The sequence below is a fragment of the Loxodonta africana genome, chromosome X, assembly GCF_030014295.1.
Source record: "Loxodonta africana isolate mLoxAfr1 chromosome X, mLoxAfr1.hap2, whole genome shotgun sequence".
NCBI classification, from domain to species: Eukaryota; Metazoa; Chordata; class Mammalia; order Proboscidea; family Elephantidae; genus Loxodonta; species Loxodonta africana.
Genome location: NC_087369.1, coordinates 132,713,728 through 132,839,452, shown reverse-complemented (window position 1 = coordinate 132,839,452; position 125,725 = coordinate 132,713,728). Strand labels below are relative to the sequence as shown.

The following is a 125,725-nucleotide window of genomic DNA, read 5'->3' as shown; positions in this document are numbered from 1 at the left end:
ACCTCAACTAATCCAGATTCTTGAAGTTTTACTGTCTTTTATTTTACTAGTTAACATTAACTTTTAGGCTACCAGAACAACTTAACTTTCAGCTAAATAACTACAACTTAACTCTCAGCCAAATAACTCACCTGCAAGTCCTGGCCTAATTATTTTAAGCATAAATGGGTACATGACATTTACACGTTGGTTAGATAAGGGCAAGAAGAAACACTATATTGGACAAAAATGTGCAATTAGGATATATAATAAAAACTGCATCCTGTAACTCAATAGTAAAAATACAAATTATATGAACACGCTTCACAAATGAATACATACAGCTGGCAAATAAAAACATAAACCGTGCTCATCATCAGCAGGGAAATGCAAATTAAAACCACAATGAAATATTACACATCCACCAGAATGGTTAAAATAAAAAAGACTAATACCACCAAATGTCGATGAGGATGAAAAACAACCAACATGTTGCCGGTGAGAGTGTAACATGGTACAACCACTTTAAGAAAAATGTCTGGCAGTTTCTTAAAAACTAAACATACACCTAACCTATGCCCCAGCAATTCCATTCCAAAAGGGATGAAACAAATGCTCACAAAAAGACGTTCACAAAAATGTTCATAGTAGCTTTATTCATAATTATCTAAAAACTGGAAATGGCCCTGGTGTCCATCAACTATGGCCTAGTCATACAATATCACTCAGCAATAAAAAGGAACGAACGATTGACACACACAACATGGATGTTACAGACGTGGACATTATGCTGAAAGAAGCCTTACACAAAAGGGCACATACTTTGATTAATTTATATAGTTCGAAAACAGGCAAGACAAATCTCTGATGGGAAAAAAAAATCAGAGGACAGGGGTAGAAGTAGGGATTCACTGGAAAAGAGCATGAGGGATTTTCTGTGGTGAATGACGTTATCTTGATAAAAAGTTTGTTTTTCTAGGTGTATGCATTTGTCAAAATTCGTTGCATCAGACACAAGATTTGTGCATTTCATTGCCTGTAAACTTTACCACAAAAGAACCCTTAATACTGAACTCTAGTTAACATATGCATGCTTAAGTGTTTAGGAATAAAGTGTACTGAAGTCTATAATTTTCTTAGAAATACATCAAAAATTAAGAATTGATAGATATGTGATAAAGTATCAAAAAACCAAATGCACTGCTGTTGAGTCGATTCCGACTCATAGCACCCTATAGAACAGAGTAGAATTGCCCCATAGGGTGTCCAAGGAGCGCCTGGCAGATTTGAACTGCCAACCTCTTGGTTAGCAGCTGTAGCACTTAACCACTACCCCTCCAGGGTTTCCGTGAGATAAAGTATAGAAAATATCAATTGTACAATCTAGGTGATGGGCAAATGGATGCTCACTGTACAATTCTTTCAACTTTCTTGTATGTTAAAAGGGTTCATAATTAAATGTTGGAAAAAATAGGCAGTGAGTAGAGGAACTAACGAAAGCCAAATCTATGTTATGCTTGCTTCAAAACAACCAGGAATGGGGGGGGAGGACTTCTTCGGTAGTGGAATCTATTTCTGCAGAGCTAAAGGAAATGTAAGACAATTAAAACAAAGTGAAATGCTGAAGCTAGCAAAATAACTGAATATAAAATGGCTTTTTTAAAATAAAAATTTTCACTGTGAGCTAGCTAATATCCCAGCAAAGAAATAAAACATTATTTAGTCTAGTACATTAGGCCTGGCGATCTACTGCTGAAAGGTCACATCCGTTGAAACCCCTAGGGAGCACAGTTCTACTCTGAAACACATAGGTTTGTCATGAACTGGAATCAACCCAACAGCAACTTACTAGGCTTGGCTACGGGAGTATAGAATTTTTTTTTTCTACAACTCTGCAAATGATTTGAAGAACCTGTATTATATAGTTTGGGAAAAGTCATAAAGTCTGCAAGAAAAGGATTTGTTACTTATTAGGTGATGGGGCTGAGCACTCATATAATACCAATAAATCAATACTATTGACCAATAATATCTGGCTAGAGTAGAACTTAACATTTTTATTTATTGACTGGTCTAAATTCATAAGAATTCTGTTTAATCTCAATATGGTTGACTGTCCCCCCTCCCCCATTTCACAAAAGGTCTAACTAATGGCAAGAGCCACCTACGAGGAAAAAATTAAAACAACAGCTATCCAATGGGCAGAAATTCCCTCGTTTCCAAGCTCTAGTCTGACAGCTGTAAGGGAAAAGAAAAAAAAAAAGGGAAACTCAAAAGTGGTGGTGGTTATTAGGGGAAATAGTTTCTGAAGCAGTAAGGCATGAAATGGCTCACTCACCTCGATTAGTTTCAACTACAAATATCATCTGTTTAATAAAATTAGTTTTACATGTAGCTAACAAATATTCTTGAAAATTACAGAATTTCAAGAATCAATTTCCTATACTGTATGCTCCCCACCCCATGTATTAACAAGGTTATCTATGAACTTTATGTAACCCAAACTAAACCCACTGCGCCATTGAGTCCATTCTGATTCATGACTAACCTATAGGACAGAGTAGAACTGCCCCTTTCCAAGGAGCGCCTGTGCAGATGTGAACTGCCGACCTTTTGGTTAGCAGTGGTAGCACTTAACTACTACACCACCAGGGTTTCCCTTTACGCTACAGCCTCTGTAAAATATTACGCATTTCATTCTTTTCAGAATTCAAGGCAAACTTTTTTAAAAACCCATACTCTTAACTTCATAAGCAAGTTATCTCCTTTTCAGATGGCCAGTTACCCAGCAGTTTTCCCTTAACTATTATGAAAAATTTCAAACACAAACAAAAATAGAATAGCACAATAAACCCAAGCTCCAACAGTTATTACTCCAAAGCTATTAACATGCAGCAAATCTTCTTTATCTATACATTACCCTCTGCCCCAGGATTATTTTGAAACAACTGCCAGATTTCTCACTCTGAAGTAGTTTTAGTGACACAGTAGGTAGTTACCTAAACTCAGGTCCATACTTCCTTGAAGCTACATCTCCCCCCACACATAGGCACTGCATTCGTCCCTGAAAAGTACTGCAAAAGGGAAATTGTCTTGGATAACAAGTTAAAAGACAGGTGGATCTGAATCAAGTTGCTCCTACTGATATTTAACATTCTAGATAGGATATGGGGAAACAAGAGTTTGAGTTCTCCTGAATTCTAAGCTCTCATACTTAATGCAAATATAAAAGGCTTCAAAGAGGTTTCATGTAAAAGGGACTAAATTTATCCCAGATTTATAAAGTCTAGATTAAGCTCATGCTGCACCATCCCCAGTGGACTATTTCATTATTCATGGTAATTTATATCTGAATAAAGTTCTGAATGTCTGGTGTTCACCATAAAAATATCATGATTTGTTTGTTTATACTTTCATTTCCAAAGCTAATTTAAAGATTATGCTTTGATTATACACTCTAAGGAAATGAAAAACGTTTAAATTCACAAGTCTTGAATTACAACAGTAAAACAGACTCAATATTTTCATCTGCTTTTAATCAAGGCAGAAAGCCACAATTAGTTTTGAGAATAAATATACACAGCATAAAAATAAATTTTGTTTTTCCTTGCTATGGAACTTATCCAGCCTTCTTACCTTTCAAACCCACCCAGAGGGACCTCAGGAGTAAGGCCTGGCAATCTGCTTCTAATAGGTCACAGCCTTAAAATACCCTATGGAGCAGTTCTACTCTGCCTTTTATAAACCCTTCCCCAATAACCCGTTCCGCAGGAAGAAAGATGTATCAGTCTGCTTCTGTAAAGATTTACAGCCTTGAAAACACTATGCAGCAGTTCTACTCTTTCGGAATCTACTCTTGTCAGAATCAAGAACAGTGGGTTTGGTGTTTTGGGTTTCCCCAACAATTCTAAATGGATGAAAATTCAGTTAAGAGCAGAGGAAAGATAGGATATCTTTTGCAATATCAAGGGGAACTACAAAGAAAGAAATATGTAAAAAAAAAAAAGAAGTCTACCACTTAGAACTTTATGCTATAGGCAGATTACTCCATTGCCGTCTAATCGATTCTGACTCATAGCAACCCTACAGGACAGAGTAGAACAGCTCCACAGGGTTTCCAGGAGCAGCTGGTGGTTTTGAACTACTGACCTTTTGATTAGCAGCCAAGCTCTTAACCACTGTGCCACCAGGGCTCCATAGGCAGATTAAAAAAAAAAACCCATTGCCTTTGAGTCAATTCCGACTTAGACCAACCCTATAAGTCAGAAAAAAAATTTTTTTTTTATAAGTCAGAGTAGAACTGTCCCATACAGTTTCCAAGGAACGCCTGGTGGATTCCAACTGCCAACCTTTTGGTTAGCAGCCGTAGCACTTAACCACTACACCACCATGGTTTCCAGGCAGATTAGATATGATAAATCGTAGGGTTTTTTTTTAATTATAAAAAAAAACAAACATTTCCTTTTCATCTGTAGCTGCCTCTTAAGAATGACTGAAGCCAACTTATGCAATAGTAAAGGTCACCCTCACCTCCCAAAATATAGGAGGGTCAAGTCACTTTCCTTGATGATTTCTTAGGGAAGATTGATTGTAATACATTAACTAGTGCTATGATTTGAACAGACCATAAATACTGCTGATTTCAACACTGGTGACAGTAACAATAATTAGGTCAATCTACTACACGTCTTTGATTTCTGGTTTGTAAGTTAATACCAACTATCTCATTAAATTCTGTTAATTGGTAATGGAATCCAAGGCAAGGCAACAGCCTACAAGTTTGGAATACAAACAAATTAACTAGAAACCTAAGAAAGAGATGCTTGTTTGAAAATCAGCCAAATTCCAGACCTGTATTCTTAAGATACCCTACAACCCTCTAAAGTATCCCTTAGAGGTTAATTAATGAACCAATGATAGTTGATGATACAGGACAGTCACTGGCTACAGGTAGCACAAACAGTTAAGCCCTTGACTACTAGCTGAACAACTGGCAGTTCGAATCCACCCAAAGGTTCCTTGAAAGACAGGCCTGGTGATCTGCTTCTGAAAGGTCACAGCCTTGAAAACCCTATGGAACACTTCTACTCTGCACATGTGGGATCATTACGAATCAGAATTGACAACTAACAACATATATACTTTAGAGACATCAACGCATTTGAAAAATGTTGGGGAGGGGCTGCTGTAATGTTTTAAGCTTGATTAAAATAAAGCTTTATTCAGAATACGAGATAATTTGTACGCCCCACAAATTGAGAACACAGGTTAGCAGAAAAGTTAAAACATTATTGCAGTTAGGTTGTTATGAAAATCAGTACACTGTCATCCATCTTTACCAAAGCTGTCAGATGCCAACTTGTAAGAGCAAGGACGTCTCAAGATTAGGGATGAAAAAAAAATTGTTCCATGCCTATTATAAAGCAAGAAACCTTAACTATTACACTAGTTATCAATCATCTTTAGAATAGTACACTGAAGATAATCTATCTTCTTTATAATGGATTCCACTCCACTACTTTCAACTGTTCAAGCAACTGAAGCCCTGATGTCTCAAAATTGTTCTCTTGACCTGTGGTATGTATAGTCAAAGATGGGAAGATACAGACTTGAGTCATAAGCATAAATAATCTTTAAAGAAGATGATATAAATACACTAAAACCTGCAAAAGCTGGAACCTGTGTGAGGCAGAAACCTGTCAGAGAAGGAAAACAAATATTTTCCACTAAAACAAGCAGTAGAAAAGTGGTTAAGACTATACCCTGTCAAAGGTGGAAAACTTGCAAGACCCGGAAAAACAAGGCAGTCCCATTGAGTTCCAGCTGTCACGGAATTCACTGTAGTATGGTTTTGTGACAACCACTTTTAAACAGCTGCTTGTCAAGTGAGGTACAGCAAAGCATTCATAACGAATAACCCCGTAGATGAGAGTTGATGAATACATAAGATCTTGTGTTCTTCGGGTAGGTGAAAGGGAGAAGGCAAAAAGGCTGATAAAATATATATTACAGAAAGTCACTGACAAATCAGACCTTGAGAGATAAAAGGTAAGACTGAAATCGCAAGTTGCAGGCAGATGTGATAGCTATTTGAAGTATAAAACAACGAGAAAGTAAGAATAACGTTCCAAAAGGGGATTTACAGTTTTTTTAAATAACAGATACACAACTTAGAAATGATCATACTCAAAAGAAAAGAACTAGATACAGTAGTATACATTGCAATGATGAGAGAAAATTTCAAGTGGCTCTGCAACTACTCCCCACCAGTTCGTGTTATAAATTTACATTCTTTCACAACCAAAGTGATAAGGAATAAAAAAATATTGAATCAAATGTCTGGTATACTTTGTTGCCATGAAAAAGTAAAAAAGAAAATCTCAGTCGTTTTACTAATTTTAAATGCTAATTTTTATTTACTGCTAACTGTGCAAAGGATACCAATTCAACACTGTGCAGTAAAACAGTTACATAAATCCAGTATTAAACAACAGCATATGGGATAAATCTAAAGCAGAGCACCACGTACCCTTCAAACTGACTGATATCATAGAATACAACTCAGTTTAGACAATTCTTAGGAAACCTAAAGAGTGCTCTCGTTTAATGTTGTTAGTCATCCAGAACCAAAGGTTCTCGGTTTTGTTGTTTTATTTTCTAGAAAACAATAAAGTTATTCCAATTTTGCATGGTTTATGATGTGTGATTTCTGAGCCAAGAAAATAGTTTGTATGATTTATTCCTTTTATCAAATGGTACCATCAGCTAATACAAAGCTGACAAGCTGGCTGACAGATAAACAGCTGAATAGAATGAAATAGGCTCAATACAGGGTGAATTGTACATCCATCTCAATTTCCTTTTTCACAATGAAAAGTAATATTCCTGTATTTTAAAGTACTAATTTAAATCAAAAGATAAAACAATCTTAAAGGCAGATACAACAGTAACCACTCTAACTACCTAAATTCACTTAAACACTAACATAAAACACTTTAAAAACCAAAACAGCAAGAAAAATGGTAGTGTAAGAATTTTTAAGAATACTCTATACCGCTGCATCTTACATATTCTGAGGTATGTAATGAGAAGTTGAAGGAGGTGAAGCAATATAGCCAACTGGCCCAGGATTCATAGCACCATGAATTTGAGAACCACCATATGCTGCACCAACTGGATGCCAGGGGGCAACGTAGGAATAATCTGGCACAAAAGGCAGGCAGGAATCAAAACCCAGCACAGGTGGCTGCCCGTAGGGATCCGACATTACTGGATAGTATACTGCTCCATGAGGAACAGACGCAGGGTCAGCAGTAGGAAAAGTACCTGAAACAAAGAATCCATAAAGAACAATTTAAATATAGTATGCACTTTAATATATAAAAATTCACTGAAACAGAACGCTATGCAACATAAATGGATATTCTTACAGGTGAAAATGAAATTAATCACTGACTATAGAAAAGATCACAGCAACTGCGGGAGCACTTTAGATATGAACAACAGTAACGGAAAACAGGTTACCAAAAGATATGAAAAATTCCAAATTAAAAAAATACATTTAAATATAGATATTATATGTCATATGTATTCTACCTACAGACAGCTATCTTTCTGGGATGATTTAGGTACCAATGTGGTAAATGCATAAAGAAACATTCTCTAGAATGTCTGGAGTCATTCTCAAACTTTTAAAAGAACTGATCACAATTAAGTTATCCAATAGCTTTCCAGTATAACACTTATCATCCAAACAACCATTTTGTACCAACGTAGCAATTAAAAATCCAGATGTCTATACAGTCTGGTCTATCCTGAAGAATATTCTGAAAGAACAAAAGTGTCCTCTACCTAATGTCCTTAAGATTCTAGTATTTTAACTTCATAGCACTTTTGCTATCACCAGTCAGTTTCAGTGACAACAAATACTCTTCTGATCCTGCTTCACTATACCCACTGCCATGGAGTTGATTCTGACTCATAGCAACCCTACAGGACAGAGGAGAACTGCTCTATATGGTTTCCAAGGAGTGGCTGGTGAATCCTAACAGCTGACCTTTTTGTTAGTAGCTGAGCTCTTAACCACTGCACCACCAGGGCTCCTTGCTTCCTACAGTGACTATAAACATTACATGGAAAAGAATATGTCATTATTTGGGATAACTCAGATCAACTCAATCTGTAAAATTAAAATTGCCACTGCCGGATGGTTTACTATAATTAAAAATAGCTCTATAAAAGTACAAAAATTCAGTAAAGGTTGATATTTTAATTTTTACTACCATGGGCCACATCATACCACCACACTAGGGATAAGATTCTACAGTGCTAACATTTCAAAACCACTAATATGTTTAAAGAAGGGAAGGGGAGAGATACGCATCCAAAAAAAAAAAAACCCAAACCTGTTGCTGTGGAGTCAATTCCGACTCATAGCAACCCTATAGGAGAACTGCCCCAGAGGGTTTCCAAGGAACAGCTGGTGGATTGCAACTGCCGACCTTTTGGTTACTGGCCAAGCTCCTAACCACTATGTCACCAGGGCTCTAATATGCATCAGGCACTGTGTATTTATACATTTGATCTCATTTAGTCTTATAAGAACCCTGGGAAGTCAGATATTTCCCCATTTTATAGAAATTCAGGCTTAGAGAGGTTAAGTAACTTAGCCAATATCATAACCATCAAGTAGCAGTGCTGGAATGTAAACCACATTTGGTTAGGTTAGTCCAGATCATTTCTTCTACCTCATGCTGATTCTAAGAAGGGCAGTCCAAGTATCCTATTCTAAATCCCCCCAAATACCTCTTGATCTGTTTTATACTATAAAACTCATAGAACAACCATTCTATGGTCTAGCACAGTGGTACTCAAACTTTTGGTCTCAGGATCTTTCTACAATCTTAAAAATTAAGGACTCCACAAGGGAGAATGAAGAAAACTAAAGACACAGGGGAAAGATCAGTCCAAAGGACTAATGGACCACATCTACCATGGCCTCCACCACACTGAGTCCAGTACAACTAGATGGTGCCTGGCTACCACCACTAACTCCTCTGACAGGGATCACAACAGAGGGTTCCGGACAGAGCTGGAGGAAAATATAGAACAAAATTCTAACTCACAAAAAATTCCAGGCTTACTGGTCTGAGACTGAAGAAACCCTGAGTATGGCCCCCAGACACCCTTTTAGCTCAGTAATGGAGCCACTCCTGAGGTTCACCCTTCAGCCAAAAATTAGGCCCATAAAACAAAATGAGACTAAAGGGGCACACCAGCCCAGGGGCAAGGACTAGAAGGCAGGAAGGAATAGGAAAGCTGGTAAAAGGGAACCCAAGGTCGAGAAGGGAAAGTGTTGTCATGGGGTTGTAAACCAATGTCATAAAACAGTATGTATACTAACTGTTCAATGAGAAACTAGTTTGTTCTGTAAACTTTCATCTAAAGTACAAAAAAAAAAAAATATTAAGGACTCCAAAGAGCATTTGCTTATGTGGGTTATATCTAAAAACATTTACCAGATAAGAAACGAAACAGAAATTTTAAATTATTAATTCATTTAAAGATTAGCACATTAAGTGAACACAAAATTTTTATGAAAAATTTTCCAAATTAAAAAAAAAGTGTGAGAAGAATAGCAATGTTTTCCACTTGTGCAAATCTCTAATGTCTGGCTTAACAGAAGACAGCTGGATTTTCGTGTGCTTCTGCGTTTATCTATTAGGATATGTTGTTTTGGGTAAAGTGTATGAGGAAAATCTGGCCTCACACAGATATATAGTTGGAAAAGAGAGAAATCTTTTAATAAATAGCCTTCTAAGATACTATACCAAAACTAGATAAATGGTAGTTTCTTAAAGGTCAGTAAGCAATGTGAACTTTTCACATTCTGTTTACAATTCAAATCCAGTCTTCCAGCTTGTACTTTGGACTGTCTTTTACAAAATCATACATGGGTAATACCATGTGTTGGTAATTGGGAAAATATTGTTTCATTGAGTTATGCAGATGTTCCAAATACTGACAAAATTCATTATACAATGTAAAAAAAATCACATTTATTAATATCTCCTATCTTACCACTAAAGTTTTAAGTTTGGGAAGCTGTTAAGCCCACAGTTGTGAATACAAGTTTTCCTAAATTCTAATTACCTGAAACCTTGAATTTTATTTTTGACAACAAATACTGTCAGTAGTTTTCCTTGAAGTGATCACTTTGTTCATTTGAGAAAATGTCTTCCAGATGTCCAAGTCTGAATAATCATACTTTGTCTACCATTCTTTCAAATAAAAATGGTGTTCCATGAAAAAGTCAGCTAGTTCAGATTGTAACTCAATCACACTGTTCTTTTCAGGCTGCAGCAGAAGTGCTTTATGTATATTTCCCACTTTGTCACACAGAATATTGAAGATAATTATTCAAGGATAAAGATCAGTAAAAATTAAGAACGTCTTTGGTGAACAAAAATAACAAAATTGGCATTTTTGTATCACAAGTGTATGGCAGTGAGGAAGACTGACTACTCGCAGTTCGGTGCCACTGCCTTGATTTGTGACTAGTACCAGAAGTCTTACCCACCACTGATTTTTGCACCACCAATGTAAATGTCAACACAGTGAAAGGAGCAAGTAAAATCTTACTGTTATTTAGAATACTGTTGGGCTTATGAACTCCTTGAAAGGGTCTCAAAGATCCCAAGGGGTCCACATACCATGCTTTGAGAACTTCAGGTCTAGTATATGGACCTAATGAAACATCTGAAGGTTCTTACTAAATTACACACAACAAAATCCAATTGACTTTCTTGCAGGCAATCTTATTATATACTCACCATGTGCTGATGCTTCCGCCTGTGTGCCATCTGCTCTCCCCGCCTCACTATACAACTGAGGAATGGATTGATCTACCAGAGGTGGCGGCTCAGTATAGACTGGATAATTTTCTACAGGAAACTGCTGGTGCTGCATCTGTGGCACATAGACCATGGAATGCCAGCAACTGTGGTGATAGCACTTAGGCAAGAAAGAGCAAAAACAAAAAACAACTTTACTGTACTATTCTTAAAAGACTACAGTTCCTCACTAAAAAAACTGAGCCACGATTTTCAGGTGTGGTAGGAATGACTTTTTTTACCTAAACACTGACATTTAAAAAGTCTGTTCTCTAACTTTTAAGATCTTTGGCAGCGTCTCTTTCTCATATTCGGACGTAGTATTCTTTTAGGAAAGCATTCTAAGGAAATTAGAAATGTACACGAAGACTTAAATACAAACATGTCTTTTGTAGCATTACTCTAGAAAAAAAAAAGTAAGTGTTCAACAACAGAAAACTGACTGAATGATATATCCATGATGGAACACTAAAAAGGCAATAAAAATCATGTGCATATTGTTAAAAGTTTACGAAATTATATAGAACAGTCCATATTTTATAAAAAATAAAAATAAGAAAGCTATAAGAAAATACATCAAAGTGTACAGTGGTTATATACATGATTTTGGTTTTCTTTATACTTTAGTATTTCCCAAATATTCTACAAGGAACACTTCTATTTCCAATATGAAAAAGTATTAAAGTATCTATTCTTCATTTCCTGGTATTCTCATGATGTAAAAGGCAGGAGAATACCTAAAATGACTCAGCCTTGTGGAACAAACTGCAGTTTCTATATGTGAGTATAATAAACTAACATAACTGAAGGGGCAAGTAGTTTAGTTTCTCAATTCTTAAAACTGTATTTAGGAAAAATATTTTCAAGGAACAAAAACCCACCTCACTACTCTTAATTTATAGATGTGTGTCAATAGGGGAAGACAGTATTTGGGCAATGATATGTCCACAGCTTTAGGGATATCAGTGTCTATGAGAATATAAACTGAGCATTATCTAGGAGACTAATCTACTATCATCTGCCAAATCTAAACTGTGTCATTCCTTTTCGGTAAATATGCCATCTTGTTGTATCAGAAGTGTATTTCACAAGGAAAATGATACCTGAAAGAATAAAAGTGCTCTCATCTCAAATCAGAGACACCTTTCAATGATATCAAGACATTTGTCAGTGATGACTCAGAGCAATGGTGAAAACCAGTGTTTATTTAGCAGATTATGAACACGCGAGTGCTTTAGAAACTATTAATACATCTCTTTAAATAGCTTTCAATTAGTCGGACTACTTTTCACATAAAATGCAGAAACAGCCATAAAAAATATTTAAGAAAGCAAGATAAATACTTCATTTTTTATTTTGAGACGGAAAAACATAGGGAAGAGGTGGAATATGATAAACATGCAGGCTCACACCAGATATTTACGCAAATAAACATGTGCCTTCTACATTTGTTTGTCAACCACTCCCACCCCCACCTGAGGTATTTTTGTAAGTGTACCATGCTGATTTTTTTACAGCAACGTGTAAAAACAAATTGACATAGAAGTGCTTATGAAAATACCTCCAGGGGGAGGGAGCAGTTGGCAAACAAATGTAGAAGGAACTCAATATTTGATATTTGAGTAAAAATATGAGATATGCTGAAGTTGCGCTGCTTAGACCCCAGGCCCCACACAACTTAAAAAAAAAAATAACAAGCTATTTTATAAGAGAAACTAAAGCACTCAGAGGCTGAAGTAGAAAACTGACCTATTATTATCTTCAGAAAGTTCTTACAAAGACAGAAATAAAATTTCTAGGTTTCTTATGGTGTTCAACTCAGAACTAGGATCCTCAAACAAGATTTTCTTGGCTTGTAAGTTCAAGAATCTGATCATCATAACAGCTTACATTTTTTAATGTAGAGCTTATCAAAGCAATTTTAACTTGATTCATACCTGCAATCCCAGATTGAAATAGTACTGCAAAACTTTTGTATCTAAAATGAAAATTAAAAATTTAGTGACTAGGTGATATAAACAATTAGAAACTGTCACTTAAAAGCTTTTCTCTTTGAGCATTATATTAAGGTACATTTTAAAGCAGTCTTCTCAAATCACCACCACCCTCAATTCTACCTTACAGTATATGACCATTTATGTACCATTATAAGTAAGATGGTTTTCTAATTCAAGGTTTAATTGCCAAATATTTCTTTTATTTCTACTCTTAATATCAGCCAGATGGTACATAAATGCCACTCTAATATTTAGGAAGAGTCCAGTAAAGACATTTTCTTGTCTCAAGCCTAAGTTTAATGCAAATCTTACATAAGCAATCATATTGATGTTCAGTTAATTGAGCTAATACACAGTACAAACTAATTCTCTACTAATACTGAGATTATTGATGCCTGCTGAGACAACTAGGAAACCCTGGTGGCATAGTAGTTAAGTGCTACAGCTGCTAACCAAAGGTTCAGCAGTTCGAATCTGCCAGGCGCTCCTTAGAAACTCTAAGGGGCAGTTCTACTCTCTCCTATAGGGCTGCTATCAGTCGGAATTGACTTGATGGCACTGGTTTTTTTTTTTTTTTTTTTTTGAGACAACTAGTACAATATGAAACAATTCACTTTTTTTTTATTTAACCTAACAAAATGCCATCGTTAATACTATAAACAGAAGAAGTAATGAGCAAGATTAAGAACCCAAAACTTGTTAGATCCTGAGGGAATAAAATTTCTCCTGACAGTACAGGACTTAATATATTTCAAAAATGAACAAAAACTAATAGAAGAAGAGGAAATGTTCCTAGCATTTCAATCATTACTATTTTTACTGACTAACCTGGGAGTCACGTATATTCTTATTTATAAGATAAACACAATCTGAGCTTCACTGTTTGCAAATGAACTCTCAGAAAATTCCTCCTTAAGTTGCAGAATCCCTATATATACAAATACATCTACGATCACTGTTAAAATAATCAGCTTGTATTTTGACCATTATGTGAGAGTATAGTATAAAGCCTGATACTCAAGCTAACAAATACGAAAATAGCAAGAAGTAAATTCACAAGTGGCAAGGAATTCCACTCCTAGGTATAAATTCAAGAGAAATGAACACACACATTCACACAAAAACTTGTACCTCAATGTCCATAGAAGTATTATTCATAATAGAGTGGAAACAAATCAAATGTCCATCAACTGACGAACAGATAATAAATGTTCTGATCCTTACTGATGAAGATCAAAGACCACAGCTTTCAGTATGGATTACACCTCAACATAAAGAAAACAAAAATCCTCACAACTGGACCAATGAGCAACATCATCATAAACGGAGAAAAGGTTGAAGTTGTCAAGGATTTCACTTTACTTGGATCCACAATCAACACCCATGGAAGCAGCAGTCGAGAAATCAAACAATGTATTGCATTGGGCAAATCTGCTACAAAAGACCTCTTTAAAGTATTAAAAAGTAAAGGTGTCACTTTGAGGACTAAAGTGCACGTGACCCAAGCCATATTTTCAATTGCCTCACATGCATGTGAAAGCTGGACAATGAATAAGGAAGACGAAAAATTGATGCCTTTGAATCATGGTGTTGGCGAAGAATATTGAATATATATATCACGGACTGCCAAAAGAACAAACAAATCTATCTTGGAAGAACTTTAAAAATAGTTTAAACAGAGAAGAAAATATTCTTTGATGGTTACAAGAGTGGGTAAGGGAGGGAGAGAGGTAGAGGGGTACTCACTAATTAGATAAGAACTACTTTAGGTGAAGGGAAAGACAACACACAACACAGGAGAGGTCAGCACAACTGGGCTAAACCAAAAGCAAAGACGTGTCGTGAATAAACTGAATGCTTCGAAGGCCAGGAAAGCAGGGGCAGAGGTTTGGGGGTCATGGTTTCAGAGGACATCTAAGTCAACTGGAATAATAAAATCTATTAAGAAAACATTCTGCATCCCACTTTGGAGAGTGGCGTCTGGGGTCTTAAACGCTAGCAAGTGGCCACCTAAGATGCATCAATTGGTCTCGACACACCTGGAGCAAAGGAGAATGAAGAATACCAAGGACACAAGGTAATTATGAGCCCAAGAGACAGTAAGGGCCACATAAACCAGAGACTACATCAGCCTGAGACCAGAAGAACTAGATGGTGCCCAGCTACACCCGATAACTGGTCTGACAGGGAACACAACAGAGAACCCCTGAGGGAGCAGGAGGGCAGTGGGACGCAGACCTCAAATTCTCGTAAAAAGACCGGACAACGCAACCCCCCAAAAAATAAAAATAATCAAAAGATGTGAACAGACACTTCACAAAAGATATACAAATGATCAATAAGCACACACAAAAAGTGTTCATCATCAGTCATTAGAACTGCTAAAATAAAAGACAGTGACAACACTAAATGCTGGCGACAATGAGAAGCAACTGGAACTCTTTATGCACTGCTGCTGGATCTGTAAAATGGTATAACAACTCTGCAAAAATGCCCAGCAGTTTCTTATAAAACCAATCATACACCTATCTATGACCCAACAATTCTACTTTTAGTATTTACCCAAGGGAAATTAAAACCTGCATTCACAAAAACTTTTAGAAAGATGTTCATTAACAGCTCCAAACTGGAAAGCAGCTCAGCTCTCCATCAACAGAAGAATGGACAAACTGTAGAATATTCATATAGTGATATATTAGTCAACAAGAAAAGCAAATGAACTACTGATATATGCAACACCATGGATGAATCTCAAAAACATTATGCTGAGTTTAAGAAGCCTTCCATAAAGACTATATACTGTATGATTACATTTATCTGAAATTCTAAAATAGGTAAAACTAATCTACGCTTAAAAAAATCAGAACAGTGGTTCCCTCTGGGGGGAGTAGGGGGTGGGGTGAGAAAGGCTGGAAGGGCATGAGGGAACTTTGTGGGTTAATGGTAGTATTTTATACCTTGATACGGATTAGAGCTACACAAGTGCATGCACACATTTGTCCAAACTCTGCCAATATACACTTAAGATTTGATCATTTCATTTTATGTAACATTTAGTTTTTTCTTTTGATGTAATAAGTATTGAACTCTAGTTAATGATATACATGCTGAAGTTTTCATAGGAAGTATATTGATGCCTACAGCTTACATCGAAATGCAACACGAGTAAGATGGATTAATTGATAGACAGAGGAATAGATGGAGAGACGTGATAAATCAAGTATAGTTAAGGTGTTAATTGTAGAATCTAGGTAATGAGTAAATGGATATTCACTTTAAAACTCAACTGATGAATATTTGAACATTATCAAAATAAAATATTACGAAAATGCAAAATCAGCATTATGTGGTGACTGAGGGGATTTTGAGGGGATCCTGGAAACCCTGGTGGCATAGTGGTTAAAAGCTATGACAGCTAACCAAAAGGTCGGCAGTTGAAACCCCCTAGGTGCTCCTTGGAAACCCTATGGGGCAGTTCTACTCTGTCCTATAGGGTTGCTTTGAGTCAGAATCTATTCGATGGCAATTTTTTTTTTTAGAGTGGATCTTGGGCAGGAAATTGATGGGAGAAGAGTCAAGGGATCAGAGTTCAGATACTGGATAAATTTGGTGGAAATGATAGCACCATTAAGGATCCCTAGTGGTACAGTGATTAAAGCGATTGATTTCTAACTGAAAAGTTGGTGGTTTGAAACCACCAGAGGCTCCGTGGGAGAAAGATGCGGCAATTTGCTTCCGTAGAGATTTACAGCCTTGGAAACCCTAGGGGGCCGCTATGAGTCAGAAGAGACTTGATGGCAGTGGGTTTAGATTGGTGGACAGCACTATTAATGACATAGGGAACCAAGGGGAAGAATCAATGTTTTGTTGGTGCTGGGAAGAAGAATCAAGGGAGATAAAAAGATAAGGAATTATACACATATTAAGTTTGAAATGAAAGTTAAGAAAGCCAAGTAAAAATGTCTAACAAGTAAGCTGGAGACAAGTAACTGAAACCTCTGAGGCCAGGGCTAGAAATAAATACATTTAAGATATCATCTACATAAGAGTGATAATGAACTTCTGAGGTAGAAAAAAGTAACAGATTGGGGCTTGGTGACTACCTTAGGGGCTAGGGGAAAAAATATAATAGTAAGGGAAGCAGCTAGAAAAATTGAGATATTATAACGGCAAAACACACACATACACACACACACACAAATAACTTTCGACTACCATTCTTTTTTGAGAAATACTGTCAAACTGAGAGGGAACAAAACTTCTGGTAAAAAGCTCTTATTTCCTTAGTTGTTTAAGGAAACAAGAGCATATGGCTGAAGACCAAGGTAAACAAACCCTCAATCCACCCCCCCAAAAAAAAAAACTCAAAAGTTTTCAAAATTTAGTTAGAACTCTAATTATTAAAGAGTACAATTCCATACATGTGTGCAAAGAACTGAAGGAAAGACATCGAGAAAATTTTGATCCTGACTCCTACTTTTCCAGAGAAATAGTTGAGAAAAGCAAATATATCCATTTCAGAATCTTCTTCAAGGCAGACATGTAGTCAACAAAAAAAGCAGCACAAGTCAACTCACCTATCCACTTGATTATGCTTTCAAGTTTCATGAACTTTTCCTTAGTCACTTACCTAGCACTATGTTCAAGTCAATTCACATTTGGTCTTCCACCCCACCCCCACAGGTCAACTAGAAAGGGATACGCACTTAAAAAAAAAAAGCCTCAGATTTAAGTAACCTTCACTGAAATCTCAGTATCTACTTACCTTGAGGCAGATCACTGCCACTAGGATCACAGGAATAAGGTGGAGGTGGCGGCGGTAAGTTAGAAGCCTCTCCCATCTCAAGAGGAGGAGGAGGAGGAAGTGGTGGCGGTGGTGGTGGTGGCAGAGAGGCAGCAGCAGCAGCAGGAATAGGAGCAGAGTGGTATGTATAGGATGGTGAAGCAATCACTAACAAAGAAAACACAAAGCAGAAATGCACAACTGTAACACCTTATAAGCAGTAGCTCATCTACTACTTCTCTCGTCTCCTCAATATGGTCAAACAACTCTAATTCTTATGCTTTGACCTAAAAACAAAAACTTGGAAGGTAATTACCCACATTCTCTTAGACATGCTAGTTGAAAACTAGGAGTTCATTAGAGATCATTTTGAGTTCAAGAAATTACTTGGATAGGAAAAAATAGAAGTGGTAGAGCTCTGACCATCAGACGTTGAACATTTTAAATAAAAAATGTCATTAAAGCAAATATCTTACTTAGATTAACACCTAATGCAACCTTAGGGAGGTTTTCAACAATATGATAATCTCAGTCAAATCAAAAGATGCAGGCGCTAACAAGAGACAGACTGAACCGCACAGGTTACAGATCTAAGGAATTCTTGAAAGTTTCTATTGGTAGCATCTGAGGAATACATGGATCTCGAAATCATTTCATTTTTAAGGTGGTACGGAATCTAAAACAAAGATTGGTTAGATGAAATATCTTATTCCTTTAACTCTTCTGTACCTGTTAATATAGTTTAAATACAATACTCATTTACAAGTTTCACTGTTTTTGACATAAGAAATTCAAATACAATTTTGTTCAAATATTAATACATTCCTCTAAGATGATAAAGGAAACAATGTGGTTCCAACCTAGTAGAAACAAATGCCTTCATATATACATAGTATGCCAGCTGAAATTAAATTTTTCAAAAGATAAATGATACAAGCCATCAAGTTTACTCATCATGTTTAAATGAAACATTTTAGCTAAGTTAGAAATTCAAGTCCTAAATTTCATTGGTGTTACCTGTACTATCATTTCTACCCTGAAAAGTATAGAATGTTTATCTCGTCATTCAAAAAAGGTTTAAAATCAGTTTTAGAACACTGAATTTAGTATAGCAGCAGTCCACACAAGCTGAATCTGTTATTCTAGTAATTCAGCAAGAGGAATTTAAGGTCAAGAATTAGATGTGATCCACATTGTTTTATTTCACTGACATAAATACTAACACAACACATTCATCTATATCCTTTACAGAATTGCAGGTTAATAAGAGATCTGTGTCTCAGGGTAATTTAAAACTTGATAAACAGTTCTTTGAGGGTAATGAAACTGTTTTGTCTCTTGATTGTAGTGGTAGTTACATTTCTCTATGCAATTGTCAAAACTCATAGGATCAAGCACCAGAAATTGAGTTTTACTGTATCTAAATTAAACAATAACTTTTAAAAACCTGAACATGCTCTTTGGCGCTTTGCATACATTCAGAAATTTCTACTTTTATAATTCTGGAAGAGGAATTTATTTTTTAGAACATCTCCAAATTTTCTACAGGCCTTCTGGATTTGTTTTCTATAAAATAATGCCTTTTCCAACAAAGTTCCCACTCATTCCTTTTAAACTAGGACGCAAATCACACCATTTTTTTTAAAAAGCAAGTGGTGTTAAGTCAATTAGCTGAAAACAGTAAAATGCAACTGTGATCACTAACTAAAAACCAATTATCACACATACCCAGTCCCAGTAACCTTTGAGTCGATTCCGACCCATAGCGACCCTATGAGTCACACATATAGACATAGACAAAACACACAGACGGAAAAAAAAAAAAAAAAACCCAAACTGCCGTTGAGTCCATTCTGATTCGTGGTGAACCCATGAACTGCTCCATAGGGTATTCTTGGCTAATGTTTACAGAAGCAGATTGCCAAACCTTTCTTTCGTAGCACTGCTGGGTGGGTTCAAACTGCCAACCTTTAGGTTAGCATTTGATCGCAAACCACTGGCACCACCCAAAGACCTTCATTAGACAGAGAGAGAGAGAGCTAAATGAATTATCATGGGCCTGAGAGAATCAAGGGTAGAAAAAATTTGGAATTTGCTTTGTTTGAACTCACCTTCCTAGTAAATGCATATTGCAATGAAGCCCCTAAGGAAAACTTTTATAATTCTAGTTGTTCTAGAGATGTACGAGCATACTCATGATCAGACTTAACAAGGGCTCTAACAGGCTTAACAAATATCATTGATCGATGGCTCCAGAAAAATGGAAGCAGAATTTTCTAAAATATTAATGCAAATCAAAGCAATGCATTCAAAATGCTTGTGTTCCCCTGTTTAGCTATATTTTCTTCACGACATTTCAGAACAGAATATGAATATATATAGTAAGACCACACTTCTCTAGAGATCATAGGCCAGGGCCTGGACTAAGGTGAGGCGAGGCACTCGCATGCAAAATTTAAGGGGATACCAAAATTAATATAAAAAAATCCAAGATGAGCAAAATACCAAAATTTTAAATAAAGACTGAATCCAACCCTGTACTTGCGTGACTCTGCCTCACTCCACTCATCCTAAGCTTGGCCCACAGGTCCTGTCTTGATTTAAAATTTGATACTTTGTTCATCATAAGGAGCCTTGGTGGAGCAGTGGTTAAGCGCTTGGCTGCTAACTTAAAAGGTTCGCAGTTTGAACCCACCAGCAGCTCCACGGGAGAAAATGTAGCAGTCTGCTTCTGTAAAGATTTATAGCCTCAGAAACCCTATGGGGCAGTTTTACTCTGTCCTACAGAGTTGCTCTGAGTCGGAATCGGCTCAACAACAGGTTTGGGTTTGTTCATCATGCATTTTTTTTTTTTCGCTATTAATCTTGATCTTTTAAAAATAATGCATTAAGGTATTGTTTATCTTGATTACTGTTATTTCGGTAACCTCTCAAATTCTGCACCCCAGGTAAGGCACTAGTCCTTGTCCTGGCAAAAGCCTCAGAAATTGGTGCCCAAACTCAGAGTATGAAGTTAACAGGATTTAATCCCTATGATGAGATAAATATTAAAAGCAGTCATCCTATAGTGAGATTAATTACTTTTGTGTGTGGCCTTTCCAGCCATGATCTTGTAACTCCCACCCAGGTGACTGTGTGATAGGTTAATTGTGGCCTACAAGGGGATTGGTTAGTTTTGCCTTAAAAGAGAGCCAATTCCAGAACAGAGAGGAGGAGCCCACCACCTCCAAGGAAGAACAGTCAGGAGCTGGACAACACATCCTTTAGACTTGGGTTCCCTGCACTGAAAAGCTCCTGGAAGCAGGATACCAAGGGAGGGTGGGGTAAGAGGGCAAGCTCTAACCCTGAAGATGGTGAGAAGTGGTGGCAGCAGCAGAGACCTGGCAGCAGGAGACAGTGCAGTGGGGTTCCTGGCCCACAGAGTGAGAAAGCTGAGTGCCTTCGGGCAGAGACTAAGGGCTAGGGAAAGGTGTGCCTTCAAGCACAGCTGGAAAGAGGCTATCCTGATGGAAGAACTGTATCCTGAGTTTCCTGAGCCTGAATTATAACTGTTACTTCCCTAACAAACCCCATAATTGTGAGTACGGTCTGTGAGTTGTGTGTGGCCACTGCAAGGAATTATGGAACCCAATCGAGTGCGCTGTGGGAGACAGCTGGTGTTGAATTGGTAAAGATGGTGGGGTGAGAGAGTGCTGTGGGAAGGATGGTTGGTGTCAGAATTGGTAAAGATGGTGGAGGGGAGGCATGTCTGACCCCCTACCTCATAGGAATCAGCCTTGTGCTGTTGATTTTGGTTCTTCTTCCCCCTTGTGGGGTTGGAGGAGGTCAGACACTGCCCCACGCCATTTTTACACATCCCATATAGTTACCTGGGAGATTAGAAGTAACTTACAGAGGATGGAAGAGAGAAATAACCAAGTGGGAAATATTAGATGTTTCATCTAGAGGACTGACAAAAATGAGACAGACCAACTAAAAAGCAGCCACAGAACTATTAGAGTTAGAGTTGAGATTCATAAGTGAATCAAAGAACAAAAAGTAAAATAAATGCAGGCAGCATATTTTTAGAAATGTTTACAAAGAACATAAATCTGGCATTATAAAGAGGAAGACCCTCAACGAGATGAATTGATACAGTGGCTGCAACAATGGGCTCAAGCCTAACAATGATTGTGAGGATGGCACAGGACAAGGCAGTGTTGGGTTCTGTTGTACATAGGGTCATTATGAGTCAGAACCGACTCGATGGCACCTAATAAAAGGATTAAGCTTTCAGTGATTCCACATAGACGAGCTATTACAATGCTTGATTCACCTGTCACTTGATTTTTTAAGCCCAAACTTCTGCTAGAAGTAGATAGCCAATGCTCTCCCCTACCATTACCACGACGTAGTAAAAACCCAATGCCATCGAATGGATCCTGACTCACAGTGACCCTATAGGACAGAATAGAACTGCCCCACAGGGTTTCAAAGAAGCAGCTTATAGATACAAACTGCTGACCTTTCGGTTAGCAGACAAGCTCTTAATCACTGTGCCATCAAGGCTCCAACATAGTAAAACCAAGGTCTATATTAACATTTTCAGTGAAAAGTTTTCTATTGTTTTAATTAAAATATATTGCGTTTTTGTTCCAGACACTGTGCTAAGCGCTTATTTTTCTATATGAAACAGATACAGAAAACAAATACATGACGTAATGAATTACTATAAGGTCAAGAAATAAAACTTTGCCAGCCACACCATCCTAATCACCACCTCCCTCTCACATCATAATTAACCATTATCCTGACTTCCATAGTAACCACTTCCTTGTGGTTTTCTTTATATAGTTTTGTCACTCAAATGTGCATCCCCCCCCAACGCAGTATAATTTTAGTCTTGCTCATTTAAAAAAAAAATTTATGTCTTGAATCTTTCTTAACCTATAGGTCTTTCCTTCCCTTTCATTTCCTTAAATTTTTGTCTGTTGAAGAGCCTAGGCCCTTTGACCTATCAAGTTTCCCAACAGTCTGGAATTTTGCTGATTACTTACTCATGATGCATTTCAACATGTTCTTCTGTATTTCTGGAAAATAGGCAGCTAGATCCGGGAGACTGGATCAGACTCTGGATAGATTCCTTTGACAGGTCAATAGGTAACATTTGATTGTGATCTTAGCAGCTATTGATGTTTAATGGCCATCCATTCATTGAGGATTACAAAATGGTTTTTATTTTGGCACTTCTTTTCATTGATTAATTAGAACACTACTATAAAGAAACACTTCCCCTCATCTACTATTTCGTTACCCAATGGTACTACAGTTCACATAAGAAAGGCAGGATAAATGCTTGATCCTTTCCCTTTACCAGTTTTTAAGAAAACGAACTGTTTAATATCACCCTCTTAAGATGGTCATTTAAAAAATATCATTAGAAACTTGTGAATTTAACATATTTCATGTGTTCCAATCTACTGCAATTATCACTGAAGAAGCTCAACCTCTTCAAGATGGCTCCTGAGTCTTTTTCACATGATTTGAGTAGTCTTTGATAGCTTCCTTACTACCTGATACGACAATATGTTCCAGGCTCATCTTGAACATTTCCTGCCCAGACCTTTGAATCAGCCATTTCTCCACAGAGCCCTGTGTTTTGTTTTGTTTTGTTTTTTAAGAGAGAAATAGTATTTTAAGACCACAAATCAGGTGCTAGGAATGATCATTGCTGCTGGGTTGGTCATTGTTTCTAGGTCATTTAACAAAGCTACAAAATATATATAATATACATAAATATACAGATAAAATATCTCAAGTTCATACTGATTATACTTCCAATTGAAAATTGAGACTATAAAAGCTTTTATTTAGCCTCTGTGGGAATCTTGGTTCACGACACAAACCCAAAAAACCCGCTGCTGTCTAGTTGATTCCAACTCACAGCAACCTTATAGGACAGAGCAGAACTACCCCATAGGGTTTCCAAGGAGCACCTGGTGGATTCAAACTGCCAAACTCTTCATTAGCAGCTATGCTCTCAACCACTGTGCCACCAGGACTCCATAAAGACACACGGGATGATAAAATTAGAATATCCCATCACTCATTTGTTTTATCCCACATCATAGTCTCAGAATAAGTATCCAGATAAAAAAATCTGACCATTAAAAAAATACTCTTCGTATGATCAATTCTCCCATTTTTCAAACAGCTACACTATATTTTATATAGTATATTCTTTCCTTCTCAGTCCTCATTTTGTCTTAATTTTACAGGAACTTTTTAATACCACCAAATCTTACACTGATGTTTCTAATTTCTTTTGTAATCTAAAATGCAAAATTCATTCTCTGGTATACTGCTGTTCAATACAAACTTCTGTAATCAAATATTCTATATCTGTGCTATTCAATACAGTGGCCACTAGTCACATGGAAAGGAAACCTGATGGCACAGTGGTTAAACATTACACTGCTATCCAAAAAAGTCAGCAGTTCAGCCCACCAGGCTTCGTGGGAGAAATATATGGCAGCTTGTTTCCCTAAAGATTTACAGCCTTAGAAACCCTATGGAGCAGTTCTACTCTGCCCTATGGTGTTTCTACGAGTAGGAATCCACTCAACAACCACGGGTTTGGTTTCGCATTAGTCACATGTGGCTTTGAGCACTTGGCATGTGGTTAATGTTACTAAGGAACAGAATTTTTATTTCACTAAAACCCACTGTTGTTGATTCCCATTCATAGCTACCCTATAGAAGAGAGTAGAACTGCCCCCATGGGTTCTCCAAGGCTGTAATCTTTACCAAAACCAACTACCACATCTTTCTCCCAAAGAACTAGTAGGTTTGAACCACTGATCTTGCCATTAGCAGCCCAGTGCTTAACCACTACACCACCAGGATTCCTTTATTTAACAGTAATTAATTTAAATTACCACATGTGACTAGTGACTGTCTTACTAGATAGCATAGTTCTATTAGATTTTTCAGGACGGGCTCGTGGGAATACTACTTTCAAATTTGGGCATATTGCCATTTATGCTTGACAATCAGTTCAGCTGAATATAAAAGCCTTGGTTCACACATTCTTTCCTTGAACATTTTAAATGTTACTTCATTTTCTTCTAGCATAAAGCATTGCTGTCAAATTTTGATCATTATCATTTTATTTCTCTTAAACTCCACAGGACTTTTTCTTGAAAGTTCCAGTAATTTTAATATTCTGGTGTTGGTTCTTATGGGTTAATATTCTCAGATATGCAGGGTACTCTTTCAGCATATAGTTTTAGATCTTTTTTTTTTTTCCAGGAAAAGTTTTTTTAATTATACTTTTTAGTACTTGTTCTGTTCTTTGGTTTTCTTCAGGGACTTTTATTAATCAATGTTTAAATCTCCTTTGTGTAACTTCAATATATCACTTTTAAATCTTTATCTTAATTCATTTTTTTACATTTCACCCCCCTTCTTATATCTTTAATTCTTAAAGCATCACCTGTTGTATATATTCACTTGTGTGACTTATGCTTTAGTCTTTCATTTCTGAAACGACTAATTCTTTCTTAATTCAGTTGCCTTATCTGAGTTTTTCTGATTTGTTATTCTTTAATGTTTTATATTTTATTAATGTGTTTTAGCTCATTTTGAAATAGTATGTTAGTTTTTATCTGTTTAGTGGGCATATTTCTGGCATGCTTCCACTGTCTGTAAGGGTATTATTCTGCTGCTGCTTCTTCTTAAAACATCTTGGTATAGGATTCGACCTCAATGCTTTTCTTTTGTTCATTTTAATGTGAAATTAATTTTCATCAATCGTATAGGATGGAATACAGGAAAAGCTTTTCTAAGTTCACATCACTCTCTCCTATAGTTTTTGTCTAGTGTTCAAAAACACGACAGCTTGCTTTCTGGGATTCCCTGGCTCTGTCCTCTTGAGACTTTAGTCTGGACCTGCTCTTTTCTCCATCCTGATCAACTCTGATTCTGCTCCCAGCAATGTCTCCCGGGTGAAGAATCCTATCCTAAAAGGGAACCCTGGCAAATCAGTTTTGAGAGTTCTTAGAGGATTCATTCTTTCTCACCATGTGCCCCCTACACTCACCTAGTATTGGAGGGGTCAAACCCCTTCCCAGTTTTGGCTGCTGCTCCCAAATTGGTGTCCAGCTTTCCAGTCACAATTCTTGATTAGCTATTTTGGGGGGTTTCTGTTTTCAGGTCGTCAGAAAACATCCTCGATGCTTCCTTCTTCTTGAAGCATGCAGGTCTTGTGACTGGTGATTTTTCCCTACCTGCTTAAATTTGGAGCCCTGGTGGCACAGTGGTTAAGAGCTACGGCTGCTAACCAAAAAGTCTGCTAACCCAAAAGGTCGGCAGTTCAAATTCACCAGCCACTCCTTGGAAAACCTATGGGGGCAGTTCTGCTCTGTCCTATAGGGTCACTATGAGTTGGAATCAACTTGATGGCAATGGCTTAAATTTCGGGGTTTGTGGTTATACCTTGTCATGCAGTTATGTTATATTATCCATGAGTTTTTGGTTTTGTTATCTGTTCTACTTTTATTTGGGGACTCATACTGAAAAGCTATGTTGTTGTCATCACCACCTTTCCCAGAATTCGGCTGAAAATTTTAAATTATACTAACTCACTGAAGTCCTACAAACACTTCATGAATTGGTACTATTAGCACTCCCAAGCTTAACGGTAAAGATTCCAAAATTACACAGCTAGTAAACTGTAAAACCGGGATTCTAACCTTAAATTCTAGAGCCTATATTCTTTATTATGATACTCAGGGAAAATTTATTCATTACAGAAAACTTCTTTTAAAGCCAATTTTTCAGGAATTTATTCTATAATGTGCCAAACACCTCCTTCCTTAATTCCTACTTAACTCAGGGTTTGAGAAACTAGCACAAAAAGTACTTTAAATATTCAATGAGGTAACAAAACGATAGCTACAACATCTTTTACTCGAGTCAAATGTGCTAGCAAGAATTGAAACCTTGGCTCTCAAATTTAATGAATTCTTCAACTATAGAACATACTAAGTAGATTAGACAAATATAACTCTGGAAATTAAAATAGTACTATCTAATCGCTAGAATAATTTTATGTGCATGTTCATGGATAGGAAAAGAGGCTTCCAAAGTAAGCAACCACTAATAACCTACCTGGCCTGCCTTGTATAGGTGGAGATACAAATAAAGGCTGTATAGCATTCTGTGAGGAAACTGAAGTGGTACTACTAGCTTGATTAGCTGCTGCACAGTTAGATAAGACTGGAACTGGAACATTATTGGCACAGGAAGCTGCAATTGCTGCAGAATTTACCATCACCTGTAAGTGTGAAGAAAGTTTAAAAAACACTAAGTTTGGTTCCTCAAACAATATTAAGTTTCTTATCTGATCCTAGATTTCAGAAAATAGTGTTTTCATAACTAAAATACTGAGAAGTCAAGCTTTATGTAAACCCTATATAGGGAGGTTATGTCTTTTAGAAGATCCCAGATTATTTTGAGAGATTTACTTCATTATTCTGAATAGGTAATATGTTAATATGCTTTAAAAATCAAGTGTAAAATTGTATACAGTGCAAAATCTCCCTCCACAACCCCTGTCCATCTGCCTAGATCCCTGCCTACCCAAACAAGTACCTCCAGATTTCTTGTATATTCTTCCAGAGAGTTGTAACATATATTCATTTTAATACACACATACATTTTCACACACGCACACTTAAAAAAAAAAAAAACAGAAAAGGTGATTTGCTTTTTTGAACCTCATGAGAGTAGAGTTTGTTTTTCTGATTAGGCTACAGAACCAACTACGTCCCCCACAGCATCCAATCAGGGCTGTGCAGAGAGAGATCTTCAATAGTAAAACTCTTCTTCTCAAACACATTGTCCTCACTGACTGTCTCCATTTCCTTACCAACCACTGCAGTGTAGCTGCTATCTTCTCTGGTCCTCTGAAACTACATTCAAAGTGACCAATGATCTCCAGGGCAACAAATTCTAGAAGACTCTTATTAATCCTAACATTGCTTGACCTCTTGGCAACAAGTGACACTTTACTGCTACTTGAAACATTTTCTTCTGGGGGTTTCCACAATATTACACACTCCTGCTTTTCTTCCCTCCTTGGCTGCTCCTTCTATACCCATTTTTCTAAAATTTGGTGATCCACAGGCTCTATTCTAAATGCTCTCCAATCTCTTCCTTTTCTTAGGGTGATCTTAATTACTTCTATGATTTCAGGTTCCTTTTTATACCAACTCTCCCATCTACAAAAGAGCTTTATATTCAAGTTTCAGTAAATGAGACAGAATTGACAGGTCATTTATATTAATTCACTTATTATATAAGAGGTTCAGAGTAGACTGACTATAAGTAGTCTAACACCACCAGCACGTACAACAGTGTCTGGAACACAATAGGTGCTCAATCAATTTGTTGAGTAAATTTATTAATCACTGTGTCAGGCACCACAAAAAAGGAACATAAGCAGCTACTTTGAAGTATGATGAAGGGCAAAGAGAAGAGAAAGAAAATTCATTTTCCCCTGTTTGGACCATTCCAACTGACTCCTTGATAGCACTACGAAGATTACCTTCTGTGGGTAGTTGTATGTGGTAACTGTGTCTTGAGGAGACATAGAACATAGTCTTCTGTCCTGAAGAGACTTTAGTGAACACAGAAATATAGTTATAAACAAGGGGAAATCAAGAAACCAAACAACACATCAATAAGATCTATTTTGTTTCAACATCTCCTAAAAGCAAATGGAAGTATTCAAGTCTGGAAGTGACTAAGATAACACTAAAGTATCACTCTGTGCCTGATGTAGGTGACTGCTCTATTACAGTAAAACCTGTGAAAGCTGGAACCTGTGTAAGGCAAAAACCTCCCGGAGAAGGAAAACTCAAATATTTCCCACTAAAACGAGTGACAGAAAAGTGTTAAGACTGCACTCTGTCAAAGGTAGAAACCTGGTGAGACCTGGACAAACAAGGCCGTCCCACTGAGTTCTGGCTCACAGGTTTCACTGTACCTATCTACACAGATCCTTATCACATCCAATTCTAGACCTAATGCAGATACTAAAATGTAACCGAAGGCTATAATTTAAACACTTTCTCAGTGGCCTTTCTTGTCTTAAAATCTTCACAAGCAGTTGGACCAACAATAGTTTTGTGAAAACAAAGCATTTCAACCAAGGATGTAGCTTGGAACCAGGCCTGATAAACTGGTTGTTCAGCTGCCTATTATTCATGATGTAACCTATCTAAAGCAGGAAGTATTGTAAGTAGTGAGATCTAAATAGTATTCCCCTCTGACTCATGACCTTGTCTTTATGAAAGTAAAAATGATTCTGAAAAACTCAGACTTGCCTAAATAAAAACTATTCCAAAAGTCTGAGACTTATGCATGACAGACTGTCATGGTAGCAAAAACTCTTAACAGAAATTGGTAATATTGAAAAGAACACAGAATCAGAAAGTAATCACAGGCGACAGCAAGAGGAACCAAATTGTAACAAAGATGAGCCCCACTCAACATGGATTTAAGATGACATGTTTCAAAAGTTTCTGTTCAAGTACAGCCAAAGCACCTGCCTAAAAGGGAACATTTTCCCTGGCTAAGGCCCAGTGGGAATGCTAAACAGTTCTAGAGGATGATTAGGTTGAGATTTGGCCACTGAGGTAAGAAGTATGGACATATGTATATGGTTTCTTAGAAGGCTTTGTGCCTAGAAATCCTTAAGCCTTGCATTGGCAAGTGATAAGTGAGATTACAGGGACAAAAGGAAACAAAGTGTCTATTTCTGTCATCCGTACTGGCGAGATTCTTACTTGCTTTTTACTTCAGCAGATATTGCAAAAAAAAAAAAATGTGATATGAGAACATTAATGGTGAGATGAGAGAGAAAATAGAAAAAATGGGTCAAAGTAAGAGAGGGTGAAAGAAGGAGAAGAGAATTTGATATTCCAGCTTTGTTTTCCTTCCTAAAATGTTATACCTAAAATGTAAAAGCAAAAATTTAGTACACAAAGCTGCCAAAGTTAAGATTAAACATAATCAGAGAATAAGGGTAGTTATTCAACCTCTTCACAAATATTCCAGTTCTCTTTCTGAACAGATGGTAGGACTGCCCTTCCCTGTCCCATTTAAGGTGGTGTAGTAGTTTAGTGCAATGGCTGCTTAGCAAAAGGTCAGCGGTTCGAATCCACCAGGCGCTCCTCGAAAACTCTACGGGGCAGTTCTACTCTGTCCTATAAGGTCGCTATGAGTCGGAATCGACTCAAAGGCAACGGGTTTGGTTTTTTTTTTTTTTTTTTGGGTCCCATTTAAAGATAGATATAGCCATGTGACTTGTGTTGGCCAATGAAATATGAGCAGAAATGTTAAAGAGGTAGTGTTCAACTTCCCTGCTATCAATATCCATGCCAAGGTGATTATGAAAGCACGTGTCCATCAGCCTGGGTCCCTGAGAGACTACAATGAAAAAAAGCCCCCTACCAACCTACATTGAACATAAAACGCTAGCAAAAACTTTTCCTGTGTTAAACTGCTGAGACTATTGGGATGGGGGGGTATTACTGCAGCATAGCTTAGCTTAACTAAAACAAATTGGCAACTAGAAATAGGGTGCTGCAAAAACAAAAACCTAACTTGGGAAGATTATGAACTTGTAGCTCTTAGGAGAAAAGGTTTGGAAAAAGAGTGCTAATTCCGTGTATGCTGATTACTGTTGGCAGAGTTTAGCAATGTATTTTAAGAAAAGACATATGTGTAGAAAATTAGCAGTCTGCAGGCAGGAATAAAAGGATATAAAGAGAGTTCATGAACACAGTAACTTGCAGGATTGAAGAGGCAACTGCTTCAACCCCATACTATAAAAGATTAAATTAATAAATGCTTTGACCAACAAATACCAGTTAAAATGCAGTCTTGCAACAAGAATCAAATCACTGCTAAAATCTCTGAATATATTAGGATGTCTCAAAGCAAGAGTCCAACTAAGGATATAAAACATCCAGTAAACCCTTTCACTTGGATAAACTGGCTCATGGAAAAGCATCCAAAGGTATGGCTCTCCCCTCAATGTCTGAAAAGCTCAAGTTACTGGCAATCATGTAGAGAGAGACAAAGGGATAAAAACGCAAAGAATTATAGCAAATCTAAGTAGTGTATCTATAAAAAATTGTTATGGCTATTGATACATGGAACTAATAGGAATCAAACAGAGGAAGCATAAATTAGTCAGTCATACAAAGAAACTATGAGTCAGAACTAAAAGCATCCCTGAGATAAAATGACCCTCAGGCCCCCAGTCTTTTCTGAGCAGGAAGCAGGCTGAAAAAGGTCCTCAGCTGTCAAGGAAGGATTATCCTCCAATGCTTACAGTTCAGATATGGACAAAGAAGAAAGGGCCTTGGAATAATCAAGAGCCCCAGAAAACAATGAACTGGGGAGCCCCTCCTAAAAGCCCCTCCAAGGAAAAGGATTTAAGCATAATCAAGAAACAGCCCCCATGCCTAGGTTGGTGGCCCTCCCAACGTCCACTCCATCGTGATTTCGGAACTGATACAGGCCAGTAACTGTGATTCTCCCATTTTCCCTCTTTCCGAGTAAGAATTTTTACTGGTTTTTAAATCCTTGCTGCACACTGCAAATGGGGTGGGGGGAGATAACTTTGTAATTTTTGGTTTTAGGAATCCAGATGAAGAAAAGCCACAGCTGTACCCAATACAGGGAGTACTATATATCACCCAGAAATCCTGGGCTTTCAGTTGATTATACTGAATGAGACTTCTGGACTACCTCCCTTAGGGAGGAAGCAAATATTTTGCCTGTGGGAAGGAGAGTGAGTGGAGTCATTAGTGTTATTAAAATATTTCCAACTTAGACTCTTTGGTGGTATCTACTCTGGCCAATGAAGTGGAAGTGACATGTGTCATCTGCTGGTAGAAGCTTTAAGGGCAGTGCACCATTCACCACCTTTTATTTCCTGCCTTGGCAATCATGGATGGAGCTTCCATCAGCCCGAATCCCTGAGGAGAGCCCTCCTGCAAACCTCCACTGGACATGTAGTATACGTGAGCAGTAAGCTTTTGTTATATTTACCGGCTTTTCTTTTACTGACAGACAGAAAAGTTGTAACAAAAAAAAAGTCAGAATCTTCTCTTAGAGGCATAAGAGACAGTATACATATTAGGACTATCTCTAAAAACAGCTTAATTTCAGAATAGGGGTATGATCTTGGATGAATCACTTTATTTCTGTGCCTCAATTTCTTCATCTTACAAAATGATGATACTAATTGCCTCAAAGTGTTGTTGTGATTTAAATATGTTTAAAAAAATTTTTTTATATGTATAGCTCTTAGAACAGTGCCCTAGTACATAGTAGGAGGTACGTTTGCTATTATTATTAAATACCTACCAAGTTTGCTGTAGATTCAGTTGTGCTATAAACACCTGACGTTTCATAGTCTGACTCTAGAGGATAAAGCCAAAGTAAAGTAAAAAATGAGCATTATTTTATAGTTTGGAATTCTATAAATAATGGTGAATGTCAGATTATAACTAGATCTCACTGACCTGAAGGATAAATATATTCTTCACGGTATCCCCCTAGGAAAAAAGACAGAAGTTTGTTTATATAAGTCTTTCCAGCTCAGCAGATGGAAATGGCCAGCACCTGCTTGTTCTCAAGTTTTATGGCTATGCATTCAAAACTAAAACGTATACATCCTTGAAACAAGTGATTTGGGCTTTCACACTGATCATCAAATATTGAAGTCAGAGATTGTCTATAAAAATAACAAATTACTCCCCTGAAAATTCCCTTACTTCTTACTAGCTCAGGCAGAGGTGATACAGGCAGAGGTGACAAACCCAGCTGTGTTCAATCTTTCCAGCGAGGCAGTATAGTGACGAAAGACATGCAGGCTCTGGAGGTAGAACTGCCTAGGTATGAATCCTGATTATATGATTTTAAGCAGGTTATTTAATCGTTGTGCCTCAATTTCTTCACTGTAACATGGGGATAACAGTAGCTAGCTCACAAGGATTTCTGAAGGGGATTAAAGGAGTTAATACATGTGAAAAGCACTTAGAACAGTGCCTGACACATAGTAAACACTCAAATGGTAACCATAAAGTAATCTGAGTATAACCCGTAGTTTGCTTAGGTGGACAGTAAAGGGATATGTCATGCCTCATCTGTTTTTCAGCCTGTTTCAGGTAAGTAATACATTTTAAATCAATGTTTGTCCTTGAAGGATGGCTCAGTGGACTGTAGCAACTTTAAGACTTATGTATCATTGAAAATGCAGAGAAACTCAACTCTCAGTTGGACAATTTTCCACAAAATAAAACCCCACAGGTCAAAACTGGATTAGATTCTTAAACACACATGCATGCAATCCCTCTAGACAATAGGATTAAAAGTGAGAACAAAGATGTGGCTGCTTCAAATATGCCCCTACAGGTGAGCAGCACATCTGCAGCTATCCATAGGATAGCTTTTCCTTCTAAAAGACAAAAGGGTTATGGTAAATAAAAGAACAGAGTAAGCTTCCTTAAGTACATGCATGCACACATGCATATATAGTCTTCACAGATCATTCTTGTGCTAGATTTTTTTTGTCTTAAGTTCACAGAAATACTCATTTTCTTCTACATAAGCAGCAGAAAGAGTATCACGAGGAAATAAGGAACCTGACAGGTAAATCGAACAGATCACAAAAGTCACCTTAAGACACCCAATTCCTCCACAATTGTTTTAGATTACGTATATCATTTTACAGTAAAATGGTAAAACACACACACACCCATCCACCCACCCACCCACCCCAAGGTGGGAAGCAATACAAGTCTCAAGGACATATATATATATATGCTTCAGAGTCAGACAAGCTGGGTTCAAATTCTATCTCTGCCAGTCATAAAGGAACAGATACTATATGATTCCATTTATAGGAAATGTACAAAATAGTAAAATTGTCAGAGACAGAAAGTATATTAGTGGTTGCCTAGGGCTGGAGGTGAGAGGGGTTGGGGGAAAATGGGGAGTGACTGCTAATGGGCATAGGGTTTCTTTTTGGTGTGATGAGAATATATTCTAAATTGACTGTGGTGACAATTGCAGAACTCCATGAATATATTAAAAGCCACTGAACTGTACATTTTAAACGGGTGAATTAAATGGTATGTGAATTATATCTCAATAAAGCTATTATAAAAAAAATTCTCTCTCTGCCTCTTATCAAGGGTATGCCCTTGGACACTGAACCTCAATTTTCTCATATATAAAATAGTCATACTACATTCCTCAGAGGTACATTGTAAGGATTATATTAAATTTTAAGTACCTAGTTCAGTGACTGGCACACAGAATTCAATAACTAGTAACATTTATAGGCCAAGTAGGTTCTTTGGGAAAAGAACTTATAGAAATATTGTAAAATAATAGCTTAGTCAAATAAAAAGCCTAAAATAGTCACAAAAATGGTGAAGACAACTGGTGGCGCAGTGGTTAAGCCCTCAGCTGCTAACCAAAAGAGTGGTGGCTCAAACCCACGGGCCACTCCACGGATGTGGCAGTTCTACTCTGTCCTATAGGGTTGCTATGAGTTGGAATCAACTCGACAGCAACGGGTTTGGTTTTTTGGGTTGTTTTTGTATAAGGTGGCTATGAGTTAGAAGAAACTAATTCAATGGCAATGGGTTTGGTTTTGTTATTGCTGCTGTTGTTGGCATTGAGAATATACATAGAACATACACCAATTCAACAGTTTCTACATGCACAATTCAGTGACACAGGATTACATTCTTCAAGTTGTGCAACCATTCTCACCCTCCTTTTCTGAGTTGTTCCTCCCTCATTAACATAAACTCGCCACCCTCTAAAAGTTTCCAATCTAATCGTTCCAAGTTGCTGTTGTCCATCTGATAGTTCTTAAAAGAGCACAATGCCCAAGGCAGACAATGGGTTTGGTTTCTTGTGGAATAAGGAATAGAGTCTTCGTACTGAAATCTTACCAAACCAAAAAATCACTTTCATATGATAGAAAATGTTTGTCATTAAAGACCTATGTTGTTGTTCTTACATGCCGCCAAGTTGATTCTGACTGTAGTATGACCCTGTAGGAGAGTAGAAATGCCCAACAGGGTTTCCTAAGCTGTAATCACCAAATCTTTTCTCCTACAGAGCTGCTAGTGGGTTTGAACCATTGACCTTTTCAGTTAGCAGCCGGGTGCTTAACCATTGTGCAAGCAGGGCTCCTTAAAGACCTATGTAGAGAGCTGAAAATAAGTTATAACAATGTAGTGGCCTACCAAATTAGGAGTCTTCCCTCCTGAAATACCAAGACATCCTCAAAAACCTAGCAAACACTGAGACAAGAACTGATAACCTTTTTTTCAATTGTGGTGAAAACATACATACCAAAACATCTGCCAACACAACAACTGCAATATTTACAACTCAATGACACTGATTACATTTTTCATATTATGTCACCATTACTGCTATCCTCATCCAAAACATTCCACCACCATTAACGTACACTCAGCGCCCCCAAAACTAAAACTTCCCCCTTTCCCCTCCCTCCTACCTCTGGTAACCATTAATAATCTTTGGTTTCTATGTATTTTCTTTCTTTTTTTTTTTAACTTTTATTGTGCTTTAAATGCAAGTTTACAAATCAACTCAGTCTCTCATAAAAATTTACACACACCTTGCTATATACTCCTAGATGCTCTCCCCCTAATGAGACAGCCCCCTCCCTCCCTCCACTCTCTTTTCATGTCCATTTTGCCAGCTTCTAACCCCATCTACCCTCTCATCTCCCCTCCAGGGAGGAGATGCCAACATAGTCTCAAGTGTCCACCTGATCCAAGAAGCTCACTCCTCACCAGCATCCCTCTCCATCCCATTGTCCAGTCCAATCCCTGTCTGAAGAGTTGGCTTTGGGAATGGTTCCTGTCCTGGGCCAACAGAAGGTCTGGGGGCCATGACCACCAGGGTCCTTTTAGTCTCAAAGAACTGATAACTTTTTCAACACAAGCTACCGGAACAGAGTGAGAACCCCAAACCAAGTCTTTGGTTTACTTCACAATCTGATGTACTAATGCCACAAGAATCATCTTTAAAAAAAATATTTAACTGTAGTTGACTCACCATTGTCACTCTGGCCATCGCCTTCCTCTGAATTCAAAGTTTGTTTGTCTGAGCTATGTCCCCGCCTTGTGACACAGTATCCTGAAACAGCAGGAACCATCGTAGTGGGGCCTCCGTGATTCTGTACCAAAGAAACAAACTTACGCATGCAGTTCTCCCTATACAGCCAGAAAAACAAGCTAGAGGAATATTTTGAAAGCTGACTGAAGAGACTAGTGACTAAGAATGTAAGCTGCTGTTTTAAGAGAATTCTTTAAGTTTACATAGTAAATTTTTGAATCTAAATAATAGGTGAATAAGTAACAAGAAAACAGAAAATATTAATCTACTCTATATAGGACCCTGGGTAGAGCAAATGGTTTGCACTTCGCTAGTAACCTAAAGGTTGGCAGTTCAAAACCATGCTGTGGTACCGTGAAGGAAAGGCTTGGTAGCTGCTTCAGTAAGATTACAGCCAAAAAAAAACCCTATGAAGTAGTTCTACTCCGTAACACGGGGGGTCACCATGAGTTGGGCTCAACTCAACGGCAATGGGTTTGGTTTGTCTACCTCCACCCTCTTACCTAACAAAAACTAAAACAAAACTTCTCCTGTTCTTTAAAAGCTCAAAAATAAAAACTCGTGTTTTCCAGAAGGGGCTTTTTTTGGTTGGTTGCTAAAAAAATAAATAAAATAAAATTTATCCACATTGCTTTTACTTTAAAAAAAAATAAAAGTAGGTAGCTTTTTGAATAAAGCTTTGACCCACTTACAGGTAAAGTTGGATAAGCAGTCTCATCTCCTTCTTCAAGTGCATAGAAAGTAACAGTTTCTTCCAAGCCCCTGGGCATCTGTCCATTCTCTGGGGTAAAGCCATACTGGCATTCCTTATTCATGCTATGCATCTGACGATGACTTCGTCTAAAAGAACTTAAGTAGTTTAGAGAATTACAAGAGGAAAAAATGATAAAAGATGGAAGTAACTTGTTTCTAATTATTAAATAACAGTTCAAACATACCAAAAATGACCTCTCTTTTAAATCAGCCCATATATTTGTTGCTAAGCAATAAAACCAGATTCACCATTTTTCTCTGACTGTCAACACTTAAAATTCACTTACCGAGATCTATAAGAGAAGTTATCATAGCTCTGACAGCACCTTTTACCTGGGCCAGGGTAGAAACCAACTTTAGGGCCCATCATGTTGCACCTGTTCATGAAGCGAGCTGCATCCCTAAAAATACAAAACAAAAACAAAAAAAACCTCTTTACTCACTAGTGCCTGAGTAGTCAGTCTCTGCAGTTAAATAGAATTGACATACCCTTCTAACAACTTCCAGATACCTTATCGGTAGAAAGAGCATTGTTCTCCCCAATATTGGCATTAGGCATATCCATTAGGCATAGAAACAGTGCCACACATCACATGGACATTCATACTTGATAGCATTCTACCTTCTAGTATCTCTCCAACCACTTCATACTTCCCTAGACTATGTGAATACAAAACTACAAATAAATTCACGTAACAAGAATTTCAGTATATATCAGTTCCAAGCAGAGATTATAAAAAAAATAATAAACTACTGAGATAATTCTCAATTTTACCATAATTCTGTCCAGGAATTATTAAGGTCTGAACAGAGACATGATTATCTTGAATGTCAGTTAAGTCTTACCTGGGCATCCCATATCCCCGACCTTGTCTCTGAGATGAATGTTGAGGATGAAAATGTTCATTTGGCATAAAATTGCCAGCTGTCTGTGAGTAGTTCATTGGAGAGTCATGCCCATAATGCATATTGTGCTGAAGCCTGGGTGGGAGCAAAGGGTCTCCCTTGCTGTAAGCCATAGTCATATAAACCTCTTTCCCTCTAACTTTCTTGAACATCTTCTTCCGCTGCTTCATGTCCATCTCTGACATACCTTTCAGGAAAGGGAAGTAGTAAGTAAGCTTTACAACCAAAGCAAAAGGTCCACTGCCCCCAACCCCACAATTGCCTAAACCTCTCAGATTTCCTTCTTAGGAACAAATCAAATACAAGGAGGTGATTTTTTTTTTTTTAAAGGATGTACTAGATCTTCCATACGGAAGGGCAAAACCAGCAGGTAATTTCTGTCATCAACAGATACTGCAGAACTCTCTTTAGTATAGGCAGTGTTAGTCATCAAAACATCCAGAGTCATCTAGTTGCCTATGTTACTATCCTTTGAGAAATTATGCCTGTTAATGTCTCTGGCAGCTTCTGTGAGGTGTTTTCCTATTCTTTGAGAAAATTTTTCCCCTCAAGTTTTATAGTCTAAAATTTGCTCCAGCTTAAGTTTACACAAAGTCCCCTAGAAACATCATTCTTAACCAGGGACAATTCCCCATCCCCAGTTCACATTTAGCAATGTCTGGAAACATTTCTGGTTGTCACAACTTGGAGGACTCTACTGGCACCTAGTGAGCAGAGAATACAAAACTTCCGATAAACTCATTTAGCAAGAATTTCCGTATTATCAGTTCCCACAATGCACAGGTCAGCTCCCTCAATAAGAATTATGCAGCCCAAAATGTCAATAGTATTAAAGTTGAGAAATTCCACTGTAGAACAAGACTTACGTCATACCTCTAAAAAAAAAAAGGCACAACATACTTAAGTAAAAGGGAGTACGAGAAGAGAAAAATAAATAAAGAGTTTCAGCATACGAACCTACTTCTGGGACATAGCCCCCGGGCATTTTTGGGTAGCTTCTTCCTTTCCGATTGGACATAACATTCCAGGCTGGAACAGGTGTCACTTGAGTAACTGGCTTTAAGTTAGCCAGTGGAACAACATGCCTTAAAGGGACCAACATGAAGCCACTGTAACAGACTTAATTCTCATGTGATACACATGCCCCCAACCCTCTTGCTTCATTTGTAAGTGCATTCTATTTAATCTGTGGATACTAGCTTCCTTGTTTAGGTTTTTAGGTTTGAAAACTCAGTTTTTTTTTTTTTTTTTTTTTTTGTACAGATTGTAGAGAGCAGTTTACTTTCACAGTTGTTTGTAGCATGTATCACATTCAGGGGAAACACTGTGATAAGCTATATTAGTTCATAAATATTTGCTGCCCCTCCTTGGAAGAGAATTTTATTTTTGAACCCCACTGGCATCAGGCTTGGCTATGTAACCCATTTTGGTCAATAAAATGTGAACATGTGCCTTAAGAACCAGTACATGGTCTGTCATGTTCTAATTTTTCCCCTGCCTGTGAGCGTGGAAACGTGTGTCAAGACAGAGAGCCTCTGTCAGCCTGAATCCCCCACTGTTGATCCACTATGGATGTGCTTGCTAAATGAGTGACAAATGAACTCTGTGTTAAAGCTGCTTGTATTTTGGGGTCGTTTGTTACAACAGCAGCATAGTTTAGTGGTTCTCAAAGGGAACCAGCAGCAGTTATCACCTGGAAACTGGAAATGCAAGTTCTTGGACCCCATCTCAGACTTACTGAATAAGAAACTCTGGGGATGGGGTTCATCAAGCTGTATTTTAACAAGCCTTCAAGGTAATTCTGGTGCATGCTAAAGTTTGAAAACCACTGAACTATAGTTTATGCTGATAATGGTAGATCTCAGCAAACCAGCTTTCCAATTAAAGTTTTGTACCACAATTCTGCTGTACTTGATTTAATACTTAAATCCTAGGTTCTAGCTAACCTATTATAAGAACTTCTATACATAAGTGATACCTGTATTGAGATTTGACACTTCAACACATGCATTTACAATTCAAGAAAAGTCAACTTACAACTTAGGCCAATACCAGGATATACCTCTGGTGCTTATTACATCCTGGTAATTCTCAATTTCATATTATGAAAAGGCATCAGAAGTCAAAGATTATAGCAATTCAACAATTTATTATATTCTTACTTTTCTGCCAATTCTTCAATGAAGACCGTTAATGAATTGTTTTCACTTCCAACTTCCTGAATGTGAGCATTATAATATCTTCCACCAGATTCCAAGCGAACCTGAAAGCAGGGAAAAGACAGTAAGGATGAATACATCTAGTCTCAAGTCTACTAGCAGATCTGGCTTTTGCCCAACAAAAATACCACTTTTCCCAAGTGGAGTTCAATGTCTACTTTTTAAAGTAGTTGATATCTACACTGCCAACCTGGTTCAATGGAGGCAGCACACTGAAACTGCCTGCCTTAAATCTAACCATAAAACTTTGAAATTAAAATTTAACACAAATTTTTTTTTTAATTCTTCTAGCATTTTACAATAAGTATTGATGAACTCATATGACTAAAACCACAATCTTGGAGAAACAAATTACTGATTCTATAAAGAAGAAACTAACCTGACACTTGTCTCCCAAATAGTACTGTCTTCCAGCATACTCCATATAATCAGATTTTTGAAGTTCTATTAAAAAGAAATTAAGATTCAAGCTCAACTGAACTGGTTCATTTCCTATTTTACATCATTTAACTTCCTAACTTATTTTTACCACAGTGCCTTTGAAGATGCTATCACTGTACACTAATATTTGGGGGGGGGTGAAGGGGAAGTCCCAAAGGACTGTTCCATCACTCTCAATGGGTTATTTCCGTGATCAATTCAAGGATATCTGCCAGAAGAGCTCTGTGCTTCGAAACACAAATATTTGGGTACTATGAGGTTTTTTGTTTTTTTTTATGAGGTTGAAATCTTAGAACTGGTCAAACATCAATAAGGTACAATTTGAAAGCAACACTATGCAGTTTCTTCAAAGCAGCCAATTATTTTTAACAAGTTAATGCCGTACACGAGGTCTTAACCTCGTTCACAATTTCTAACTTATACCTGGATTAACCTACATTCAAAGGGTTGAATATGAAACATTACGGTTATTTTGAACACAGTACTTTAAGGCTGACTTTGATTTTTTTTTTTGATCAATTTAGTTATAATGAGAGAGAAGCAGTTATTTTAGGGGTTAACAAACTTGTTCTATAAAGGGCTAGATAGTAAATATTTTAGAGTCTTTGTGGACCATGGAAATCTTTCACAACTATGATATATAAATGAGTGTGGCTATGTTCCAATAAAGCTTTATTTATAGACAATGAAATTTTAATTTCATATAATTTTTATGTGTCATGATACACTATTCTGTTTTTCCAGCCACTTAAAAACGCTCAGATCATTCTGACACAGGTAATGGGAAAGATTTAGTCCAAGGGCCATAGTTTGCCCACACCTGACCTATTCATTTAATCAATGAGGGCTGTCTTAACTTTTAAAATTTAAGTCATTAAAAGTTTCTGGTACTCTTAAGGTTTTACCTAAGTGCTATCTGCATATGATCTTTGCAAAGCTAAAATTCCAAACATCAGACTATAAAAGATTCCTCCCCACTCATAAACCTATTTCTTTCTTTTTCTGGATTTAAATCATATGTGGAGTAAGATGAAAAGTACCAAGCTGTCCTTTATAATAGTACATTGGAAATTTCTCTTGTAAGAAACATTTTTCAAAATTACTCTCCTGGATCTGTCAGGATTCTAAGTATTCTTTTGATAGTTCGTTACCTTTTCTGCTGTCCAACCAAACATCAAATTCTACATTACGATAGATTTCTGGGTCCAGGGCTTTGAGCACCTTATATGGGAAGAGCATCTTTGATGGATTTTCTGGAGACTAAAACAAAAATAATCATGCCACAACCTCACCACCCTGTTTAAGTCTTCCTTCCAAAGAAGAAAGAATTATGGTTCTCCTCTTCCTTTTTTTTTTTTAACTACACATATGCCTCCTTTCCCTTTTCTGTTAAAACAAGAAATGAATGGCACAATAAATTATACTATGTATCTTAAAAACAAGGAGACTAAAGAAGCAAAATGCAGATAACCCAAAGGGTTTTAGATAGCAAGAAGATAAATACTGTCTAGACCAGTTAACAACTCAGAACACATCTTTAATAAACCAACGTCAACACAAAGTAGGACTGACAAGTCAGTGCTATTCAACAAGTGCCACCTTAATATGCAGAAGAAGACCCAAGTACTCCTGTGCCCTAAAATTGCCTGGAAAAATATGAAAAGTTTACTTCATTTTGGTCAGATTTTGTTACGATTTCTAAAGGTTTCTTCTGGTTTCCTAAGATTTCACTATATTCAATATCGTTCTCCAAAATTACCAACATTTGGGGCATTTTATTACATAGATACTGCTATAATAGTATTTACCCTAATTAGCTAGCCTCAAACTGTTGTTGTGTGGTTGAATCAACTCCGACTCATAGTGACCCTATACGACAGAGCAGAACTGCCCCATAGGGTTTTTCCTAGGCTTTAATCTTTTCAGGAACAGGCTGCCAGGTCTTTTATTCCACAGAGCCACTGAAGGACTTGCACTGCTGAACTCTCAGTTAGCAGCCAAGCACTTAACCATTGTGTCACCAGGACTCCGGCCTCAAACTGCAAGTCTGTATATTGACCTACTTGCTTTTGGTCTATACAGACAGTGAAATTTCTCTCGTTTCTCCAATTTTAATAGACCAATTACCACCTAGTTTCTTTGAACAGAACAGAGATAAGTGTTATATAATTTAAGAGTAAAAATCAGTCTTAAATTAAAAGTCTTAGCTTCAGAAGACAATTATAAATTAAATATCTATTGCGGTTGGAATATTACTTTAACTCAAAAACAAGAGCTTCTGAAATTTCTCAAGTGTTTAAAGTTTACTTTGAAAGACCTACAATTCCATTTAAATAAGAATCCAGAGAAAATTAAACACACATTTTACATTTTCAGACAGGTAAAGCCTTCCACAAAGGAAAACATGAAAAACTTCCCCCATATAATTAGAATGGACCATCTAACCTTAACTAGTTTAAGTTATGAAGCTGCAATCCAAGAGTATCAAAAATCTTTTTCTTAAAAAAAAAAAAAAACTCAAACCTTTGCTTCTTCTGTTCCTTGATTGTACCCCTCTGGTATATTTTCAGCATTGCAGCAGGCACCCCCCTCTTCAGCCCTAATTTGAAAGAATTTAGAGCAAAGAGGTTTATATAAATCCAGTAGCTAAAGTCTAACAACTATACCACCATCTAGTGGTAAAGTAGCTTCAGCTCTAAAAGTGAGGCAAATACTTTTTTATCCCAGTATTGTGATTTATGCTTCCTTTTTACAAGTGTGTACAATAATTCGCTTGGCACGTTATCTCCCATATTTCATAGCTCCTGTGCAGTCAAACTCTTAAGATGGTTCCTATGACCCCCCACCTCCCCCTCCTGGTGTTCATGCCCTGGTGCTTCTCTGAGGTTGCTTCTAACCAACAGAGTATGACAAAAACCAACAGGATGTGCATGATTACATTACATAAGAATTTAGACCCCCTTGCCTGTCTCTCTCTCCCCGCTGACTGTGAGGAAGCAAGCAGCCATGTTTATAAACCCCATAAACAGCCTCTAGGAGTGAGGGAGGACTCTGGCCAACAGTCGTCAAAAAATGGGAGCACTCAGTCCTCCAGTTGCAAGAATCAAGTGAACGGCAAAGTGGATCTTTCCCCAGTCAAACCTCCAGATGAGGACCCAGTCCTGGCCAACAACCCTTACTATAGACTTGTGAGATCCAGCTAAGTTGATGCTCTAATTCCTAAGAAATTGTGTGATAATTATATTGTTTTAAACCACTGTTTGTGGTAATATTGTTATGTAGCACTAGATAACTAATACACCTTGTCTTCCTGTTAATAGTTTCCATTATCCTGAAGTCCTTAAGACAAGTAACCAGTGAAGAATGAAACGACTGTTACCTTGATATACAGTTGCCAATTCCTGCATCCTCAAATAAGCTTAAAAAAAAGAATGCTTTTACCAAAAAAGTTGCAAGCATTAAACATCCAAAAATTAGAAATGCAAGACAAAAAGACAAGGTAACACTTGAGCAACATCAAGCCTATATGAGTTCCCAGAAAAAACTTGGTATCAGAAAGAATATAAGACAGTGACCACTTTATATCTAAAACCAAAGTTTTTGACTAGATATGCTCAATAATCACTGCTTCTGTAGAGGTACACAATCTATACTCCTTATGTATGCCAAAGACAGACACTCAGAAGCTCCTAAAACTTCCCTTAGCCCGGAAGATTCTTTCCTGCTAGCTAGATTATGTGTCAAGTAACCACTCTGAACCTCGGTTACCATCTACAAATTAATGGTGCTGGTTTAGAGTCAGATTTTTCTCAAAGTGTGGTCCATGGCCTACCAACTTCGGAATACTTGGGTGTGCTTGTTAAAAAGGCAGATTCCTGGCCCCACCCTGACCTCAAATTTTGTGAAGGTGGGTTCAAGAACTTGCCTTTCTAACAAGCACCTTGAGTAATTCACATACAACTAAAATTCAAGAATCACCGGGATTAGATGGTTCTAAGGTCTCTTCTAGCAATAAAAAAAAAAAAAGATTCTAATTTGAACATACCTCCCAAAGTCTGAGCCCCTCACAATAAAACATACCTTTTCGGTAAAGCTTCTCTTCCCCCAATTAAAAAATACATATCCCTATACATACGTGTATGTGTGTAATCTAAGTCGTAAACTTGCCAGGCCCCTTCCACTTTCAAATGATGATGCACAAAAATGTGGAACGTGATTATTACATAGTTGACATCCCCCATTCCATTTATTACCTTTCCTGAGTTGAGCTCTTATAGTCAACATGGGCATCCTCACTTCCAGTCAGAGCATTATTTCTGTTCTTCTTGGAACCACTTCGAAACAATTCAACTGCAGTTCTCAACTCTTCTTCATCCACAACAAACACATCTTTATAGAGAATTTCATATAATACGGCTAAAGAAAAAAACAGCCAATGTTTTCTTTTGTAACAATTTGAAAACAGCCACAACCCAGTAGGTAACAACAAAGTTTTAAAAGAACTATTTTATCTATTTAATGTAGTTTCCTCACTTTAAAGGCTGGCAACAAATTCACTGAAATCACACGCAAACATTTACAAAGCCTTCACATACCCTGACAAACAGCTGCACTTGACTGAAATTGTTTTGAGTACACGGAATCATAATGACCATTACTTGAATAGCAGAGTAGAATCTGAAGAGAAACACATAGAAAAATTAAGTGAATGTTATTTTTATACATCTTAGATCCGTGAAAGCACTTGAAATTGCCCTGTTTAACAGAAACTGATAAACTAAATGAATTTCCTGCTTTTTAGAAAGTGCTTTTTAAAATCTAAATATAGGTAGACACAAACTGTACCACATAAAGAAGTTTTCTTGACAGTAACTTTTAAATGCCAAGATTAAAATCACTATTAAGGCTACACTGTGAACCTCAATCACACTCCTATTAATATACAAGTCCTGATTTATAAATCTGCAAAAATGAGAACTTTTACAAATCAACTGAGTGAATATAACAAAGACTGACAGCAGAAGTCAAAAAACCAAAAAAAATCAAACCCACTGCTGTCGGGTAGATTCCGACTCATAGCTACCCTATAGGACAGAGTAGAACTGCCCCATGGAGTTTCCAAGGAGCACCTGGTGGATTTGAACTGCCGACCTCTTGGTTAGCAGCCATAGCACTTAACCACTATGCCACCAGGGTTTCCACATTAGTCAAAAGATTCTATTAAAAAATGACTAGAGAAATTAGGTCAAATAGACTCAGACTGTGAAGGGTGGGGGTGGGAGCGGGGCAGGGAGACTTCAATTTATTCAAATGGTTGTCAATTTTACTGAATAGCAATATATTGTTATGTTATATAAGAACAATGGAAACCCTGGTGGCGTAGTGGTTAAGTGCTACGGCTGCTAACCAAGAGGAGGTCGGCAGTTCAAATCCGCCAGGCGCTCCTTGGAAACTCTATGGGGCAGTTCTACTCTGTCCTATAGGGTCGCTATGAGTTGGAATCGACTCGACAGCCGTGGGCCTGTTTTTTTTTTGGGGGGGGGAGTTATATAAGAACAATACTGAAGAAGAGACTTCCTCCACGAATTAAAGCATCAAAATGGCTATAAAAATCAGAGGTTAGCTTCTTAGCTGATTTCCTTCAACCCTCAGTTTCTTCAAAAACAATTTAGTCAGTATTATAGACTGAATTGCGTCCCCCGAAAATGTCCATCAACTTGGCTAGGCCATGATTCCCAGTATTACGTGGCTGTCTAACATTTTGTGATCTAATTATTCTATGTGTTATTAAATCCTAGTCTCTATGATGTTAATGAGGCAGGATTAGAGGCAGTTATGTTAATGAGGTAGGACTCAATATACAGGATTAAGCTGTATCTTGAGTCAATGTCTTTTCAGATATAAAAGAGAAAATCAAGGAGAGAGGAAGGGGACCTCATGCCACCAAGAATGAAGAACGGGGAGGGGAGCATGTCCCTTGGACTAGGGATCCCTGCGCTGAGAAGCTCCTAGACCAGAGGAAGATTGATGACAAGGACCTTCCCCCAGAATAATAGAGAGAAATAAAGAAAGCCTTCCCCTGGAGCTATGCACTGAATTAGGACTTCTAGACTCCTTGACTGTGAGAGAATAAATTTGTTTGTTAAAGCCATCCACTTGTGGTATTTCTGTTACAGCAGCATTAGATAACTAAGACATCACCTAACAACATGAAGCAAATACTCACTGAATTGAAGGGAGAAATAATTCAAGAGTTTAGTTAAAATCTGTCTTAGTCACCTAGTGCTGCTATAACAGAAATACCAAAGTGGATGGCTTTAACAAAGAGAAATTTATTTTCCTATAGTCTAGTAGGCTAAAAGTCCAAATTCAGGGCATCAACTCTAGAGGGAGGCTTTCTCTCTTTGTAACTAAATTTTAGTAAAAATTCTCCCTGGTTCCATGTGATGAAATTTGCTTATATGACTACTCCAAAATATTTTTGAATTTTTGTTCAAAAACCTTTGTCTTGTGTAAGGGATACAGTCAATCCTCATTTTTGTGGATTCCCTATTTGCAAATTTGCCTACTTGCAAAATTTATTTTTAAGTCTCAAATCAACACTCCCAGTACCTTCCTTGGTCACTCATGCAGAGTGGCAAAATGTTTGAGTCGCTCAATGCACACATTCCCAGCTGAAGTCAAACAACGTAATGCTCTGCTTTCTTGTCTGCTATAAACATGTATCCTTTTCAGTCTATTTAAGTTCCATGTTTTTTGTATTTTTTGTGCTTTCTGTTGGTAATTTCACTGTTTAAAATGGTCCCCCAAAGTACAGTGCTTAAGTCTAGTGTTCCTAAGTGCAAGAAAGCTGTGACATATCTGATGGAGAAAATACATGTGTTAGATAAACTTTGTTCAGACATGAGTTATAGTGCTGTTGGCCATGAATTCAATGTTAATGAATCGACACTGTATATTAAATAAGGTATCTAAAAACATAGATAAAACTAGGCTGACTATTTTGTTGGGTTTTTTTATATTAGTTGATGAAAATGTCACCAGAATCTTGCAGGAAACTATTTGCCCTAGGAACAATGGTTCAGTATTTACTAATTCAGTAAAATTGACAACCTTTTGAATAAATTATTTGACTAATTCAGTGCTTGCAGTGACTTTATAGAAAATGACTACTATGAATAACAATGATGGAAATCTATAGTGATTTTAGGTTTGTTTTGAAGCCATCTCTGCTATCAGCAACCTGAGGCACCAAAGATAGTCAATTTTCTGTGGTTTATGGGAGGATGTTGCCAACAGGCTTCTTTGGCAGAAAATTATGTTAAGCACTCCTCTTTCTACCTTCCTTTGCTACCCTGGACTAACATCTCCCAATAATCAAATTTTCTGAGCCCAGGTCTGTCATTCTTCTCTTTTTTCAAAATCACAATTCCACCTCTATCAGTATAATCCATTTCTAAGTACTGAAGGCAAGTATCAACTAAAGTAACTCACAGTAATGTTAAGAGATAAGCTTCACCTGCCACAAGGGTATTTGCATTTAAGAGTTTATTAACCGAAAAGAACAATATGCAGATTTTGGACAGAGAAATCCTTTGTACTTTGGGCTACAAGAACTGGGAACTGCAACTAAGAAAAGCTAATAATTGGAAGCAGTTGTTAAGGAGTAAAGGAATCCAGCTAACCAAAATTGACAAATAAAGAGCAGAATGTATAATTTCTCTATTCAAGTGACAAGAAGTTTTGTTGGAAGAGATAAAACTAGGCATGATGGCTTTTATGTTTTTGGTGGTATTCCAACATAAAATAATAATTCTCTAACATATACTCGGTGGTGGTGGAAAGGGTAGGCGGGATTTACTGGCAATAAACTAGTAAAAAAAAAATGGGGTAGATCTATGTTACTCATGAGGATCCTCAACCCACTGCCATCGAATATGTGAAAAGAACAAGACACAGAATGTTAAGTATGAGTCCATCGACATCGATCAATGCAAAGAAAATGATATAGAAGGATAGATACCTACCCAAACTTAATAGTTTTTACCTTGGGGAAGGTCCTGGGATTAAAGAGAATGAAGACTTTACTTTTTACTCTATTTCCAAATTCAAGTTTTATTTTGTTTTTAATGTTAAGTATGTACTTCTAGTCCTTCTATATAGAGCAAATGAGCTGCAATGAAGATGACTAGCTTCGTCAGCATTCACTTTGACACTAAATACATTTACGAAGCTCAAGATAAATATACGTAGAATTCAGAGTTAAGTCAACATAGAAAGGGAAGGTACCAAGATGAACATTAGGCATTTCTTTGAAAGTTTGCTCTAAAACATATTTTATTTAAGGCTCATTAATGATGTTCATTGCTTTTAATGAAGTCATTTTTAAAAGCCCAGACAATTCAACTCTAAATCTTAGGAGCATGAACTAAGATACAGGAACTAAGTTTGAGGTAAAACAAGATGTCACACAACAAAAGTACCCTGCTGCCACCTGCCTTTTTAATACTTAAATTTCACTATGAACAAACACACTGACTTTATAAATTCTCAGATCAAACACGTACACGTGTATAACCCTGTGCATGCAGATACCGAACTGCTGATGAGCATCGGCTTTGTATACATGTATGAATGAGACTTATGCATGATATTCTTATGGTTGTATATGTTCAAAAGGTCTTATGTTTTTGTATTCTTATGGTTCAGAATGGGTGATGCTTTCCCCTTAATTAACTCAATAATATCTCTGTAAGATGTACAAGACTCATTTAAAAGTGGAACTTTGTAACCACAGGAGCAAGGTGGTGGGTATATGGGTGTTCACCGTGTATTTCAACTTCTCTCTGCATGAAAATGTTCAGAATAAAATGCTGGGGAAAAAAACCTGAACTGTAGGTTTAAAGATCCCCAGGTAAAGATTTAACTGTTTAAATCTCATCTCAGGCAATACTGTCCATCATTGCTAAAATACAAATGCTATGCTCCTCTTATTCGAAAAATTCTGATGATGTCACACCATTGTGTAAAAACTTTCAATGAGTACTTAAGGGCAAGTATATTGATGCCTGAAATTTACCCTGAAATACATCAAGAAGTAAGACGGATTGATGAATGAACAGATAGATACATGATGAAACAAATACACGAAAAGGTTAACAGTAGAATCGAAGTGGTGAGTATATAAATGTTCTCTATACAATTCTTTTAACTTTTCTGTACGTTTGAAAACTTTCACAATAAAATGTTATGAAAACGTTTCAAATGACTATTCTGTACAATGAAAAGCCAAATTCTTTGGCGTGGCATAGTACACCCCTCATTATATAACCCTAGCCCATCTTTTCTGAGTACCTGGGTGGTACAAACAGTCAACACACTTGGCTGTTAACTGAAAGGCTGAAAGTTTGAGTCCACTCAGAGGCACCTTGGAAGAAAGGCCTGTGATGTTACCTCCAAAAAATCAGCTACTAAAAATCCCTCTGGAGCAGTTTTACTCTGATATACGTGGGGTTGCCAGGAGTTGGAACTGATTAGATGGCAACTGGTAATAAGCCTATATTTTTAACATTGCCCTCCCCACATCCAACTACTTGAGTGCCAAGGCTCTCTCACTTTCATACCTTCGCATATAGTATTTTCTCTAAATATGCTGCCCTTCATAACTGATGGACTCCTCTTTTGATATTCCACTTAAACGTCACTACCACCATGAAGCTTTCTAAACCCCGTCAAGCAGAGTTTAGGGCTTCTTCTTTTATGCTCTTTGTATATACTATTATTAAATTTATCACTTTTATGTATGTAATTAACTAATTACACATCTGTCTCCACAGCCCTTTAAGCCCTTGGAAGGTAAGGATTTTGCTGTATTGATTTTGGTATCCCCCAAACCAAGTACAGTGCACCTGGTACACTATAGGGGCTTAATGTTTGCTTAACATATTAGATGGTGGTACCACTGGCAAAACAACTAATGTGCCCCAATTTATACTTATCTTCTAAGTATCTCTTGCATCCTAGTCAGTCATCTTCACTCCTGCTGCCACTTCCCCTAGTTCAGGCCTTTTGCCTAGATTACTATTAACAGCATGCTAACAGTTCTCCCAGTGCCTAGTCTTGTCTCACCTTCATTAAAATGTTGCCTGAGTTTTGCTCCATGGTATGAAATAAGACTTATATAAAATTCAAATATTGTATATTCACTAAGTATTTACTAATAAATAAGCAGGATAAAAGCTTTTCTTAAACACTTTTTGGAAGAAAAGCTGTAAGCTAAAGAACAATTTTATTTGGTAAGTGTTCTCAACCAACAAAACCACCTCCTACAATTTTCCAAGCACTTTAAAACTAGGCAGTTAATAGGACGTTGCCTCTGCCCTCAAGAAACTTTCAGACTAATGGCAGAAATAGACATGTAAAACAAATACAATGTGATAAATACTATAACTACTTGAGAGCTGTTAGGGGAGCACAAAGAGAGGAAGTAACTCCAGGGGAGTTGGGAATGTTTCACAGGAACTGACATTTGCTGTGATACAAAGCAACAAAAAGATAAAGGATGAAAGCTGGACTATCAGGAATCATGAAATAACTAAGGAAGACAATGAGTGTTTGGGACCATTCAGGGCACTGAATGTCTAGCTGGCAAGTTTTAACATTATCCCCTAGACAAAGAGGAGACAATGTTAACCCTTGGGGTGTTTCTGTTTATTACAGAGGAGTGACTAGATCATATCTGGGGATGACTGAATAGAGAGAAAAAGCCTGGTGGCAGAGAACCTTGGCATTTAGACTGTGCTTATTTTTCCATTAAGTTTTAAAAAGATTATTTCTTAATATTCTGGTAAGCCAGAAACATTATTCAATTTTTTTTTAATTTTAGTAAACAAATATTCACTCATCTTCTTACCTTGTCTTCATAGCCATTATCTGTGACAGAAGTTGGAGGCTTTCCGGGAAAGCGATAAAGAATGAAATCTCGACTATATGGGTAGAAAACAAAGGTGGGTGAAGAAAGACAATTTGGTATATGTAAGAGACAGTTAAAGAACAAGTATTTGTGCTTTTAAACTGCCTACCTTATTCATATAATATAATCCAAATGTTTAAGAGGCTAAATCACATCAACTCTTGGTAGACAGCTGACTGCCCCCAAAAAGAAGATCACCAATTTTACATTTAGAGTTTTGGAGGCTCTCCTTTACTTAAAGCTGGGGTCACAAATATTTTTGATAAAAGGCCAGATAATAAATATTTTAGGTTCTGTAGGCCTTGTGGCTTCTGTAGCAACTATTTAACTCTGCCTTTGTAGTGTAAAAGCAGTCAGACAATACATAAGCAAATAAGTGTTACTTTGTTACGATAAGACTTTATTTACGCACACTGAAATCTGAATTTCAAATAATTTTCACAGGTCATGAAACATTCTTTCGACTTTTTTATTATGATAAATTAAAAAACCCACAAAACATTTGCTATTTCAACATTTTTTACAAGTACAATTCAGTGATATTAATAATGTCTCATGTTGTTCAATCATCACCTGTTTCTAAATTTTTCCATCACCCTTCACGATAGTTCAGTGCCCCTTAAGCAATGACTCCCTCATTCTTCCTCCCTCTCAGGGTCACTAACCACTAATAAAAGTTTGGGTTCTTTAAAAAAAAAAAAAAAAAACCATTGCCGTTGAGTCAATTCCGACTCATAGCGACCCTATGTACATTTGCCTATTCTAAATTTATACAAAAATATAAAAATCATTCTTAGCTTGAAGGGCATACAAAACCAGGAAGCAGACTGATTTAAAAGCCACCCCTGATTTAAAAACAACTGATTAGCCACCTGCCCATTGCCTCTTCTCTACTACTTTTCACTGGATTTACTGAGAAATGAGCAGACTACAAAACAGACTTGGGCAAGTTCCCTTAACAAGAGGATTCTGACTCTACCAAGGTATACACCATGTCAACATCCTAAGAATCGTGAAGCATTCTCATACAGATCAGACTTCTCAAATGAAGAAGCGATACCCACTACCTCTAACCTACCTTATACAGCTATAGTTTTTACAACCATGGTTTTTAGAACGTCAGTTTTGCAATTTTAAAGACCAAAACATAACTTACAAATAAAGCAGTGTTTCTCAACTTTTTCCCCTATTATTAACCCCAAAAGGTTTTTTAGACTTTTTTAAAATCCCCCCATGAAATTTTAATACCACAGATACACTCACCAGACCAAACCCACTGCCATCGAGTCGATTCCGACTCAGTGACCCTATACTTAACTGTTTATATACTGTGGCCATCTGAAGGACCAAAAACCATTTTAATATTTAAGATTATTTTTACCCACCCCTGCAAAGAACCAGTTTTCACCCTATTGGAAGCTATACTGTCCCCATTTAGAATGCATACAATAGAGACATAGAGTTAAATAGACAAGAATCCTCCTAAAAGATTAATATTCCGATTTCCCACAGGAATAACACCAGCAGACTTTAAAAGTCCTTTATTGTTCTATCCAAATGGTGCAAAGGTAAGGAAGGCCTTTGTAATAAGGTTCTCCATCCGAAAACAACACTAAATTTGACTTTGCTTAGACCTCTTCATTCAAAAAAAAAAAAATATGGATAAATCAATCTCAAATTCCCCCAATCCTAAAGTGACTTTAATAGAAGCATTATACACACACATACACACTCTCTTAAAGAAAAGGGGATACAACTTACTTATAAATTAGAGAAAGAGCTCTTATTTCCAGCTGGCCAGCACTTTCCTAAATATAAATAGTGCATAAGTTTAAAAAAAAAAACATTCTGTAGCTAGGAGAGAAGTTTTTGCAAGTTCAACAATTGTTTTTTAGCTGCTTAGCACCGTTTTTGGTGAAGAGTATGTAGAACACACTAACTTGCTTTGGGGCTTGGAATATTGTGATAGCTACTTATTAACATAAACTTACACTTTAAAAAAGAACCCTTAGTTAGCCATTAAGTAACAAAGACAGTAAATTTAAGATATTTAAAAGGCACAACAAAAATGTAGCTAGTCTGAAAATATAAAGGTAGCAGGGTTATTCAGTAAATATGTTTAAAGACTAGAACTATGGAATTAATTTTATCACATAAAAATTATTAAAGTATGTGTTTATGGATCTCACTCTCACACAAAGGAAAGGTAACTAAAAATCAGGGAAATTGTTTAGTAAACAAATAAAAATGACTTCTTGGTAAGATTCACCAGCATACCCCCTCCCCTATTAAAGTAAATAGGCTGAGGCTTATTATCCAGTTCCCAAACAGAAATGCTTGCAATGCTCTGGTGCTCTTTCCTGAAGGCTATGGATAAGACTGTTAATACACAATTCTCACTACTCAACACAAAACAGTAAGTCAACTGCCAGCCTATAAACCTTTGCGAGAACTATTAATTCAACACAGCTGGCTACTTAATAAATTGGCTCTGACTAAAGTGACACAGCTGAAGGAAAATTCAGGTCACCAATCCAGATACTCTCAAAAGATTAAGCCCCCTTACCTTGGGATCTCCCAACCGTTGCAGGTATTTTTCGTAAGATCCCTCCACATACTTAAAAAAAAAAAAAAAAAACCTTAACCAAATACACAGAATTACTGAAATCTGATTATATTATGCAATATTATCCTCCAGTGGGTTATTTTTTTGCTCAGCTCAACAAGTATGTAAGTATTAAATTACTGCTTTGCACAGCACCTCAAGATTTGTACATACAAAAAAGTTGCAAGGGGGGTGGGGGGAGCTGGACAATAAAAGTATCTTAGGAATTGGTCCTGGCTTATCTACCAAATACCAGTACATTTCACTAAATGGTACACCTTTGAGTTTCTTTTAACAACAACTTAAGTAACCTGACAAGTTTCATAAATCAAGCAAACCCAATAATTGTAAGAATTTAAAATCTGATAGGAGGCGTGTATTTACAAAGTTAAACTGAGGAATTTTAAAGAGAATTTCATTAGTTTCAAAAAAGTCCAGGACCCAAAGGAACTTTTTGGGGCGCTGGAAGTGTTCTACAGCTTCACAGTGGTGGTGGTTACATGACTATAAATTGCCAAACTAAAAACTTAAAATGCTGAATTTTATTGTATGTAAAATATATCTCAATAAAATTAAACTCAGGGAATATAAAAGATTTAGCTCTAGCTCCATACATACCTATCACTATACTTACAAAATCAATTTTAATTTTTGTCAAAATCACTATTTTTAAACAGATTTATTGAGGTATAACAGACATAAACTTCACATATTTAAAATGCACAAGAGAAATAAGTTTTGACTTATGTAACCATGAACTTATCACCAGAATCAAGATACTGAACATATCCATCACCCTCAAAAGTTTCCTTGTACCCCTCATAACCCTGCATGCCCACCCCTCCAAGCAACCACTGATCTGCTTTGTCACTACAGAGCAGGCTGCATGTTTTAGAGTTTTATATAAAGGAAATCATACAGTATATACTCTTTTTTGTCTGGCTTTTTTCACTCAGCTTAATTATTTTGAGATTCATTCATGTAGTTTTAAAATTTTACACGTATCTTTGCTACTCAAAAGGTAGTTCAGGAACCAACAGCATCACTTGGGAGTCTGTTAAAAATGCAGAAATCCTGGGACTGCGCCCCAGACCTACTGAATGAGAATCTGTATTTCAACAAGCTCCCCAAGTGATCTATTTGCACAAAAATACTTGAGATGCACTGCTTTACACCATGGTCTTGTATCTGAAGTCGCTTCATGAGTAATCTTTTCCCCAGATGTGGTACTATAGAGAACTTCAAGGTAATAAGTTTTAAAGTGAAAAGCCTTCATAGTTTTTAAATTCACTGATACCTATTGAGAAAATAAAAAGAGTAAACCTTGAATGGAAGGCAAATGCCCACAACATACACTTAGAAAAAAACAGTACTGGAAGAGCTAGGAGTATTTAAAAAAAAAAAAAAAAAACAGCCAGATGAAAGCGCACACTTGAAGCCAGAGCGTGATAAAACCGCCAGTTTTGTTAATAAGAATTAAAATACTTGGATATATACTAAGATGTCCTCTAGAAGTTGTTTTACTTAAAGTCAATCTTTACTGGCAGAACTCCAATTACCACAATTTATTCCATTAAGACTAGATGTTTAGAACTAATCGTTCCCTTACTATTAAGTTTCACGAGCTTCCTCAAATTGACTGGTTGAAGGTTACTGTGCACAGGATTAAGCAAGAGAATTAGAGGGGGTTCCCATTGTTAGATATTTTCACATGTATTTTAAAACATAAGCAAACCTTTTCAATTTCATTAACTATTAATTGTTCAAGAAAACAATGGTATGGAAATACAAAACAGCAGACAAAAAGTAACTTTTTAGGTTTGTGTGTGTGTATTGAGAAGGAAGTAGTGAGGAGGACACAGATTAACCTTTTTCTTACTTTTTAATGAGTACAAAACAACCAGCTGGGAATTAATATTTGCTTTTTTTTATTGAGGGGGGAGATTGCACGATAAAATTTAGTTTTCATCATGTAAGTGCTCAAAATTCATTTCCCACCTGCTACACATCCTCTACCGACGACTCTCCCCGGGTATGTATTCTACTTACAGACTCAAAAGTTTGTTGATTTTCCCTCATATATGCGACACAAGCCTTCCTGACATCCAAATGATGGACCTGGCTGCAAAACAACTAAAAAGAAGACAAAGACCAGCTCACTGTCAGCAGTCACTGGAAATAGAAGCTTCTAAATTAAGACTATGACTGGACACTTAAGTCCCTCTTATTCAGAACATATGCAGGAAATTGGAACATTAAGTCCAGATCTTACTAATTTTTTTTTATTATCTTTAGTAAGATTGGGCAGAAACAATTCTGTCATGTCCTCCCCCTCCCCAGCTCTCCCTCCCCACCTCCCTTTCTACGCATTACATGCACAGCCTGTAAAATTTTCCTTAGGTGTAAAACTTAGAGGAGGTAAGGGTTGCTTATTTATAGGATCAAGTTACATTTCGAAAGTTTTCTTTAACCCAATTTTCTTATTGCTCCTGCAATCCAAACTAGCATTTAGAGAACAGAAAAGATACAGCTATATATTCGAACTAATCAGTAAAGGCATGCACCTATTATTTCCAATAAGGAGCCGACAGCCTCCTTCCAGGACCTGAGAAGCCTAGATGTTTTCACCAGGAAATAGAAAGAGGCATTTTGTTTGTTTATTTAACAGTTGGGAAACCCTTAGGTGGGTTATAGGTCTTTTAGCTAAAGGACTATGCCAAGTTTCACACTCTGAAAACTCAGTATCCCAAAACCAAACCCACTGCCGTCAAGTCGATTCCGACTCGTAGCAACCCTACAGAACAGAGTAGAACTGCCCCATAGGGTTTCCAAGGAGCGGCTGGTGGATTCAAACCGCTGACCTTTTGGTTAGCAGCCTGAGCTCTTAACTACTGCACCATGAGGGCTCCAAAAACACAGTATGGGGAAGATATATTTTTCTTTTTACCTGCTCCGAAATAGCCCGAAAGAGGCAAGAGGCATCCTTGGCAGTCAGTTTTCGAAACAGCCCTAAGCTGCCTAAGTATTCATCCATTGACGCCTCGTTCAGAGACTTCTGGCTGCAGTACTTTTTCCATCCTTTCTGCATTGTGCACAGAGGGAGGAAGGGAAAGGAACAGAAGTGCAGGAAGATGGAAAAACGCAGGCTGCAGGTCGGAATGGCTAGCAGCGAAGAGGGCTTGCTTATGCAGGTATCCTGAAAGCAGCCTAAAGTCTAGCAGGCAGTTGGAGTCGACACCACAGAATCTTGGCACTTCTCAGGAGCAGGAGAAACAAAGGGCTGGCTTGCCCAGGTCAAGTCGGAACCCTGTGAAAAGAAGAGCCGATGTTCCTAGGAGTAGAGAACTTGAGACAAGGGAGGGAGAACTTGCTTGCAGAGCTATCTTCTTGGGGAAGGGTGGGATTAACTCAATCAGCCCAAGGGTGAGAGATGTACAAGCAGCTGAGCTTTGGAAATCAGGAGGAAGCTGAGTTTGCAGTTTAACTCATGGCAACTGCTGCACGAGGACTGCAAAAAGGACTGAAATAAGGTTCAGGTGTGTATGAGGCAGCCTGGCCCATAATACATTACTAGATCTCTGCCCAAATTTTCACCTACTGTCTTTGCCCAAATTCCCTGACTCCCTTCATAGTTTCATGGTAAAAACATCTGAATCTAATTAACTAGTAAGCTTTCGCATTAAAAAAATCTTAACAAAGAAGGGGGGGGTGGGGAACCTCCCTTGACCTAGGGGCAGAAGTCACAGTTCCAGCGAAGTCAAATGCCAAAGCAATTGTGTGGATATTTCAGGTGTGGGGTTTAAGTAATCTTATTTTGTTCTCCTAGATAACGACTCTTTGCTAGGATCACAAAAACTAAATCTATTGTTAGGAAACTCTGACAGCATTCTTGACTAAAGCTCCCAAAGTACTGTAAAGCATTAACAAAAAGGGGAAATGCGAAAAAGGTTTCTTAAAAATGGAAGAAAATGAAAATTTAGATTGAAGCTGCATTTAAAGAGTATCGTGCCCACAAACTTTCTAATAGGAGACATTTAAAACGGTTGTAGCACAATATAAGAGGCACTGGACATAAGAAGTGTGTTTCAATGCCTTGTTAGGGTACCTATCCAGAAAAACTAGTCTGCACTCTGTGAAAACCAAAGTCAAACATGGCCCATACTTTTTAAAATCCACTCAAAAATAGGGTCCACTTGTATTACTTGATTCCACTATTACGTATGTTCTTATTTTTATTTAAATGCCCCAATCCAATTCCTTTCTGAGTATTTTTGAAGTGTTGAAAAAAGCTGGCTTTGGAGAAGTTGCAAATTTAGGTTGGTTTCAAAAGTATTTTTCTTGTATCTGTAGATCCACTTTTTTTTTTTTATGAATGCCTTCTATAGGAAAAGCATCAATAATCAATTTTATAATTTAAGAATGAAATAAATAAAAGGTAGGACTAGTAGAAAAAGGAATAAAATTCTCATTATCCTTAACTTGCCAATTTCAAATTACCTTAACTAATTTCTTTATTAAAGAAATCATAATGCTGGGAAAATGACTCTGCAAAAGTTCTTAAGAAGAGGGATCACCATCTTTCTTTAAGGCCACTAATTCACCAAGACAAAATGAATTGTTACAATTAAAAGTTTAATTTTTTTTGTTTTTTTTACTTGTAGAAATACGATTAAAATACAAATTCTTCATACTACTGCATTTTAAACTAAAAATCAGGTATATAAAACTTCAATTAACACTAAACCATATACTTCACTTTGAGGGGGAAGGGAAAATCGGGAGAAAGATAATCAAAAAATAATAGGAGAAAAAGCTGGAACCAAAGAGAAAAAAATTAGAGACATGAAAACAAAAACAGGTAAGAGGAAAAGGAAAGTAACATAGAGGACGGACACAAAAATAGACCCACAGGACTACAGTTAATTGATTTTGACGAAGATGCAAAAGCAGTTCAATGCAGGAAAGAGTGTTTTCATCAAATGGTGCTGGAACAATTGGACATTCATGCTTAAAAAAAAAGATCCTCAACCTATACCAAGTGCTTTGTACAATAATTAACTAAAAGTGGATTGTAGACCTAAACGTAAAACAAAAATCTTCAAGACCTTAAGTTAGGTAAAAAGTTCTTAGCTACGACACTATAAAATAAAAATATTGATAAATTGTACTTTGTCAAAATTAAGAACTTTTGCTCTGCAAAAGATATTTAAGAGAATGAAAATATAATGCACAGACTGGGAGAAAATACTTGCATATCACATATCTGACCAAAAAAAAAACCAGAACTCTTGTATATAAGATACATAATTCTTAAAACTCACCAATAACAACCCAGATAAAAATTAAGCAGAATATTTGAAAAACATTTCACAAAAAATATAGGAATGACTAATACACATAAAAAGATGCTCATCATTAGCCCTTAAGAAAACACACCTTAAGACCACAGTGAGATACCCCTTCACGCCCTCTAGGATTTTAGGATAGCTATATAAAAAAAAAAAATTTTTTTATAATAAAAAAACACAGATAATAACAAGCGTTAACAAGGATGTGGAGAAACTGTTCAAACTCACTAGTGGTTCCATAGGACAAAAAACCTGGTTATTTGAACCTTGTAATGATTATAGCCTAGGAAACCCTATGGGGCAGTATATTGTCCCATAGGGTTTCCTATGAGCTGAAATCAACTAGACAACACACAACATCAGCCATCCTTGTAGGTGTGAGGTAGTATCTCATTGTGGTTTTGATTTGCTCTTTCCCAATTTTTTTTCCCCCAATGGCTAATACTGAACAGTTTTTCATGTGCTCATTATCCATTTCTTTGGAGAAATGCCTATTTAGAGCCTTTATCCATTTTGAATTGGGTTACTTATCTTTTTATTACTGAGTTGTAATACATTGTATTTTTATATTCCATATAAGTCCTTTCTCAGATACATGATTCGCAAAAATTTTCCCCCATTCTAAGTTGTCTTTTCACTTTCTCGACAGTGAAAACATTTGAAACACAGACATTTTTAATTTAAAACTGATGAATTTTATAACATGTAAATTATACCTCAAAAAAGCTATTCAAAAAGGTAAAAAAAATTGGACACTTATCAACAAAGAAGATATACGGATGGAAAATAAACACATGAAAAATTGCTCAATATCATTAGGTATCCCAAACCCAAACCAAATCTGCTGCATCGATTCCAACACACAGTGACCCTATAAAACTAAAATAGGACAGCAGAATTGCCCCAGAGGATTTCCAAGGAACGGCTGATGGATTCAAACTGCAGACCTTTTGGTTATCAGCCAAATACTTAACTGCTGCACCACCTGGGCCCCCATTTGGCATTGGAGAAATGTAAATTAAAACCACAATGAGAAACAAAAAAATAAATGAGATACTATAATTCTTAGAACAACTAAAATTTTAAAAACTGGCAGTACCAAGCACTAACAAGGTAATAGTTACTGGAACTCTTGTACATTGTAGGAGGGGATGTAAAATGGTACAGCCACTCTGGCAAATAGTTAAGCAGTTTCTTGTAATGTTAACATAGAGTTACCATATGACCCAGTAATCTACCCAAGAGAAAAGAAAATTTACCTTCACGCAAAACCCTGCATGTAAATGTTTACAGCAGCTTTATTTATAATCATGATCCCCCCAAACCAAGAACAAACCAAACATCCTTCAAATAATAATGGACAAACTGCAGTACAACCATACAACACTACTCAGCAATAAAAAAGATGAACTACTGATATATACAAAAACATGTATAAATCTGAAATCCATCGTGCTAAATGAAAGACAGATTCAAAAGGCTGTATAGTGTATGAATGCATTTATACGATGTTCTGGAAAAGGCAAAGCTACAGAAAGGGAAGACAAATCAGTTGTTGCCAATGGTTAGGCTTGTCTTAAAGGGCTGACTACAGAGGGATCGCAGGAAGAAGTGTATGCAGGTCATGAAATTGTTCTGTTATCTTGATTGTGGTAGTGGTTACACAACCACGTATTTGTCAAAATTTATAGAACTGTACAAGAAAAAACACCAATTTTACTATATGTAAATTAAAAAATAAATAAAACCAAAAAAGGAGAATAGAATAAGAATTTAGAGTTGTGGTGCTCACAGAACATACAAGAAGACTGGAGAGAAAAAAATAAGACAATTAGAGGCTCAATCCAGTAATGCCAACTCTAACCAAGAGGCCCAAAAACGAGAATGAAGAAAATGGAGAGAAAGAAATAATTTTCATGATCATATAAGGAAAATGCTAGTATTGTAGGATACAAATGTTCAAATCGAGATTTAAAGGGTCCATGAAGTAGCTAGAATAAAAGCAAAAAAGATCAGCAGCAATGCCCCTAACAATGAAATTTCTTTAGTAAGGATAAAGAGATGATGCTAAAGCTCTGAGAGAGGAAAAACAGGTCATATATAAAAATCACAAATATAAATAACAATAAACTTCTCAAAAAGAAAAGAAGTAGAAGCTAGAAAACAATAGATTTCAAGAACTGAGGGCAAATTATTTCCAACCTAGTGTTTTAAACCAGTCTGTCAGTCTGATGAGTCGAAGGAGGCATTTTCAGACATGCAAGATCTCAAAAAAAAAAAGTACTGCCCTTTCTTTGGATGCTGAGGACCAAGGTGTGCCTGACCCAAGCCACGGTATTTTCAATAGCCTATTTTTTTTCATATACATGCAAAAGTTGAACAATGAATAAGGAAGACCAAATAACAGTGGATGCCTTTGAACTGTGGTGTTGGCGAAGAATATTGACTATATCACGTGCTGCCATAAGAACAAACGAATCTGTCTTGGAAGAAGTACAGCCAGAATGCTCCTTAAAAGCAAGGACAGCGAGACTTCCTCTCACGTATTTTGGACATGTTATCAAGAGGGACCAGCCCTGGAGAAGAATATCACAGTTGGTAAAGTGAGAGGGCTAGCGAAAAAGTGGAAGTCCCTCAACAAGATGGACTGACACAGCGGCTGCAACAATGGGCTCAAGCATAACAATTATGAGGATGGCTCAGGACCAGGCAGTGTTTTAAACTGTTATGCATAGGGTTGCTATGAGCTGGATCCAACTTGATGGCACCTAACAACAGTCTCAGGATGCTATTGGAGGATGTTTGAACAACAAAATTAAAAAAACAAAAACAGGCATGCAGTCCAGGAAACAGGGGAATCAGCACAAGAAAGAAGCAAATGGAATTTTCAGGATAAAAGGTAAGTCACAGGAGGACAGCTATTCAACAGAACTAGGGAACAATCAGTTCAGATTAGAGGAGGGAGAATTCCAGCACATCTTGGAAAAAAAAATAACAGAAGTTATACACTTCGGTTGGAGAGTCTGGGGATGTTTCTATAGAAAACTTAGCAAATGAAAAAAATAAAATGAGGGAAATAAAGTTTTACTGGAAAGGAAATATAATCAGTGAGCACTTGCTACACGGTTCAGATGTGAACAACACTGTACTTATGTAATCATAGTAATGTCAACACTGAAAACTGATCTCACAAACACTGATAAAAATAAATTAGGATGATGGGAAGACTATAGATATCCAATTTTTTTAAGCAAAAAAAAAACCACCACCAGGTTGAACATATTATTTAAAAACATATAAAATAATGTAATATGGTCACCTATAGTGTTTTTTTTTATAGGAAGCAGGATCACAGATGGGGAGGAATGGGACATAGGACTGCTGTTTCTCGCTGTAAACCTTGGAGAACTAATTCATATTTTAAGTTTTTTACATGTTACCTTAATAAAAATGTTACTCAGTGGTGAGCAAAAAACAGAATAGCATAATAAACTGGGAAAACAAATAAGAATTTTACAGATGAAGTAACAGGTTTAGACAATTACAAGACTTGTCAAAGTTTTCACATTCAATCAGTAATAATACTGAGACTAGGCTACAGTCTCTTGATTCTTCTGCCATTATTATGAAAAAAAATGGCGTATCAAAGAGGAAAAGATATGAGCAAAGGCTCAGAGGTAGTAAAATTACAGATTATGTTTCCTGAATCAGATCTTTTTTATAAAAGACACGTGGGACATTGTTAGATTTCATCCTATAAATAGAAAGTCATTTCAAGTCACTTAATATTGTCCTTTGAAATATCTACTGCACTTGAAATTTCCATTGGCTGACTAATCATTCTTCCACAACAAACCTGAAACCTCTGCAACAGTGGTTCTGAAGCAGAGGGCTTGTTAAAGTAAGACTGCTGAGCCCCATGCCCAGAGATTCTGATTCAATAGGTCTGATGTAGGTCCTGAAAATCTGCATGTCTAACAAGTTCCCAGGTGATGCTAATGCTGCTGGTCCAGGGACAACACTTTAAAAACCACTGCTCTAGAACAATGTGTACTACAAGTTATTAATAAGTGCTCCTCAAAAGAGAATCCCAAGGCCAAAATATCAAACTCTGTTTGACCTGATTTTTCCCAAACCTCCCCCCACCACACACACAGATCATTTATTAATGTTTCAAAGTTTGAGAAATGTTACTCTAGAAATTTCTGTGATCCAAACCTAAGGCTGTTGAATTACATAAGATACTGCATGTTTACTGCTTAGCACAAGTATGTGCTTAAATATTGACTGCTGTTTTTTTGTTAGCTGCTACGTGACAAATAGTTTCATGAAGAAATTATTCTCTGGTCAAAATAAAGAACCATTTACCTAAATTCTACTGGAATTTAGGCCAAAGTTCAAATATGGCCCCCAGTCAGAGGTTTCCCTACCCCTAATGAGATCTCTCCCTTTGACATCTGGAAATAATGGGAACAAAAAAGACTGAAGACTTTTTGGGCACTGTACCTCTGAGTATAAGTTAAAACAAAATAACAAAATAACATATTATTTGACTTGTCATGAAATTTTTAATTATAAGTATATATATATAAAACAATGCAATATATACCCAAAACCAAACCAAACCCAGTGCTGTCGAGTCAATTCCGACTCATAGCGACCCTACAGGACAGAGTAGAACTGCCCCATAGAGTTTCCAAGGAGCGCCTGGCGGATTCGAACTGCCGACCCTTTGGCTGGCAGCTGTTTAACACTTAACCGCTATGCCACCAGGGTTTCCAATGCAATATATAGCACATTATACTACTTTTTATATTGAAATTTAGCTTGAAACTGTGACTTTTTAATTTTACTTGATAGAACTAGTCTTCTTTCACTAATCAAATGGGGAAACCCTTTGTAGCACAACGTATGAATACTGATAGTTTTAATTCTAAGATAACAAACCTTCATGTTTTAACCAACTAAATGAGGTACATGCCTGGAATAGTTTTTTTTAAAGCATACATTTTTACATATAAGTTATAGTTGTATATGTACATGACATGCTGCTTGTAAATTTTCTGATTTCTGAGGCAATACGGTATCATAAAAATAATATTATATAAACTTTGTTATGCTACTTTAATATCTCTAAGTCTCAGTTTCCCCACCTGTAAAATGAAGGAGATGGGCTGCATGATCTTTAAGCTCTCTTCCAGGTCTAAGGATATGCGATGCCATGACTCAGCAGTGGATAACAGATTTGCCCTCCTTTCATATGGTCAAATTTGTGATCAACATTATGTGTAAAAAATAGCTTTAGGGTGATTAGCCTATTACCCTGACAAAAAGGGGTTGACTAACCCACATAAAAGTTAATGATATATCTGACCTTCCCAATTAAAATAAATGGCCCTAGATTTTTAAACAAACACATGTATATGCAATATGTGACGGAACCTAATGAAAGAGCAATCTGTTAAAACGCTCTGTACTAAATCATTTATTTCAATGATTTTTAGTACCAAATAACTTGGGACCAAATGGGAGAAATGACGCTTCAACTAACTCTATGTAATCTGTTTTTAAAGTCTTTCGTTACTGAAAAATATAATAGTAAACTTTTAAAATGTTTTTTAACAAACAGCACCCTAGAACCAGAACCCATCACTCCTTTTCCTGGTGGACATTCACACAGAACAGGATTTATAAAGGAAGAGAACACAATGGTTCTAAAACAAAACTTGGCAACACAGCCCTGTTTAACCTCCTCCTCATGTTTGGGAAGCAGAAAATAAACAGAAAAAAAGGGATAGATTTCCCAGAGCAGTGACCTAGTTCAAATGCAATGCACAATAAAAACTACCAAGAACCACTTCATTTCCTTCTCTCCTCACTTCCATCTGAGGCACTGTATGAGTATTAGAAGACAAAATGAAAAAGGAAGTAGTATTTTTAAAAAGATGTATCATACTGGCACAGGAATACTAAGGGTTGTTTTCTTTTGTTGTCTGTTTTTGACTTAAGATACTTGCAGTGTCTGGTCAGTCTAGAGACAGGGGATTAAGGCGGGGGGTGGGGAGGAGACCAGAATGTTCTTTTCTTTGTTTTAAAGCAGTGGAAAAATCTATTCATTTAAACCTCTAAAAGCCCCAGTGCCCTCGAGTAGATTCCAACTCATACTGACCCTATACGACAGAGTAGAACTGCCCCATAGTTTCCAAGGAGCGCCTGGTGGATTTAAACCTTTAAAAAAAAAAAAGTAAACTTTAATTCTCTAATTTTAGCTATAACCCCAGCTAGAGACTAAATTATGAATTTAAGTATGAAATTCTGCTTTCTGTATCATTTAGGACAGTATATTGTGAATTCCAGGGAAACATCTCTAAGCCTAGTCCTACTTCTTAAAAATTCTAACCAAGAGAAAATTACTTCAACATTTTTTTCAAACATGTCACACTATTGGTTTTGTCTTAGAAATCATCTACGAGGAAGTTAATTTTATTAATTCACAAATGGAAAAACTGAGATTCAGAAAATTACTGATTCTGGCCAAGGATTTAGGAATGTTTTCACTCCTAAATGTGGGGAATGTTATTATCCACCTACTTCACACTGGCTGTGGAGAACCAGTGTGTTCTTCTGAATAAACGGGAGATGAACGATAGAAAAAGTGCATGCCCTCTCACTTTGTATTATCTAGCAGACATCATTCCAACAGTGACTATCCAAGTTTAACAAAAAAGTACTCAGGAAGCACACCTGACAGTAAATGAATAAATTACAATACCGAGCCCTGGCGGCATGGCGCAGTGGTTAAGAACTCGGCTGCTAACCAAAAGGTTGGCAGTTCCAACCCACCAGCTGCTCCTTGGAAACTCTATGGGGCAGTTCTACGCTGTCCTATAGGGTCGCTGTAAGTCAGAATAGACTCAAGGTTTTTTTTTTTGGTACTGCCTCACTAGTTACCACCAAACAGCCTAAGAGTATATCTGAAAATAATTACTATGAATGAAAAATATTCCTGTTAGTCCTTTTTGCCAATTAGAAACAGTGCTATGAGATACACATTATAGACACCAAGTTAATAGTATGAGTATTAAGGTTGTTTGGTTTGTTTTAAACTTGATGAAAAAATGTGTTATGTTTTAAACTTGATGGGAAAAGTTTTAATTTGTTATGAAAACTGGGAGTTACTAAACCTATCATTCCTTGCAAAATTGTATACACGTGCGAGTAGGGAGAGACGTTGATAGTTTTGAATATTCTAAAGTGTTCCATGACCCAAAGTGGTTTAAGAACCTTTGACTTAGAGGGCACGAGCACCACTATCAGAACGAAATCATGTTCAAAGCTATTATAGAATGTCAATCAAAATAAACAATTCTAGCCAGAATGTGGTAAAAGAAATCATAAACAAATATTAAGAGTGTTAAATTCAAGAAGCATGTATTGTACACTTCTGTTTGAAGCTAATTTGTCCACCTTTTGTCTAGTCACTTATAAAAACTAAAAAGAACTATACAATATAAGAGGTTATGCTAGAGTATTCAAATGTGGAATTAACCATGTAATAAATAACTAAATCAATTGTCATTTGGTGGTTATCCTAAGCCTTTCTCCGTGTAATCTTTTATTGGAAAATACTATAGCTGCTGCTTTTTCTGTACCTTTGATTTTTAGTATCATGTAACTTTTACCACAAACCCCTTCAATACCATTAAGATACTGCCTAGAATCAATTGGTCTCAACCCACTGGAGCAAGGGAGAATGAAGAACGCCAAAGACAGAAGGTAATTATGAGCCTAAGAGACAGAAGGGACCACATAAACCAGACTACATCAGCCTGAGACCAGAACTAGATGGTGCCCGGGTACAACCGATGACTGCCCTGACAGGGAACACAACAGAGAACCCCTGAGGGAGCAGGAGAGCAGTGGGATGCAGACCTCAAATTCTCGTAAAAAGACCAGACTTAATGGTCTGAGTCTAGAGGTACCCCAGACATCATTGTCCCCAGACCCTCTGTTATCCCAAGACAGGAACCACTCCCAGGGCCAACTCTTCAGATAGGGATTGGACTGGAATATGAGATGGAAAACGATACTGGTGAAGAACGGGCTTCTTGGATCAAGTAGACACATGAGACTCTGTGTCTAATCCTAATCCTAATCAAGATCATTAGAAAAGATACATCAGTTATAAAAGTATATTCATCATTTATGGAAAACCTACTGTGTTTCAGTAGAGGACTCAAGAATGAGTAAGACGTAGTTCCTCCCCATCTAGACTGTAAGAGATCCTCCAAGGCAGGAACATGTCTTGAGTTCTTCTGATACAAAAGTAGATTTTCATTATGCATTTATGTTGGAAGATTAAATGAATGACTAAATAAATGGGCTTCAGAAATTTAGGAAGTAAACATGACAGCATCTGGTGATTGATCAGATAAAAAGGGTAAGAGATATAAGAGTTAAAGCCTGGAGGACTGACTAGATGGTGACACCATTAATTGAAATTGGAATTAAAAAAAGATGAAAAGGAAAAATATGATTTAGGTTTGAGGCACATTAAGTTTGAGGTGCTTACAGAATACACAGACATACATGACCAAAAAAACTGTTGCCGTCAAGTCGATTTCAACTCATAGCAACCCTATAGGACAGAGCAGAACTGCCCCATAGGGTTTCCAAGGAGCAGCTGGTGGATTCAAACTGCTGACTATTTGATTAGCTGCTGTAGTTCTTAATCACTGCACCACCAGAGCTCCAACATGACCAAGAGGCAACTGGAAATACCAGTCACCTCAAATCAGAGTTAAGAGATACAGGCAGGGGAGCCATCAGTAGTAGCAGCTCTGGAAATGAAAATACCAAGAAATAATATATAAAAAGGATCAAAAAGAGAACCGTAGAACACAAATATTCAAGAAGAAAACAAGAGCCAATAAATAACTTGCAACTGGCAGTTTTTCCACATGGATTCTTTGAGTAGCAACCAGTTTGCTTTTAAATAGCAATGTAAAAGCTAAAATGGATTATGTACCTGTGGCTGTCATACAATCTGAATTTCTTGGGATAGTCCTACTTCAAATATTCTATCCTACTGTTCCATAAATGATTAAAATATCCTAGATTTCAGTGTTCCAATTACAACTCCCAGACCATACCTTGGATCTTTAAGTGACATAAAAGTCCTTTTTCAGATGATGTCCTGAGTTGACTTTCCTCAATTGCGAAATTGGACAAGACTATTTCATAGAGATTAATTCATGTAAAATGCTTTGACTGGTACCTGATACATACTAAGTGCTCAAGTGCGAACTGCAATTGTTATTTTTCATTCCCTCCACCTTGTGAAATTAGCGGTACTAGTTGTAGAGCAGAAAACTGATCACCACATGGCTATCATGACCACCCATTTGAATTTTCTCCAAAAACTGACTTCAAATAATCTGTCCAGATATTTCACTTCTCAAACTATATGTAGATTTTTTATCATCTCTGGAAATTTAATGTTATGAATAAATAACAGGGATTACATAGGTGCTTATACCATAATAACCCCAACCAAACCCATTGCTGTCAAGTGGATTCAGACTCACAGCGACCTTACAGGACAAAGCAGAACTGCCCCATAGGGGTTACAAGGCTGTATATCATTACGGAAGCAGACTGCCACATCTTTCTCCCACAAAGCATAATAAAAGGCCAAGAAAAGTTACCGGTATTACTGCTAGTCACTTGTGACTTTTTAGTCTTGGAAAACTCTTCCTAAAACTATCAATCAAGAAAGTGGTACAGAACATTTTTTATTGTCCTCTGTATAATCTGCCTTTAAAAGCATACAAATTAGCGCTCTAAAGTGTCTATAAATCATACTTGACAATACTTTTAGACATGACTACTTTTAAATGTTCCCAAGCCTCACATCAAGTTTATTGGATATGCTATTTTACCATCAATTCCTTCCAGCTCTTATTGTCTTCCCTTTCAAATTATAAGCACGCTGTCATCCAAAATGCTCACCTCACAAGGTCATCCTACGACCTCACTTTTCACCTACTCCACCACTATAAACTTTCTACTATTATTACCTTATTATCTGTCCATCCCTGAACCTATCCACAATGTGAATTTCCCAAAATACTAAACCCTCTTTTGCTTCCTTATCCTCTAATAGAAAACTGCTAAATAAACTGCATTCCACTTACTCACTGATTTAAAAGAACCTGAAGCTGTTTTTTGAAGCTGTGGTGGCATAGTGGTTAAGTGCTACAGCTGCTAACCAAAGGGTCAGCAGTTCAAATCTGCCAGGTGCTCCTTGGAAACTCTACAGGACAGTTCTACTCTGTCCTATAGGGTTGCTGAGTCAGAATCGACTCAACGGCACTGGGTTTGGTTTGGTTTGAAGCTGTTATCAGCCATGTAATAAAACCAAACATTTAACTTTATTGAGCAAATCTTTTAAACAGAATTTTGATTACCATTTTTTTCTCATAAGGACTAAATTAGATGTGAAATTGGCAATTAATTTCTTAGCCTGTTTCCTCATCTGAGTGGTTCGGCCTAGATGTTCTTTAAATTTTCTTCCAGCTCCAAAATTCTACAATTCCTTGTCTTAGTCTTTATTCGTTCAACCTAAGTATCAATCCACAGCATTGTGACAGATTCCAAACAACTAAGGAATCACAGATTTCTAAGTCTGACTCTATGTCCTAGGTAAGGTAGAGAATGCGTCGTCATAAACCAAAGGAAAACAAAGTAAGTGAAGTGAATTGAACAACTTCTGAAAATAAACAAAACCATCCTTGGAAGGGATCAGTGTAACCAAATATTAGGCAAACAATTATAAAGAACCAAAAAATGTATGTATATTATATTATAGTATGGTAAAAAGAGCACAGGACTAGGAGTAAAGGAATTGTTTCTAGTGCCATCTCTGCCAAAAGCTGTTATTTTGGGCAAGTCATAACTTCTGGCCTCTTTCCTCATTTAAAAACAATGGAATTGGACTACATAATCTTGAGGATCCCTGCCAACTCAAAATGATTCTAAAGTATCCTTTGATTTAGAACCCCACAAGTGATATAAAATTTCACAAAGGTGTAGTCAGAAATGTTACACAATTGACACCATTGGCTTAACTCTCCACGAAATGAAATAATGAAATCTAGGTTAATATGCAATGATTATGGCACTGTGAATTCTCAACTATGTATAGATTACTCACTTTTTAGATTATTCTCAGCAAAATTTTAATCCAAGTTGGCTTCCTCTTGCTACCCAGAGCACTTCTTAGCCACCACCTTCTACGCTTAGTAAGAACGTATTTTAATATTAGCCTAAGTAAAACACAATTGGGAAAATAAATCTACAAACCTTATATAAAGCATCCCAAGTTAAAATGTTTCAAACATTCAACATATTGGGATAATATAATGGAATGTAGGTCTTCCTCATAAATGTTCTATTTTTTCAGATAAACTTTCTACCAGAGAACTATGGACACTTAGGAGTAATCTCGTGTATTTTAAAGGTCTTGAGACCACTTACTTTAATTAGAAAGAATTCCATAATGTACCTATCTCAAGTTATCCTGTAAACTTTAAAACCACATCTTTAAGTCATTATCCACATCAGAGCATTTCTTATTTGTAACTAATTCAGAGAGCATATAAATTGTAAATTTCTATATGTTACAGTAATGTTCCAGGACCAATGTGGGGGGCAGTCCTTAAAAAGTAACAGTAAACCCTACTGGTAGAAGTCCTTTTTGATTTCTTCTCAAAGTAGTAAAGCGTTGACATTGGGCAAGATTATTTTGCTATTTCAGAGAAAAAAAGTGAACATATCCACTCCACTCTATTCTTTGGGATGAAAGTAGTTTCTCCAAGTACAACAGAAAAACTGCCTTCATAGTTAATCTTTTTTTAGGCAATTATTGAGCTTTTTATTTCACAGAGTACAATATATCATTTTTGCTTGTCTTTTTTTTTTTTTTTTTGGAATTTGGTTCCTTGGATTATGAATCTAAAAATGCTGACCCTCATACAAAGATATTTTTTAAAAGTGTTACTGTTTCATTTTCTAGTCTAAGAGACAGCAAACTGACTACATGTATAGTTCTTGCCAAAACACTTCATCTTAAGAAGTTTTCAAATCTCATGTTTTTTTTAATGATTCCAAACGCATGTGTGATTCTAGGATAAAAATTGTGAATGCCCACTACGTGTTTTACTAAAATATGAATGAAGATTAGGGAAAATCTAGCAAGTTTACTAAATTGCAAATAGGATTTGGACCCAAATGCAAATGTTCATACCATAAAGTTTTCTAAGCATTCTATAGATGTAGTTTATTAACTGATATTACTCTGCAAATATGTATTATATATTTGACTTAATCACATCCCATACGTTGGATTTGGGGGTGTTTTTAAAGCGTTGAGAGTTTAGTGTTTATTTTTGTAATCCAACAACTTTATCCAAAAATGCAGAAAATTTTTCTGGCTGGCCAGGAGGAAAACATTTCAGTGTTGATAAGTCCATTGACTGTAACAGCCCAGGAAGCGTGCTAAAACAAAAGAAGAAAAATATTAAGTAACATGGGAGAAAATTCCATAATTCATCTGCTGCCCACTTGATGACTGACTCTAACTTCCAAGAATACAGCGCTGCTTTCCAAACTGTACAAATGAATTTTAAATGTATTTTAATAATATAAGTATTCACACTTAGAAAAGATTACTAAAGCAAAACAAATAGTACATAATGCCAATATTAATTCAATAATTTATCTTTTGTATCAACTATTTCAGAAATGTTATTTCATGAAAGATGTATTCACATGGCTTTGTAATACTACTTAGGACTAGGCACAAAAAAATTGAAGCACAATTAATTTATGAAAAAGGAATAAATGAAGCCAGAAGTAATAGCAGCCAGATAAGAAAGATAAGCTGGGGAGACTATTAGGTCATCCCTTACAATTGTGAAATAACTTTTTCTGCTGGTAATTTACTATCATAAATCCATATATAATTAAGCAATACGTGATCACCATGCATGTTGGAAAGGTTCTAAACTGCAACATAAAACTAACACCTCAGAAATTTCATTAAGCCAGTCACTTAAATTAGTACAGACATACAACCACCCAGCCTAGATTTTGGGAAAATGATTTACCTGAAAGGAAAACACAACCAATTATTGAAATTCTTACTGCTTTCATGTATGTGACTTTCTTGAATATAAGACTTTTAAACTGCAACAATAGAATAAATTGGAGACTTGTACAGCTAGCTTCCTTTTCAGCCTGAGTAAAATGTCAGGATGTGTTTATGAAATCACTGTTTTACTGTTTTTAATGTACTGACATAAAATCAAAGCTAATTTAGAATGAAAACACTCATCAAAAGTCTCGGGAAAAATTGATCTGCATAAACCAATTAAGAAGATGAGAGTGTACTCCTTTAAAAAATAATGTTAACCCCTAACAATCTCAACTACCTAAGGGCAGACAGATATGCCCACTATTGGAAGCCTAAATAATTTTAACTAAGTTCCTTCCGACTCACAATACTTTAAGGCTGGCTTCTATATTACAAAGCCACCCTGACATTCCTTCTCCTTCATCACTACCAGGATGAGGACCAACAATTATTCTTGAAACAATCAATGAGTCTGTCTCCCCTCAATGAGAATGGGGGTCTTTTGGTTTGTTCACTGATGCATACCAAGTGCCTACAACAGTACCTGACACATATTTAATAAATAATTTACTGAGTGCCTGAGATAGAAGCAGTAAAATTAAAAAAGCTTCTTACATTCTAGCCAGTTTCTTCTAGTTTATTTTATATTTTAAAATTAATTTCAATTTACTATAACATAAAATGTGGGGCAGTTCTACCCTGTCCTATAGGGTCACTATGAGTCAGAATCGACTCAACGGCACTGGGTTTTGGGTTATAACATAAAATATATTTTTTTCTAATACTTTCATAAAGTATTTATTTTTTGAAATATGAAATTAGGATAGGTTTTAAAGTCAAACAACTGGGAATTACTGACCTGACCTTTTTGCAAGCTTCTGGTGTCTTAAGGGAAGCCTACTAGAAAACAAGCCAGCAGTTTTCTTCATCCTTCTACTGTGATGTTGATCAGTTCTTCTTGAATTTTAGTATACTTCTAGAAAATAGTACTCCTTACCAGAAAGTAATTCCTCTGCTTAAAATGCTCCAATCGCTTCTCACTGAACATAGAATAAAATCAGAACTCTTATATAAGCTACCCCCGCCCAGCATCATCTGGTACTACACTCTCCCTTGCTCACTATGAACCTATCACATGAACCTTCCCTCTATTCCTCAAACACTTCAAACTCATTCCTACCTCAGGGCCTTTTTAACTGCTGTTCCCTTTGCTTCCAGAGCATCACATGACTGACTCTTCCTTGTCATTCAGGTCTCGCTCAAATGTCATGTACCTAGTCATGCCTTCCCTGACCATCCTATCTAGTCTTCACCTCAGCTATCATATCATCCTTACTTTCTTCATAGCACATTTCATCATATGAAATCCTCTTGATCATTTATTACTTGTGAACTTGTTCACTGTTTATCTCCCATCATTAGAATGTGATCAGGAACTTTGTCTCTTGTTTCCCACTGCACCCTCAGCACCTAAAACAGTGCCTGGTACATACTTAAGTGTAACTGAATAAATAAATGTGTAGGGATTCCAGTGGATGTGCTGAAGGCAAAATCCTCATTAAAAATAAATGCTTTCCTTGAAAAAAAAGTCTAAATGAAGAACAAAAAAGTTGTATTCCCAGAGATTTATGCACCCAGATGAACATGCACCTATGCACACACACACACACATTCGGATTATCATATACAAAGAAAGAGCCACAGATACACAAAGAAGTACAACACACAAACCAGTCAAAGTAGAAAATAAATGAGAGGGTTTTATAGGTGAGAAAATCAAAGTACGTTTGATAGGTGGAAGAAGGTAAGAGGCAGAAGAGACAGGCAGGCAAGTGAGTAAGGCTATAAAAACAGCTAGGAAAGAATTAAGACAAGGTCAGTTAAACAATCAGTCTATAGTATACCTGCAGGTACAGTAGAAGAGATGCCCCTCTTTGTGTAGCTGCTTTGCCAATTCCAGCTGATGATTGTTCATCAACTTTTCATTTATGACAACTACAAGTGGCTTTCCCTTTTCCAGAGTCTCCAAACAGCTTCCTGCACCTACAAAAATATATCAAAATTTGTTAATATAGTTTTTAAAAAAAGACACTCCAAACTAAACCCCCACTACCACTGAGTTGATTCTGATTCACAGTGTCCCCACAGGGCTTCCAAGGGTGCAAATCTTTACAGAAGCAGATTGTCACATCTTTCTCCATGGAGCAGCTGGTGGGTTCGAACCTCTGATCTTTTGGTTGGCAGCCGAAGGCTTTAACCACTGTGCCACCAGTGTTCCTTTAAGGTGCTCCACCATTCTTTATAGCTACAACTCAAAAGTTAATTGGCAGAACCACAAATCAGGCCTTTCAATTACCTATTTAAAATGAGAAAAGTAGTTATCAATTGCTCTCTAAGAAGCGACTTTAAAAATACATTACTTTATCATCTCCGACAATATTATGGCCTATGATTCAGTGCTTTGTCACTTGCCCTCTAGTCAAATGCCCTGGGAATAGCCTTGAATCCAGTTAAGATCCAGGTTCAACATACTTTAAGTGACGTTTCCACTCAAAACAAACAACAACAAAAAAACCCCAAACCCATTGCCATCAAATCGAGCCTTCAGTAGTGGGAGGGGAGGACCCTTGTCCTCAAGCGGATTCCAACTCATGGTGACCCCATGGATTATATAGTAGAACTGCTCCACAAAGTTTTTTTGGCTCTAATCTTTATAGAAGCAGATTGCCAGGCTTCCCCCGTGCACCACTCGGTGGGATCTTTTGAATCGCCAACCTTTAGGTTAGTAGAGACCTAGAGCCCTGTAGAACAGTAACCACTGGTGCCACTCGCACCAATAAAGAAAAACCCTGACTACTCCTTGAGTCTGTTAGGTAAACCAGAAAAAAAAATACCAAACAAACCCATTGCCATTAAATCAATTCCAACTCACAGTGACCCTGTTAAGTAGCATCCCCAAAATAGTGGAGAACAGATCTCCATGAATGTGCACATATACAACATTAGGACAATCCAACTTTGAAATCCAAAATCCTTTAAATAAATAAATAAACCAGTTGCTGTCAAGTTGATTCAACTCATAGTGACCCTATAAGACAGAGTAGAACTGCCCCATAGGGTTTCCAAGGAGTGCCTGGTGGATTTAAACTGCCAACCTTTTGGTTAGCAACTGTAGCTCTTAACCACTATACCACCAAGGTTTCCTAAATTCTTTAGATATCTCAAATGGGAGAGAGCAGACTGATAAGTAGATAAATCCTTTTTAGACAGACTATTTTAGACAGTATACAAGGGTAGTAGTTAAGAACACAGACTCCAACACCAGACTGTTAAAAGTCTGTCCATCACTTACTGGCTGGACAAGTTATTTAACCTCTCTGCCTCAGCGTCTTCATTTGAAAAATAGATACTAATAGTACTTAAATTCATAGGATTGTTTGGGAGGATGAAAGGAGTTAATACACACAAAGCTCAAAGAACATTACCAAAAGCTGTTAGCTATTATCCTACACATTTTTAATGGCCAATCTGTCTGTAATGTCTATTTCTAATGGCTTTTCTCTCCTCAAACCATTTAGACTTTTTAAGAATAAATAAACTCCTCACTCAGGTATCCAGCAGTCACAATCACAATACCCGCCAAAAACTTCTTAAGGTACTGACAGTCTGATTACTAGACAACCAGCATTGTTTTCTGAAGAGCAGACAATGATGGTTATTAAAGAACGTTCTTGACCGCATTCATTTCACACTCACATTTAGTAGAAATGTAAAAAATCTTTCAAAACCAATTTCTCAGATCAATCCAACACATTTCTTCAATTGGACCCCAGCAGATATAAGGCCGAATACTAATCTCAAGACTGTTATTGGATAAATCCTTCTGCCTGTGTTTAGGGTTTCTAAGGCTGGGTTAACAAAAAAAAAAAAAAAAACCCAGTTGCGTTGAGTCCATTCCGACTTATCTTCTCTCACTCAGAAAAAGTAAATTTTCTCCAATAAAGTTCCCAATTGTTACATTTAAATAACTCAAATAATCATTAGATTCAAAGGGGCTACAGTTAAGTTAGTGCAGTGATTTTTACCTCAAGGTTCAAATTCTTTATTGCCTATCAAAAATCGAACCGAGATTCCAAGGCACTTTACCTGCATGACTAACAACAAGATCTGCTTTCTGAAGGTCTTCTTTTAATGAATCCTTGTAGTTGTAAACATCCAGAGTAAATGACTCAGTACTGAATGGTTCAGGTACCACGGTGCCTCTACCAATCTGTAGGACAAGTCGGCTGTACCCAAGACTCTTGATTATCTAAAACGGGGGAGGAAAAAAAGCGACCCTTTAATCAGGCTACTGTGAAAACAACAGTAACAACCGCAAACCCTAAAGTCAGTGTGCAGACTTGAGCACGAGCTGCCAAATATTCTAACGGGATTCAGGTGGTTTTCCTCAAGAATCCTTTGACCTGGACCTGACAAGGTGCTTCAGTAGCCCTAATGAATGCACGCGACCCAGCTCACCAAGTGGTGAAATAAACCGGTCCCGGAGAGATATGACAGCAGGCAAAGACTTAGGAAAAAGCGTCAAGTGGGGCGGGAATCAAGCAACCAGTTCGTTCGCCTCACAGACTTGGTTGGCTGAGAGAAGCGGCCGCCTGAGGAGAGGACCCGCTCAGGAGCCGGTCGTCCTCTGAGGAGCGGGAAAAGCTCCGCTCCGGCAGGGGCGAGGGCGGGGCGAGGCCAGACAGGCGCCAGGAAGGCGGCGGGGGGGGGACGAGGAGCTGGCGCCCACCGCTAGGTCTGGGAGGCACAGGCGGAGCGGCGAGGGGGCGGGCAGGCGAGCGCCTCAAGTCCGAGGGGCGGAGCCGTGGGCAGAAGGGGCGGGGCCGGAGAATCGGAGGGGGGAAGCTTGTGACAGGAGGGGAGGAGCCTGAGAAAGAAGGCGCGGGGGAAGGGCTCTGAGAAGCTGGGCGGGGAAGCGGGAAGAGGGAGGCGGAGGGGGGGCCAAAAAACGGGCAGCGGCACCTGAGGTGAAGCTTTTTCTCTAGCAGCGCTGCTAGCTGGGAAGGTTAGCGAGGCTACAAGTAAGGCTTGTGAAAGCGAGAGGCCAGCAAAGCGAAGCTTGCGAAGCCGCCGCTGGCCCGCCTTCCTCACTCACTTGAAGAGTGTCCTGCGCCGAAACACACGCAATGAGGTCGTCAAAGCTGGTGGTCCCGACAGTAACGAACAGGCACTTCATCGCGCGGGTTTCACAGCCCTGCATCACAAGGGCCGGATGTGACGTCAGGAGGCCACGCGAGCTGCCGCCACTGGCTCTGAGGTGGAGGCGAAAGCCCGCCATGGCCACTAGAGGGCGGCGAGACCTTGGTCTGTGTCACTGGTGTGGTGGGACCAAGGACTACTAAGGGCATTTTCACTAGATCACTGAGCTTTTGCTGTGTGCCAGGACTGTTCTAAGCCTTTTGCGCATAGGAGCTCATGGAACCCTCACAAGAACGGGGTGGGGAATTGCCAATTTCAATTAACTTTTTTTTTAATGCGGTTAAAACAACAGAAAAACTAACACCTTATCCTAAGCATAAAGCCCCTGGGTGGTGCAAGTTAAGTGATCAACCACCAGCCAAAGGTTGGAGATTCCAGTCCACCCAGAGAGAGGCACCTCTGAAAAAAGGCTTGGTGATCTACTTCAGAAAATTAGCCATTGAAAACCATATGGAACACAGTCTACTCTGACACACAGGGGGTCTCCCTGAGTTGGAGTGGATGATGGCAACTAGTTTTTTTTTTTAATCCTAAGCATTGAGTGCCAAAAAGCTTTAAATGATAGTGAAGTTTGGAATTCTTTATTTGGTATCATGTTTTGCCAATATAATTTGAACAACTGTTTTACTTCAGGTCTGTCGAGAGAATATGAAAAAAAAGTGCGTGTTTCTTTAATCACTCTTTAGCCCTGGTTTTTCTTGCAGATAGGATTCTCAAGAAGCCCTTTAGTGTCTCTTGGAAGCTGCAGAGAGACAGTAACCTCCACTAGCAACCCTGGTGGTGTAGTGGTTAAGTACTACGGCTTCCAATCAAAGGGTCAGCAGTTCGAATCTGCCAGGCACTCTTTGGAAACTATGGGGCAGTTTTACTCTGTCCTACAGGGTCCCTATGAGTCGGAATCGACTCTACAGCACTAGGTTTGGTTTGGTTTTTGGTACCAGCCATTGTGTGTAAAATAGAGGTGAAAAAGGGTGGTTACCTCATAAGATGTATTCAGAGTCTTAGATCTGCAATTCATTGACCCCTTCCATATTTGTAATGTAAAATTACTTATCAGCTTGATAAAATTGTTGTTACGTACCATCCAGTAGCTTCTGACTCACAGCGGCCCTATGTACAACAGAACAAAACTGCCTGGTCCTGCGCCATCCTCACAATCATTGCTATGTTTAGGCCCATTGTTGCAGCCATGATAAAATGCCACAGATAAATTACATTTAAGGAAGTACAAGAGGAGGTAGTTTCTGGAGAGTACTCTTCTTCCTACCACCACCACATCATTATTAAAATCATTGTCCACTCTGTTTCCTTACACTGTTCTCTGTATTTCCTCCTTAAAATCTCACTTTAGTGTTCATTTGTTCTTTGCCCTGTGAATACATACAGAAGAGATGCTGTAAGGAGAAATTCTTGTAAAGAAGAAAAGAATTGAAGATGAGTTAGGCCTACAATTTAGGCTGAGAAGAGCTTTTAGGATTATCTCTACACACTTTTTTTAAAGTGTGTAGCTTAGTGTCGTGGATTGAATTGTGTCTCCTAAAAATATGTGTCAACTTGGTTAGGCCATGATTCCCAGTATTGTGTGGTTGTCCTCCATTTTGTGATCGATGTAATTTTTCCTATGTATTGCAAATCTTAATCTCCACCTGTGGTTAATGAGGCAAGATTAGATTATGTTAAAGAGGATTAGGGTGAAATGTAACACCCTTGCTCAGTTCACATCCCTGATCCAATGTAAAGGGAGTTTCCCTGGAGTTTGGCCTGCATCACCTTTTCTCTTATGAGAGATAAAAGGAAAGGGACCTCATACCAGCAAGAAAGCAGCACCCAGGAGGAGAGCCCGTCCTTTGGACCCTGGGTCCCTTCACCTGAGAAACTCCTAGACCAAGGGAAGATTGATGACAAGGACCTTTTTCCAGAGCCGGGAGAGAGAAAGCCTTCCACTGGAGCTGATGCCGGAATTCAGACTTCTACCCTACTAGACTGTGAGAGAATAAGTTTCTCTTTGTTAAAGCCATCCACTTGTGATATTTCTGTTATAGCAGCACTAGATGACTAAGACACAGATAAAAGTGTCTTTGAGGAGTGATATGCTGCTATCCCAATTTCATGAATTAATGATACACTGAAGCCACAGTTTAATAATAAATGTAGAAGGATCATGGATGAATAATAAAACATGAGCATAATCGTAATTTCTGTCTAACAACAGGAATAACGCATGAATGTTTATTGAAACACAAAGACAAAAATATTCAAAATTTTACCTGTTCTAATAAAATGCAGGATTTATGGCTTCTACGTATGAATAAATCTACAATGCCTCAATTGCTCTGAATTATAGCATAAAGCACAATATGCTGTGGAAACTATATCTTAAATGTGGATTGATAAAGACATACATTAACTATTAAAATATAATCCTAAAAGTAGTTTACAAAACAACCTCTAGCTGATAGATTACTTTAGAAATACAATAAATAGATGAACATATCCTGCACATCACACCATCCTGCCAGGAACTACCTATATGACCTCAAAGAAATCACTTCTGAGAGTCTCAGTTTCCTCATTTATAACGAAAATAATAAATTCAGATTAGAAGGTCTTGGAACTTCCCTTCTCTTAGGTCCACACTCTATAACTCTTAAGAGCAAATATTCTGTCATTTGATAACAAAGCAGGAAAAATTAAAGTTCTGGTGTAGTAGTTAAGAACTCGGCTGCTAACCAAAAGGTCTGCAGTTCAAATTCACCAATCACTCCTTAGAAACCCTATGGCACAGTTCTACTGTGTCCTGTAGGGTCACTATGAGTCAGAATCGACTCAATGGCAAGGGGTTTGACTTTTTTTAATACGTAACTTAAAACTATATTTAATATTGATGCTATATTCTCTACTAATCATATTGATTCTTATATTTATAACTAATATTTGTATAGCACTTCACAGTTTTACTAAGAGTTTTCATATTCATTATCCTGTTTAATTATACACCATCCCGATGGGATAACAGACTGGGGAAATTAAGCTGTATGCTCAAGATCACATGGCTGGGAAGCAACTTTCTGGAGGTGTGCAACTAATAGGGCTGTTTAAGCCTGGGGAGGTTTTTCCTTGGCTCCCAGAAGGTGAATCCCAAAGACAAATGAACTGTAACTTTGCTGACATTGTTTCTAAAGTTTTTTTCTTTCTACTTTTTTTCATCATTATTATTTTGTTTCTGATAAATAAACTTTTAATTTTAACAGCAACTATGTTATGTTTTGGAGCCCAGCTAAGAGCTCTGCCGCTAACCAAAAAGGTCGGCAGTTCAAGTCCACCAGCTGCTCCTTGGAAACTCTGTGGGGCAGTTCTACTCTGTCCTATAGGGTCACTATGAGTTGGAATCAACTCAATGGCAACTTTTTTTTTTTAATGTTTTCTGGTAAGTTTATCAGCTTGAAGATAATTTCCAAGATCTTTAAGGAACTTGAATCTTGGACTGACACTAAATTGAGTTAATAAGTAATCATTGGACAGCTAGATACTTTCTAAGTAAAATAGAATATTAAAACATTTTTTTAATTTAAACTACATACTTTCAATTTTTTGTGCATTTGCTTCTTTTTAAGTGCTATGGAGAAGCTGTATCTTAGAGTCATATTAATGAATGTGTTAATGTTTGCCACTTTAAAAACCAAACTTGTTGCTGGCAAATCAATTCCGACTCAGAATGACCCTAGATAGAAAGTTCTGTCCTGTTTATTCTTGAGCTATGCTAGTCTATTAAGATGCTTGTGTCTGCCAGACAATTCCCAATTATCCACCCTGCATTTTTCTCTTTAAAATAGAAAAGGATTACTTTAATTGAGTTATAATTAATATAGGTGGTTGAGACTTTTCAATGAATAAGTTACATAGCATTACAACAGTGTATGTGCTTAGTTTTTTTTTTTCCCCTAAAGCATCTTTTTAGTTTCCAGACCCCTTTACATTCTTCGGAAACGCTGGTGGCATAGTGGTTAAGAGCTACAGCTGCTAACCAAAAAGCAGGCAGTTCAAATATACCAGGCGCTTCTTGGAAACCCCATGGGGCAGTTCTACTCTGTCGTATAGGGTCACTATGAGTCGGACTTGACTCGATGGCAACGGGTTTGGTTTGATTTTTGGTTACATTCTTAAAAATTATTGAGAACCCCAAAGACCTTTTGTTTATGTAGGCTATAATTTGGGTTATGGAGCCCTGTGGTGCAGTGGTTAAAAGCCAGGCTGCTAACCAAAAGGTCAGCGGTTTGAATCCACCAGCCACTCCTTGGAAACTCTATGGGGCAGTTCTACTCTGTCCTATAAGGTCGCTATGAGTCAGAATCCACTCGAGGGCAGTGGGTATGAGTCGGAATTGGTGAATCTTTATGGTGGCAGACTGCTACATTGTGCTCCCGCAGAGCGGCTGTGAGCTTGAACCTCCGACTTTGGTTAGCAACAGAGTACTTTAACCATTGCACCACCAGGGTTCCTTTGGGATGCATCACTTTCTAGTTTAATGCTTATTCAATAATAAAACCTTTTTCTTCTGTTCTGTTTTTATGGAAAGGTTTTCTGGGTTGGGAGTAGATTTTATTTTTAGTAACTTTCAACATATGTTAACATGACTAACCTATTTTTTTAATGAAAAATAACTTTTTCAAAACAAAAATTTTATTTTAATTTCTAAGGATCCCTGATGGTGCAAAGGTTAAGCATAAAGATTATTGACAAGAAACCCCTATGGCGAGCAGCTATCTAAGATACTCCATTGGTCTCACCCCTCCGGGAGCAAGGAAGAATGAAGAAAACTAAAGATACAAGGAAAAGAGTAGTCCAAAGGAATAATGGACCACATCTACCACGGCCTCCACCAGACTGAGTCCAGCACAACTAGATGGTGCCTGGCTACCACCACAGACTGCTCTGACAGGGATTACAATAGAGGGTCCTGGACAGAGCTGGAGAAAAATGTAGAACAAAATTCTAACTCACAAAAAGAGAACAGACTTACTGGTCTGACAGAGACTGAGAAAAACTTTTAACACCCTTTTGACTCAGTACTGAAGTCACTCCTGGGGTTCACCCTTCAGCCAAAGATTAGACAGGACCATAAAACAAATTGAGACTAAATGGGCACACCAGCTCAGGGGCAAGAAGGACAAGAAGGGACAAGAAATCTGGTAATGCGGAACCCAAGGTCGAGAAGGGAGAGTGTTGATACGTCATGGAGTTGGCAGCCAATGTCACAAAACAATGTGTGTATTAATTGCTTAATGAGAAACTAACTTGTTCTATAAATTTTCATCTAAAATACAATAAATAAGTAAATAAGAAAACCCTGTGGGGCAGTTCTGTTCTGTCACATGGGTTCACTATGAGTTGGAATCGACTAGATGGTAGTACCCGATGACAACTTTAGTATCTGGGTAATAGAAGACAGCTGGATCCTTGTATCTGCTTCTTCATTTAATGTTGCAATAGCCTGTGCAAAACTGCAGTGTGTATTCGTGAGAGGATGAGAATAAAAAAGACTGTATTACGAAAACTGCTTTGACCTCGAAGACCCTCTAAGAGATTTTAAAATACCATAAAGAAGGACAGAACTTGAAAAGTGAATTTTGTTTGCCTTGTTTTATACTGAGTCTTAAAAGAAGCTATGAAATATGTTAAAATGTTTACAATGTTCCCTCAGTTTAGATGGTCTTGCTGTCTTTATTTATTAATTAATGCCTATACCTACAATATGAAAGGTCACTCTTTACCTTCTGTGTAATCTGCCTAGATAGCAGAAATTACGTGGTTTACAAGAACAATTTTCTATGATTTAAATTGATTTGATTATTTTTTTTGGTCAAGTTAAAAAAAAAAACATAGAGCAAATGCTTTTCACTTATGAAATAGCTAACATTTTACAATAATGTTACCTTCTGTGTGTGTGTGTGTGTGCTTTTATTTATTTATTTTTTAATTGTGAATGATACTTTATTTAGTCATTTTTGTTTACAATTGAAACTCTGGGAATTCAAAATTAACATCTTTGCCGGTGAGCTTCGTATACACACCAGAAAGTTTCAACCTTGTGTTGTACATTGTTCTGCTGAGCTTTATCCAAATGAACCTTTATAAGCCTGTTGCCATCCAGTTTTACACAGATGCTGTTGCCCACAATTTCACCTGGGAAGATCAAGTCATCAAGGATTGCACTGTGCAGGGTTGTCAGAGTATGGCTCCTGGAACACTTTTGCTTATATTTTGTACAGGTTTTTCAAGTTGGTTTAGGCAGAATTTTCTGAGCAAAGAAGACACATGCTTTCCACTGAGCTTTTTCTCCAGTTCACTAGTTTGGACTTGGATTTTCTGGAAAAATTTCAGTTGAGGAACAGAAAAAAAGATTAAAGAGCTTTCCAACCACCATCAAGTTCAATTTCCTTGACTTCTGTTACATTCAGCTCTCTTAACTGAGCCTTGAGATCCAAATTCACCTCCAGCTCAAGAAGAGCCTGAGATATGCCAGACTCAAATTCATCCAGCTTTTTGCCCTTAAAATCCTGGTCATGTAGTGGTTAAGTGCTACAGCTGCTAACCATAAGGGTCGGCAGTTCGAATCTACCAGGCACTCCTTAGTTCCACCCTGTCCTATAGGGGCGCTATGAGTCGGAATCGACTCCATGGCAATGGGTTTGGTTTTTTGGTTTTTCGCCGTTGGCTTTACAATCCTCTCACTTGAACTGAACTGGCGTTTTTCCAGTGAGGAAAGCTCTCTGCTCTCACTTTGACTCCGAAAGGTACTTTTCCCTATGTCGACAGAAAAGAGCAGACATAGAAGAGCCTGTATTTACTTTTAAATGCCTTATTTTTACTTTGGTTAAATAGGTAAGGAGGTATTACGTCTCAGGCGCTCACGATCCTATCTTAATTAGTGCACAAGTCTCCTCTAACAACTTAGTTTCGTCCTCTCAAAATTGATTCCTAAATTTAGAATAAATAAAATAAAAACTTCAGGATATCTATTATACCTCAAACTAAAACTTTTATTCCTAAAACCACTGAGATTTCTCAGAAGGCCCCTGACAAATCACAAAGATTTGTTCTTTCACCTAAGGAAATGAGATGGCGGAAATAATTGGGTTTGTTTAATGTGTTATTATTGTAAAAGTTGCATAGGAAGAGTTGTCAGATCAGAAGAGACACCCAGCTTTCCCTAGGTTAAGTTTATTTTGGTAAAATTTTACTAATATAAATATTTCAGCATCTCTATGAGTTGGAATTGACTCGACTACAATGAGTTTGTGTTTTGTTTTGTTTTTTGGTTAGGTGGTACAAACTGTTAACACGCTCTGCTGCTAACCACTCAGGAGCACCTTGGAAGAGTGGCCTGGTAATCTACTTCTGAAAAATCAGCCATTGAAAATGCTATGAGCACAGTTCTTCTCTGGCACACTTGGGGCTGCCGTGACTCGGGATCAGCTTGACTGTAACTGATTTTACTGGTTATAAATATTTCAGAAATTATATGCTTTTTGGGAAGTCCCTGTTGATTTGTCAATGCCCTCCCTGTCAATAATATTATTTTACCCTCAGGGATAACCCTGATCAAAACTCTTATGAAATAGTTACATACTGTACTCCTTACTGAATTTTAATCCTCTCCTTTATGATAGCATAGGTTACAGTAATAAATTAGCCACACCTATTAAATCACTTAATGTTTTTGTTTTACTCTAAAGCTTGCCTGAAGGTTCTACTGTAAACTAAAGGCCAGAATTTGAGTCTTCAACAAAGAACAATCTCAAGGAAAAGGACTATACCAGATACCTCACACAATTGCCAGTTCAGAGAGTAGAATCGAGGTTTCTGACCAGATATTGCTTAGATAACTTTTAGACTGTACCAGTGGACTGAGTCAGGATTCTCAGGGCTCTTTTTAGTCCAGTGAAAGACACAGGCTGTTATGGAATCAGATAACCCAGAAAGGTATGCTAGATAATGTCTAGCTTTCCATAAGATACCCAGTAATCTTTTTTCCCCCTTTTTAAATCTTTCACAGTTTTTTTTATTACGTATGAGACCCAGGTTTTCTGGCATGCATTTTAGAAGAAATATCATACATATTTGCCCAGGTAAAATAAACATGGAGCTATTGCTGAGAATCTAAAGGAAATATGGAAAATAAAGCAGCATTAATTATTCTTATGACCAGGGCTGTTTCATATTCATTTTTTTATTGTGGTGAAAATGTACACACTCATATTCATTTTATATAGCTAAGGATCTATTTTATTTCTAAACTCATTCAGAAGGAAGTTGTAAGGCATGCATGACATTTTAACTTATTCATACTCTTACATTTTTTTGCTTTTACTCTTGGTAGTTCCTCTGCCTCCTCGTCAATGTGGTTAAAAAGTCCTTCAAAATTCAGTAGGGCAACAATTTCCTCCAGGAAGTCTTCTCTGACCGTCCTAAGGTGTGCCCGTTATGTGCCTATAACATTCTTTGCCTACCTCTGTCATAACTATTGATGTCAAAATCACGTATATGTTTTCCTCCACCTCAAAACTGTAAAATCCTAAAAGATAGAGACTATCTCCAAATCTTCTCTGAATTCTCAGCATCTAGTACGGTTCATGACAACTAGTCAATATTCAGTAAATGTTTTTTGAACTAAACTCAACTCAGAGAATTAAATTATTAAGTATCATGCTAGGCCTTGTGGGGAATATGAATATTAATACAACATAGTTCCTATGCTTTTCCCAACGGTAGATAATTTTTTTTATTCACAGGCTGACCAATGGGTTGTGGACATTTATATTTAAGAAACTATGTGAACCACTCTTTCATTTTATGAACAGGAAACAGAGATTCAAGTAGATTGTGATTTTCCCAGGATTATACTGATAATAGCAGAGCTAAGGATTGAATTCGATATTTCTGATACCTGTCCAGTGCTCCTCTGCACTACGCTGATTCATCATTCTGTTGCAGGAAAAGGCTCCCCAGCTTGGGACCAAGTCCTGTTTAGGTTCTTGCTGTCTATTGACCAAGAATGACCAGGAGAGGCTCACAAGTTCCACATGAACAAAGGTTTATTAGTGACAGAGAAAAAAAGAAGAAAAAAAACAAAGTCTCATGAGGGAGGTACGGAGAGGGGCTTATGCCTATGCTAGCCTCCAGTCTCTCCCTGAATGGAAGTTTTCCTGTAGTTTATGAGGTTTTAGGCGAGAAGGATCTCATGTTTTATTCATTGCTTTCTGGGGAAAAAGGTGGGGCTTCTGAGAAATAAAGGGGTTAAGAAATTAGGTGCTCGCACATCTGGAATCCAAGGTGGAGTCAGTTTGGACAATGTCACGTCACCGCTGCGCAGTCTCAGTGGCCACCTGACAAGACTTTAAGGTCGCACCCGTTCTCACTGCGCATGCCCCGGGGATCGGCTGATTCTGTTCATCTTTGGAAAACAGCTTGTAGGGAAGACATGTGGAACTTCATGCGTCAGAGTCCAGGATGTGGGTTATCTTGCCACACCACCCCCTATGGTGGGGTCCTGAAAAACAACTTACAAGAGAGATATGCAGGACGCCATCCCCATAATGGGGTCCTGAAAAACAACTTGAGAAAGATATGTAAGACTTTGTGCATCACGGGCTGCATGTATCGGTTCTCTTACAACACCCCCTACAGGATAGAGTCCCAGATCAACGGGCCTGTTACTCCGGCCTTGAGGCTCTCCAGCCTTCTGTCCCTGTCTCACTTTGACAATGAACCTACAATGATGGCATCAGCATTATAATATAAAGCAATACAATTTTTAAAAAGTAATTTTTATTGTGCTTTAAGTGAAAGTTTACAAATCAAGTCAGTCTCTCACACAAAAACCCATATACACACCTTGCTACATACTCCCAATTACTCTCCCCCTAATGAGACAGCCGGCTCTCTCCCTCCATTTTCTCTTTTCTTGTCCATTTCACCAGCTTCTAAGGCCCTCCACCCTCTCATCTCCCCTCCAGGCAGGAGATGCCAACATACTCTCAAGTGTCCACCTGATCCAAGAACCTCACTCCTCGCCAGCATCCCTCTCCAACTCATTGTCTAGTCCAATCCATGTCTGAAGAGTTGGCTTCGGGAATGGTTCCTGACCTGGGCCAACAGAAGGTCTGGGGGCCATGACCACCAGGGTCCTTCCAGTCTCAGTCAGACCATTAAGTCTGGTCTTTTTATGAGAATTTGGGTTCTACATCCCACTACTCTCCTGCTCCCTCAGGGGTTCTCTGTTGTGTTCCCTGTCAGGGCAGTCATCGGTTGTAGCCGGGCACCATTTAGTTCTTCTGGTCTCAGGATGATGTAGTTTCTGGTTCATGTGGCCCTTTCTGTCTCTTGGGCTTGTAATCGCCTTGTATCCTTGGTGTTCTTCATTCTCCTTTGATTCAGGTGGGTTGAGACCCATTGAAGCATCTTAGATGGCTGCTTGCTAGCGTTTAAGACCCCAGATGCCACTCTCCAAAGTGGGATGCAGAATGTTTTCTTAATAGATTTTATTATGCCAATTGACTTAGATGTCCCCTGAAACCATGGTCCCCAGACCCCTGCCCCTGCTACACTGGCCTTCGAAGGATTCAGTTTATTCAAGAAACTTCTTTGTAAAGCAATATAATTAAAAAAAATGATAAACCAGAATGTTTCTTCTTAATCTTCTAAACAGAGCACACTTTTGGAATCCTTTAGGTGCCTACTATTGTGTTCAGTTTTATTTCTTTAATTTTTCTATCATTATCACAGACTTTTTCTAAATAATTTATTTTTGTTTTTGAGAATATGCATAGAAGAGCATACAACAATTCAACAGTTTCTATATGTACAATTCAGTGACATTGATTACATTCTTTGAGTTGTACAACCATTCTTACCCTCCTTTTACTAGTTGTTCCTCCCCATTATCATAACTCACTGTCCCCTAAGTTTCCTATCTAATCTTTCGAATTGCTGTTGTGAATTTGATCCCGTATACACAGTTCTTAAAAGAGCACAACACTCAAGGCAGACACTTTTTACTAGTTAAGCTAAACTATTGTTCAGTTTTAAGAAGACTTCAGGTGATATGTTTAAGGTTTAAGGTTGAAAGATTATATCAGGGCAATAGTTTTGGGGGTTCATCTAGTCTCCATGTCTCCAGAAAATCTGGATTTCATGAGACTTCAAAATTCTGTTTTGCATTTTTCCTGCTTTTAATCAGCATTCTTCCATAGAATCGTTGATCAAAATGTTCAGTAATGATAGGCAGGCACCGTCCAGTTCTTTTGGTCTCCTGGCAAGGGAGGCAGTTGTTCATGGAGGCAATTAGCCACACATTCCATTTCCTCCTCCTGTTCCTAACCGTCCTTCTTTCTCTTTTGCTCCTGGTGAATAGAGATCAACTGTTGTACATTGGATGTCCTCTTGCAAGATTTAAACACCTCAGGCACTACACAATAAACTAAGGGGTAGAACAGAAGCACTAAACATGGTACTAGGCCAATTAACTGGGATGTCCCATCAAGCCATGACCCGAAACCTCCAAACCAAAGAACCAAATCCCGTAAGGTTTTTGGTTGTACATAAGCAGCCTCAGCAGTCACTCTTTTTTTTTTTTGTCATTTTGAATATATCTATTACACTTTTTTGTGTGCTTTAGGTGAAAGCATACAGCTCAAGTTAGTTTCTCATACAAAAACGTATGCACACATTGTTATGTGACCCTAGTTGCTCTCCCTACAATGTGACAGCACATTCCTCCTCTCCACTCTGTATTTTCTGTATCCATTCAACCAGCTCCTGGCCCCCTCTGCCTTCTCATCTTGCCTCCAGACATGACCTGACCTGCCCGTCTAGTCTCTTGTATCTACCTGAACTAAGAAGCACACTCTTTATGAGTATCATTTTATGTCTTATAGTCCAGTCTAATATTTGTCTGAAGAGCTGGCTTTGGGAATGTTTTTAGTTTTGGGCTAACAGAGAGTTCGGGGGCCATGCCTTCTCGGGTCCTTCCAGTCTCAGTCAAACCATTAAGTCTGGTCTTTACTAGAATTTGAGTTCTGCACCCCACTTTTCTCCTGCACTGCCAGGGCCTCTCTATTGTGTTCCCTGTGAGGGAGGTCGTTGGTGGTAGTTGGGTACCATCTAGTTTTTCTGGTTCAGGCTGATGCAGTCTCTGGTTTATGTGGCTCCTTTTGTCTCTTGGGCTAATATTTTCCTTGTGTCTTTGGTGTTCTTCATTCTTTTTTGCTCCAGGTGGGTTGGGACCAACTGATGCATCTAAGATGGCTGCTCGCCAGCTTTTAAGACTGCAGACGCTACTCACCAAAGTGGGATGCAGAACATTTTCTCAATAAAGTTTGTTATGCCAATTGACCTAGATGTTCCCTGAAACCATGGTCCCCAGACCCCTGCCCCTGCTACACTGTCCCTCAAAGTGTTTGGTTGTATTTGGTAAACTTCTTAGCTTTTGATTTAGTCCAGTGGTATCACACAACTTTTGCCAATTCAACTTTTTATAGGTGAATAACTTATTGACAGCAATTATATTAATTGACTGTGCAACCCTACACTTAGTCAATGTGATTTTTCCATAACCATAAACTAAAACTCAGTACTCCATAAGCAGTAACCCCTCCTTGCCCCCTCCCTCCCACCTTTGGTAACCACTTTGGTCTCTATATATTTGCCAATTCTTGTCTTTTTATAGAAGTGAGATAATACACTATTTATTCTTTTACTTATTTATTTCACTCAGAATAGCTCCATCCATATTGTAGCATATACCAAAACTTCATTTCTCTTACTGGTTGAGTAGTATTCCATTGTATGTGTGTGTACCACATTTTCCTTATCCATTCATCTGTTGATGGGCATATAGATTATTTCCATCTTTTGGCTATAGTAAATAGTGCTGCAATGAACACTGGTGTACAAGTATCTGTTTGGGTCTCTGCATTAAAGTCTTTTGGGTATATACCTAGGATTGGAATTGCTGGGTTTTATGGTAGTTCTATTTTTAGTTTTTTGAGGAACTGCCACACTGTTTTCCAAGTGGCCATACCATTTTGCATTTCCACCAACAATCAATAAGGGTTCCAATTTCTCCACATCCTCACCAACATTTGTTGTTTTCTTTTTTTTTTAATTATTTATCTTAGTTATCCTGTTAAACCTGTTGCTGTCCAGTCAATTCTGACTCATAGCGACCCTCTAGGACAGAGTAGAACTGCCCCTTAGAGGTTCCAAGGAGCAGCTGGTGGATTTGAACTGCTGACCTTTTGGTTAATAGCCAAGCTCTTAACTACTGTGCCACCAGGGCTCCTTCCTAGTGGGCATGAAATGGTATCTCATTGTGGTTATGATTTACATCTCTGATAGCTAATCACATTGAGCATCTTTTCATGTGTTTGGAGGCCACTTGAATGTCCTCTTTGGAGAAATGTCTATTCAAATCCTTTGACCATTTTATGATTGGGTTATTTGTCTTTTTGTAGTTTAGTGTCTAAGTTTTATATACAGTTTAGTTATTAGATTCTTACTGGATACATGATTTCCAAATATATTCTCCAAGTTGGTAGCTTGTCTTTCCACTTTTTTTGTAAAGTCTTTTGATAAACAGAAGTTTTTAATTTTTATGAGTTCCCATTTATTTATTTCGTCTTTTACTATTTGTACTTTTGTTATATTAATCTCTTGTTAAAAGCTAGGTCCAACAACATTGCCCCTGCATTTTTTTCTAAGAATTTTATGGTTTTAGTTTTCACATTTAGATCTTTAATTCATTTTGAATTTGTTTTTGTGTCTTGTGTGAGGCAAGAATCCTGTTTCTTTTTTTCCATGCATCACAGCTTTTTATATGTATTTTTTATTATATAGTGAATGTCTTATATCAAAGTGGAGAAGTTGCATCTTATAAAACATTTGTTTTTAATCTCTGCTTTGTGGATACTTTGTGTTCTTGAAAAGTTGTAAAAAGCTGTCCCTCCCTTTTATTCCTCCATCCAAGATATTATTAATGGTAATTCTTACTTTTAGGGACACCGAAATAATTTTTTCCTGTCTGCTCAAATCCTGCATCAAAAAAAATACTACAGTAGAGTCAATTTTGGGGGTGCCATAAAGAAAAAGGTTTAATTTATTGGTTGATTTTTTTTTATTTCAATGATGTTTTAAATGTTCAGTATAGGTTGCCTAGTTTCTTCAAGATCCCAGGGAGTAAAATGAAAGTCTTCATTAACCTAAGGGTGCAAGGGAGATAATAAAATAAAGATTTAAAAAGCTACAAAAAATATGAAGAAAAATAAAGAACATATGAAAGAGCAGAAACAATGAGTTCAAATAAATCAGATCAAAATGTTAGACTTTGGTTAAGAAAATCAACTGTACAAGTACAGAATTGGGGCTTTAATGGACTTTAATGAATTAGAGTTGGTTGGAACCCTGGTGGTGCAGTGGTTAAGAGCTCAGCTGCTAATCCAGAGGTCTGCAAATTCAAATCCAGCTGCACTTTGGAAACCCTATGGGGCAGTTCTGCTCTGTCCAGTAGGGTCGCTGTGAGTTGGATTCCATGGGTTTGGCTTTTTGTGGTACCGCTGTTTAGGTCCTCAGAGGCAGGAAAAGAAACAGATTTTTATAGAATACTCCTAATGTGCCAGGCGCTGTAGTAGATGCATTACATCTCTGATCTCATTTCATTTAAAAAAAAACTTATCTTTTAAGATTTTCACAAATCCTGTCTATACATGAAGTTGCTGTTTACAGAAAACTACACTACAAATCATATTGAAGCTACAATGTTACTGAAAGAATTAAAGTCAGCCTTTCTGATTTTTACTTCATTTTCTTTCCCAGGACACATAGACAAAGATTGGAAACCATAAAATGCTTTCATTAAGTACAAACCATTTGCGTATGTAATAAGTCACTTCAATCAAATATTTAATTCTGTTACAGGCAGTACAAGGCTAAGTTGTGCATCTCATTACCAAGTATTTTGGGAAAAGGGAAAAGACATTTACATGAAGCTGATTGTATGCCTCCTGGATGGATCAGTGATGTTGTTACTTCAACTCCTTTTGTGTAAAATTATCATAATCAGTTAGATTACAAATGATAAAATGTTTCATTAAAGGAGACTAGACTGATTAAAGAAACCCTGGTGGCGTAGTGCTTAAGAGCTACGACGGGTAACCAAAAGGTCAGCAGTTCGAATGCATCCGGTGCTCCTTGGAAACCGTATGGAGCAGTTCTACTCTGCCCTATAGGGTAGTCAGAATCGACGCCATGGCAACTTTTTTTTAAAATACCAATTAAAACATATTTCCAGCCATTGCTCTGAAGATAGTGTATAATAGAGGGATAGTGCTTAGATGAGACTAAAGGTATTATGACTTAAAAGCTTTTCAAGAATTCAAATTTTCGCCTTTTGGTCTCTGCAGTGGCGGCACAAGCAGCGGCGCCCACCCTCCCGGCCCTCGTGCATCCCCGCTGGCTCTCTGCCGGCTCCGCAGCACGCTCCGCCATCATGACGGAACAGGCCATCTCCCTCGCCAAGGTCTTACTGGTGAGCGACATCACAGCCGCCATCTCCAAGACTACCATGGCCCCAATCGAGCGGGTCAAGCTGTTGCTGCAGGTGCAGCACACCAGCAAGCAGATGGCGGCAGACAAGCCGTACAAGGACATCGTGGACTGCACCATGTGCATCCCCAAGGAGGAAGGTGTGCTGTCCTTCCGGCGGGGCAACCTGGCCAACGTCATCCGCTACTTCCTCATCCAGGCCCTCAACTTCACCTTCAAGGACAAGTACAAGCAGGTCTTCTCGGGCAGTGTGGACAAGCACACGCCGTTCTAGCGGTACTTTGCTGGCAAACTGGCCTCTGGAGCGGTGGCCGGCGCCGCCTCCCTCTGCTTAGTCTACCCGCTGGATTTTGCCAGAACACACCTGGCAGCCGACATCAACAAGTCCAGCACCGAACGGGAATTCAAGGGCCCGGGAAACTGTTCGGTGAAGGTCACCAAGTCGGACGGCATCCGTGGCCAGTAAAGGGCTTCAACGTGTCCATGTAGAGAGGATTATCATCTACCAGGCAGCCTACTTCAGCGTCTACGACATGGCCAAAGGCATGCTCCCCGACCCCAAGGACACACACATCTTGGTCAGCTGGATGATCACCCAGACCGTGACAGCCGTGGCCGGCGTCGTCTCCTACCCCTTCAACACTGTGCGGTGACGCATGATAATGCAGTCGGGGCGCAAAAGAGCCAACATCATGTACACTGGGACCATGTACTGCTGACGGAAGATCTTCAAGGACGAGGGCTACAAGGCCTTCTTCACAGGCTGGTCCAACGTGCTGAGGGGCATGTGCGGGGCATTCGTACTGGTCCTCTACAAGGAGCTCAAAAAGGTCATCTAGCTGCCGCCGCTGCCTGGACATAAGAGGGGCCAGAGAACCATGTAGAACCCACACCCAGCCAATACGGACCACTTACCTTCGGGAAACTCCCCTTGTCCCTGTCTAGTCTAGATCACATCCTTAGAGAGCTAGGGAATGTGCCATGAGGGGCTCAATGTAACCACGTCTGACCATTGGCACCGCTGATTCACGTATTATCTTGGGGTAGGGGGATCATGACCAATATCGTGGGTCCACAGTGGGGTACCCGAAGACCCCAAATCCAGACTAGCCTGTCACCCTTCTTCCCCTGTCATGTCGAGCATTTATTTACAGAATCATGTCTCCCATATATACGTCAGCACTAGCTCCTCTTTTACACAGCTGGAACCCTGCGATGACGTTTTACGCTGGGCATTCTACTGCAGTGCAATAAAAACAGGACTCTATTAAAAAAAAATTCAAGTTTTCAATAAGCTTTGAATTGTACTACCTTCAGTTTTCCTTATCTAATTTTTGCTTACAGCAAACACTACAGATTATAACATTGTTCATAACTGTCAGATATATCATTTAAAAACAAATGCATTAAAAAAGTATTCATTAAGCACTTACTATGTGCGGGTCAGGAGCCCTGGTGATGCAGTGGTTATGTGCTTCGCTGCTAACCAAAAAGTCAGTGGTTGAAACCCACTGGGGAGAGAGATATGTCAGTCTGCTCCTGAAAAGATTTACGGCCTTAGAAACCATGTAGGACAGTTCTACTTCTTCCTGTAGGGTCGCTATGAGTTGGAATGGATTCGACAGCAATGGGTTTGGTTTTGGTTATGTGCAAGGCCTGCTGTTCACAGATAACACTTGACTGCTCTGCTTTGTGCCCTCATAGAGCTTACAATCTAGTGGGAACATACAAACAAGTACTCAAATGTATTTTTACAAACTGTGATAAAGTGCAGTGAAGAACAGGATGATGCAAGAGAGAATAGCAGCAAGAGGTGGGGACCTATTTTAGATTGCACGGTCAGGGAGAGCTTCTTTGCAGAAGTGACATTTAAGCTGAGGCTTGAAAGACAAGGAGTCAACCAGGAGAAGACTGAAGGAGTAGGCTTTCAAGCAAAGCAAATTGTATAGCGTGGGCAGGTCATCAGGTAAAGTGTTTCACTTGTTTGAACACAGAAATGGAAAACAGCAGTGTATGTAGACCATGATAAGCAAGGGGAGCAATGAAATTAGAGAACTTGACAAGTGATACAAGTCATGGGAATGATTTTTATTTTTATTCTTCAACAATTAAGAAAATGGCAAAAGTATTTTTACTTGTTTTTAAAGTTGTGATTTCTAAATTAGAACACACATACAATGCACCTGGGAAGAATTAAGCTAAGTACAAAAATTTATCATTCATGAAAAAATTCATTTGTAGACTTAATACAATGTGCATAGATTTTTAAAAGATAGTACAATGAAAAACAAGTTCTCTACCATATCCCTCTCCATTCCTGATTCTCACCCCTGAAAGGCAATGACTTTAAACAATTTTAGCTGTTCCCTATGGTATTTGCCACCATGTTTTTATATAATGTGCTTATATTGCTATGCCTTGATATTATCTATTAACTTTCTATTATAAAAGGTGAAAATTTAGCTCTCTTATGAACACATAAGACGAATACGATGAATAAGGAAGGCTGAAGAAGAACGGACACCTTTGAATCGTGGTGTTGGTGAAGAATACTGAATACACCACGGACTGCCAAAAGAACGAACCAATCTGTCTTGGAGGAAGTACAACCAGAATGCTCCTTAGAAGGATGGATGGCAAGACTATGTCTCACATACTTTGGACATGTTATCAAGAGGGATCAGTCCCTGGAGAAGGACATCATACTTGGTAAAGTTGAGGGTCAGCGAAAAAGAGGAAGACCCTCAATAAGATGGATTGACACAGTGGCTGCAACAATGAGCTCAAGTGTAACAACAACACTGAGGATGGTGGAGGACCAGGCAGTGTTTCGTTCTGTTGTGCATAGGGTTGCTATGAGTCGGAACTGACTAGATGGCACCTAACAACAACAACATACACACAGTTTTTCTCTTCCCCAAGTATTTACATCACAGTTTTCATGAAATTAATATTTACTAATCATATTAATCATATCACCGTTGTTGTTAGTTGCCCTTGAGATGGCCCCAATTCATGGCGGCCTTAGGTATAAAGAAACAAAACATTGCCCCGGCCTCTGCCATCTTCATGATCATTGGTATGTTTGAGTCCATCATATGACTATGTAAACATTGTACAATCCTATTACTCCGCAACATGTTTTCTCTTTTTCAGATGGGCAATTGAGAGCTTGACATAACTAACGCCATGACGAACCTATAAATTTCTTTCTGCCTGCCTTCTCCTTTCTGCATACTTTTGTTAATGACTTTGTTTTGTTCTGTCTGGCCACCTGGCCACCTGTGACTTATGACACCCCCACATGAAGATTAGAGTCCAGATATCTGGCATGTATATCTTTAGCCTGATAAGGAGATGTTCTGCATGTATCTCTTTAGTCTGATAATGAGTCTCTTGTAATTATTTTGTAATAAATAACTCATCCAGCCATGCCTTCTGCAGGCTACATGCCAAAAAGACACTTCTAACCCTTGCAACAGCCATATATAAGCTCTAATGTAAAATTATCTTTCGGGACTCCATAAAGACAGTCTGCGTTGCTGCCCGACTTCCCACTGGTGTCACCTTCTAAATAAACTTTATCTCTCTTTCTGACTTGGAGTAAGTTTCGTTGGCTTGACTGCTCTAGGGCACAGACCCTAATTGGGCAACAGTTGTTCACAGTTTAACCATGTATTGAGTATATTATTACCATTACTCCTTTTCTATGAAAGTATTGTTTTCACACATTTTATTTAATTTTCATTTGCTTAGGTTTATTTTAATGAGTCTGTCACTAACTCATCCCTAAATAGGTCTCCCCGAGACACCTATAGATTTCCCCTCTGTATGTTCAAACACATTAGGTTATTTATAACTTTCATTTTTTTAATTGAAGATATCTGAGATGGGTTGCTTTTTGTCCTTCTGCTCATATCTGAACGGCTTTAGTCCCTCTAAATAGCTGTCCTCCTCCTGGGATGTCCCTTTTCCTAAAAAAATTTCCTTTGCCTGTCTTTTGTCTAAGGTCCCATTTCCTGGACTCTCTGCTTCCCTCCCCCCACAAGTCTGTCAGTTTGTTGTACTGTGGGGGCTTGCGTGTTGCTGTGATGCTGGAAGCTATGCCACCAGTATTGAAATACCAGCAGGGTCACCCAGGATCACTTAAGGAATTGGTGAAAAACTAGGCTCCAGGAATTGACAGAATACCAATTGAGATGTTTCAACAAATGTATGCAGCACTGGAAGTGCTTACTTGTCTATGCCAAGAAATCTGGAAGATGGGTACCTAGCCAACCAACTGGAAGAGATCCATATTTATGCCTATTCCCAAGAAAGGTGATCCAACCGAATGGGGAAATTTTCAAACAATATCATTGATATCACATGCAAGTAAAATTTTGCTGAAGATCATTCAAAAGCAGTTGTAGCAGTGCATTGACAGGGAATGCCAGAAGTTCAGGTTGGATTCAGAAGAGGACGTGGAACCAGGGATATCAACGCTGATGTCAGGTGGATCCTGGCTGAAAGCAGAGAATACCAGAAAGATGTTTACCTGTGTTTTATTGACTATGCAAAGGCATTCGACTGTGTGGATCATAACAAATTGTGGATAACATTGCAAAGAATGAGAATTCCAGAACACTTAATTGTGCTCATGAGGAGCCTGTGCATAGAATGAGAGGCAGTCGTTCCAACAGAACAAGGGGATACTACATGGTTTAAAGTCAGGGAAGGTGTGCGTCAGGGTTGTATCCTTTTACCATACTTAGTCAATGTGTATACTGAGCAAATAATCCGAGAAGCTGGACTACATGAAGAAAAACAGCGTCAATATTGGAGGAAGACTCATTAATGACCTGTGTCATGCAGATGGCACAACCTTGCTTGCTGAAAGTGAAGAGAATTTGAAGCACTTACAGATGAAGATCAAAGACCACAGCCTTCAGTATGGGTTAGACCTCAATATAAAGAAAACAAAAATCCTCACAACTGGACCAATAAGCAATCCATGATAAAGAGAGAAAATTTTGAGGTTGTCAAGGATTTCATTTTACTTGGATTCATAATCAACACCCATGGGAGCAGCAGTCAAGAAATCAATTTGCACTGGGCAAATCTGCTGCCAAAGACCTCTTAAAAGTGTTAAAAAAGCAAAGATTTCACCTTGAAGACTAAGATGTGCCTGACCCAAGCCATGGTGTTTTCAACAGCCTCATAGGCATGCGAAATGCGGACAATGAAAATGGAAGACGGAATAATTGATGCCTATGAATTGTGGTGTTGGCGAAGAATATTGAATATACCATGGACTGCCAGAAGAATGAACAAATCTGTCTTGGAAGAAATACAACCAGAATGCTCATTAGAAGCAAGGATGGTGAGACTATGTCTCACATACTTTGGACATGTTATCAGGAGGGGCCAGTCCCTGGAGAAGGACATCAAGCTTGGTAAAGTAGAGGGTCAGAGAAAGAGAGGAAGGCCCTCAAGGAGTTGGACTGACACAGTGGCTGCACCAATGGGCTCAAACATAACAATGATTATAAGGATGACGCGGGACGTGGCAGTGTTTCATTCTGTTGTGCATAGGGTCACTATGAGTCGGAACCGACTCGATGGCACCTAACAACAACAACAGAGGGTTAATGCTTATTTGACAAATGAATTGAATGTTAAAAAGGAAGAACAAATCAGTAAGGAGGAGAGGGGAAATAGTGGCACTAATGTATCCTAATGTTCTCACTTTCTTTGTCTCCCCTACCCCTTGCCTCCTCAAATACTGCTCTAGACTTATTTATATTCGTAATATAATTTTGAACACTATCCGTGCTTCTTCTTGTCCTGTCAGTATGTTAATATTAAATAGCTTATGTCAGGTACTTGAATTTGAAGGTTAATGATTTGGAACCTCAAGAAAGAGTTTTGATTTAGCATTTGTAACAAATTTTCAAATCACAATAGCCCACTTCTTTTGCAAAATACACCACCAGATGCTTCGTAAGAGAAAAGATGGGATAAAAGGAGGAGAAAGAGAAACCTGCCAAAGCATTACTCTAATTTTAAAACCTGTTTTTTATGCCTGGTGTTTCCAAGCTACTAAACATTTACAAAACTCCTAGATAATATCAGCCTGTGATGATTTTGTACATATTCAAGTTATATAAATTAGTGTAAATGCATAGGTTTGGAACATGTATCAAATTGGTCTAGGATTAAAGAAAATAACATGGAGAGGAAATGAGAATTCCAATAAGATTTCACCATAATTAATTACCCAAAAGACTAGTAAAATATACCCAACCTGTAGGATATTTAAGCCTGAAAGCTTGCATTTATTCTTTTTTATTGTAAAAGAACAAAGTAGATTTCTTTTCCTCTTAATTGCTATCTACTGAATACCTGCTCTGTGCAAAGCATTGTGATACGTATTATGGGGAGGGGATATAAAAATGTCTCAGGCGTTGTTTGTTTTATCAAGAAGCTCATAATATATTATGGAAGATATGACATATGCAAAATAACTACCACATGCTATGTGGTATTATGCGATGTGACTCCAATACTCCCCAGCATGTTTTCTCCTTTTTCAAAATGGGCAACTGAGAGCTTGACATAACTAAGGCCATGATAAACCTATAAGTTGTTCTTTCCCTGCCTGCTTCCTTCACATACCTCTGTTAATGACTTTGTTTTATCCAAACGTCAATGACTTTGTTATTTGTTTTAAACTGATACAAATTACCTTTTCTTATGTCCGACCACGTGTGGCATAAAACCCCCACAGGAAAATTGGGGCCCAGGTATCTTATATCTTTAGCCTAATAAAGAGATGTCCCACAGGTATCTTTTGTCACTATCCTGTAACGAATAACTCTTCTTGAGCGTACCTCTGACCAAGTAACTACGGAAGACACTTCTAACCCTTGTAAATGTCTATATAAGCTCTAATGTAAAATTGCTCTTTGGGACTCCATAGAGACAGCCTGTGTTGCTGCTGGGTCCCCGGGGATGGATACATCCCCTTCATAAACTCTCTCACTCTTTCTGACTTAGAGCATGTTTCATTGGCTGGACTGCTCCAGGGCACGGACCCTAATCGAGTAACATGCAACAAATACCACATGAATGGCACAAAGTATTTTGATTTTTCCATTCCATTATGGCGATTTGCCATATAAATAGAATGAATTATGTAACACTATGTAACATTCCAAATTATGTAACATTCCAAATATATGTTTCATTGTACCCTATTCAGACATGCTAATCTACAGTAGCTAAGACGTTAAAACCAGTTCAGGTATGGCAAGTCTAGAAAAGGGCTACCAGCTATGCCACACTAGGGAGAAAACTACAGGTTTCAATGAGATATTGTTTAATAATTAAACGTTTACTAGATCCCTTTCAGCCAAGTGTGTTAGATATTTATCTCATTTAATTTTCACAATAACTCTTAGAGGTTAGCATTATTATTATCCCCATTTGACAGAGGAGGAAACTTAAGCTTGGACAAAGTAAAAGTAAGTTGCCCAAAGTTACACAGCTGATAAATGATGGAGTCAGGCATTGAACTCAGTCTGTTTAACCTTTTGTTTGCCATCTTAACATTTGGCTCTACTATTTTATTGTGGAATATGTTGTTGTTGTTAGCTGCAATCAGGTCAGCCCCCAACTCATGGGGACTCCATGCACAACGAGATCAGACTGTTGTGATCCATAGGGTTTTCACTTCCTGATTTTCAGAAGTAGGTTACCAGGCCTTTCTTCCTAGTCTGTCTTAGTCTGGTCACTCTGCTGAAATCTGTTCAGCATCACAGCAACACAAAAGCATCATGCAAGCCTGCACTGACAGATGAGTGGTGGCTGCGTTTGAGGTGCATTGTCTGAGAATCAAACTCTGGTCTCCAGGATAACCCATTGCCGTCAAGTCGATTCTGACTAATAGCGACCCTGTAGGACAGAGTAGAACTCTCTCATAGAGTTTCCAAGGAGCACCTGGTGTATTCTAACTGCCGACCTTTTGGTTAGCAGCCTTAGCACTTGAAGGCACCAGGGTTTCCAGTCTGCAGGATGGAAGGTTAAGAATTCTACCACTGGACCGCCACTGCCCTCTTGTGGAACATGCTAGTATGGATATCTCGGAGGCATTTAGGTACCTGAGTTTGTAGTTCAAGAGAAAGTGTTAGGTTAGAGATACAGATTTCAGCGTTATCAGCCATGTGTTACATATCCTTAAACATAAAGAGACCTCAATAAGAAGATACCGAAAGTCTTTCTTGTCAACTGGATTACATAAACTCTTAGGGATATAGATGAAGGAAGTGAAATACATCCTTATGGGATTTAAAAATTTAATTTAGTAATATAAGTATTTAAAACTACATTATATAAATATATTAATTTAGCTATATTGCTTTTGCCCCTAATATTTCATGAAATGATTTTAGTTCTTCACATGTATTTTCAACATCAGTATCTTTGTCATCACTAGAGCCTATTTTTGTCATCTAACAGCTTTCCAGAGCTCATTGTCCTCACTTCTGAGTTGTTTGAAATACTGAACTATTTGCATCATTTCACTGTTAAAGAAATTTTGTCCCCATTCACAAATACCTGGTCACGTAGCATTAAGTTTGCAGTTGTGATATCATACCCCTAGGAATAATCACTACATTTGTATTAAATTGGTATTTTTAATGTATGCATGCATATTTGCTTGCTTTTTTAAAAAATTTATTTTTAACTAGCTTTGGTGTAAGCTGTTTCATGCACACATGGTAGTGTTAATCGAAACCTTGGGAGTGGAAAAGTAGATACCAAAAAACAAAACAAACCCAATTATGGCTCATGGTGAACCCATGTGTTTCAGAGTAGCGCTGTGCTCGATACTGTTTTCAATCAGATTGGCACGGTGACTACATAAAGGCCAAGTTCATACTTTTCTAAAAGAAGTCTCTCCCTCTCATATTTAACCGAGATGCTTTAAAATATTCGATAGGTGTTTTCATCACTACAGCGACCCAGTGCCATCCTTACAGTATCATTCCTTCCACTTTTTTTCTCACAGCTGAGGAATAAGCCTCAGAAACTAATTCATGAAGGAGAAATAACTCAAAAATGGCAGAGATAGGATTTGAATCCAAATATAACTCCAAAGCCCATTTTTTTAAAACCTGTTTCCTCTTATGATAAACAAATAACATATAGTTGTGAGATGGCTGGATAACGACCATGAGCAAGGTGTGGAATCACCTTTCAGAAAGCCATTTGGCCTTTAGTCTTGGTTCCTGAGAGCTTGACCAGCATTGAGGGTAATGAACAAGGGGCTCACCAGCCCAAGAAGGACCACCTGGGGGCTCGATGCTAACTAAGCTTCACATGGCATTATGTAACCTATCATGGCCACGTGGTAGGCCAATAAAGACTTTTGAATAGAAGGCTTAGGGAGCTTTCTGGTTGGTAAGAGCAAATATCTGCCCTCTGGAGGGTAGCATGTCCCCTTGGAATATGGAAGCGCTATGCTGTGACCCCCTCAGGATCTCACCCTATGTGTCTCACCATTTGTGTTCTTTTTTGTTATATTAAAACTATTATAACAAGTAAGGGATACTTTCTTTGAATTCTATGAGTTGCTGTAGTGAATTATAGGATCTAAAGGATTAGAAGGGGCTGACGGGCCTGAAGTGGAGGGAGTCTTGCAGCTGGTACTCTGAGGAAGTAGCAAAAACCCCAAATTTGGGGCCGGCTGATCCGAAGTGGAGGGAGTCGTGTTGGACTCCCGAGCCTGCAGCTGGTACCCACTGACCTAGCCCCGAGTAGCTAGGGATGAGAAGGACTGCATTGGGTAGCTGGGGCCTGAACTAAACAAGGAAGGGAAGCTGAGATTTCCATAGGATGCATCTGGCATGTGGAGTGAGATTTGTTATCCATACACAATTTGGCATCAGAGGTGGGTGATCTTAGTCTCCCTGGACTGGTCTACACAATTGGTACAGTCAGCAGGATTCGCTATAGTGGACCCTGACAGGGCACCATGGGACAGAGTTCAGTGCACTGACCTATGTGTAAAATGGAACAAGTGACTATTTCACAGTACACTATTTTAATCAGTAATAATGCCTTGTAATGGAGAGATGTCATATTTCAGTATGTGGGAGATTACTTTTAGAGAATTCCATTAGAAAGAGGAAGGAAAGAAAACTGGAAAAGTTGGGTGGCGATATCTGAATCAACAATCATTCTGTATGAGAGTAGAGATTGGAGCCATTTACAATTCTGGCATGTCAAAAACAACAACAACAAGAACAAACCCACTGCCATCAAATCAATTCCGACTCATAGTGACCCTATAGGACAGAGTAGAACTCCCCGACAGAGTTTCCAAGGAGTGCCTGGTGGATTCGAACTGCCGACCTCTTGGGTAGCAGCCTTAGCACTTAACCAGTATGCCACCAGGGTTTCCTTCTGGCATGTACTTGACCCTAAATCCCATGGTAAGGCTATGAAGTAAAGGTGGATATGACACCAGAAGTCATTTTAGCATTTAAAACAGAATCCATGCTATGGTGTAGGTCTTACTTCCAGACTTAAAAAAAAATTGTTATAAATATATATATATAATATATATAACACATTTGCCAATTTAGTGTTTTTCACATGTGCAATTAGTGACATCAATTACGTTAATCATGTTGTGCAACCATCACCATTATCTGCTGCCAAATTTTCTATTATCATGAACAGAAACTCAATGCTTTTTAAACAGTGGTTCCCCCTTTTCTCTCCTTCCCATCCCTTGTAACCACTAATAAACTTTGCTCTCTATACATTTGCCTATTATAGATATTCCATATGAGTAAGATCATACAGCATTTGTCCTTTTGTGGTTGACTTACTTCACTCAGCATAATGTTTTCAAGGTTCATTCATTCGTAGCATTTATCAGGACTTCATTTCTCTTTAAGGCTGAGTAATATTCCATTGTTTACCCACTCATTTGTTGGTGAGCATTTAGATTGTATTCACCTGTTGGCAATTGTGAATAGTGCTGCAATGAACATTGGTGTACGAGTGTCTGAGTCGCTGCTTTCAAGTCTCTTGGGCATATACCTAGGAGTGGAATTGCTCGATCATATTGTAGTTCTATGTTTAACTTTTTGAGGAATTGCCAAACTGTTTTCCACAGTGGCTGTACCACTTTGCATTCCCACCAGAAATGGATAAGGATTCTAATGCCATCCTAAACCACCAAACCCGTTGTCATCGAGTTGATTCTGACTCACAGCAACCCTATAGGACAGAGTAGAACTGCCCCATATGGTTTCCAAGGAGTGGCTAGTGGATTCAAACTGCTGACCTTTTCGTTAGCAGCCATAGCTCTTACCCACTGCACCACCAGGGCTCCAATGCCATCCTAGTGAGAGTGAAATGGCATCTCATTGTGGTTTTGATATGCATCACCCTAAGGGCTAATGGGAGCAGTTCGAATCTAACAGCTGCTCCTTGGAAACCCTGTGGGGCAGTTCTTCCCCTGTAGGGTTACTATGAGTTGGAATCGGCCAGACAGTAATGGGTTTGATTTTGGGGGGGGGGGGGTTAATGGCTAAAGGGAGCTGTGGTGGCACAGTAGTGAAAAGCTCGGCTGGTAACCAAGAGGTCAGCAGTTCGAATCCACCAGCCACTCCTTGGAAACCCTATGGGGCAGTTCTACTCTGTCCTGTAGGGTCACTATGAGTCGGAATTGACTGCTGGCAACAAGTTTAGGTTTGTTTTTTTTTTTTTTGAATGGCTAATGAGGCTCCTAACCGAAAGCTTGGCAGTTTTAACCCACCAGCTGCTCCACAGGAGAAAGATGTGGCAGTCTGCTTCCGCAAAGATTACAGCCTTGGAAACCCTATGGGGCAGTTTTATATGGTCTCCAAGAGTTGGAATCTATTTGATGGCAACTTTTTTTTTTAATGGCTAAATATGTTGGGCATCTTTTCGTGTTCTTGTTGGCCATTTGTATTTCTTCTTTGGTGAAATGTTTATTCAAATCCTTTGCCTGTTTTTTGATGGGGTCGTTTGTCTTTCTGTTAAGTTGTGGGAACTCTTGATATATTCTAGATGTTAAACCCTCATTCTCTCCTAGACTTTTTATTATTAACAGAACAAAGTCTTGTTCAGTGAAAATTTGCAAAGAAAAAGTCACATATTTTATCTTTTAAATCTGAAGGTTTAGTATACTTGCTCTCCATATTTCAATTACAAGAAACAGACACTCATTGAGTACAAATCATAAGACGAACTTAATAAAAGTTTAAAAAGTATATGCTTTCTAAAAGTGGCAGCATTTACTTACCTAATACTGATGTTATTAGCTTTTAGTGGGAGAAAATCCGCCAGATGGCAGCCTCATCTACACGTGACAGATGATGTGCAGTCCTCTGCAACCCATTACAGACCCCGGGGGCCAAATGCTCCTGCCTAGAAGCTGATTTCTATAGTGATCCCAGTAAATGCATACTAAGTAGTCACTTGGAAGTGATTGTTCGGGGGTGGGCGATGTGCACAGGGGAGACTGTATTTAGAAACAAGTGTGAAAAATTTTAGGAACATTCTTTTTTTTTATTAATATTGAAAGGAAAAATAATAGTATTTGTTTCCATTTTGCCCTCGAAACATATTTCTGATTTGAAGGTAAAGGGAGCCACATTCATTTCTCCAGGGTATGATGCTACACAGTATTATTTCTTCACGGATCACAAGTTGTTCTAGTTGAATTCCTTGTACTTAATAGCAGTCTGGTAGCTAGCTGGCTTATTGCTTAAAATGCAAACTGTCTTCCTTATTTCTAAAGCTGATAATATGCAGAGAGTACTGCTGGGGATATTTTACATGTCCCTATTGTTTTCTGTTTATAAACAGCCTGCCCTGAGGTACTAATTAGGTGGAAGATATTGCATATACTTAGTAAATGCTGTTGTGTTTTTCCATACAAATAAATCTGTGGTCAAGGTGAAAGTCGTTGATGGTTGGTTACGTGAGCTGCAAATTTCTGAAAGTATGCATTATAATAAATGTTCTGGGAAAGGAAAAAAATGAACTTGTTGAAATTTTCATTCCTGAATTGCTAGAATTCTAATTGCACCTGATATTTCATTAATAAATCTGTTTCCAAAGTGGGATGTTTCACCTAGTAAAGTACAGCAGTTTGACATCTTTTCAAGTTAAATATCTGTAATACCTAACAGATTGCCTGTTTTTTTATGACTGTAATTGACTTTTTTTTGTATCTGTATGTTTTCCAAAATGCGTGTGATAACTTGAAAAATGTGTTTCTTTGGTTTTTTTTTTTGTTCCCTCGGACTCCTGGGTATTTTTTTTTTAAGTAACTTTATTGAGGCATGTTTTACATATTATATAATTCACCAATTTCAAGTATACAATTCATTGATTTTTGGCAAATTTAAGTCTTGGGTATTTTTTAAATGGTATAGCTGTACTGTTCCTCATCACATGACAAGCACTCTACAATCTGGCAGCTCATCTACTTTTGGTTCCTAACATGCTTGCTTTTAGATATTCTTTACATAAATGAAGGCCAGAAAATCTGACTCTTGCGTATCTGAAATTTTGATAGTGTCAGCGTCTCAGTGCCCTATCTTCTAGATTGGGGGACACACATCACATTACGAGTTAGAATTTAGTCTTCGTTTTTGGGAAATACTATCAAATCTAAATCTCAGTACTACCTGGACTATTAAGTTAATTTAGCACATGTACAGTACTGACATTACATTAAGCATTTTGAAACACATAAAAGACTGTTCTTGCTCTCGAAGAATTTACAAAGTAATTGAAAAATTGATCTAGTTATAAAGATGCATGTAGAAAGGTCATTAGACTCCATTCACATCTTCCTTTATCCATTTCTTTCCTAAGTTCTCTTTTCTATTCCCCAGACATACTGCCTTCTGTTCTCTTGTTCTGCCACCTAGGCTTCCCCCCATGGCCACAAGTTCAAATCACATCAGCAGAGTGTACATCAAAACTGATGCAAGAAGGGGCATATGTTTGGGCCAAAGGCTATATGGTAAAACAGAAAAATCTCCTGGTCAGTGTTACTATTGGTTCTTGCACTGATGGTGGTCAAGGATTGAAGTCTCCCTCAGATGAAACAGTTTCTTGGAGCTTGATGAAGGAAATCTTTCTGTATTTGGGTGAATAGATTCCTTGTATTTAATATCAGTCTGGTAGTTGAAGGAGTTTATACCTATGTGCATGTTAAGTAAAAAGATGAAAAAAATGTCAAACACACCCATTTTAGCACTCTGGAAATTGATCCAACGATATAATAAACTGAGAAATTCTGAGCTGTGGGTAAGAGCCAAGCAAATCTGTGTGTCCTTGCCTGGAGCTGCCCAAACTGCCAACCCACCTCTGCAGCTCTTTTGGCACAGTCATTTCACCAGGGCAAGGTGGGCCTGTATAAACCCTCAACTTGCTGCTGCTGCTGAAAGGAACTCATTTGATTTGCAGCATTGTCAGTTAATGTGACAATCTCCACAGCAAGCAAACACGTAGGTCTTCTAGCCTGGGGTTGCAGAATTGTTTGGGGCAGGCAATGGACTAGCAGACTAGCTGAGGATATAACACAGAATTCCAGGAAGTGAGACAGCTGTAAAGGACTTGATAAATACCTGTCCCGGGTTGGCCTGAGGCTATGCAAGTGCATAGCGGAGACCAAAGTGGGCCCGTGTTACCCACACATCCCTTGCCTACAGTGTGTGTGTGTGCACACAGGAGATTCAAGAGAGCCCAGAAAATAAAACCTGGAGAAGATTTAAAAGCAGTCAGAAGTTTTAATGTGTCTCACAATCCACACACAGATCCATCAGCAGATAATAGAGGCATACTGGCTGCAGATGTTGGGGCACAATCTTGGAGCAACCTTTGCCTAAACACTAAGCTATGTAGATACAAGAGAAGCCCTAGGAAACTAACCTTAAAAAACAAAAGCAAGGACCATAACTACCACAGCCTCTGCTAGAGTCCAGCATAATTAGATGGTGCCTGGTTACCACCACTAAATGCTCTGACAGGGATCACAATAGAGGGTCCTGGACAGAGCAGGAGAAAAATGTAGAACAAAATTCAAACTCACAAAAAAAGACCAGACGTACTGGTCTGACAGAGACTGGAGAAACCCCAAGAGTACGGCTGCTGGACACCCTTTTAACTTTGTACTGAAGTCACTCCTGAGGTTCACCCTTCAGCCAAAGATTAGACAGGCCTATAAAACAAACAATGACATATGTAGTTCAACAATGTATAGGAGATTAAATGGGCACACCAGCCCAGGAGCAAGGACTAGAAGGCAGGAGGGGACAAGAAACCTGGACAAATGGAAATGGGGAACCCAAGGTCGAGAAGGGAGAGTGTTGACACGTCCTGGGGTTGGCAAACAATGTCACAAAACAATATGTACATTAGTTGTTTAGTGAGAAACTAATTTGCTCAGTAAACAGTCACCTAAAGCATACACACACACACACACACACACACACACACAAAAGCAAGAGAAAAAAATCTGAACGGAGGTATCAGCAGCTGCACATTGCAGTGGAGACCAAAACCAAACCAAAACAAACCCAGTGCCACTGAGTCGATTCTGACTCATAGTGACCCTATAGGAGAGACGAGAACTGCCCTGTAGAGTTTCCAAGGAGTGCCTAGCACATTCAAACTGCCAACCCTTTGGTTAGCCCCCTTAGCAATTAACCACTACTCCATCAGGATTTCCACAGTGGAGACAGACACCATAAATTTAGTCTAGGCAAGAGAGTAAACCAACCAACAAAAAACAGCAACTTTTAGGAGGCAAAATCAGAATCCAGAGTTGCTATAACACATTATCTAGAATGCCTAGTATTGAACATAATTATATGATAAGTAAATGAACACTAAAAAAATTGACAACTTGAAGGGGGAAGGCCTTGCATTCGTTGTCAAAAAGAACATTTCAAGATTTGTCCCAAAGTACAATGCTGTCAGCGATAGGATAATATCCATACGCCCGCAAGAAAGACCAGTTAATATGACTATTAGGCCAAAGATGAAGAAATTGAAGATTTTTACCAACTTCTGCAGTCTGAAATTGATCAAACATGGAATCAGGATGCATTGATAATTACTGGTGATTGGAACGCGAAAGTTGGAAACAAAGAATAAGGATTCATAATTGGAAAATATGGCCTTGGTGATAGAAATGATGCCGGAGATCCCATGATAGAATTTTGCAAGACCAACGACTTCTTCATTGCAAATACCTTTTTTCAACAACATAAAGGACGACTATACACATGGACCTCGCCAGATGGAACACACAGGAATCAAATCGACTACATCTGTAGAAAGAGACGATGGAAAAGCTCAATATCATCAGTCAGAACAAGATCAGGGGCTGACTGTGGAACAGACCATTGATTGCTCATATGCAAGTTCAAGTTGAAACTGAAGAAAATTAAAACAAGTCCATGAGAGCAAAAGTATGAGCTTGAGTATGTCCCACCTGAGTTTAGAGACCATTGCAAGAATAGATTTGACTCATTGAACAGTAGTGACCCAAGACCAGACGAGTTGTGGAATGACATCAGAGACATCATACATGAAGAAAACAAGAGGTCATTAGAAAGACAGGAAAGAAAGAAAAGACCAAAATGGATGTCAGAAGAGACTCTGAAACTTGCTCTTGAACATCGAGTAGCTAAAGAAAATGGGAGAAATGATAAAGTAAAAGAGCTGAACAGAAGATTTCAAAAGGCAGCTCAAGAAGACAAAGTAAAGTATTATAATGACAATATGCAAAGAGCTGGAGTTAGAAAACCAAAAGAGAAGAACATGCTCAGCGTTTCTTAAGCTGAAAGAACTGAAGAAAAAATTCCAACCTCGAATTGCAATATTGAAGTATTCTGTGGGGAAAATATTAAATGACACAGGAAGCATTAAAAGAAGATGGAAGGAATACACCGAGTCACTGCACCAAAAAGGACTGGTTGATGTTCAACCATCTCAGGAGGTAGCATATGATCAGGAACTGATGGTACTGAAAGAAGAAGTCCAACCTACCCTGAAGTTATTGGCGAAAAACAAGGCTCCGGGAATTGACGGAATACCAATTGAGATGTTTCAACAAGTAGATGCAGGGCTGGAAGTGCTCACTGGTCTATGCCAAGAAGTATGGAAGACAGTTTCCTGGCCAACTGACTGGAAGAGATCCATATTTATGCCTATTCCCCAAACAGGTGATCCAACTGAATGCAGAAATTATAGAACAATATCGTTTTTTTTTGTTTGTTTTTTTACACAAGCAAAATTTGCTGAAGATCATTCAAAAATGGCTGCAGCAGTATATCGACAGAGAACTGCCAGAAATTCAGGCTGGTTTCAGAACAGGACGTGGAACCAGGGATATCATTGCTGATGTCAGATGGATACTGGCTGAAAGCAGAGAATACCAGAAGGATGTTTACCTGTGTTTCATTGACTATGCAAAGGCATTCTACTGTGTGGATAGAATCGTGGGTGCCTGATAAACAATACTTGGTTAGCTATTTAATCAAAATTACAATAAAATGTTTTAAAATAACTGTAGAGGAAGGTAACATGATTATAAGAAACTTAGTTCTTTCACAACTGAGGAACTTCACAACTGAGGAACTTCAGTTCTTTGTGCCTTTGCATGCATGTTGTTTATTTTAAATCGAGGACATGATAAGGCAATAAAATGTGGATAAAATTATTCTCATGATATATGAAATTTCTGGTAGCTGAGCAGATTATACAGAAGGTAAATAATCATCTTTTATTACACCTTGAAAAGAACTTGAAGACCAACTTTTCATTTTTAACCTTTTATTTCAAATAATTACTGATTCACAAGAGGCTGTAAAGAAATATACTGAGAAATTCTGTGCACCCTTCTTCCAGCCTTTTCCAGTGTTAACAGCTTATACAACTCTAGTATAATATCAAAACAAAAAAAATTGATATTGGCACAATCCATAGAGTTTATTCAGATTTCACTTGTTATACATGCACTTGTGTGTGTGTGTATGTGTGTGGCTCTATGTAATTTTATCACAAACAGTCTTACGTAACCATCACCACACTCAGAATACTCAACTGTACCGTGACCATAAGACTCCCTCATATTACCCTTTTATAGTCACACCAATCTCCTCTTCTCCCATCCCTAAACCTGGCAACCACTAATCTTTTCTCCATGTCTATAATTGTGCTATTACATGAATGTTACATCAGTATGCTGCCTTTTGAGATTTTCTTTCTTTACTCAAGATAATGTGCTTGAGATCCATCCAAGTCTCTATGTGTATCAGCAATTTATTATTTTTTACTGCTGAGTAGTATTCCATGGTATGGATGTTCCACAATTTGTTTAATCATTCACTCACTGAAACTATGGATAGTTTTCATTTTTTTTTTGCTATTACAAATAAGGCTCCTATGAACATTCATGTATAAGTTACTTCATGAAAATAAGTCTTCATTTCTCTGGGATAAATGCCCAAGACAGCAATTGCTGAATCATATGGTAAATCCATGTTTAGTTGAACGGAACTGTCAAACAATTTTCCAGAGTGACTCCCATCAGCAATGTATGAGTGAAAGTTTCTCTGCATCCTCAGCAGCATTTGTTGTTATCACTGTTTTTTTATTTTAGTCATTTTGATAGGTATGCGGTACTATCTCACTGTGTTTTAATTTACATTTCTTTAATATATAATGATGTTGAACATCTTTTCATGTGTTTATATGCCATCTGTAGATCCTCTTGGGTGAAATGTCTGTGCATGTTATTTGTCCATTTTCTAATTAGATTTTTTTAAAGTTGAAATTTGAGTGTTCTTTATATATTCTGAGGAGCCCTGGTGGCACAGTGGTTAAAGCACTTGGCTGTTAACCGAAAGGTCGGCGATTTGAGCCCCCTAGCCACTCCATGGGAGAAAGATGTGGTAATCCGTTTCTGTAAAGATTTATAGCCTTGGAAATTCCATGGGGCAGTTTTACCCAGTCCTATAGGGTTTTTGTTATGAGAATCGGCAGTGGGTTTTGGTTATACATTCTAGATAAAAGGCCTTTATCAGGTATGTGATTTGCAATTATTTTCTCCATCTTTACAGAATCTTTCACAGAGCAAAAGTTTTTAATTTTGATGAGGTCCAACTTATGCATGTTTTCTTTTACTGATTGTGATATTTGGTGTCTAGTCTAAGAACTTTGCTATGTCCTAGATCCTGAAGATTTTTTCCTATGTTCTTTTCTAGAAGTTTTACATTTTACGCTTATGCCCATTATCTATTTTGAATTAATTTTCATATAAGGTGTGAAGTTTAGGTCAAGGTTCATTCTTCTTTTTTTGCTGATGGATATCCAGTTTCCCCAGCACCATTTATTGAAAAGGCTATCCTTCCTCCATTGAATTGCTTTTGCTTCTTGGTAAAAAATTAATTGGGCATATGTATGGGGATCTATTTCTGCGTTCTCTATTCTGTTCTATTGATCTATGTGTCTATAGTTCTGCAGTTTATGTATTTTAATAGAGAGAAAACCAAATTCTTTTTCTGCATTAGTATAATATTTGGCGTAAAATTTCATAAGCTTTTTTCCTTATTAAAAAAAATCAAAACTGTACCTACTCTGGCAAATCTTTAACATATTTTATTGCTTCTTTTCAGAATGAGCACTATAAACAAAGGCATATGAAAATTCCCATTCTTAAAACCTTCTACAACTTTCTATAACCGTTCAGACTTTGCCTTTCCCTATCCTTTCTTACATTCTGGAACAATCAGATACTTTCAGAAAAGTATACTCTTTATACCCTGATAAACAAAAACATAACCATTATTTTATCCACTGAGATTTCTCTGTTACTGTTGTTCCTAGTACAACCTGAATTACTCATATTAATTATAACCTTTAACCAAACTAACTTCCATTTCACAGACAAAAATGGTAGGTAAATAATTGAGAACTGTAGTACACTGGCATTTAAGGAGACTAGCAAAGCTTATGAATATACAAAACATAACTTTCTACAGCCTCATACATCTCTTCTACACCTTAAAGTGTCAAAAGTGAACTTGTATGTTAACATAACTAAAGACATAGCCACCTTATGACATATAAAAATAAGGAGCAATTGTATGCAAGCTTGAAATTATGCTTAATAATCATTTTTCAATATCCCATTTCACTTGGAAATTATGTAGGAATCAGATTGTTCATTAATTAAATTGATTTGATATTAATCCAAATGTTTAATTTAGCTAAGGATCTTGGAAATTGTGTTCAAGCTATAAAACATAATTACACTTAATATAAAAAGTTTGTCAAAATAATGATGCAATTTAGTAGAAGACAGATTTGCATTCTCCATAATCTTCAAGACTACCCAGGAGTAATGTTGCTTGTTTGATTAGTAAATTAAAATAAGAAGTTTGGGAAATTTACATTAATAGTCTCTCTATAAAATAAAACAATCATATAAAATTAAATGTATGCTTTATCATATTTAGTAAACATTTGAGAAAAAGGCCTAGAGTTATCTTTTCTTTCTTAAACCCAAATTGTCAAACCAGTCTAAATTGTCCAAAGATCCACCTTAATTATGTAAACACGGATTCTTAAAATGTTTCTGAGATAGCCACTTTTGTAGAATTTTACAAATGTGTAATAGATGTAAAGTACAGTTAGTCCCCGACTTACAATATATTTGAGTTATGATGAACCTCACCTATGGCTGTCAGTGTATCCAGAACATTGCATCTTCCTGGGAGGAAGTTACAGGAAAATGCACGCAGGGGACATGGAAAAAATTGCTGAATTATGTGAACACATTCCAAGCATTTGATCAGGGTCATATGAGGGAAAAGATGGGAGAAAAAATGGTCCATATGGAAAGAATGCTGAAGTTAGAACTTGATATCGCTGATGTGGAACAGCTCATAGATCATGAAGAAGGGGAACTGACAGATCAGGACTCAATGGATTTTGAAGAGGATAGAAATGCTGAAGAAGAAAGAAATAATGAGGAAGAGAGAAATTGTCAAAAATTTTACAGTGAAAGGATAAGCCAGAGTTTTTTTCTAAACTAAATCAGGGGCTTCAGTTGCTTGAAAACATGAACCCAAGTGCTGATCACTTTGCTAAAGTTGCTAGGCAGATTTGGGAAGCAGTGAGATCTTAACCAAAAACCGAGCCCTTTGCCTTTGAGTTGATTTCGACTCATAGCAACTCTATACGACAGAGTAGAAATGGCCTATAAGAAAACATTCTACATCAGCCAGTTTCCGAGGCTATAAATCTTTACGGAAGCAGACTGTCACATCTTTCTCCCACAGAGCAGCTGATGGGATTGAACCACCGACCTTTCAGTTATCAGCTGACAACCAGAGCTCCTTAGTGAGATGTTACCATGAAATATATAAAGAAAAACAACAAAGGACCATAAGAACAACTCTCACTAATTTTATAACTAGAAACGCCATCCTATTCTCAAGGATAATACGGATAATACAGAACCTTCCACAGGTGAAGTCATTACCACTCCTAACAAAATGCATATCTTGTTTTATTGTGCTTTGCAGATATTGTGTTTTTTACAAATTGAAGGTTTGTGGCAATCCTGCGTAGAACATGTCTATTGATGCCATTTTTCCAACAGCCTGTGCTCACTTCGTGTCTCTGTGTCACATTTTGGTAATTCTTGCAATATTTCAAACTTTTTTTTATTGTGTTTTAAGTGAAAGTTTACAATTCAAGTCGGTTTCTCATACAAAAACTCATACACACATTGTTATGTAACCCTAGTTGCTCTCCCTATAATGTGACAGCACACTCCTCCTCTCCATGCTATATTTCCCATGACCTTTCAACCAACTCCTGTCCCCCTCGGCCTTCTCATCTCACCTCCGGACAGGAGCTGCCCACATAGTCTCATGTGTCTACTTGAGCAAAAAAGCACACTCCTCACCAGTACCATTTTATGTCTTTTAGTCCAGTCCAATCTTTGTCTGAAGTGTTGGCTTCAGGAGTGGTTTTGGTTTTGGGCTGACAGAGAGTTTGGGGGCCATGTCGTCTGAAGTCCCTCCAGTCTCAGTCAGACCATTAAGTCTGGTCTTTTTACTATAATTTGAGTTTTGCATCCCACTTTTCTCCTGCTCCATCAGGGACTCTCTGCTGTGTTCCCTGTCAGGGCAGTCATTGGTGGTAGCCAGGCACCATTTAGTCCTTCCGGTCTCAGGCTGATGGACTCTCTGGTTTATGGGGCCCTTTCTGTCTCTTGGGCTAATACTTTCCTTGTGTCTTTGGTGTTCTTCATTCTCCTTTGCTCCAAGTGAGCTGGGACCAATGATGCATCTTAGATAGCCACTTGCTAGCTTTTAAGACACCAGACGCCATTCACCAAAGTGGGATGCAGAATATTTTCTTAATAAACTTTGTTATGCCAAATTGACCTAGATGTCCCCTGAAACCATGGTCCCCAGACCCCCGCCCCTGCTACTCTGTCCTCGAAGTGTTTGGTTGTATTCAGGAAACTTCTTAGCTTTTGGTTTAGTCCAGTTGTGCTGACTTCCCCTGTATTGTGTGTTGTCCAAACTTTTTCATTGTTTTATCTGTTATGGTGATCTGTCATCAGTGATCTTTGATGTTACAATTGTAATTGTTTTGGGGCACCATGAGCTGTGCTCATATATATGGCTAACTTAATCAATAAATATTGTGTGCGTTCTGACTCCTCCATCGACCAGCTGTACCTCTATCTCTGTCCCTCTCCTCAGGCCTCCCTATTCCCTGGAACACAACAATATTGAAATCAGGCCAGTTCATAACCGTACAATGGCCTCTAGGAAGTATTCAAGTGAAAGGAAGAGTCGCATGTCTCTCACTTTAAATCAAAAGCTAGAAATGATTAAGCTTAGTGAAGAAGGCATGTCGAAAACCAAGATAGGCCAAAAGCTAGGCCTCTTGCTCCAGTTAGCCAAGTTGTGAATGCAAAGGAAAAGTTCTTGAAGGAAATTAAAAGTGCTACTCCAGTGAACACACAAATAAATAAGAAAGTGAAACAGCCTGATTGCTATATGAAGAAAGTTTTAGTGGTATGGATAGAAGATCAAATCAGTCACGACATTCCCTTAAGCCTAATACAGAGCAAGGCCCTAACTCTCTTCAATTCTATGAAGGCTGAGAGAGGTGAGGAAGCTGCAGAAGAAAACTTTGAAGCTAGCAGAGGCTGGTTCCTGAGGTTTAAGGAAAGAATCTGTCTCCATAACATAGAAGTGCATGGTGAAGCTGAAAGTGCTGATGTAGAAGCTGCAGCAAGTTCTCCAGAAGATCTAGCTGAGATAATTGATGAAGGGGCTGCACTGAACAACAGGTTTTCAACAAAGAAAAGTGAAAATTCTTCCTTATGTTGGAAGAAGATGCCATCTAGGACTTTCATAGTTAGAGAGGAGAAGTCAATGCCTGGCTTCAAAGTTTCAAAGGACAGGCTCTCTTGTTAGGGGCTAATGTAGCTGGTGACTTTCAGTTGAAGCCAATGGTCATTTACGAAGTCTACTCTGTCTGCGCTCTATAAATGGAGCAAGAAAGCCTGGATGATAGCACATCTGTTTATAACATGGTTTACTGAATATTTTAAGCCAACTATTGAGACCTTGGAAACCGTGGTGGCATAGTGGTTAAGTGCTACTGCTGCTAACCAAAAGGTCAGCAGTTCGAATCCACCAGGCACTCCTTGGAAACTCTGTGGGGCAGATCTACTCTGTCCAACAGGGTCACTATGAGTTGGAATTGACTTGATGGCAACAGATTTTTATTGAGAACCACTGCTCAGAAAAAAAGATTACTTTTAAAATATTACTGCTCATTGACAATGCATCTGGTCACCCAAGAGCTCTGATGGAGAGGTACAAGGAGATTAATATTATTTTCATGTCTCCTAACACAATATCCACTCTGCAGCCCATAGATCAAGTCTTATTATTTAAGAAATACATTTCATAAGGCTACAGCTGCCATAGTGATTCCTCTGATGGATCTGGGCAGAGTAAATGGAAAATCTTCTGGAAGGGATTCACCATTCTAGATGCCATTAAGAACATTTGTGGTTCATGGGAGGAGGTCAAAATATCAACATTAACATGAGTTTGGAAGAAGTTGATTCCAGCTTTCTGAATGACTTTGAGGGGTTCAAGTCTTCAGTGGAGGAAGTAACTGTAGATGTGGTGGAAATAACAAGAGAACTAGAACTAGAAGTGGAGCCTGAAGATGTGACTGAATTGCTGCAATCTCATGATAAAACTTTAACAGCTGAGGAGTTGCTTCTTATGGATGAGCAAAGAATGTGGTTTCTTGAGATGGAATCCATTCCCGGTGAGGACACTGTGAATATTGTTGAAATGACAACAAATGATTTAGAATATTATAAAAACTTAGTTGATAAAGCAGCGACATGGTTTGAGAGGATAGACTCCAATTTTGAAAGAAGTTCTGCTCTGGATAAAATGCTACAGAGAAACCATTCATGAAGGAAGAGTGAAAGTGGCAGCCGTCATTGTTGTCTTATTTTAAGAAATTGCCACAGCCACCCCAAGCTTCAGCAACCACCACCCTGATCAGTCAGCAGCCATCAACATCAAGGCAAGACCTTCCACCAGCAAAAAAGATTATAGCTTGCTGAAGGCTCAGATGATGGTTAGCATTTTTTAGCAATAAAGTATTTTTTAAATAGGGTATTTACATTGTTTTTTTTTTTAGGCATAATACTATTGCATATTTAACAGACTACAGTATGGTGTAACCGTAACTTTTATATGCACTGGGAAACCAAAAAATTCACGTGATTTGCTTTATTGTGATATTCGAACCTGCAATATCTATGGAGTATGCCTTTATTTTTTTATGCCTGTATTAAAATATATCTGCAAGTTTATATGTAATGTTTCTGACCCTCAAAGACAAATAAAGATCAGATTTATAAAGATATTGATGATAAAAGGCAATAATAACGAAAACTGAAAAAAAATATGCGGAATTCGACTTATGTCAGAACCTACTTACAATGGAGTGGTGAGAATGGAACCCCGTCTTAAGTCAGGGACTACCTGTATTAGAAGTTCATTTTCTAAGTTTGTCATTTATAGCATTATCAGATTTATGTAAATGCTAAATTATATAAAAAAATCAAAACTAACCTCCTTAAAGAGAACTTATCCTCATTACTCACAGATTCCATATTTGCAAATTTGCTTACTTTCCTTAAAATTTATTTGTAATCCTAAAATCAATACTCATGGAGCTTTCACAGTCATTTACAGACATATGCAAAGCAGCAAAACATTTGAGTTCTTTAAGGTGCAAGTTCGCAGCTTAGGTCCGTCATGGCCTTGCTTTGCCTTCCTTTTTTTTTTTTTAGCTCTCATACTATAAACAAAGGAGCCCTGGTGGTGCAGTGGTTAAGAGGTATGGTTGCTAACCAAAAGGTCAGCAGTTCAATTCCACCAGCTGCACCTTGGAAATCCTGTGGGGCAGTTCTTCTCTGTCCTATAGGGTCACTATGAGTTGAAATCGACTGGACAGCAACGGATTTGGATTCTTGGGCGGTAAACAAGCGTTGTTTTCATGGTCTACTTAGTGCTATGTGTTTTGCATTTGTGTGCTTTTTGTTGGTGATTTGCTGTTTAAAATGGCCCAAAAGCATAGTGCTGACGTGTTGTGTATTGTTCCTAAGCGCAAGAAGACTGCGATATGTCTTACGGAGAAAATAAGAAGTGTTAGATAAGCTTCATTTAGGCATGTGTAATAGCACTGTTGGCCATGAGTCAATGTTAATGAATCTACACTGTAGTACATACAGAAAAAAAAAAATAGGAAATCCGATCATCTGTATGTAAGGCTGCTCTGGAAAGCGCTAAAGTAGCATCTCTAGAGCAAAACGAAACTATGGAAAAGTGGCTGAATTGTGAATTCATGAGATGACAACTGATTTTAAAAAAGGTGCAGTGAACAGCATTGTTGTGAAGCTGAAAGCCAAAGAAATTTACAGTCATGTTACCAAGGGTCAGGAAAATGTTAAACACTTCTGAACATGTTTCTTTCTTTCTTTCTTTTTAATACTGGATGTAATTAATTATTTGTAAGAAATACACGTTAAATTAGTGTCTTTAAACAGAAACACACGTAAATGAAGGTAAAATGTTGTGACCAGAGACTTGCAGAACCTGGATATTTCTTCTAGGAGCAACGACTCATTATTCGCTAATTCAGTGTTGGCAGTGACTTTATGGATTCCTGGTATCTCAGTGGCTAAGAGCTACAGCTGCTAACCAAAGGTTGGCAGTTCGAACCCACCAGCCACTTCTTGGAAATCCTGTTGGGGTAGTTGTACTCTGTCCTATAGGGTCACTATGAGTCAGAAGTCACTCGACGGCAGTGGGTTTAGTTTTTTTAGTTAGTGAGTTTAAGGAACATATCTACCAAGAATAAAGAGTTGTTGTGTGCCATTGAGCCAATTCTGACTCATAGTGACCCTATAGGACAGAGTAGAACTGCCCCATAGGATTTCAAAGGCTGTAATCTTTACAGGAGCAGATTGCCAGGTCTTTTTTCCTGTGGAGCTGCTGGTGAGTTCGAACTGCTGACCTTTCAGTTAGGGGACGAGCATTTAACCACTGCACCACCAGGGCTCCTTAAGAATAAAGAGAATTGACTGTATTTCATACTCATACAGTGAGAAAAAGAGACCTTTCTGAACCACAGATACAGAAACACAGCCATATGGAGAGCTTATAGCTTCAATTCTACAAGTTCTGCCATAGGTCAAGAGTAAACACATAAACAGAAAAACTCGTAGATCTAGATATGAAAGAGCTGTTCTCCTTCTAAATGGATTCAGAATTCTTAATTGATTTGAATTTGCAAATAGACAAACAAGAAACCTAAACAAACCAGATTCTCTTTTTCTCTCCCAGCAGAGAATAGATCTCCACCATCCATCCAATAGAGATCAAATCATCAGACAATAAAATACAAATTATTCCCGCCACCAAGGAAGTATAAGTTTTTGTGTCATGTGCAAACAAGAAACAAAAACACAAAAATCAGTAGAGAGGAGAAAATAAAACCTAGAGAAACAGAATCAGCAAAATTAAAGTTCTATTGCTGCTTGTGATTCATTCTGACAGACAGGAAAAATGTGCTTGGGCTTAAACAGACTTCAAAGAGCATTTCTCTGGTAATGTAGCTTATTTGTTTCCATCAGATGAATCCATTTGGGCCTCTCCATGGAATCTGCAAAACTGTAAAAGTATAATTTTCAGACAGGTAAAATCATAACTCTTGGGCAAATATGAAATGAACAGATGTCAAAGATTTCATTTAACTCATTAATTTATAAGGGAACCATTAAGATGTCAAGACTGCTTCCAAGACCATTTTAAAACACGAGGTACTGATAGGAAGATAAGATTTCTGGGTTATATACAAAATGGGGCCACAAACCTTTTGGGTTTTTATTGATGAGACAGAAGCTATTTGCATCTCCACTAGACAAAAATCTACACGTTAATATGCAACTTCACTAAATCGAGAACTTTAAATAGTAAATAGTGAGTTGAACAAGTTATTATCCTGGGTCCCCTGGATGAGGAGTCAGCAGGTTATAGCCCCCGCTGGCCAAACCTGGCCACTCTCATTTGGTATAGGGCTGCCTTTAAGCCACAACAGCAGACCTGAGTAGTTGCAACAGAGACCATGTGGCCCACAAAGGTAAAAATATTTACTATCTGGCTCTTTACAGAAAAAAGTTTGCTGACCATTGCCTAGACTATTCTTGTGTGGCCTTCATTCCCATATGATAGTGAAAGTATGTGCCCACAATCTTTTTGCATTATTGCTAAGTTTTGCATAATTCTTGTAGTACTGCTCTGATTCTGCCTTTGTGGAAATGCTTTCTCCCTCTTTTGTGTTCCTGTATTTTTACCTCTCTTAAAAATTATACTATGGTATTACAATTATCTTTATAGACCTGTTAGATTTAACTTATTGAGACCATCTCATTCATTTTTGTATCTGCTACAGCACTTAGCACAGTGCCTTGCAAATAGTATTCAATAAATTTTTGTTGAAACAAATTCAATCAATAGTAGAATATGAAATGTGAACACTATACAAAAATTGTATAAATGCAAAATGTTATAAATTATTCTGCTAAATTTATTATCTCCAAGAACCCAATCATTTATCTATGAGATAATTTCTCTACTTCTATGTTATTAATAGTTGTTATTAATAGTATTTGCCAGTTACCTAACCACTTGGAATGTCCCTAGGCCCAGGATAAATAACTTGCATTTTATCAGTACTTTTTCTTACTAGGAATTAACATATTTGACCAATGAAAGTCTATCCAGTATCGACAGTGGCAAAATTGTTGAAAACCGTGTTTATGCAATAATATATCCCAAATTTTTTAAATTTGAGAACATGATGTGACAAAGGAGTTTTGTTGTTGTTGTTGTTGTTACTTTCATGTGTAACATGTTATCTAGAAGATATAGTTTGGATGATGACATTTTGGCTTTTCCAGGACATTTGAATGATTTATAAAGACAAGTAAACTGAATGCCACCTTGACTACCCTAAAATTTCCAGATTGTTGTGCTAATTGTACTCAGTAAATATCATCTGAATTAATTTGAAATATGCTTTTATCCTCTCATAGAGGGTTAGGAGATGGTTAGGCAGCAAATGCTATTATTTTTATCCTATAAATGAGAAGCTCAAGTATAGTCTCACTGCCATTAGCAAATCTTTACCCTGGCTCATCCAATATAGGGCTAAATCCTTCTGCTAAAAAACAACAACTTTAAAATCTGAAAAAACCGTCATCTGTAAAGAAGTAATTCCCAACAGAAATCTTATAACTTGTAGAACACCAATTATTATACATTTTTCAATGCCTTTTCCAAAGGAGGCATGCAGCAGTCAGTGCATTAAAATGATAGAAGCTACAAGAAAGATAAACTACATTAGAAGAAAGTAACAGCATTGAATATATACAATGACTCAACTTTGTATGATCTCGATTTTGCTTCATTAAATTTGGAAATGTTTTAATTTTATTTTTTGCTCCTGGGTAAAATTAAATGAATTTTATTTCATAGAGAATAATGGGCTCTTATTCACGCTCCATTAGTTTGCTGTCTGTATGAAATGGATTTATTGTTCATGATATAATTTTGGAAGCCATATAATCTATCACTCCTATACTATTGGCAAGGCTTACATGATATGACTTAACCAGACATTAATAAGGCCATTTCATACATACTGATTGCAGTGCCTTATTATTTGTGTGATGATTTATAAAACTTAGTTAGTTGGCTGAAATGAATTGATCTTCATGCCATAATCCATTTATTTCATTCACTTAGACATGGGATATGAGTTCTTCATTAGACTAAAAGCATGTCATTTATTTTATGAAAACTGTTTAAATAAATACAATAAGTATGAATAAAATTTGTATTGATTATGGCATAGTGGTTAAGAACTATGGCTGCTAACCAAAAGTCGGCAGTTCAAATCTACCAACTGCTCCTTGGAAACCTTATAGGGCACTTCTACTCTGCCCTATAGGGTCGCTATGAGTCCCAGTCAACTCAACAGCAGCAGGTTTGTTTTCGGTTTTGGTATCATATAAATGATGATGAAAACTCCCAAAATAATTATTATATCTCTGCTTTTTTTAGCCTTAAGTCAAAGTTTGGCATATCACCATCAGACAGTTATTGATCACACTTACATGTGACACTATACTGAGTATCATTCAAAGGCAGTAAAACGAAATGGTTCTTGCCCCTAGATGTTTATGAGTGATGATAATCACCACTGACACAATCCTGAATGCTGCTTTACATAAAAATGTCCTCATAAAATCTGAGAATTGGAAGGGAAATTGCCTAGTCCAACTTCCCCTCAATACAGAAATCTCACCTCTAATTTGACTAATAGGCAGTGTCGCATTGTAGAAAAAAATGGGTTTTAGAGTCAAATCTGAACTTAAATTGTAACTTTAACCTTCTCCTTGTTATTTAAGATGGCTCTTCATCTCCTAGGAGCCGTGGTGGTGTAGTGGTTAAGCGCTCAGCTGCCGCTAACCAAAAGGTCAGTGGTTCAAACCCACCAGTTGCTCCCCTGGAGAAAAGATGTGGCAGTCTGCTTTTGTAAAGATTTACAGCCTTGGAAACCCTATGGGGCAGTTCTGCTCTGTGATATAGGTCAGAATCAACTCAACAGCAATGGGCTTGGTTTTTTTTTTTTTTTTGGTCTCCATGTCCTAGTCTGTAGAATAGAAATGATGATGATGATAATGATGATTTCTTGGTTAACATTCACCGGGCAGTGCATATGTTCTAGGCACTGTTCTTTGCATTGTAAGCACTTAACACATTTTAGTTACCCTTCCTCATCTCTTGCTATGACTTTAAAGTCCACTCAATGTCACCTAGCAACAACAACAAAAACTGTATTTGTTAACTATCTAGATAACCTAAAATACTTTGTATTTGTCAGGCACAGTTCAGCAGGACTGGTGGCTTAAAAGTGTAAGACCGCTGAAGTTTATCTTTAGCATACTCAGCTTCCCCTTCTTGCATTCATTTTTCTTCTTAGTGGTACTCCATCTTTCTCTAAAAATTGCATAATGCTGTAGTACAGAGATTAGCAAACTACAGCCGTTAGCCAAATCTGCCTACTACTTGTTTTTGTACAGTTCATGAGCTCAGAGTGGTGTTTATATTTTTAAACAGTTGAGAAAATACAAATTAACAGTAGTGTTTCATAACATGTGAAAATTATATGAAATTCATTTTTTAGTGTCCATGAATAAAGTTTTATTGGAAGACAGCCAGTTCCATTTATTTATGTATTGTCTATAGTTGCTTTCATGCTACAATGGGAGAGCTGAACAGTTGTGACAGAGATAGCCCACAAAGCCTAAAATATCAACTATCTGACTCTTTACAGAAAAAGTGTGACCGTCCCACGTGTAGCGAAAACAAAATAAGCTTTGGAATTGAAAAATCTGGAGTCAAAATCTTGCTTCACCATTAGGTTAATCCTTATATAAAATAAAAACCTAAACTCACAGTGCTGTGAACAAGATTGAACTTTCTTTATTTCTCACAAAAAGGTAGTGTGGAGGTGTATTGTCTAGAATTGTCCAGAATTATGGATACTACATAGTGTTATCAGAGACCTAGGGTCATATCTTTCTATTCTGCTGTCCTCAGCACCATCTTTCATCCTTGAGGTCACCTCGTGATACAAAAAGGCTAGTAGAACTTCAGCCATAATCTATAGTTTCTGGGCCAGCCAAAGGAAGAATCAGTGGAGAGAGACTAAAAGGGACTTCTTCCCACATAGCACTTCTCCTTACGTGTAATTGACTGGAATCTAGTTATGTGACCACAGTTATCAGAAAAGAGAGGCTGGGAAACTTAATCTTTTATCTGAGTGCATCGCCACCCCAAATGAAATGGGTTTTCTGTTTTTAATAAGCAAATCGAGAATGATGATAGGGTGGGCAACTAGCAGGCTGTGCCATAATCACTTACTATGTGTATCACTTAGATACCTCACATGTAAAATGGGGATCAAAATACCCCCTTTACAGGCCTTTTTTCTTTCTTTTTTATTGTGCTTTAGATGAAAGTTTACAGCTCAAGTTAATTTCTCATTCAAAAATTTATACACATATTGTTTTGTGACATTGGTTGCAATTTCTACCATGTAACAGCGCACTCCTCCTTTCCACCCCAAGTTCCCTGGGTCCATTCAATCAGTTCCTGTCCCTTCCTGCCTTCTCATCCTGCTTTTGGACAGGAGCTGCCTATTTGGTCTTGTATATCTGAATGAACTAAGAAGCACTTTCCTCACATGTATTATTTTTTGTTTTATAGTCCTACCTAATCTTTCTCTGAAGAGTGTATTTGGGAATGCTTTCAGTTCTGGGTTAACAGTGCATCTGGGGGCCATAGTTTCAGGGGTTCCTCCAGTCTCTCACATGTCTATTTTGACAAGCAAATGATAAAATATATGTAAAACAACCTGGCACATAGTAGGTGCTCTTTCTCCCTCTCTCAGGTCCTCAGTACTCTCAAACTCTTGTGAAATTACCCCATGAGTTATGGGGTTGCTGCTTTTTTAAACCTTATTTCTAATGGTGGAAAAAAATATGAATCAGCAAACAGGTGTGGGAGAAAAAATATTTCTGGTCGTGTATACAAAGGTGTATGTGGACCCCAAAACCTGAGGTACTTGGCATGAATAAAACAGCTGGCCAGGATCTAAATTAAATTCCATTTTCAATCAAACTGCAGCCTAACCTAGAATCGTCTGCTTTTGCTGAAAAGACGATTCAGCCTCTTGTAAGTTTCGCTGTTTGTAACATAGAAAGGAGCAAGAACTTTAGCTTGTTCTAGGGACTGTTTGC

At 37.9% G+C, this 125,725-nt stretch overlaps 1 protein-coding gene and 2 pseudogenes across 1 annotated transcript; 1 reads left to right on the top strand and 2 right to left on the bottom strand.

The window, feature by feature from the left end:
* Positions 1-5,492: 5,492 nt before the first annotated feature.
* Positions 5,493-77,956, bottom strand: ALG13 (ALG13 UDP-N-acetylglucosaminyltransferase subunit). Its single transcript, XM_023553903.2, is given in 30 exon segments — positions 5,493-7,305; positions 10,812-10,992; positions 12,809-12,849; positions 17,634-17,819; positions 26,802-26,967; positions 28,240-28,311; positions 32,076-32,131; positions 32,234-32,266; positions 35,820-35,940; positions 36,572-36,728; positions 36,920-37,033; positions 37,479-37,725; positions 38,496-38,623; positions 39,701-39,801; positions 40,137-40,201; positions 41,350-41,458; positions 42,722-42,797; positions 44,452-44,614; positions 44,794-44,875; positions 51,111-51,183; positions 52,932-52,978; positions 53,737-53,787; positions 55,825-55,908; positions 56,723-56,932; positions 56,934-56,995; positions 56,998-57,049; positions 57,052-57,082; positions 74,223-74,361; positions 76,465-76,627; positions 77,474-77,956. Coding segments are annotated over 30 exon segments (3,456 nt in total). The 5' UTR covers positions 77,657-77,956; the 3' UTR covers positions 5,493-7,042.
* Positions 77,957-83,586: 5,630 nt separating this feature from the next.
* On the bottom strand, positions 83,587-93,120 carry LOC100664763 (small ribosomal subunit protein eS7-like; annotated as a pseudogene).
* Position 93,121: 1 nt separating this feature from the next.
* Positions 93,122-94,354, top strand: LOC100665053 (ADP/ATP translocase 3-like; annotated as a pseudogene).
* The last annotated feature ends 31,371 nt before the right edge of the window (positions 94,355-125,725 follow it).